The 144,179-nt window shown below is 41.4% G+C and overlaps 6 protein-coding genes, 1 long non-coding RNA gene and 1 pseudogene across 7 annotated transcripts; 6 read left to right on the forward strand and 2 right to left on the reverse strand.

The window, feature by feature from the left end:
* Window positions 1-4,476: 4,476 nt before the first annotated feature.
* On the reverse strand, window positions 4,477-7,986 carry LOC134637605 (GTPase IMAP family member 9-like). The gene is made up of 2 exons (XM_065471785.1): window positions 7,980-7,986; window positions 4,477-5,393 (listed from the first exon to the last, which is right to left on the reverse strand). Exons 1-2 carry the CDS (start codon window positions 7,984-7,986, stop codon window positions 4,477-4,479), a joined length of 924 nt encoding a protein of 307 aa, XP_065327857.1.
* Window positions 7,987-27,628: 19,642 nt separating this feature from the next.
* On the forward strand, window positions 27,629-40,042 carry serpinf2a (serpin peptidase inhibitor, clade F (alpha-2 antiplasmin, pigment epithelium derived factor), member 2a). Its single transcript, XM_063488063.1, has 8 exons — window positions 27,629-27,682; window positions 27,775-28,003; window positions 28,580-28,723; window positions 28,820-28,862; window positions 29,239-29,384; window positions 29,754-29,896; window positions 31,120-31,315; window positions 39,699-40,042. Exons 1-8 carry the CDS (start codon window positions 27,629-27,631, stop codon window positions 40,040-40,042), a joined length of 1,299 nt encoding a protein of 432 aa, XP_063344133.1.
* A 5,341-nt stretch (window positions 40,043-45,383) lies between these two features.
* LOC135933656 (uncharacterized) lies at window positions 45,384-46,719 on the forward strand. The gene is made up of 4 exons (XR_010573866.1): window positions 45,384-45,536; window positions 45,653-45,786; window positions 45,893-46,058; window positions 46,645-46,719. It is a non-coding gene; the product is annotated as an uncharacterized LOC135933656 (long non-coding RNA).
* A 1,256-nt stretch (window positions 46,720-47,975) lies between these two features.
* Window positions 47,976-55,174, forward strand: serpinf1 (serpin peptidase inhibitor, clade F (alpha-2 antiplasmin, pigment epithelium derived factor), member 1). Its single transcript, XM_063487684.1, has 8 exons — window positions 47,976-48,074; window positions 50,396-50,456; window positions 51,275-51,470; window positions 51,869-52,024; window positions 52,742-52,945; window positions 53,379-53,518; window positions 54,067-54,277; window positions 54,500-55,174. Exons 2-8 carry the CDS (start codon window positions 50,397-50,399, stop codon window positions 54,745-54,747), a joined length of 1,215 nt encoding a protein of 404 aa, XP_063343754.1. The 5' UTR covers window positions 47,976-48,074; window position 50,396; the 3' UTR covers window positions 54,748-55,174.
* Window positions 55,175-72,216: 17,042 nt separating this feature from the next.
* Window positions 72,217-96,732, reverse strand: slco2b1 (solute carrier organic anion transporter family, member 2B1). The gene is made up of 15 exons (XM_063487700.1): window positions 96,651-96,732; window positions 94,512-94,616; window positions 93,385-93,522; window positions 92,956-93,118; window positions 92,353-92,577; window positions 89,655-89,753; window positions 84,533-84,663; window positions 80,094-80,190; window positions 79,695-79,859; window positions 79,405-79,594; window positions 78,591-78,735; window positions 77,388-77,548; window positions 76,973-77,037; window positions 76,268-76,388; window positions 72,217-75,860 (listed from the first exon to the last, which is right to left on the reverse strand). The coding sequence occupies exons 2-15, from the start codon at window positions 94,575-94,577 to the stop codon at window positions 75,701-75,703; spliced, it is 1,926 nt and encodes a 641-aa protein (XP_063343770.1). The 5' UTR covers window positions 94,578-94,616; window positions 96,651-96,732; the 3' UTR covers window positions 72,217-75,700.
* Window positions 96,733-111,330: 14,598 nt separating this feature from the next.
* LOC134636726 (olfactory receptor 52N2-like) lies at window positions 111,331-112,301 on the forward strand (annotated as a pseudogene).
* A 3,015-nt stretch (window positions 112,302-115,316) lies between these two features.
* On the forward strand, window positions 115,317-116,255 carry LOC134636747 (olfactory receptor 4E1-like). Its single transcript, XM_063486874.1, has one exon. The coding sequence runs from the start codon at window positions 115,317-115,319 to the stop codon at window positions 116,253-116,255; it is 939 nt and encodes a 312-aa protein (XP_063342944.1).
* Window positions 116,256-138,483: 22,228 nt separating this feature from the next.
* Window positions 138,484-139,428, forward strand: LOC134637630 (olfactory receptor 52J3-like). The gene has a single exon (XM_063488099.1). It carries the CDS (start codon window positions 138,484-138,486, stop codon window positions 139,426-139,428), a length of 945 nt encoding a protein of 314 aa, XP_063344169.1.
* Window positions 139,429-144,179: the final 4,751 nt, after the last annotated feature.

Here is a 144,179-nt window from a genome sequence, read left to right on the forward strand (position 1 = left end):
ATTGTCTATGGTGTGAAGATACGAGATGTGCAGCACCTGAAACTACGGATACTGGATGCCTGTGCTGGCATTTCTCCTGCGGTGTTGCTATCAGTGTGTGAAGAGTGGGAGAAGAGGGTTGCATTGACAATCCAACACAATGGGCAGCACATTGAACACATTTTATAAGTGGTCAGAAACTTGTAAATAACTCATGAAAGAATAAAGTTACGTTGAAACCAAGTACACCATTGTTTTTCTTGTGACATTACCAATAAGTTTGATGTGTCACATGGCCCTCTTCCTATTGAAAAAACAAAAGTTGTATCCAAGATGGCCGACTTCTAAATGGCCACCATGGTCACCACACATCTTGAGGAGTTTGCCCCCTCACATATACTAATGTGCCACAAACAGGACTTTAATATCACCAACCATTCCCATTTTATTACGGTGCATCCATATAAATGGCCCACCCTGTACTATATTAAACTGTAACATGAAAGAAAATGGAAAAAATCAGAGGAAACCATGAAGCAAAGTACGATACAATGTATTTGAATCCAATTTCCTACATTTGATCAGTTTCTTTTGATTTTTTGTACATTTAAAGTTGTACGAGTTGTACATGGGAAAATGTGATTACATTATTAGTCCTTTATTTATCGAGGTAAAAAACAAATCTCATTGAGATTAAAAATCTCATTTCCAAGAGAGACCTGGCATCATGGCAACAAAAGTCAAAATACACATACCACATAAGTATATAACATTTAAAACAAATACAATATGCCATACCACCATGTGAAAAATATACAATAACAGATCAAATTAAGAGTACATCACACTGAGTAAAAGAGTTATTCTCTCGTTCCTTTAAGACAGACTTAAACTCTCCCAAGGTAACCAATTCTGATAATTTCAGTTCCTTCTGCAGATTATTTCAGGAAGCAGGGGCAGCGTATTTAAAAGCCTTTTTCCCCAATTCTGTTCTGATTTTTGGGACAATCAATTGTATGATATTGTAAGAATGAAGGCTGTATTGGTTGTGGTTGTTACACATATAAACACATAAATAGGATGGAGCCAGCCCAAGGAGAGATTTATAGATAAAGATCAACCAATGGGAGAGTCTGCAAATATGCAAAGATGGACATTTAGCAGCAGCATACAAAGAACAATGATGTACACGATTTCCATAGCCAGTAATAAAACGTAAAACACAATGGTACACAGTATCCAACCTCTTTAGGTAGCGGGCAGGTGCATTCATAAAAAGCAGGTCACCATAATCCAATAAAGGTAAAAAAGTTGCATGAATCAAGTTTTCTCACTTGGAGGGAGAAACAGGATTGATTTCTAAAAAAGTAACTTAGTTTTAGTTTTAACTTCGACACAAGCCTTTGAATGTGAGTTTTAAATGACAAATTCTGATCTATAATGATCCCTAGATACTTGTAAGATGTGACCATTTCAATTTCAGTTCCTGGAATTGTTTTAATCTTAGGAGACGTAGCTAACAACTCTTTGCCATTTGAGAATAACATGAACTTGGATTTCTCTGGGTTTAACACCAACTTAAGTTGAGTTAAATGGGACTGAGCGACATCAAAGGCAGACTGCAGAAACTGCAGGGTTTGTGATACTGAAGGAGATGAACAATAAATAATTGTATTATCTGCATAAAGCTGGAATGCTGCATTTGTCAAATTATCACAAAGGTTGTTTATGTAAAGAGAAAATAGCAATGGCCCTAATATGGAGCCCTGCGGATCTCCTTTGGATACTGGGAGAAAAGAGGAAAAAGACCCAGCAGCATGGACACATTGTTTTCTTGCTTACAAGTAATTTGAAAACCAACTTACAGCATTTACAGATAGACCAATATTGTTAAGTCTATTTAATAAAATAGCATGGTCAACTGTATCAAAAGCCTTTGACAAGCCAAGAAAAAGAGCAGCACAGTATTTTTTGCAGTCCATTAAATCAATGATGTCATTAACCACTTTAATAGCAGCAGTTATTGTGCTGTGTTGTTTTCTGAATCCTGACTGATGTTGGTAAAGAACTGAATTTTTGTCCAAAAAGTCTTTCAGTTGTTCACTAATGAACTTTTCTAGAACTTTTGCTAGAACACACAATTTAGATATGGGCCTGTAGTTATTAACATCTGAAGGATCACCTCCTTTCAGCAAAGGCAGAAAATAGGCAGATTTCCATATTACAGGGACCTCACTGTTCGAGAGGCTGAGATTAAAAATGTAAGTTATTGGTTCTGCTATAAAATCTGCAGCCAACTTAAGAAAATAGGGATCAAGTTGATCTGGTCCTGCAGATGTATTTAGATCCAACAGATTTAAAGCCCTGTGGACCTCAAAAACATTTAGCGGAGAAAAACTGAAGGGTTGGACCACAGATTCAGTTTGAGCGGTTGCAGAGAGAGCCTCTTGTTGATTAAGCTGTTTTAAATCTGGATATAAAGATTCAAATAGAGATCCTGAAGAAACAAAATGCTCATTAAAGCAGTTTAGAATGTCACATTTCTCTGTTAAAGTGCAGGAGTCTTTTACAACAAAGGCTGGCTTCTCATTTGTAGTTATGTCCCCATAAGAAGATTTTATTATTTTCCAGACTTTTTTTAGGATCGTTCAAATGTTTAGTAGTTTTTGAAAGATAGAATTCTGATTTGGCCTTTTTAATTACGGAAGTTGAACGGTTTCTGAGCTGTCTAAAAATCAGCCAATCCGCTTCAGATTTAGTTTTTCTGGCCTTAGTGCAGGCAGCATCCCTTTTTTTGAGTAGACTGGAGAGCTGAGGAGAAAACCAAGGGTTGTTTCTGCATTTTTTGCGCATAGGGGCATGTTTATTTATAATTTTGATAAAAGTGTCATAAAAATAATTCCATGCCAGCTCAAGATCAGTTATCAGGTAGATTCTATTCCAGTTATAGTCCCATAAATCATAAAAGAAAGCTTGCTCACAGAAATGCTTAAAATCTCGTTTAAAAACTATTTGTGACCTTGATTTTGGGAGCTTCGATTGTCTGACTACAGCTACCACACAGTGGTCACTGATATCATTTGCGAAAACCCCAGTGTGAGAATATTTAACGGCATGTTAGTTAAAAATAAATCAATAAGTGATGATTTTTCTGGGCATTTAAGATTTGAATGAGTTGTGCTGTAAATTAGTTGTGTGAGATTATATGAATCACACATGGATTTAAAACTGTCTGAGACAGAGGACAACCAGTCCCAGTTGAAATCTCCGGCCAGCACAATTTCATTAAAATATAAAATAGATAGTTTTTCACTAAGTGAAACTAAAGCCTCACTACTAGCTGAGGGGGGTCTATAAAAGCCCACAATGGTAATAAAATATCCCTTGAAAAGTTGGATCTTGAGGGCAAGAAGTTCAAACTGTTTACAAACAGATACCGATGAATGGACAGTAATATGGAATTTGCTTTTACATAAATTGCAACACCGCCACCCTTTCTGGGGCGATCGCAACGGAAAAAATTATAGCCCGTTATTGCAATGTCTTTGTCAGTAATTCATTTTGTAAGCCAGGTTTCTGATAATATAGGAATATTAGTATCTAACTCTTTCATCCAAATTTTCACAAAATCAAGTTTGGGAAGAAGACTTCTGACATTTAAATGCGTGATACCAAGACCTGTTCGAGTTTTAAAATCACAAGGAGTATTTAAACATTTGCAATCTGGACCGGGATTAGGTTGCACATTTCCAGATAAAAGAAGCAGAAGAACAATAAAACATTTTCTTTTCACAGATTTTTTTTGTAGGATTACAGACTGATTTCTCTTAGTACCCAATCTCTTTGGGGGGTGAGAGAATTGGGAAATAAACCAGTGATATGGAATAAATAAATCAATCAGTTAAATCAGTTGGAATGAGATCTCTGCTGATGATCACGTTTTGATTACAATTATTATTATGCATACAGTGTTGACTCATGAATAAATACAGTACATTTTCTAATAAGTGAAAAAATAAAAGGATATAACAGCATCAATACAAAGTGAAAATTACCAACAAAACAACAGTTAAACCAATTTTCTTTAGTCTTTTGAAACATTTATGGAGGCACAGTTTTTATTCTATCTGAAAAGAATAATTCGGTGCTCCTACTTCTGATTGAAAACAGACCTAAAACAGCGTTTTTAATAATCTGAAAGCTTAAACATTTACCCGTAGCGTTATTATTTGAATAGGGATACCACTCCTCCTTTGACAGCAAAGGAAAACAACTTTCATTATTAATGTGTTTGATTCATGCATATACAGTAATAATCTGACCTTTTGATTATTTTCGATTGAAGAGTTCAGGAACATCTCAATAATCACTTCATCAACATTCATGATAAACAAACATCTGAGTAAACGTGATTCAGTAAAAACACACGATGTGATAATAACCTCACTGTTGATCTTCATGTTAAGCTGACTTTAATGAGTCACAGCTAAATGAATTTCACTGTATAGGACATGCACCGCTTTTCACGGCCACAACTGTAGCTCCAGCTACAGCTCCCACTACAGCTCCCACTGCAGCTCCAACTGGGCCTCCTACAGCTCCAACACCTGCTCCAATAGCAACTTCAACAGCAAGTCCAACGCCAGCTCCCAGACCAATACCAGGAATTGCTCCAGCAGCAGCCACAACGGCCTGGATGAACCAGTTTTCTTTCTCTGCCAGTCTCCGTGCTTCCTGGGGTGTCATGCCTGGATTTTCGCTCAGAAGTCGGTCCATCTCCTCTTTTATGGCTTTCTCTGCCTCCAGGAATTTTTCATTGGTGTAGCAGCTTCCTCCGTTTCTCTGAACCATTGTGTTGATCTTCTCCAGCAGCTCTCTGACCTGAGCGGGATCTTTCTTTCTGTTGTTAAAAACATGATATCTTCTCTGACACTGATCGAGGAAGTCATTGAGAGCTTTACTTTTATGGATAAATGTTTCTATGTTCATGTCATCGGCCTCCAGATTGTCTCCATGTGTGAACAAGGCCATGGTGTATTGTGCTGCTGTTTCTCCAAACACCTTCTGAAGGATTTTCACTGTTTCTTGTTCTTCTTTTGTGAATCTGCCAGCCTGGAGCACAACCAGGAACACATGAGGACCAGGAGCAACAAAAGAGATTGATCTAGCGATCTCTCTTTTCACCTCCTTTTCAGTTTTGCTGGTGTCAAACAGACCCGGAGTATCAATGACAGCCAGCGCGTGACCACCAAATTCTCCCATTTCCTTTTGGCACTCTAACGTTACTGTGGAAGGAGATGTTGTGGATATAAAAGTTCTTGTTCCTAAGATGGTGTTTCCTGCTGCGCTCTTCCCAACTCCAGTTTTCCCAACAAGGACTATCCGGAACTCGGGTTCTTCCTCTTCTTCATCATCTGCCAGACAATATTAAAAACATGACGCTGATGTTAATGTTGATCAGACGTGTACATTTGACATTTTCGTTCCATTTTCCTTTGGAAGGAAATGTTTTTTTTAAACATCAAACTCTAAAAAGTATGCTTTAGTTATCTGGAGCCTAAACATTGAGCTGACAGTACCAGGCTGCTGAGATGGATGAAGGAGAAGCAAAACCTTGCAAGTGTGATGAATTTTGCAAGAAAGAACTGCAAGAAAATTGTATTAATAAGAACTTTTAAAACAGAAGTTACACAGATTTTACAGGAAGCAGAGGGTCTGTTTTACGTGTGGGCCAATCCATCTAAAATCAGCCTGTTTTTACAACATTAACATGTTAAAATGTTTAATAACTGGATATTTACAATATGAAAAAGTCCAGCAGTCCGATATTTCAGCACACACTAATTAAAAAAAACCCATCAAAAAAACAAAAACAATTAAAGCTGCAAGCAGCGATACGACGGCCCTCGCACCCCAGCACGTCAAGCCAAGCCAAACACCTAAAGCCAGTGCGTCCGATCTGATGTCACACTGATGGAATTCATGCATTTAACCACCAGTTAACATTTCATCTAATTCAACCATTATTATAGTCGTCCCACTAGGTGGCGCTCTAACCATTAATGACAAATGGCATAACAAACATTTCCGAGCTCGAGTCTCATCACGCCTGCGACCTTTGGGAGAGATTGGACATTGTGTTTTTGAGTGACAGCAGATTACTGCATTTCGGCGAGTGATTGAAACTCCACGTGCCGCCATGACCACCCCGTTTCCCTGAACGTAAAAAGCTTCACAATTTAACATCACAAAGGTCTTTAGATTCCACACACTGGAGATCGCGTAGATCTAATGAAATCCCTTGGAGGAGTTCGTCAAAGAACGGTGCCTGGAAAGAAGGGAAATTGTCGCCAAAATTACACATTCATTTCAAAATGGCTGACTTCCTGTTGGATTTGGGATTTTGCTCCAAGAGACTTTTTTGTACATCTTGATATCTCCAATAAGCTCACCAGGTTTCAGACTTATAGATAAAACACAGAGCAGGGGCTGTTGTTTTGAAAATTTGTAGGGGGCGCTGTGGAGCCAATTTGCGGTATTCAATGAAAATGGTAAAATAACAAGAAAGCGCTCATCACATTGGAGGTGTGCGCCAAATTTCAAGACATTTTAAACTTCCCAAGCCCCTCAATAGCCACTTCAATGGTCATGGTGAACTGCGTTGCCACCAGGGTGCGCCGTTCAGTTTAAAGTCACAATTATCTCACTGAAGCATCACGAGGGACTGATGGTGATATTCACCGCTTTGGAAGTGGCCACGATGAACCTGTGAAAATCAGTGCAACAAAATGAAAGACATGACATTTCCTGGTGCCACAAGGTGGCGCTCTACGTATTCTTGACAATGGGCACATCAATCTGTTCAGGGCGGGTCTGACATCATGCCTTTAAAGTCTGGTACTGATCAGACTGGATTTCATTGAGTTATACTAATTTGTTTCTTCATGGCGAGACATCAATGTTCGCCATGCTGCTGGGGTCACACCCTTTTGTGAAAAGTCACAGTTTTCACTGTAACCCAAGACCAACTGCTTAAGGCTTTCCTGGAGAAATTTGAGGCTGCAGATGTCAACCATCACTATACTGTACTCCAAAGTGTAAAACATGACATTTCCTGCTCCCACTAGGTGGCGCTGTCCCTGGTGTCAAATGTGGCAGTCGAAATCTGTTCAGGGGTGGAGCCTTATCATATGTGTGCTCTTTGGTCCACGTCGGACCATGTATGAGGGAATGAGAGACAATAAGATTTTCATGGCGAGTCATCGAAATTCGCCGTGGCGCCACGGCCTCACCGTATCGTGAAAACTCAAAAGCTCCGCAATTTAACATGGCCCAGGTGTGTAGTTCACACTGATCAAATATAAAGCTTATACGACCAAATCCCAAGGAGGAGTTCGAAAAAGTTCGAGGCATGGAAATGGCAAAATTAGAGCCAAAATGTCACTTTCACCTCTAAATTGCGGACTTCCTGTTGGGTTTGCGTCAATGGTCCCACAGACTTTTTTGTTCGTCTTGGCATGGTACACATGTGTGCCAGATTTCATACATGTAGCTCAAATGATGTGTTCGTAGGGCTGCATTTAAAAAGGCATAGGTGGCGCTACAGAGCCATTTCCTAATGCTCATATGTAAAACCTTTAAAATACAAAATTGTTCAGCAGACCTGGCATGTGTGCAAAATTTCATGAGTTTTTGAGCATGTTAAAGCCCTCAAAAAGGCAATTCATTTCAATGAAAAATAATAATAATAATAATAATAATAATAATTAATGCTGCAAGCAGCGATATGAGGGCCCTCGCACCCCAGCATGTCGAGCCAAGCCCAACATCTAAAAACCAGCGCTTCAGATCTGATGTCACATTGATGGAATTCATGCATTTATCCACCAGCTTAAATTTTATGTCATTCAACTATTATTATAGTCATCCCACTAGGTGGCGCTCTAACCATTACTGACAAATGGCATAATAAACATTTCCGAGCTCGAGTCTCATCACACCTGCCATCTTTGGGAGAGATTGGACATTTTGTTTTTGAGTGACAGCAGATTACTGCTTTTTGGCGAGGGATTGAAACTCCACGTGCCGCCATGACCACCCCGTTTCCCTGAACGTAAAAAGCTTCGCAATTTAACATCACAAAGGTCTTTAGATTCAACACACTGGAGATTGGGTCAATATGATGAAATCCCTTGGAGGAGTTCGTCAAAGAACGGTGCCTGAAAAGTAGCGAAATTGTCGCCAAAATTACACATTAATTTCAAAATGGCTGACTTCCTGTTGGATTTGGGATATTGCTCCAAGAGACTTTTTTGTACATCTTGATATCTTCCATAAGCCTACCAGGTTTCAGACTCATAGATAAAACACAGAGCAGGGGCTGTTGTTTTGAAATTTTGTAGGGGGCGCTGTGGAGCCATTTTGGGCTATTCAATGAAAATGGTAAAATAACAAGAAAGCCCTCATCACATTGGAGGTGTGCGCCAAATTTCAAGACATTTTAAACTTTCCAAGCCCCTCAATAGCCACTTCATTGTTCATGGTGAACTGCGTTGCCACCAGGGTGCGCCGTTCAGTTTAAAGTCACAATTTTCTCACTGAAGCATCATGAGGGGCTGCTGGTGATATTCACCGCTTTTGAAGTGGCCACGATGAACCTGTAAAAGTCAGTACAACAAAATGAAAGACATGACCTTTCCTGTTGCCACTAGGTGGCGCTCTTAGTATTCATGACAATGGGCACATCAATCTGTTCAGGGCGGGTCTGTTATCATGCCTATAAAGTCTGGTTCTGATCAGACTGGATTTGATTGAGTTATACTAATTTGTTTCTTCATGGCGAGACATCAATGTTCGCCATGCTGCTGGGGTCACACCCTCTGACGAAAAGTCACAGTTTTCACTGTAACCCAAGACCAACTCCTTAAGGCTTACCTGGAGAAATTTGAGGGTGCAAATGTCACCCATCACAATACTGTACCCCAAAGTGTAAAACATGACATTTCCTGTTCCCACTAGGTGGCGCTGTCCCTGGTGTCAAATATGGCAGTTGAAATATGTTCAGGGGTGGAGCCTTATCATATGTGTGCTCTTTGGTCCACGTCGGACCATGTATGACAGAATGAGTGACAATAAGATTTTCATGGCAAGTCATCGAAATTCGCCATGGCGCCACGGCCTCACGGTATTGTGAAAACTCAAAAGCTCCACAATTTAACATCGCCCAGGTGTGTAGTTGACACAGACCAAATATGAAGCTTATACATTCAAATCCCAAGGAGGAGTTCGAAAAAGTTCGAGGCATGGAAATGGCAAAATTAGAGCCAAAATGTCACCTTCAATCCAAAATGGGGGACTTCCTGTTGGGTTTGCGTCAATGGTCCCAATAACTTTCTTGTTTGTCTTGGCATGATACACATGTGTGCCAAATTTCATACATGTAGCTCAAAAGATGTGTTCGTAGGGCTGCATTTAACAACGCATAGGTGGCGCTACAGAGCCATTTCCCACTGCTCATATGTGTAACCATTAAAATACAAAATTTTTCAGCAGACCTGACATGTGTGCAAAATTTCATGAGTTTTTGAGCATGTTAAAGCCCTCAAAAAGGCAATTCATTTCAATGAAAAATAATAATAATAATAATAATAACAATAATAATAATAATAATAATAATAATAATGAACAGAGCAGATACAATAGGGCCTTCGCACTTTTGTGCTCGGGCCCTAATAATAATAATAATAATTAAAGCTGCAAGCAGCGTCATGAGGGCCCTCGCACCCCCCGCGCATCGAGACACGCTCAACACCTAAAACCAGCACGTCCGATATGGTGTCACATTGATAGAATTCACGCATTTAACCACGAGCTAAAATTTCATCTCATTCAATCATGATTATAGTCCTCCCACTAGGTGGCGCTCTAACCATTACTGACAAATGGCATAACAATCATTTCCGAGGTCGAGTCTCATCACGCCTGCGACATTTGGGAGAGATTGGACATTGTGTTTTTGAGTGACAGCAGATTACTGCTTTTTGGCGAGTGATTGAAACTCCACGTGCCGCCATGACCACACCGTTTCCCTGAACGTAAAAAGCTTCGCAATTTAACATCACAAAGGTCTTTAGATTACACGCACTTGAGATTGCGGCAATATGATGAAATCCCTTGGAGGAGTTCGTCAAAGAACGGTGCCTTAAAAGAGGTGAAAATGTCGCCAAAATTACACATTCATTTTAAAATGGCTGACTTCCTGTTGGATTTGGGATATTGCTCCAAGAGACTTTTTTGTACATCTTGATATCTTCCATAAGCTTACCAGGTTTCAGACTCATAGATGAAACACAGAGCGAGGGCTGATGTTTTGAAATATTGTAGGGGGCGCTGTGGAGCCATTTTGCGCTATTCAATGAACGTGATGAGAGAACCTGAAAGCCCTCATCACATTGGAGGTGTGCGCCAAATTTCAGGACTTTTTAAACTTTCCAAGCCCCTCAAGAGCCACTTCATTGTTCATGGTGAACTGCGTTGCCACCAGGGTGCGCCGTTCAGTTTAAAGTCACAATTTTCTCACTGAAGCATCAAGAGGGGCTGCTGGTGATATTCACCGCTTTTGAGGTAGCCACGATGAACCTGTGAAAATCAGTACAACAAAATGAAAGACATGACATTTCCTGTTCCCACTAGGTGGCGCTCTACGTATTCTTGACAATGGGCACATCAATCTGTTCAGGGCGGGTCTGACATCATGCCTTTAAAGTCTGGTTCTGATCAGACTGGATTTCATTGAGTTACACTAATTTGTTTCTTCATGGCGAGACATCAATGTTCGCCATGCTGCTGGGGTCACACCCTTTCGCGAAAAGTCACAGTTTTCACTGTAACCCAAGACCAACTCCTTAAGGCTTTCCTGGAGAAATTTGAGGCTGCAGATGTCACCGATCACAATACTGTACCCCAAAGTGTAAAACATGACATTTCCTCTTCCCACTAGGTGGCGCTGTCCCTGAGGTCAAATGTGGCAGTTGAAATATGTTCAGGGGTGGAGCCTTATCATATGTGTGCTCTTTGGTCCACGTCGGCCCATGTATGACAGAATGAGAGGCATTAAGATTTTCATGGCGAGTCATCGAAATTCGCCGTGGCGCCACGGCCACACCGTATCGCGAAAACTCAAAAGCTCCGCAATTTAACATCGCCCAGGTGTGTAGCTGAAACTGACCAAAGATGAAGCTTATACGACCAAATCCCAAGGAGGAGTTCGAAAAAGTTCGAGGCATGGAAATGGCAAAATTAGAGCCAAAATGTCACCTTCAATCCAAAATAGCGGACTTCCTGTTGGGTTTGCGTCAATGGGCCTACAGGCTTTTTTGTTCATCTTGGCATGATACACATGTGTGCCAAATTTCATATATGTAGCTCCAACGATGTGTTTGTAGGGCTGCATTTAACAACACATAGGTGGCGCTACAGAGCCAATTCCCAGTGCTCATGTGTAAAACCATTAAAATACAAAATTTTTCACCAGACCTGGCATGTGTGCAAAATTTCATGAGTTTTTGAGCATGTTTAGGCCCTCAAAAAGGCCCTTGTTTTGCCTGAATAATAATAATAATAATTAAAGCTGCAAGCAGCGTTATGAGGGCCCTCGCACCCCATCACGTCGAGCCACGCCAAACACTTAGATCCAACACGTCCGATCTGATGTCACATTGATGGAATTCATGCATTTAACCACCAGCAAATATTTCATCTCATTCAGTCATGATTATAGTCCTCCCACTAGGTGGCGCTCTAACCATTACTGACAAATGGCATGACAAACATTTCCGAGCTCAAGTCTCATCATAACTGCGACCTTTGGGAGAGATTGGACATTGTATTTTTGAGTGACAGCAGATTACTGCTTTTTGGCGAGTGATTGAAACTCCACGTGCCGCCATGACCACCCCGTTTCCCTGAACGTAAAAAGCTTCACAATTTAACATCACAAAGGTCTTTAGATTACACGCACTTGAGATTGCGGCAATATGATGAAATCCCTTGGAGGAGTTCGTCAAAGAACGGTACCTTAAAAGAGGTGAAAATGTCGCCAAAATTACACATTAATTTCAAAATGGCTGACTTCCTGTTGGATTTGGAATATTGCTCCAAGAGACTTTTTTGTACATCATGATATCTTCCATAAGCTTACCAAGTTTCAGACTCATACATAAAACACAGAGCAGGGGCTGTTGTTTTGAAATTTTGTAGGGGGCGCTATGGAGCCATTTTGCGCTATTCACGGAAAGTAATCACATAACCAGAAAGCCCTCATCACATTGGAGGGGTACACCAAATTTCAAGACTTCTTAAACTTTCCAAGCCCCTCAAAATCCGTTTCATCTTTCATGGTGAACTGCGTTGCCACCAGGGTGCGCCGTTCAGTTTAAAGTCACAATTTTCTCACTGAAGCATCACGAGGGACTGATCGTGATATTCACCGCTTTTGAGGTGGCTACGATGTACCTGTGAAAATCAGTACAACAAAATGTAAGACATGACGTTTCCTCTTCCCACTAGGTGGCGCTCTACGTATTCCTGTCAATGGGCACATCAATCTGTTCAGGGCGGGTCTGACATCATCCCTGTAAAGTCTGGTACTGATCAGACTGGATTTCATTGAGTTATACTAATTTGTTTCTTCATGGCGAGACATCAATGTTCGCCATTCTGCAGGGGTCACACCCTTTCGCGAAAAGTCACAGTTTTCACGGTAACCCAAGACCAACTCCTTAAGGCTTTCCTGAAGAAATTTGAGGCCGCAGATGTCATCGATCACAATACTGTACCCCGAAGTGTAAAACATGACATTTCCTCTTCCCACTAGGTGGCGCAGTCCTTATTTTCACATATGGCAGTTGAAATATGTTCAGGGGTGGAGCCTTATCATATGTGTGCTCTTTGGTCCAGGTCGGCCCATGTATGACAGAATGAGAGGCAATAAGATTTTCATGGCGAGTCATTGAAATTCGCCGTGGCGCCACCGCTACACCGTGTCGCGAAAACTCAAAAGCTCCACAATTTAACATGGCCCAGCTGTGTAGTTGACACTGACCAAATATGAAGCTTATACGACCAAATCCCAAGGAGGAGTTCGAAAAAGTTCGAGGCATGGAAATGGCAAAATTAGAGCCAAAATGTCACCTTCAATCCAAAATGGCGGACTTCCTGTTGGGTTTGCGTCAATGGGCCTACAGGCTTTTTTGTTCGTCTTCGCATGATACACATGTGTGCCAAATTTCATACATGCAGCTACAACGATGTGTTCGTGGGGCTGCATTTAACAACACCTAGGTGGCGCTACAGAGCCATTTCCAAGTGCTCATGTGTAAAACCATTAAAATACAAAATTTTTCACCAGACCTGGCATATGTGCAAAATTTCATGAGTTTTTGAGCATGTTTAGGTCCTCAAAAAGGCCCTTGTTTTGCCTGAATAATAATAATAATAATAATAATTAAAGCTGCAAGCAGCGTTATGAGGGCCCTCGCACCACAGCGCGGCGAGCCACGCCCATCACCTAAAACCAGCACTTCTGATCTGATGTCACATTGAAGGAATTCATGCATTTAACCACAAGCTAACATTTCATCTCATTCAATCATGATTATAGTCGTCCCACTAGGTGGCGCTCTAAACATTACTGACAAATGGCATAACAACCATTTCCGAGCTCAAGTCTCATCATAACTGTGACTTTTGGAAGAAATTGGACATTGTGTTTTTGAGTGACAGCAGATTACTGCTTTTTGGCGAGTGATTCAAACTCCACTTGTCGCCATGACCACCCCGTTTCCCTGAACGTAAAAAGCTTCGCAATTTAACATCACAAAGGTCTTTAGATTCCACACACTGGAGATTGCGTCAAGATGACCAAATCCCTTGGAGGAGTTCGTCAAAGTACGGTGCCTGAAAAGAGGGGAAAATGTCGCCAAAATTACACATTAATTTCAAAATGGCTGACTTCCTGTTGGATTTGGGATATTGCTCCAAGAGACTTTTTTGTACATCTTGATATCACCTATAAGCTTACCAGGTTTCACACTCATACATAAATTACAGAGCAGGGGCTGTTGTTTCGAAAATTTGTAGGGGGCGCTGTGGAGCCATTTTGCGCTATTCAATGAAAATGATCACATAACCAGAAAGCCCTCATCATATTGGAGGTGTGCGCCAAATTTCAAGACTTCTTAAACTTTTCAAGCCCCTCAATAGCCACTTCATTGTTCATGGTGAACCGCGTTGCCACCAGGGTGCGCCGTTCAGTTTAAAGTCACAATTTTCTCACTGAAGCATCATGAGGGACTGATGTTAATATTCACCGCTTTTGAGGATGCCACGATGGACCCGTGAAAATCAGTACAACAAAGTGAAAGACATGACATTTCCTGGTGCCACTAGGTGGCGATCTTCGTATTCTTGACAATGGGCACATCAATCTGTTCAGGGCGGGTCTGACATCATGCCTGTAAAGTCTGGTTCTGATCAGACTGAATTTCATTGAGTTATACTCATTTGTTTCTTCATGGCGAGACATCAATGTTCGCCATGCTGCTGGGGTCACACCCTTTCGCGAAAAGTCACAGTTTTCACTGTAACCCAAGACCAACTCCTTAAGGCTTTCCTGGAGAAATTTGAGGCTGCAGATGTCACCCATCACAATACTGTACCCCAAAGTGTAAAACATGACATTTCCTGTTCCCACTAGGTGGCGCTGTCCCTGATTTCAAATATGGCAGTTGAAATATGTTCAGGGGTGGAGCCTTATCGTATGTGTGCTCTTTGGTCCAGGTCGGACCATGTATGACAGAATGAGAGGCAATAATATTTTTATGGCGAGTCATCCAAATTCGCCGTGGCGCCACGGCCTCACAGTATCGCGAAAACTCAAAAGCTCCGCAATTTAACATGGCCCAGGTGTGTAGTGTACACTGACCAAAGATGAAGCTTATACGACCAAATCCCAAGGAGGAGTTCGAAAAAGTTCGAGGCATGGAAATGGCAAAATTAGAGCCAACATGTCATATTCACGTCCAAATAGCGGACTTCCTGTTGGGTTTAGGACATGGCCATAATAGACTTTTTTGTGCGTCTCCTAACGTTAGATAAGTGTTCCGAGTTTCATGCATGTAGGTCATTCCCACACCGGGGGCTCGCGTTTTTCATTTTTCTAGGTGGCGCTCCTGAGCCAATTTTCCCTTGACATTTCTGAGGACATTAAAATACGTAAATTTTCACCAGACCGGACGCGTGTGCAAAACTTTTGAGCATGTTTAGGCCCTCAAAAGGCCGATTCATTTGCCGTAATAATAATAATAATAATAATAATAAGAAACGGAGCAGATACAATAGGGCCTTCGCACTCTCAGTGCTCGGGCCCTAATTACTGACTGAATATGTTAGATCAGATTCTACAAATAATAGTAAAAAAAACATAAAAACAACAAAAACAAAAAAAAACAAAGAAATAGAGAAGAGAACATAAATGTTAAAACCAGATGTGCAGTGAGCTCTATTAGTTTCCATGTACTTACCTAGCAGAGCATATGTGCTGTCCATGTTTGTCCCTCTGTGAGCGGCTGGTGTGTAATTGTGCTGCGTGTCTGACTGCTTTCTTTTTATATTATCTCAGTATGAGAGTCTGCTTCTAGTCCTGCCCTCAAACATGTGACAGATAGAAGAGACGAGGAAAAATGGGTAACCCAGGTTACAAATGTTACCACGATGCAGCTATAACAAATGAAAAATCTGAACATGACATCAAATACAACGTTTGATTACAACAGCTGATTGAGCTTAAAATTAATTGCAATTTTCCTCTGTAAGTCTCTGTGGACCTTGCTTACATCCACGACACTAATGGTTGCATTTAACACGTCATAATCTGCGCTCATATGCTCATAAAGCAAAAAAATCGTTTGTGGCAATGGTCCTAACATGATGTGGTGGTGTGACCATGAGTTTGGGAACTGTGGGGGAGACCCAAGCCAAACCCATGTGCTGTTACTGTGGCCAAGAGTGAAAGAGGAAGTTTCATATGCCCCGATGACTGGACAAAACACCGCTGCGAGTGTTATGCAAGAAAAGAAGGAGAGTATTCATAGTAGGAATTATGAATATGACCGCTGAGGTCAAATCTGAAACAGAAACAATACTGATCATAATGAAACCAGCTGTCCATCATCTGCTTTGAGAAGGAAGTCAGAGAGCAGCTAAATGTCCACATTCACAAAGCGCTGCTCATCAGTATTTTGAATGTCTAGTAGCATTTCATTTATAGTCAGAAGGACAGACTTGTTCTGTGTCCAGGAGACAGGGCTCAAACCCTCCTTAAATGTTATTCTAAATGGGCATGGACCTATAGATAGGACAGGGAGGAGGAGGCTGTTACCTTTGTTAAAGAGGACATCCCCTGTAGGGTAACAGACGCTGGGTCAGAAGTGGAGAGTGTGGTTGCTGAAGTCTGGGCAGAAGGGAAAAGACTGTGATAGTAAATTTATAAATTCCATGCAAAAAATTAGAACAAGGGAAAAGGGAAGATATAAAGTGAGCAAATTACAGATATAAGTAGGAGCACCGTGTAGCTGACAGGAGTGATCATAAAGGCAGGGAGTGTATTAATGACGGTGGGAACGCAGGATAAATGAAACACCAGGAAATAATCATGGATTAATAATGGATTATCTAAGTGGGAGATCGACTCAAGTTCCAACAGACTTCTCCCAAAAGCACATGATAGGAAAACGTTTACCTTGGCAGTGGGATCAGGCCAACGTTAATTTCATAATAATAATAAATGATGTATTTCACATGAGTCAGTCAGAAATGGGGGAATCACTGTTTGCAGATGATGGGACTCTGTGAGGGAAGGAAGGCATGCTGAGTGTGTAATTACTGCATATATAATGAATCTGTGGCTGGCCCCAGTCTTCTCTAACATTTGGAATAAAAATGGCTGCGTGGAAATGAACCCTCCAGAGAGGGCTTCTTTAACTTTAGACTGTTAGACTGTGTTTTAGTGTTTCCACTGAGATCTCAGTGAAGTGGTTTAGAGGATGTGGGGGTAGGGAGGGGGGATCTGGGTTTAGCTCTACGAAGATCATTTTATTGGTAATATATTCAAAACATTGTTCATTCTTTTCCAATGAAGATGATGAAGATTCAGTATGATAAGACAAGATAACCTTTATTAGTCCCACGCGTGGGAAATTTGTTTTGTTACAGCAGTGGACAGTGCAAAAGTTACATAGAAAAATTAGAAGAAAAAAAACACTGGAATAATATATCCATAAGATACTGTACACAATAGAATAGAATAAAATAAAATACTATATACAATCGAATAAAATAGAATACAAATGCTATATACAATATGAGTATAATACAACGATGCCAGAAAGAGTATTGCAATAGATGGGTAGACCGAGAATCAATCACAGTTAGTTTTAAAAGGATTCTGGACTCGTGACCATGGTTAGTGATGGATTGTGAAAGACAGTAGTTCCCTGAATTTCATCTGGTTGTCACAATCAGCGGAAGCAGGACCCAAATACAGACGCGTGAAAACAAAACTTGGTTCTAACGAGTTGTTTATTGTGGCTGATTAAGCACTACAAAAAGAAAAAGGCCAAGTCAAAAGAAAGTAGACAAAACCTAAACTGGGGAAACTAGAAACATGAAAAATCCCTAAACATGGAAACCTGACAAAAAAATATCTGAACGTGTGAAATCCTGGAAACATGGCAGGAACATAACAGACGACCTGACAGCAGAACATAAATACACCCGAGGGTGACGAGGGAAGTGGAAGCACACGGGGAACACCGCTGATACACATGAACATGACGCCTCATAGCAAAACTCAACTCAATGACCACGAAACACGAGGCTGTCAAAATAAAACAGGAAACAGAGACACAAACCTAAGTGGGATAGTTAAGGAGACGATGGGAGACAAAGACATCACCGAAACACACAAAGGGCGAGGGGGACTTGACAGACTCACACACTGAAGATGCGACACTATAACCAACATAGTGGGAAAACAGAGACGTGGGAAGAACTTAGACAAGAACCAAACAGGGAAACAGAACTCAGTGTCAACAGAACGAACTGAAGCCTAAACTCTACAAATAAGAACATAACACGACACTGTTAGTCGAACAATCCTGCAAGCAGGTTCTTCAGAGCAACGAGAGAAGCATTTTGTATCTTTTTTCCACTTCCTCGAGGTCATGTGTGTGCCCGTTAACACGTGTGGGGTGCTTCACACACTGAGTCAGACTGAAAGACTCAAGTCACACACAGAGGATGGGCACAATAGATATGAATAGAATCATCTTTATTCTCAAGTACAATAAAATTTAGACCAGCACCTGTCCTATGCCCACCAGAGAGGAACAAATAGTAAAACCAAACAATAAACAGACAATAATAAGAATAAATACATGGATAAGAAATAGATTTTTAAGTTATGTATAAACAGTTGTGTTGGACATGATGTAGGCCACTGTAGGCCAAGTCAGTCAGTTTGTGTGGGATTATAATAGTCTTATCTTTTGTCTGATGACAAAAGTTCAAATACAAGGTGACCAAGGTGTAAAGTTTCTGAAATTTCACCTGAGGATGGAAAAAGTATCTAATCTAATCTAATCTAATCTAATCTGCCTTCCTCCTCAGTGGACACAGACCTGTGAGAATTCTCCTTCAGCTTTTATGTGGAGGGAAAAGCATCTTTTAAATAAAACTTATTTTAAAGTTTCAAGCAGATATCTGATGTCATGAACAATGTTGGTCAAGTTACTTGAAAAAAGTAATCAGTAACTAATTACTAATTACTTCCCCCCAAAAGTAATCCCGTTACTTTACTGATTGCTTACTTTCAAAAGTAATTAGTTACTTAGTTACTTTAAAAAAACATAATTTACAACCTGAATAGGTAATAAAGTGATAGATCTTTCAGCCCAATTCTATTTTTTTCTGCATAATCCATCATATAAAATGTAATCAAATGAAAAAGTCTCTTTTTAAAACTTGTTTTATTAGTTTTAATCTTTTAACTTTATGCATCCAGCAAACATTAAATTATATGCAACATTCTCTGACTGGAAGAAATGTGTTTAACATTTAAACCTATTTTCTGCACATTCCAGCACATAAAATAGTTTTATGTGTTTACACTCACTCTTTCAAATAGATGCAAGTAAAACACAGCAGAAAATAAATAAAATCAAAGACTCAGCGGTCCTGTTGCTCTATTTTCACCTGTTTAGCAGGAGTGGGGCAGGCGGAGGTTTGCCCTGGTGCAGGTGTGTTGCAGCCGTCAGTGGAAGGTTCCGGCAGTTTCTCTGTGAATATCACATTCCCATGGCGGCGTATTTGGTGCTTGCTCTGAAGTTTTGGTTTTTTTTTCGCTGTAAAAAGAAGTTTTCCTCCCACGCAGTGAACAGCGGACGCTGATGTTTTTGTCACTTTTTACGGAATCAAACTCAAAGTAAGGTCAGTGTAATGTTTGCATACCTCAAACATTAGTGATGACACCTTCAGTGTTTCTCAGTTCCATTCTTTAATTCTCAGGCTTGCAGTGGCAATACAGTCTGCAGCGCTAACTTGTTTCTCTAACGGTTTTTTCCGTTCCTTTTTAGTACCTTCCTTCCGCTTTACATTCGACCTTTCAAAATAAAATATCTGTAAACATCACAGTCAGTACTTCCACGCTTTACACGCTGCACGCTCATACTCTCTCCTGCACTCGTTATATTATCCATTGTTGATCTGCACACAGCTGTTGCCACGAACGTCGCACTCGCTTACGTCATTGTCATGAGACACTCTCGCAAAAAAATCACAGTTTTAGTAACGCAGTAACGCAGCGTGCTTACGGGAAAGTAACAGTAATTTAATTACCTTTTTTGCAATAGTAATCCCTTACTTTACTCGTTACTTGAAAAAAGTAATCGGATTACAGTAACATGTTACTTGTAACATGTTTCTGCCTATCTCTGGTCATGAAGCCCAAAATCACTGAAGTAATTCTGTTTGGCTGTATTTAGGGATGGGTATTGATAAGATTTTCACGATTCCGATACCATTTTCGATTCTGTTTAACGATTCGATTCTTTATCGATTCTCTTATCGATTCTTTTAAAAAAGGAGAACACTAAGGTCGATTAGCCAGACTCTGTCTGTCTCATCATGGTCACCTAAATGCACAGTAATGGCAGGTTTTGTAATAAGGCAGATCGCGCTAACATAATATGCACTGTTAGTTGATTATTTACCTGCCGCATTAACGGGAGAGGACGTGCAAATGTTACCGCTGCTGCTGGGTTGAGATTCACGAGTCCGGAGCGGAATTAAAAACACGACATTCATTTAAGGTCATCGCGTGTTTTGTGAGCAAATGCTTTTGCATATTCGTAGTGTTTCCTCCCTTAAATTAAATATCTACTTTGCAAGTATTGCAAGTTGCCCTGTTGTCATCCGTTCTCGTAAAGTATAACCAAACTTTTGAGCGTTTGAGCCGCCATGTTTCCTGCCAGGTAAATGACGCTCCACAACGTGGTGACGTCATTCGGGGCGACTGGAATCGATAAGGGAATCGTTTGCAAAAATGGCAAACAATTCCAAGGAATTGAAACAGTGGGAACCGGTTCTCAACAAGAACCGGGTTTCGATACCCATCCCTAGCTGTATTAGGATTATCATCTAAAAACAGATCATGCAGTATAAACTCTGATTGTTTATTTTAATTTGGTTTTCAGAGTCTGATGAGTGAGGTGGTTCATAGTTCCAGATATTAAAAACCAGTCTCAGTCTCTAACCCGCTGGTTCATGCTCCTGAACATGAAATTCACCCATTCATCATAGTTCATGTGAACAACCTGAACGTTGTCTGGGTCTAAAGAGCGAAGAAATGAAAAACAACAACAGCAACAACAAAAAAACGCAGACCAAATCTGAATGTGGAAATAAATACCTATTTTTAGGAAAAATAGGTATTTAAAAATGATGGCACGTTAAATTATATTAACTTTACACAAGGCAGCATTATGAAGTTTTACTGAAAACAAAGACTCGTTAAAAGAAAATAATTACAACGGCTAACATCAGCTAGCACCCTTTGAAATGCATCTTAACATTGCCTAATAGATATGTTGATTATTAACATTACACACATGCTAAATTATTCACGATGCTTTTCCAAAGCATTGTGAATAATTTTTTTTCATTTTAAATTCTCTTGTAAGAAAAAGAAATCAAATTAATGGAAACAACAAGAGTAATATTTTAATACATTATCTGAATTTATTATTTTTTATAGCTTAAAGAAGAGGAAATAGCAAGCTATATTCCACACATTTACAAACAGCACGTGTCCCAAACTGATCGGACATTCTGACTTTGGTCCAGTGTAAAAGTTCTGCTTCAAAAACTATTAACAGAAAACACGTTAAGAGTTTTTACAGTCAGTATAGTTCAGTTGGACATCAGATGTTTTTTTTTGGTAATGTTGGCATCTGGCAGCTGTGCATGCTTTGTTGCAGTTTATGTATGAATGCATGTGAACTCACATTTATGATATACAACAGTAGGTTGTAACTGTTTTATATGTTTAGTTTTATTCAAACAGTGATAGCCAAAATGATGAGACTACTCCGACCTGCAACCACGATTCAGGATCTGCAGTATCTGCAACGTGCTGACCCACAGAGAACGGTGTCAAACTGGTCACATGATTGTCACGTCTGCCTCTGTGGATGGGTACTGGATGGGACGGTCTCATCGCTGCGTTCTCCATATGATGGCACTGTGGTGAATTGTTACCACATCTGCTGTGACACAACTCAGAGGTTCAAACAAACAGGACTGTGAAACAGAAATCCAGAAAGCCTGAAACTGTGTCAGTAACTGAAACAAGATGAATTAGAAAGTCAAATGAACTCTGGGTAGCAAACCACATTTATGATCTAAAGGAGTTCCTCGTTTACTTCAAAACCCTAAAAGTCATGAAATCAAAAGCAATCTGATAATAATTTCCTAAATATGATCATTTTTTCATTCTGGGGAACTTCTTTGCTTTTTGCCCTGATATAAGACTCAATGCAAAGTTTGCATTACCCACAGATCCACAATAAGGAGATCATAGGAGAATATAACAGGGTAAAATAAACCTGAATTAATCTTTAACAAGACACTAAATCTACATAACTCTAAATCTCTAGCTTTACTGAATCACTTTAAACCAATAATATAATAATTCTCAGGTCTTGTCCACACATATGTGGGTATTTTGTAAAATGCTAAATATACTTTTTAGATGCACAAGGAGAATGCAGATCACTTGACCCTCTCTCCGGCCAGCGATCTCAGTAGACCAAGTACAGAAAATCCTGAGGAAGATCAACCCCCGCAAGGCAGCAGGACCAGACAACATCCCTGGACAGGCCCTTAAAGCATGTGCTAACGAGCTGGCTGATGTTCTCACCTCCATCTTCAACCTTTCCTTCAGCCAGAGCATCGTTCCCACATGCTTCAAAACCCCAACTATGATCCCTCACCCCAAGAAAAGCCCAGTCACCTGCCTAAACGACTACAGACCAGTTGCACTCACTCCAATTATTGCAAAGTGCTTTGAGAGAGAGGTGCTGGCCTACATCCAGAGCAACATCCCAGACACTCTGGATCCCCTGCAGTATGACTACCGGCCCAACAGGTCCACGTCAGACGCCATCGCTGCTGCCCTTCACTACTCACTCTCCAACCTGGAAACAATGACTCCTACATCAGGGTGCTATTGGTTGATTAGAGCTCTGCCTTCAATACTCTCATCCCACACAAACTCATTCACAAGCTGGCAAAACTCGGCCTGCACCCCACCCTATGTGACTGGCTACAGGACTTTTTGACTGGCAGGCCGCCGTCCATCAGGATCGGCAACAGGACTTCAGTCAGCATTATTACAAACACTGGCGTTCCACAGGGTTACGTCCTCAGCCCCATCCTCTACACCCTGTACACCCACGACTGTGTCGCCTCTAACAAAGAGAACATCATACGAGGCGGCTTATAGAGGTGGCCGGTCTGGTGTCATGGTGTGAGGACAACAACCTCACCCTCAACACTGATAAAACAAAGGAGATGATAGTGGACATGAGGAAGAAGAGGAGGCCTCACCAGCCGCTGTTTATCCGGGAGCGTGAAGTGGAGAGAGTGAGCAGCTTTAGGTACCTGGGCGTCTACATCTCTGAGGACTTCACGTGGACACTGAACACCACACAGCTGGTCAAGAAGGTCAGCAGCGGCTGTATTTCCTGAGGAGGCTGAGGAAATTTGGTTTGTCTCCCAAGATCCTCAGCAGCTTCTAGCAGAGCAGCACTACTGCTATGGACCGCAAACGCCTGCAGAGAGTGATAACAACTGCAGAGAAGATCACCAGGATGGTGCTGCCCTCTCTGCAGATCATCTACCATCGCAGAGAGCTGCCTCCATCCTCAAAGACCCCGCACACCCCCAACACGGACTGTTCACACTTCTGCCCTCGGGGTGAAGGTGAAAGTGATGAAGTGTGAAATCTAGAACATCTTGACTCAACAACTCCTTCTTCCCCACTGCCATCAGACTCTTGAACAGCTAAACTACCTCAAATGCAATTTTGCACATCAGGACACTTTGCACATGTTTTTTTGCACATTAAGCTCCTTTGTACGTACATCTACATTGACATCTGCATACCACACTTGTCTTCACTTACTTATATTTTGTACTTATTTATTTATCTTCCATTATTTTTTTATCCTTATTTTTATCTTATTTATCGCGCTCTTTTTAAACTTTACCTAACTAGACATTTGTGTATGGACAGCAAAGGAAGAATTTCATTGCACAGAGAAGTGCTATTTCTTCTGTACATATGACAATAAACACTTTGAATCTTGAATCTTGAAGGTGAGTCCTTCGTCTGTGTGGTTAGGGTCACATCTCCACCAATTGCACCGACATTCTCTTCACAGCACTTGGGTTTGGCTTTTGCATCGTCATGTGGAGATAATTCCCCAAACTAAAGCTGAAATCTTCATTTAAACACACGCTTGTATGTTTGATCGTAGCCTCAGTGAACCGCTCTATCTACTCCAACAGACGGGGTCGAGAGGGCACGTGCAGGTTTGTCTGTATGCACAGTCAGCAAAAACCAAAAAGAAAAGCCACGCAGCTAAACGTGCACTAAACTGCTAAAATCTCAAATGTTGCTGTCTTCATTTGAACAGTAACAGGAGCGGCTCTTGAATTAGGCTGTGTATTTATTTATAATGGAAGCTGTGTTGAAACTCGAGGGTCAAAGTGGTTGTAGGCGGAGGGAGGACGGTGTTTGTTTCTGAGCTGCTCTGTGGGGGCGTCAGGCTGGAACCCGGCGGTCAGAACAAGACAAACACTCGCCCACTCTCTGCTGAATGTATGTGCACGGCAACACGAAGGCTCCAAAGTGGAGGATCATTGCACAAGAAACTGTGTTTCAGTCCAGGGAAACGTGGTGCTGCTCCAGCTTTGATTACCAGCTGTGCCGAGCTATGTTTAACTTAGCTTTCATTGTGAAGTTTAATTGAGGTTTATTTGCTTTGCTGCAGCTTTGTTGTTTACTGCGGCCCAACGTTGGTATTAAATTAATTAAGCTTTTATTATTTTACCTTGAAGTCTAACTGGGCACAGCTTGGTTACACTTATTTGAGTTTAGCTGTTTTAGTAAACTAACTTGTGCTGACTTGTGCAGAAAGAGGTTTCATTGTTTATGGTTCTACAGTTTCTCAGCACACAGTCATTTTCAAACTGCACTTAATGATTATAAAATACCAGCCTGCACCTACAAGTTATAATCGTTTTCTTGGCTCTGAAATCAAACAGCAGTATGCTGCTGTTCCAGGTCTTTATGACGCGTTTTCCCAGCTCTTTGGTGTTTTTGTGCCAGACAGCGTGATTATTTAATTTTCCAGAAGATGTTTCCAGGGGGCCAAATGATTGGTGGAGTTTGAAACCCTTTTAGCTTCGCTGTCAGGTTTAACCTGTTATTGAAAGAAAGTTTTATTATTTTTAATGTGCTCTGTAGATTCAGAGTTACTTTATTTGTCATTTTTGAATATATAACAAAGTTTCTTGCACTGCTGCTAAAAAAGTCTCTCCTTGTAAAGTAAAAAAGAGTAAATGTAATAATAAATATGACTGTAAGTAAAATTTATAGTTAATTTTAGATTCACTAAAGTAAACATTTACTCAGAGGCTTCATGACTTATTTACATCATGTGTACGCTGTCAGGATTAAATGATATCATGTTTTTTATAATGACAGTCAGTGTTTTTCACCATAACTGTTGTTCTGTGTGAGCTGTAACTTTCAAAGTAAAACCCGTGTTGGTGAAGGGGACTCACTTTATGCAGAAAGTATTTTGGACTATAAAGTTAACATTAAGACAAAGTACTGCATCGTAGGATTACTTTGAGGGGAACTTTGGTTCCTTCCTGTTCACTGAAGCTAAATAACTTCACAGCAGTGTTTTCAGTCTGGCAGCTTGTGCAGGGAAACATCCTACAGTTTGAAAAGCAGCTTGTCTGTCAGACTGTATAATGTTTTTTACATTGCGTGGTGGCAGCAGGCACCGAGTTGATCATTAACTAGCCAGCAGAGGGGTGGTAGTAGTCGGGTCCAGGCGCTACGCTGTCCAGCCTGGAGAAGGTTGGTTTGTCTTTCTTTACTTTTATTTTATCTCACCTTTTAAACCCTTTTGATCCCCATCATCTGTCTCCACATCGGACAAAAACCAGGTGAGTTCAAGGATGTCTTCATCTACTGAAACCTTCGTGCATTTGATCCCTAGAGAAAAATTTGCAGTCAGCGACTTTTAACTACAATATCTGTACGTAAGTTCTTGAATTTTGAAGTGCACTCTGCAGAGGAGTATGTATATAACGGTGAGCCTGGTCCTTTTATGTAGTGATGGTGTATTTATGCAGTTCTGTTCATTCTCTGTTCTGTGTATGCTGCGTACTGCAGCCAAAAGAGGTTCTGAAACAGTAACCTTTAGTCTCCTGGTAAACACAGCAGCCATATCTGAAACGTCAACTGAGTCTGAACCTAGTGAGGGAATATTTACATATCAATAACCCTGAAAGCTTTCATACTGAGGAGCATAAGTGTGCAAATGTTGGGCTTATGTTCCATCTCAAGCTGGTTCAGGCTAAAATACCGTGAGTAATACTGGATGTACCACATGTAGATATACTGTTATCTTTGGTTCCTAGAGGATGAGACCCAACTGTCACCGCAGGGATGTTCTGGGTTTCCTTTAGCATTCAGAACTCTACTTGTTCAGCGTTTAGGTCCAGTACAGAATATTTCTGAACCAGTTTCCCTGAGCCTCAGGTGTACTCGGAGGTGATACTCATATACTGTGTTAACATGGTAACATGGCTTTTATTCCTAAAACTCTCCAGCTGGGGAATGTTATGCTTACATTGTTGTTGTTGTTGTCACGGGTTGCCGGGGCAAGCCGTGTGTGAATATAAACGGACCCAAGATGCAGACTGCTTAAGTTGTGAGCGAGCTTTATTAACAAAAGGTGAAACAAACAGGGACGAAGTGGATGAAAACCAAAACCTAAGAGTAACCTAAACTGGGAAAAACTAAGCAAAACAAACCTGAAACCTTGAGACGTGAAACAGAGCTGCGGGGAGGATGCACAGGAAAATGGAGGGGAACAACACAGACGAACCAGCAACTACTATGACAGAAGACACGACTTAAATACACTCAGAGAACACAGGGAGATTGCACACAGGTGGGGGACACAGCTGGGAGTGATTAACGTGACGAGACAAGGGAGGCAAACTGAAAACACTCACATAAGACGCAGACCTTCACAATAAAACAGGAAGCACATACACGCAATGACACAACACACAAACTTAACACAGACTGGGGAACACAGAACATGAAACATGAAACAGAAGAATCCAAAAACCCCAAGATAACCAAAACCACAGAATAATAATAATAATAAACTAAAACATAAACACGGAGTCACAGACTCCGGACCATGACAGTTGTTGTCTTATACTACATTTTGCATGATGTTATCAGTCTGATCCGCCCGTCGCTCATCACATCAAAACACAAAACAAGATTGGGATGGCAAAACCAGCGAGTGACATCACTGTAGCTACGTTCTTATTGGTGCAAATGGAAAAAACTACTGCTGGATAATATTTTTTCAGCATTTCTGTAGCTGTGTTCTTTCTGGTTAAAATACTTGAATTAGTAATAATGAAAACAACATTTTTAAAATAAGAAATTAACATTTTATAAAATAAATAAATAAAAATCAATGAATTGCACCCAGTGGGACTTTCTCTCAGGGAAACTGGGTGCCCAAATTCTTTTAATCAGTTCAAAAGTCAATCAAAAGTGGTCTTAAAAAAGAGTAACTCTGTACACGTATCTGAGATGTCTCCAGTGTCGGACTTTGATGGCTCTTTCCATTTCCATTTTGCTGTTGATGACTAATAATCCTCATTAAAATGAAATATGTTCTATTTTCAGGTTGACTGTTCGAAGATGAAGCTATATCCTCTTCTTCTCTTGCTTTGTCTCTGCCATCTGGGACTCACTGTAAGAAGAACCTCGGTCTAAATAACTAAGGGGAAATACTTTCTGTGTAACTGTACACTAGAAAATAACCCAGTCTATCCTCATGTCTTCAGGAGGAGCCCAGTCCAGCACCTACAAGTGTCAGTATAACAGAAGAAGACGAGGCATCAGAGGGTGACAGCTGTGGAGGAGCGTTCAGCCCTGAGGCACACAGGGCAATAGGAAAGGCCACCGAGCAACTGGGTTTGCAGCTCCTGGAAAATCTTCCTGTTAGTCCACAGCAGCCCAATGTCATCCTCTCACCGCTCAGCCTTGCTTTTGCCCTCGGTCAACTCACCTTAGGTCAGTTGTGGGTTAGAGGTTCATCTCTTTATCTGACAAATGTTGTGAAATATGATTTGCGAGCACCGTCACAAGACGAAACCTGTTAAATTCTTGATCACTTCCTGAAAATACGAAGATGAGGCACTGAATTTGATGGGGGGTCTGGGCTTTACTGTCAACAATGTTAAAAATGGTCATTTCCACCTTCTAATGAAGTTTGACATTTGACTTCGTTGTATCCAGTGCCAGCTGGCTGAAAGTTTGGTTTGAACTTAAAGTAAACAAGAGAGAAAGAATTAATATCAAAATAGAAGAAGCACAACTCCTGAACCCAAAACAACAGAAAGTCTGCCAGTAATTCTGATCTGGTTTTAAATATGGTTTCATTCAACTACAAAGAAGCTGTCTGCCTAATGTGAGTTTTCTTTTTTCTGTGGCAGTCCACATGCAAAAGGAACAAACATCATAAACACCAACAGCCTGCATTTAGTACTTTTCTACACAAGACAGAAGCAGACATGTTGCGATGAAGTTCAGGAGCTGGTATGAAATGTGTTTCTTTGATTTTATTATGTGATCTGATTTTTCTCGAAGGTGCTCGCACTGAGACAGAGAAGCTGCTACTAAAGACCCTTCATGCCCACGGTCTGGCATGCTACCATCATGCACTGGGAAGCCTTGTACCTCATTTTAGCCACACATCATTGGAGGTAGCGGCACGCATGTACCTGAAGCCAGGTATGAGATGATGAATATTGTACTTGTGGTGTTTTATCGTAAGATTGGTATAAATCTGGACTTCTATTTGTATTTTTCCTGTCCTTTCTCTCTCAGGATTTAAAGTGAAGGCGTCCTTTGTTGAAGAGTCTCTGCGCAGGTATAATTTACATTTGGGAAAGTGTTGCACAAAGTTCCAGAGAAGCAGCCAAGTTTAATTTTGAGACAAAAGACACTTTTTTGGTGGAATAAACGGATAAATCTAATTTGTTTCATATGTTCTTGTTTGTTTACGGTTTTACAGTCTTCCAGTTTGCTAGGTGGTGCAACATTGCTCAAAATCAATTAAGATGTTAAGAAGAAAGCTAAAGAGGGCCTGAGAGCATGACCAGAAATGTTCACTGCATAATACAAAACGTCATGTTAAAATATATAATTTTATATTTGATACAGGTAAAAATGAGAATAGATACCTCTCTTAATTGTCTGTTCATTACTTTTGTCTTGTATGTGCCATGTTGATATGAATTTTCCAGGTACAAATCACAGCCTGTTCCTTTAGTCTCTATGGACGAGGTCAACCAATGGGTTGAGAATGTTACCAATGGACACATCTCCAACTTCCTAGAAAGTATTCCACACGATGTGGTGCTTATGCTCATGAATGCTGTATACTTCAAAGGTGACCCACTCCACAAAACAAAATTCTTCATTATTGTGTTTTACAGTCAGAGAAAAGATGGAAAAAAGCTAAATCCTTGCTCATTAACAGGACAAATAAATCAAAGTTTTCTAAAGGGAGAAAAAAGCTCTCAGAATTGTGAAAATTGCAAAAAAAATCTGTCCTGGCCAGAGAGGTCATCATTATCAAGAAACAGTACCACTGTCATATATCCAGACAGCACATTGTGCAAACCAGGGAAGCATCTTATGCTATTAATGAGCACTGTAAAGAAAAGCCGTGATACAGTGTGATTATCTACAGCCGCTTTAACAACTGAGAACTGAATTTAAGTTGCTAATGATTCTGACTTTTTCCACTTTTCATCAGGTCAGTGGCAAACACAGTTTGACCCACAAGCAACATCAAAGGGAGAGTTTTACTTGGACAGCCAGAACTCTGTGTCAGTGGACATGATGAAATCTGTCCAGTACCCTTTACGCCTGATGTATGATTCCAAACTGGAAGCACAGGTAACACCAACGTCTGGGGTAGCATCAGTGATAGCACAACATTGAACATAGACAGAAACCATGTGACCTGAAAAGCATATTTGTTGTTTGTGATAAGATCTCAAGATTCATTTTTTTTTTATTCTATAAAAATCTTAAATTTGTTTGTCTTATAGCAGCTGTGGAAGCTCACCTATGCCATGCCTTAATCCTGAGAACCAAAGAAAAATGAATCTTCCTATTAAACTTTTTTTGTGATTTCCTTCCTCTTTGGAGTTAAACACATGAGATATCAATGTAAAGCCCAGGATGTCATCTATTTAATACACCGGGAATTATTAGTCCCAAAAGTTGATTCTGTTCATCTGGACGTAGCGTTTTGTGGGAGAAATGTTTCGTCACTCATCCAAGTGACTTATTCAGTCTCAGCTGACTGCAGCTTTACCCAACCTTATAAACAGTGCATTTGCATAATGAGGTCAGTTCCTTGATCATTAATATACAACTTGTCATGCTCACTGATCAATGGCCATGAGTCCCATTCACAGAGAGTTGGGGAATGGCTGCGATCACAGCATTGTAAGATGGTGACAGATGTACCCTTAGGCCCCCTCCTCGATTCAGAGATGGTCTTTCCCTTTTCACGTAAATGGCCTCCTTGACTCCGCCCTCAAACCAGCGTTCCTCCCTGTCCAGGATGTGTACATCCTCATCATTGAAAGAGTGTCCACTGGCCTGTAGGTGTAAATAGACTGCAGAGTCCTGGCCTGACGAGGTAGCTCTTCTGTGTTGTGCCATCCTCTCAGCCAGAGGTTGTTTGGTTTCCCCGATGTATAAATCCTGGCAATCCTCCTGGCACTTAACAGCGTACACTATGTTACTCTGTTTGTGTCGGGGGACCCGATCCTTGGGGTGGACCAGTTTTTGGCGCAGCGTGTCTTGCGGTTTAAAAGCCACAGAGACTCTTTGTTTAAAAAGGACGTATTAGGATAGCTCAAAGAAATCAAAAGATATAGACCAAAAACGAAGTACATTACAGAGGACATAAATGAATAGGCTGGTTCTCAGGAGGTTAATCCATGGTCTCATACCAAAGGCAACAGCAAAAGTTACAAATGATTTCTCAGTTTCCCATCAAAAGTTGCAAGGCTCATCTTCCAGCCTGTTCCCTTCAACTTTTAGTTTATATGTTGAGATGAAGTTGGGGAAAAGACACAGACAAAATATCATTTTCTCTTGTCCAGGTTGCCAGTTTTCCCTTCAAGGGAAACACCAGCTTCTTAATCATCCTTCCCAGAGGAAACCTGTTGTCAGTGCTTTCCAAACTAAACATCTCCGACCTCTACAGATCTCTACCTCAGGAGAAACTGATGCAGGTGAACTTGCCTAAATTGAAGCTGGAGTACCAAAAGGAGCTCCAGGGGGCTCTGACCAACATGGGTAAGAAACTGAGTCACTGAAGACATCTTGACTTTCGAGGATTTCCTTGGTCTTTGGACTTACAGTTGAGGACAAAATTGTTAGTCCTGCTATGAATATTTTATTTATAGCCATGAACTGTTAAACAGAGCATGTAATTTCTACCAGTTTTTCAAAACATCACAGTTTTATTTTGGATGCACACCAAAACAAAATTATTAAACAAACAAACAAACAAAAAACGTAGTAGGGTTAAAGTTTTTAGATCTCTTGATACTGACAGCCCGCAGTGACTTGTTGTAGTTTTCAACAAGTCTCATATGCTTCTCCTGAGCAATCCCAGCCCATTCTTCTATGGCAAATCTCTCAAGCTCCTCCAGATTTCACGGTCTTCTGACATTTACCTTCAGTTCATCACACACACTGGAAGATTTTATATTTCAAATTAAGTTTTTCTGTCAAAAGTGTTTCCATATGGGTGTTAAAGGGGGTGGATGTAACCTATTCAACCCCAGATGGCTCCCTACAATCGTACTGTGGGTGCTCTACAGAGAAACGTTTAGGTGACCTTTGACTAATCAGACAGTTGAAATTCAGTATTTGCAACCACAATAAATGTTGGTTGAGTGCCACTTAAAGTTGTATTTAAACAAAATGGAACAACAGATAGCAGTTGTCCAACAGTAAAGTTCAGAATTTATTGACTCTTTATGAAACCGTGTAGCTTTGAGGTCAATGTTATGGAAGTTGAGATAACCACAGATTGTACTGGCACCCTAGCATAAACTAGTTTGTCAGCACCACTCAGAGTCAGGATGGGTTTTATTTTAAAGATAATGCACAAACTTCAGAATGCTGATATGCTCACTTCTCTTCATTGCATCCACCACATTGTCTTTTAAAGGCTTACATGAACTCACTTATTCACTTTCACACTTTAACACACAGAAACACGTGTACAAAAACTTAAAAGCCTTCGAGCAAGACAGGGTAGAGGTACATTTTTTATGCCTTAGTTTTGCGTAACTATTTTTAAATCCCGGTAGAACTGCAACCACGTAAGCTAGTGCAATAATTTTTTTTTGCAAATGAAACCGGAGGAGTTGTATTTACATGTTATGCCATCAGCTTGCCCTAGGTCACGGTTTCCTTCCACATGTAGCTTTGCAAAAATTGCATAAAAAGCACTTGCAGCAACAAAAACATAATATTCCAAAAACACGCTTTGCCGATCCGATCAGCTGTTCATAACACTTCCTACGTTGGAATAGACGTCAGCGCGAACTATCGCATGTCCGCCATTGCCTGTTCGAAGTGACGTCATTTTCGCGGAAATGTAGTTTTTTACCTTCAGGGCTTTATAAGCCTATACTGGTGTTTTTAAAAGTCATGTTTGACTTTGTGACTTTCTGTATCATTTCTGGGATGCTTAGAACACAAATTGCACTGCTGGAAATAGTTTATTTTGATGCATGTGTTGTTTTTTTGCAAATTTGCATTATAATATTTATTTTAGTTTATCCTGTAGTATATAAAAATTGGTGTATTTCAAAAATAAAACTATGAAGACACTCAAAATAAATTTCCTGTGGTGGGAAACTATTTTGTGCAACTTTTTTGTATTTACAGTTTTGAGGGATAAGCCTCTTAAATTTCTCTAACTAGAAATATATGTTAAAAAAACAAAAACGATTTTCAATTTTTTTGTAGTGTATTGCAGTTTTTTGCAATTTATGTAGTTACTATGCACTTAATGCATACATATTATTAAAATTTGGGTTATAATGGTTGTATTAATGTATAGCAACTTGAAATGCTCCCAAAATGGCACTACAGCATGTAAAAATATAATATAAGCTCTGGTGGACTTGGTTCTATGGTAGGTCTTAAAGGGTTAAGGCCACCAACAGTGACCGAACCCAGGCCTAAAGGTTAAAGTGAATACCATAACAATAAAGGGTGCACAAAACTCAGTATTTAAAACACAAAAACCAGAATGTTGAATATTTTTCACTTCAAAGGAGCAATCTGGCTTCGTCCTTCTTTGCACTCAGCCAGTTACTGAGGCAGACTATTCTGTTTACATTGTCTGATGACAAAGAAGCACACTTCTTCTGAATGATGTGACCCGAGAGTGAGAATAATCTCTCACAAGGCACTGTGGTAGCAGGGGTTGACAGGTAATTGCGTGCAATAGGTGCCAGCCTGGCATGTTCTCCTTCTCTCTTTAACCACCACTGTAGTGGACACTCTCCTATGTCAATTTTGGGCTCTGCTTTGTACTGATTCAGACAGCGGTCTATAGCATCTTCCTCTTCCTCTGTATCTGAATCAGAAGAACCCAGCAAACAGATGGACATCTTGCTCTTCTTTGTTGATGGTTCCTCTGTTGTCTGAGCAGATGGTTGGTGTGCATGCGTCTCTGCCATCAGAAGGTCATGTACTGAAGCCCACACCCTCTCTTCTTTCATCTTTGGAAAGGCACGATCTTCAGCCATGTGAGATTGCTGCTGTCCCTCTGCTGAGCTAGGTCTGTGGTAAAAACCTTCTTAAACCTCAAAACATAGACTGGGTCATCATCTGAGGGCTCCATAATCCTGGACAAATGGCACAAGGCTGGCAGAACCATGGAACAGGAGACATACCGCTCTCCCCCCCAGCAGTTCACATATCTGCAATAGAACGATCAAGTCTGTATTTTTCTATTAACCACACAGAGACAAACATAAATACCACATATGAAAATACACAGAGAGGTGGAGGTGGGGAACATACTTGAAGACAAAGCTAGAAGACACAAAGATAGACACACAATCATGAGAAACAAAATGATTTACCTGCAAGGTTCAAGTAGGTCCTCCAGCTTTTGCAGTCTGTCAATCTCCTGGTCAGTCAACATGGTCACCTTGCTGTTTTGTTGAGTCAGGATGGTGGTCAGCCCAGATTTGTTTCTCTGGATCCGCTTGATCATCTCTAGGGTGGAGTTCCATCTTGTTGGAACATCCTGAACAAGCGGTTCTGTTTGATGTCCATGTGCAGCTTGCTGTGCCGTTAATTCCTGAGCGTTTGCTGGACTATGCTTAAAATGTCCAACAATCTTGCGACATTTGGGCAGAGCCCTTTCAAATGCGCTGTCATTAAGAGAAACTGTGACCGTTCTTTGCAGAATGTGGGCCATGCAGGGCATGTGTTCAAATGGAAGTAGTCTGGCAGCTGCAACCATGTTACGAGCACTGTCGGTGCCAAGCGTGGTTAGCTTGTCCTTGATTTTCCATTCGTTTGCAACATTCAGAAAATGGTCAGCACACGCCTCAGCATAGTGTCTCTCTTCAGTTTTACTCACTGTTAGTGCAAACGATTGCACAGTCCAGTCGTTATCAATAAAATGCGTCGTGACCCCCAAGTAATTATCATTGTTCACCGAAGTCCAGTGGTCTCCGGTGAGAGTGACGTTCCTTACTTGCACAAGCTTGCTGGACTGCTGAGCCCTCTGGTCCTCATACAAAGTGTGCAGTCTCGATGCAATGGTTCCTCTCGAGGGCAGATTGTAACACACATCTCCTGATGCGGCGCGAATGACTTCTCTCAGTCCATCATCTTCTACTATGCTAACTGGTCGGCAGTTTTAGCTATCCAAACAACCAAGGAATTGGTTAATTTTTCTCTCACATTTTTTGTTATTCGTCCACGAGCACCATACTCCTGAAGCATTGACTGGCAAGGTCCCATAGAGGCGGATTCAGTCGGGTGTTTTGCTCTCAGGTGATACGCCAGTGATGAACTGCTTCTGTGGTGCCTGAATTCAGCTTTGCAAATTGTGCACCTTACTCTTGTTTTGTCCAACAAGCCATCAGGCAACTTCTTAACCTCCTAGGACCTGGCGTCCACATATGTGGACATCACATTTTGGGTTATTTAGACTAAAATACTCAATTTTGCTCTACATGGGCCTGATATCCACTTACGAGGACATTATACTGCTACTGTTCTATCAAAATTTTAAACGAATATCCTCATATGTGGCTCTTATTTTTCTTAAAAACAAAAATAAGGTTAAAAAAAAAATCTGTTAATCCTTTGTTTTTACATTCATCGGGCCCCAATATGCCCAAATATCAAAGAGAAATTAAAAATGCATGTCGTGGAAGAGTTCGGGTCTTAGGAGGTTAAAGAGAAACGTTCCACCCAAAAGTCCGCCCTCGTCCATGCTTGCGTGTGTTTGCTAGTGTTAGCTAGATAGTAGCATGGTGTCACTTCTTCTTCTAATCATTTCTGTCAGGCCAAACGCCAGCATAGCACACTGTTGCCCCCTCCTCCAGAGGTGCTCATGATTTTTTTTTAACGCGTTAAACATTTCGCATTGATCTCAACAAATAACGCGTTAATTTTGACAGCACTAATACACACACACACACACACACACACACACACACATATACATATATATATATATATATATATATATATATATATATATATATATATATATAGTGCTGGGCGATATGGAAAAAATATTTATCACGATATGAATTATTTTATATCATGATAATGATATATATCACGATATACCACCTGACCTGTGGTCATCTAGAAAGTACGCAGTCTGTAAACAGCGAGTGCCGAGGGTGCAGTGTTTGTTTTGAGTTACCGTAAAGTATGTCGCAAATCCGGGTGCACGTACAGCAGCACCAGGTCGCAAACCACAAGATGGAGTTTCTTTGCAAAAATATCATTTTTTTTATAATTTATTTTCTCTTGCATAAAGTTAAGAACATGTATAGTGAGAAGACAACACTAATATATTTGCCACAGGCTATTTAACCTTTTAAGACCTACCATAGAACCAAGTCCGCCAGAGCTTATCTTTACATTTTACATGCTATAGTGCCATTTGTGGGAGCATTTCAAGTTTCCATACATCAATACAACCGTTATAGCCCAAATTTTAATAATATGTATGCATTAAGTGCATAGTAACTACATAAATTGCAAAAAATTGTAGTGCAATAAACTACAAAAAAATTGAAAATCTTTTTTGTTTTTTTACATATATTTCTAGTTAGAAAAATTTAAGAGGTGTATCCCTCAAAACTGTAAATACAAAAAAGTTGCACAAAATAGTTTCCAACCACCAGAAATTTATTTTGAGTGTCTTCATAGTTTTATTTTTGAGATACACTAATTTTTATATACTACAGGAAAAATTAAAATAAATATTATAATGCATCAAAATAAACCATTTCCAACAGTGTAATTTGAGTTCTAAGCATCCCAGAAACGATACAGAAAAGCATAAAGTCAAACACGACTTTTAAAAACACCAACATAGGCTTATAAGGCCGTTTCGCGAAAATGACGTCACTTCCGGTTTCGGGCAGGTAATGGTGGACATGCGATAGTTCGCGCTGACGTATATGCCAACGTAGGAAGTGTTATGAACATCGGCAAAGCGTGTTTCTGGAATATTATGTTTTTGTTGCTGCAAGTCTGAAATATTATGTTTTGTTGCTGCAAGTGCTTCTTATGCAATTTTTGCAAAGCTATATGTGGAAGGAAACTGTGACCTTGGACAAGCTAATGGCATTAGATGTAAGTACAACTCCTCCGGTTTCACATGCAAAAAAAAATTATTGCGCTACCTTACGTGGTTCCAGTTCTACAGGGATTTAAAAATAGTTAGGTAAAACGGAGTGTACCTGCTCCGACCGGTTGTAAAGGGTTAATTATATATTTTATGTAATAATTTATAAAATTTGGGTTAGAAACGATAGAAACGATAGAAGACAAATGGCACGATAGACACTTTTCTATCGTCCACACGATATATATCGTCATATCGCCCAGCACTATATATATATGTGTGTATATATATATATATATATATATATATATATATACATATATATATAAAAATGGTGGTGGCTAACCAACCGGACATAGTGGTGGTAGAGAGACAGAAGAAGATGGCCGTAGTGATAGATGTAGCGGTTCCCAATGACAGCGACATCAGAAAGAAGGAACACGAGAAGCTCAAGAAATACCAAGGGCTCAGAGAAGAGCTCGAGAGGATGTGGAGGGTGAAGGTAACGGTGGTCCCCGTGGAAATCGGAGCACTAGGTGCGGTGACTCCCAAACTAGGCGAGTGGCTCCAGCAGATCCCGGGAACAACATCAGAGATCTCTGTCCAGAAGAGCGCAGTCCTAGGAACAGCTAAGATACTGCAGGACCCTCAAGCTCCCAGGCCTCTGGTAGAGGACCCGAGCTTGAGGGATTGACTGCTTGCAGGGATCTCATAATTAATTATAATTATGAGAAATTATTGTCCTTAAAAATGTAAAAGGTTGTAATTTTTTTGTGCAGATAAACAAAAAACTAGTGCTGTCAGCAATAATCTCGTTAAAATGACCTTAACGGCATAACTGCATTAACGCGGCAAATCTCCGTTAACGAGTTACCGTGGATCACCCCGTGCATGGGGCTGGACAGCGTCAACGCGTTAGCGTGGTAAGCTCGTTAACGCGTTGATGCCGTGCAGCCCCACACACGGGATGATCATTTTAATGAGATTAACAGTGACAGCACTACAAAAACATATCAATTTCTAAAATGGAAACCAATAAGGAGTGCATTCTGAAAAACCTTTTAGTTTTTCTCTTTTTAATATTTACTATTGCTCATTTACAAGTATAAAGTATTTCTTCTCTGATTATGGTTGTTATAATCTATATAGCTGACTTAAAATTATTGGTTGGTCTTTTACCTTTTCCATTCTTGCTTTTCTTTACACTTGCAGTCACTGCTGGATGGCTGAGAAAATAAGCTGGCCACAGCAAAGTTTTATAGGAAATTGGGGGTGTTCCATTTTGGGATGTGAAATGTTTCATTCTTTGCTTGTCAATTACACTGAATAGACAAAGCTAACCACTTTTTCAAATGTTATAACCAGTCAATAGTTTTCATTTATCATTATGTTAGAGGGAGTTGTTGTGCTGTCCAAGGTTTACTAGTGGCAAGGTTATTACCTCTGTCTCTCCCTCCTCCCAGTAAATCATAATCTGGTCTTTAAGTGATGACGTGATGAACCCTGCTTCCGGGCCCAAACTACCCTGCATTTAATAAGGCTGTTGTGTTTTTAACATGTTTTAATGCTTTATATCTTGTTCTGTTTAATCTCAAAAAGCCCCTAAAAACAGTCAGTAATCACAGTCGGCTTCTCTCGGTTTTTATTGCTGCTAATCATTTTAAAGCTCAGTTTTTAAAACCTTATGATGTAACTACAGCCCAGCCCATGCAGCAGTATATTAATGACTAACCTCGTATTGTGGATGGATTATCTCAGTTGTTCTCCTGACTGAAGTTTGGTCCGTTTACAGCATCCTGCCATGCGATTGCATTTGTCTCTAACCATCAGGAACCCTCACGTGAACTTTTATCGAGTGGAAAAAAGTTAGCGTTCATCCTCCAGCTTCACTGTTTATGTTATGCTAACATAGCTGTGTCGCTAGCGATCACGTAGCGATCATTATATACCAGCTAGCCCAACTTCAGTAACCCTACAAACGTCACTGCTGTTTAGTTTTCTGTCTTCATTTATGTTGGAAGTGATAGCAGAGCTGTACATTTGAATTTTTTCAGAAATCTCTCAGTCAGAACATGCTATATTATATTTAGATGGGAGCTAGCAAGCTAACTTCCTGCTAACTTCTAACTTTGTTAAATTTAATAAATTCTGTTCTCATGGATGCCTGGATTCCCCATCCCATCCCATCCCTCATCCTTTTCAGGGTTGCGGGGCGAGAGGCGGGGGTACACCCAGGACAGGTCGCCAGTCTGTCGCAGGGCTAACACACAGGGACGCACTCACATTCACAACTATGGGTAATTTAGATATTTCAATTAACCTATCCCCACAAAGTGCATGTCTTTGGACTGTGGGAAGAACCCACGCAAACACAGGGAAAACATGCAAACTCCACCCCAGCCTGATGGTGGAATTGAACTCAGGCCCTTCTTGCTGAGAGGCAACAGTGCTAACCACCATGTTAAACTTAATTTTTACACCTGGTAGAGCAGCCACAGTGATCGTTTTATTACAGATGAAAGAATTTAGACAGTTTTTCAACTCTCAGTGATCCAGCAGTGATCGTTTGATTTTGGGAGCTGCAGCGGAGTTTGGGCCCAGACATGGCTAATAACGTCAGACTTAAAGACCTTGATTTTACCGACAACTGCCAACTGACTATTACTCCAGTTCAGCGTTCATGTTGGTCCTGAGAATGAAAAAAAGAGCCAAACTTATGAAATTGTGTGGTTCCACAAGTTGTTGTTACCTGCAGGGACTGACCAAAACTTGTTAGTCTGCAAGCGTTTGACATTTTTCTCTCTCTCTCATTGTATCTATCAGGCCTTGGCTCTCTGTTCTCTGGTCCTGACCTCTCGGGGATATCGGACCAGCCCCTCACGGTGACCGGCATCCGGCACGCCAGCACAATAGAACTCAGTGAAGAAGGTGTCGAGGCCTCGGCCACCACCGCTGTAACCTCCATGCGCTCAGTCTCCATGTTCTCTGTAAACTCCCCTTTTCTTTTTGCTCTCGTCGATGACGCCTCCCTGACCCCCCTCTTCATGGGCATCGTCACAAACCCTGCCCCCGACAACCCCATGCTGAATGATGAGTCCCACAACAAGCAGTCATACAAACCCATCTCTGGTAATGGGAATGGTACTATAGACTTCCCTGAGTTTTGAACTGTGTAAAGTTAAAGAAAAGATTTTATTTTGGGAAAACAAACAATTTAGATTTGCTTACAGTAAGGGACTGGAAATCAATATACGTGTAAAAGCACTTCTAAAGTTCATTAATTATACTTGATGTCTTATTTGTTTTATCCTAACTCCTTCTCTGTAAAGCAAAATTAGCTTATTTTCAAAAGTGTCAGTCATTTTCCCTTTAAAGCAGATTTAAGGCCCTTTCACACTGGAAGCAGCACCTGCAGCGCTGTGCTCTGAAACACATTCAGTTCTATTGTTTGCACTACACAATAACGGTTTCCTGCTGTGCCAAGGAAAGCGCCAGCGCGGCAGTGTGGAGTACACGTGCATGCCGCGGTCAAAGTTCAAAGTTGAACTTTTCTAGCTAGCGGTGAGTGCAGTGCATGCCGCATCTGATATGAAAGTGCATTTAGAATTACAGCAGAGGAAGCGCCTGGTGTTCACAAGTTATTGTAGATTAAGAAAAAATACAGATGCAGGAATCGGTTGTTCCAAAAAGTTCATGCAAAAACTTTTACCAATGACATTTTAAAACATTTTAGGTTTCTGATGAAGTGTTCAGTGACTGCTGGTGCATTTCAGAGCTTTACACACAAATTCATAAAAGTTGTTTGATACAAAAAAAATGTTTTCCACAAAATTGTGGATCATGAATGTTGTTTTGTTACAGAAGTTTCATTTTTAGTGTGTTGATTTTATTTTAAGAGATGAAGTGGAATAAACAAAACAGCTAACACACCTGTTACACAGTAAAAATTACCCACACACACCCAGAATGTATAATTCACATTTTATCATGAAATAACCTACAGATGATTTTTTGGTACAATGCCTGTATGCTGCAGGTTTCAAAGGTTTAATGTACTTCGTACTTTAACAGCCACTTTCTGTGTATGCAGCTTTGAACTGACCTGAAAGAATGAATGTTGGCATAGTTTCAAAATCTGGCTTACGTCTCTTGTGCATCTTAATGGTTTTTCCTGTAGTTTATGGGTTACTTTAAAGTAATCCGTCAGTCGTTCTGTTATCTCAAAACACAGAAACAGATTTTTTCAGAAATTTAACTTTATCAAAATCCAGTGTGAGTGACAGAACAAAAGAGAAGGAATGTAGCAGGCTCACAGTTTAGCGGAGGCAGTTAGTCACACATGGTACAGTTTTTATAGATCATTAGTTTCCCTATCAATGCTAGCGAGAGCATTCTCATTCTCAATGCGTAACATACCGATGATTTGTCACAGCCTGAGGCGTCTCACACAAGAGGTACCCTTCTGCATCCTTATGAGATGCTCCGGATTCTCTTTTGAATCCAACAGAATGCCGCTCACGGCTGTAACACGCGCTTGAGCAGAGTTTCCAGTCCTCCAATCCAGCCCTAACCATAACCATAACTTTAACTGTATCAGATAGTGTTTTCCAAAGGGATTCGGGATCAGAATGTAAAACACTTTTACAGTATGGATTCATTGGCTCTCATGCCTTTGAACATGTAACATACTGACGATTTGTCACATAGCATCAGTATGTTATATGTTGTGGTGCTAGCAGCCACATTAGCCACACTAACAGGGTTTTCTTATTGCTGTCATTGACTCGCTGCATTGTCAGGTCACAGAAGTGCAAACACAATTCAGAAAAAGTCGAGACTGTATTAAAAACAGGCTGCAATGATTTGATATCAGATGTTGAAAGAGAGACATTGCATGAAAAATATTATCGACACTAAAAGTTGGGATAGTGTCAAAAAATAAATAAATAAATGAAATATGCTGGAAAAGAAACAAAAGTAACAAGTAAAGAAATGGATGGATGGGCAGCCAATCAGGTTCATTTTCAGTAGGTCAGTAGACGGTTCATTAATCTACAAAAAACTGCATCTAAACATCTACAAATACAGCTACAGAGTAGTGCTCATCAACGTTAGCAGTGAAAACTGAATATCTGATCAGAGTATATTATACCATCAAAAGATTTGAACAATCTGGAGAAATCTCTTTACGCACAGGATGAGGCTGAAAATCATTGGCTGCCCATGACCTTCAGGCGCTCAGCAGCACTGTGCAGAAACAATGAATTTAATAAACCAAAATAAAACAACAGTGGGACATGAGGTAGAGAATAAAGACAGCCAGATCAGTCACAGGTGAAGAAGGTGCTTTAACCAAAGTTTTAAGGTTTGATCAGGAAAGGATGGCAGATTTTTATCTGCTAGCAGGACCTCACATCTCCAAACAAACAAATTTCCCACGTGTGGGATTAATAAAGGTTATCTTATCTTATCTTAAAAACAGTGGAGGAGATATGTCACATCCTGGATGACAGCAGTGTTCTGATAATATAACTGACAGTTTTCATTCTTTTGATTCAAATGCACTCTGGGTAAAAGGGGCGGAGCATGAACACCTCCAGGTTTTTTTTTATGTAGATGCAAACTTTGTGTTTGAACAGCACTTGGACCACAAACAGGCACAAGAACGTGCACAGGGACATGTGTGGAGGCCAGAAACCATTGGGTGGTGTCACATGATCACATCCATCTTTCATCTATAGTCTTTGCTTCGTGTCAGCTGATTTCTCTGAAACACTCCTGAGCTATTGTTTCTTTGTGTTCTCTCAAAACTTCAGTTATTTTTTAAGGTGCTTACACTTTTTATTAAATACCAGAATTTTTTTAAGCTTCGTTTTTTCTGGATCTATGCGCGCTCCCGCTGCCTCTGCTGGCATCTATGGCAAGCCATTAGTGCCATAAATCGCCACTTTTCTAACGCGTTTGGTTAAGAAATGGCGTAAAAAACGCCGTTTAATTTTTCAAAACGCCGAAAACAACGGCGTTCTGTTTCGACAAACGCCGTTTTTTCCGACTCTCACATGGCGCCCTGAACGCACCATCGGAGTGACGTAAAAAGCGGCGTTCAAAGACAGACGGAAACGCCGTTTTTTACGCCACTCGGCAGAAAACGCCGTTCAAAGGTGCATAAAAACGGCGTTTTTTACGGCGTTCTGTGCCAGCTGTAACGGCGTTTAAAACGGCGTTTTATTGAAATTATGCAGGGCACTCCCCATGGTTCCCTCTTCCAATTACTTTCAACTCACTTCACCCAATCAAAGAAGAGGAACTGCAGACCACACTAATGCATCACCGATTCACCTTGCTGCTAAGTGATTGCCTATTCAGTACCAGTGCTTGTTACCCACTATGCATTTTGATTTGTTTAAAGCATGATCAAACAAGCAAACGACGGAATGCTTTTTCTGAAACAAGACCTTAAATTTGTGGCGCATGGGTCGCTTTGTTTACTTGAGGGATCAGCTACCGCAGTGTAGCATTATGATGCTAACGGAGTCCTGGCTAACACCGCAAACTCCGGACATGAGTGTGGAGCTGCCCGGTTTCCAGATGCTGCGGGCGGACAGGACGAGAGACAGCGGTGAGAGGAAAGGAGAGGGACTGGGCAGTGTTTGTTAAAGACAGTTGTGGGACCCCTGGGCACATTGCTGTGAAAGAACAACTCTGCAACAGAGACATTGAGCTATTAGCCGTTAGCATCCGTGGAGGCAGCCTGTGACTCTCTGTGGTCCGCAGACTGCAAACGCAATCTCCGAGAGCTCTTCTTCTAATATCAGGGGACTTTAATCATGTCTCGCTGGACTCCACACTGCCCACCTTCACCCAGTATGTGACCTGCCCCACCGTAGGCAATAAAACATTGTACTTAATGTATGCCAATGAAAAAGTTGGCATACAGTTCATCACCTCCCTCTGCCCAGGGAAGATCTGATCGTAACCTAGTGTGCCTTGTCCCTGTGTGCAGCACTTAGTGTGCATGGAGCCACTAATCACCCACGCAGTGCAGAGATGCATAATCAAGCAAATAAATGACAGAATGCTTTTTATTTCATGTCGACGTGCAATTTATGTATAGTTGACCGGGAAATTAAAGCAGCGATCACTTGGACTATTCCGTGGCACCCCTCTCACAGTGGTACATCCCTCCAGGTAACCATTCACAAGTCTTGTACAGTAGAGCGGGACATTACGTTTACTCTCAGCGGAATTCACCCGAGAAGGCATATAAGTTCCTGCACTGCACTGGCCTTCACCATGATTAGTATAAGGTAAGAATGAATAAATTTTCTTCTATTCTTATTTCCAGTAGAGTAAAAAACTCATTAATTTACAGTTTCTGACAAAATGTAGGAGCCCGAAATTGTGTCTACTTTCATCTTACAGTCCAGCAACAAAGAACACATTTTCGTTTCATACTTTTTTTATATTCCGTTACAAAGCTAGCCTTAGCCTTGCCGTCGCCTCGGCCACCATTGATGCGTAATTGCGCATTGATTTTGCGGTATGGTTGTGCGTAAGTGCTGCATATAATACAATATGTTCAATGGGAGAAACTTAGTTATTTAACTCTACAGCCGAGTAATTATCCCAATAGCCTTTTTCCAGTAAGCAGGATTAACAGACTGCCATGAAGTCATAGTGCAACACCAACTTGCAATTTCAGTAAACTCATCTGAATTAGATCGTGACAGATGTTCCGAATTTTCAGCTTTTAATGTTCATCCTTATAAGCACGCATGTGCCTTTTTAAACGCATGTATAGTTGTATCTACAATACCAGGAATTATTAATACAGTGGGGTATACAAAGAGCCACATGAGACTGTTAAGCAGTCAGTAAACCCGACACTGCAGACTGAAAGACAAAATCCATGAACTGAAAACTGACCATAAATATGAGTGCGGGAAATCCGCAGTGAAGAGAGATAATAATATTGATTAGGGAGAGAGGACGCAGCTGGGAGAAACAAGACACAGGTGAATTGAATCAAACAAGTATGACCAGTGGGAGCAAAAGCAAGTGCACAAGACTAGAGGTCAACAATATAAAGCAGTAACCAACTAAAGATAGGACACAGAAATGCAGACTTTGCACTAGGAACACCGAATGGCAGGAGAACAGCCTCAAAGAGTAAAGAAATAATAAACAATAATAAGTACTAAACTTACTCTTTAAGTGTGTGTGTGTGTGTGTGTGTGTGTGTGTGTGTGTGTGTGGGGTGGGCTGCTTTTAACCATGTAAAGCACTTTGTGCTACATTTTTTGTATGAAAAGTGCTTTATAAATAAAGATTGATTGATTGATAGAACTTTGAGCAACGTGAGGCCAATAACTAACATAGGTTAACAGATAAAATGGCAAAGACTGGTTGTGAACGGTGGTCTTAAATACAGCTGGCTTAATTTGTCTTAGGTGGTGATCCTCAGAGGATCGATGAAGTAGAGCAGCCAGCACCCCAAGTAGAGCAGGCACTGTGGAAAAATAGTTGTGACTCAACCAGACCATTACAAAGTATGGCCTGGAGGATTTTCATCTCAAGGTGCAAGAACATTCTTAATGACTGTACACGGCAGCTGCTGATGGACGATGTTGGGCCAGATGTGCTACAGTTAGCGTTAAGGAGGTATGATCAAAGCAAGATCGAAAACATTTAACATTTAAACTTGCATAAAATGTTTAAGGGGAATATGGCCTGAGAATATAACATGAATTAAGAAGTAATTTTTTGATATCTTTGAGGTTGGAGACAATGCAGAGAAGCCTTCGGTGGGCAAGAGGAAGACTGATCAATGTAACTGCGGCAGATCAACTTCTGCGTGACTTGGCTGAATTGATTCAGGAGGTCGAACTGTCTACTCAGCATGGCCAACAAGGTAAGCACATATTGTGTCGATTCCTTGACTCATCAAAAGTGTGAAATAAATTATGACTCTGTCTTAACCTATTTTCCAAATACACCAAACGCTTATATATTTTCAGGCTGTTTTGGATACCAGGCACCAGTGGTTTTCAACAGAGGTAGAGGAAGATCCCTTTACCGTATCACTCGGGAACAGCTTTCATTCCTGAAGTCATGTGGATTCACTGCACCTCAGATGGCTGATATTTTGAATGTTTCACTTCGTACAATTCGAAGACGTCTGCGGTCAGTGACTTTTGAAACCAGTGTGACTTTCAGTTCTTTGTGACACACACTCACTGTAGCGACTTCCACAGTCGCTAGAGGCCGGGGATAGAGCTTGCCTCTTTGCCTGACGCGCTGTCAACTTATGCAATAATGCGAAAGGTGGAATTGTTTGCTTATTTATTAAAGTGCTTTGAGAGTTTACAGAGTAATGTGATCATCTCACGATTTGTACTCTTACAACGTCACAGGCTCTAATGTAACAAAGCAAAACATGTTGTGCAGCGGTCAACAAAAACTACGGCTAACCAGGCCTCCTCTCTGTCAAAATCAAACCCAGTGAATGACAGACTGACAACGCCCATTTATGTCACCGCTAGCACCCACGTGACTCCCATAAGAACCAAACAAATGACAACCCAGTGATCATCAAAATTCTATATATTTAGTTATGGCTCCTACACTCACTGTTTATTCAAATTAAATGGTATTGTGAATTTGTAAAAATAAGTTTATTTGAATGTGCACCACTACTCAAGTAATGAAGTGTGTTGTTATGGTAGTGATTAAAATAATCATGTTTTGTTTTTTTTTTGTCTGATTTCAGACAGTATCATTTCACCCGTGCATCAATGTATGCGGAACTGACTGACAGTGCCTTGGATGAACATGTGCAGGACATTATTGCTGGCAATGAACAAATTGGTCCTGAGGCTGTCAGAGCCTCCCTGCGAGTACGTGGACTACGTGTACAGCGAAGGAGGGTTCGAGCAAGCATGTTACAGATGAATCCTGGAGCAGCTGCCCTTATAGCAGTTTTGCACACTAAGTGCTGCACACAGGGACAAGGCACACTAGGTTACGATCAGATCTTCCCTGGGCAGAGGGAGGTGATGAACTGTATGCCAACTTTTTCATTGGCATACATTAAGTACAATGTTTTATTGCCTACGGTGGGGCAGGTCACATACTGGGTGAAGGTGGGCAGTGTGGAGTCCAGCGAGACATGATTAAAGTCCCCTGATATTAGAAGAAGAGCTCTCGGAGATTGCGTTTGCAGTCTGCGGACCACAGAGAGTCACAGGCTGCCTCCACGGATGCTAACGGCTAATAGCTCAATGTCTCTGTTGCAGAGTTGTTCTTTCACAGCAATGTGCCCAGGGGTCCCACAACTGTCTTTAACAAACACTGCCCAGTCCCTCTCCTTTCCTCTCACCGCTGTCTCTCGTCCTGTCCGCCCGCAGCATCTGGAAACCGGGCAGCTCTACACTCATGTCCGGAGTTTGCGGTGTTAGCCAGGACTCCGTTAGCATCATAATGCTACACTGCGGTAGCTGATCCCTCAAGTAAACAAAGCGACCCATGCGCCACAAATTTAAGGTCTTGTTTCAGAAAAAGCATTCCGTCGTTTGCTTGTTTGATCATGCTTTAAACAAATCAAAATGCATAGTGGGTAACAAGCACTGGTACTGAATAGGCAATCACTTAGCAGCAAGGTGAATCGGTGATGCATTAGTGTGGTCTGCAGTTCCTCTTCTTTGATTGGGTGAAGTGAGTTGAAAGTAATTGGAAGAGGGAACCATGGGGAGTGCCCTGCATAATTTCAATAAAACGCCGTTTTAAACGCCGTTACAGCTGGCACAGAACGCCGTAAAAAACGCCGTTTTTATGCACCTTTGAACGGCGTTTTCTGCCGAGTGGCGTAAAAAACGGCGTTTCCGTCTGTCTTTGAACGCCGCTTTTTACGTCACTCCGATGGTGCGTTCAGGGCGCCATGTGAGAGTCGGAAAAAACGGCGTTTGTCGAAACAGAACGCCGTTTTTTTCGGCGTTTTGAAAAATTAAACGGCGTTTTTTACACCATTTCTTAACCAAACGCATTAGAAAAGTGGCGATTTATGGCACTAATGGCTTGCCATAGACAGCAGCTGGATGCGCGCCGCTGAGGGTGCCGAGACAAGAGGCGTCAGCGGGTTGGAAGACTCACTTTCTGAGCAGGCAGAGAGACGCTGATCGACGTGGAGCAGAGAGCAGAGAGGTGAGTGACTCTCACTGCACTAGATACATTTCTGCGCTTTTTACGCACAAATCTGAACTTTTTTTGCATCGTTTTATTTGCGCCAGCTGGAATAAAAAGTGTAAAACTTGGACGTATTCGTAGCAGCGCAGCTCAGCTCAGATCAGACATGAAGCACAGGAAGGTTTTCTGCAGAATTCAAAGTGCTTTGATTCAGACTTTGTGAAAAACTTGCTGTTTCTCAGACACGCTGCGTTTTTCCTCCTGTTCAGCAGCCAATCTGGGCTTTTCCACTCAGCAGGTTATATAAGAGCAGCAGGTCAGAGTCACTAAAACCAGGCAGACGATCATCAGCTTCGGTCTGTAAGGACATTTTGAATTTTTCTAAATTCTCATTGTTCGGATAAAACGGATGATTTTTAATAAGTTTGCAGGTTTGAGGTTATTTGGGGTTGTAAAGAATTCCATGCCAAGAAAAACATTTCACTGTGGAATATGTTCAGGTTAGTGACCTGGACTTTAAAAATCCCTGATGTGATATCAGAGAGTTCACAAACAGCCAATGAAAAAAACGTTCTAGTGAGGACCGGAGACAAGTCAGTGCAGGAACAGGAGCGTGCTGAGTCAGCTGGTCTGCAGGGGCGGGGGGAATAGCGCGCGAGCACACACACACACACACACACACACACACACACACACACACACACACACACACACACAGAGTAGTCCAGGATGAGACGTCACCTACGTCACCTCTCTGCACTCGTTTACACTGACGCGTGTCATTAACTCACTCGCAGTTCAGCAGAAACACTGTTGTGTATCTCGGGGCGCGTGCGCAGGTATTCTTATCCACGCACTAAAGGGACAAATCATTAGGTACAGCTCACCCAGCCCTCAGTTTGATGTCAGTGTGATCTCTGCTGCATCTTGATGCATTCTCAATCATCCAGGAAAGTAAATCTCCAAAAGTTGATTCTGTTCATCTGGACGTAGCGTTTTGTGGGAGAAACGTTTCGTCACTCATCCAGGTGACTTCTTCAGTCTCAGCTGACTGCAGGTTTCAATCTTATAAACAGTACATTTGCATAATGACTGAAACCAGCCCTGACCTCCCAGCCCATTGTTCCTTCAGTGGGCTGGTTTCAGTCATTATGCAAATGTACTGTTTATAAGATTTGGGGAAACCTGCAGTCAGCTGAGACTGAAGAAGTCACCTGGATGAGTGACGAAACGTTTCTCCCACAAAACGCTACGTCCAGATGAACAGAATCAACTTTTGGAGATCTCTGCTGCAGTTTTCATTAACCCTGACCTCGGACTCACGGGCTCGCGCTTCCTGTCACTTCCTGTCACTTCCTGTCTCACATCTCCAAGAAACCAGTTTGAGATTATCTGAAAGCACAGATTCTTTTATTTCTCTCATAAACATTTAAAAGATCTAACTGATGACATGTTATCTCTGAGTTTATGAAGCTGTAGGAAAGAAAAGATGAGACACACTGCGACCATCAAGAGGTTAAAGAAGAAGAAAGCGTCTGGGTTTTCCATCAGGCCTGTGGTTTGTGGTGTGTGTGTGTGTGTGTGTGTGTGTGTGTGTGTGTGTGTGTGGTTTTAGGTTCAAATGACAGACCTCTGTTTATGTAAAAGCACGAGCAGCAGGTCCAGATGTGTGTGGAACAAAGCAGGCCGTGTGTGTGTCTGTGTGTGTGTGTGTTCCTGTCTAGCTATCTATTTGAGGACCAAAATCTGCATTCTACTATACTTGTGAGAACCAACAGTCAATTGTGAGGACACACACACCGGTCCTCACAAGTTTGAAGCCTTTGTGAGGCTCAAAATGTGGTTTTAGTGTCAGGGTTACAATTAGGTAATGGTTAGGTTTAGGGTAAGGGGCTAGGGAAAGCATTATGTCAATGAAGGTCCTCACTAGGATAGCTGACTTACTCTTTCATGAACACTGAGCTCAGACCTGAGATCATGATTTGTGTCCCGATGAGCAGCTCAGAGTTTGTTACATAACCTGATATAAACTGCACAGAGTTTCCACAGCTCGGAGGTTTTCTGGCTCTGACTCTAATCTTTGTCTTTGAATTGTGTCTTTGTTTTGGATAATTTGGGCTCTGTAGCCTCTGTGGCGGCTGAACTTGTTTTCTGTACTCGTCCTCTGGACTTGGTTTGGCTCAGCCTTTCTTTGCACTCATGGAGAAATTAGGGGCGTTTGGTTTGACGCAGAGGGTATCCCTGCCTGAGGAACAGCAGCTCTGTGATGAAATATGGTTCATTTCCTTCTCTGTTTGAGGAAATGTGTGAAAACTTGTTTCCTTTTGTTTGGATTTCAGGATGAAGGGAACAACTTTCCTGCTGCTTTTTGGAGTCGTGCTGAGCTTCTGTGACGCTCAGGTATCAACATCTGCCATCTGCACATATTTTCTAGGCTTCTGTTTCCTCAGTTATGTAATTTACATCCCCAGAGCCAAAACGCTGGAGCCACACACAGTAAAAAAGATGGATGTATCCAACGTCACCCCACCCACTGGTTTGATTTATGAAGCCTCGAGGTGAGCGTCTTCGCTCTCTCCTATTCTCACTGTAAAGCCGCACACTGATTGGCTAACTAATCTAAACCACGAGACAGACTTGAAATGAGCGAACGCGCCCACAACGTGTCAGACATCTCTGCAGCGCAAAGTCCCTCTGCAGACAGTCGCCCCCTGGTGGCCTTTAGAAAGAGCGCAGGTTTCAGGTGCCTTCACTGGAAGCTACATCCATCTTTAATCAGTCTGTGGCTCGGACATTGAATTTTAAAACATGTTTGAATTTGATGGCAGCAACATGCCTTAAAAAGCTGCGACATCAACAACACGAAGATGAAACATTGGTGGAAAATCTCAGAGCTGATGAGATAATTTAGTGATGTGACTGTGTGTAAAAATACGACCTCACCATGCCCTCAAGGACGAGCTTTGACACTTCAGGGTAGATCAATGAAGACATGGTTTGACAAACATTAGAATGGTTTCTGGGTTTTTCCAAAGGTGGGGGCACAGGCTGAGACCACCCTCAGTTTAAAAAGAGCTTCACGGGTTTATGAGCAACATTTGCTGCCATCCACATGATGTTTGCTTCAGAGTAGCCCTGTCTGTCTGAGAGTTATCAGTGGCACGAAGTTTTAAAAGTTCAGTTAATCATGAAATCTTTCCCTCATTGGTCCGTTGCAGTCTGAGACCGGCGGCGAGGAGGCAGCCGGAGAGGAGGAACACGTGGAGCTCTTCACGAATCCAACTACAAAGATGGGTGCTGCCACCTCCGACTTCGGTTACAACCTTTTCCGCGTCCTGGCGAGCCGCGACGCTTCTACCAACGTCTTCCTGTCCCCGCTCAGCGTGTCCGAGGCGCTGACTCAGCTGTCCATGGGTGAAGACACAAACACACAAACTCAGTCCAAACCCGAGCTTTGGCTTTAGTGTTGGTACGAGCTCAGAGGCCAGACTGGCTCAAGGTCATTCTATTTGCTGCTCCCAAAAACACCGTCAGTGTCACGGGACCAGTTTTGTTTTTTCTCCATTGTGAATTATTCAGTCTGTTTTTGTACTTCCACGATTAGTTTTCCTCTGTTCACTTTCAACTAAGCTAAAATTGTATAACAGCGCCACCGTGTGGAGGAGGTGGACACAAGGGCCTTAGTGGAGAATATTAATTTAAAAACAGAGACATTCTTACAGTAAAAGTGATGCCGACGTCTGTTTCTCTAATGAATAAAACAGTTGTGTCAGAGGTTTGTGACCTTAACACAAGCCCTCCTGTCCCTCTAGGAGGATCTGAGCATGCTCAGAGGCAGCTGTACAGGGCCCTGAGGTACCACACCCTGCAGGACCCTCAGCTCCACAACACCCTGAAGGACATGCTGGCCTCAGTCAGGACGGCGGGGAAAGGCCTGAGTACCGCTGCACGCCTGTACCTGGCGAGACGTGAGTTCACGTTGGGGTTGAGATGGAGTCTAGACATCAGGCTGTGACTTTGCAGCTAAACCAAAACAACAGAACACAAATTCAGCTCATTTCTTTTCTATGTCCTGCTTCAAGTTTTCATTCCTACTCCTCCGAAGGAGCTTAGCATGATTTATAAAAACAAAAGGTCTTATTTATTTGATGTGTTACACAGAAACTTCAAAAAGGCCAATAAAAGGTGCAGTTGTAGTCCTGTACTGCCTCTTTAGGGACCTTATCCATTAAACCCAATATTTCTGGTTGGCTTTCTTCTGGAAGCCTGCTGAGGGGCAGCGTCTGGTGCGTGAGCTGGACCCGATGACCTTAGAAAAAAAAATGTGTTTGGCTCAGTTGTGTTTCAACCTTCTGGGAAGATTCTGGTAGAAATGTGAGGAGAAAAAGTCAATGTGAGCAATAAAACCATCAGAAGCCTAAAAAGGATTTTGGTGTTTAGTTGTTAAGAAAATGTTGCAGTTTCATCAGATGCAGCTAAGTGAGCTAAGCACCTTCACCTTATCTTAAACCGTAATTTAATGTTTGAAATGTTTGGACTGAAATTTGTGACTGAGACAATAAACTCTTCATGAACTTGTTTACAGAGGTGAGCGGGAGAAAGGAGCCAAGTGGAACTGGTGGTTGCTCGCTGTCACGGTGTTTGAGTCTTTACTTTGAGATCGTAATGTTCTCTCATGTTGTCAGGACTTCGTTTGAAGCAGGAGTTCTTTGGTCTTGTGGAGCAGCAGTATGGAGTTCGCCCCAAGGCGCTGCTGGGAGGATCCAAAGATGTGAAAGAAATCAACGATTGGGTGTCTCAGCAGACGGGTGGGAAGGTGCAGCGCTTTCTGACCAAGCCCCTCCCTCGTGCCGCCGGCATAAGCAGTGTGAGTGCCGCCTACTTTAAAGGTACGTCTTCAGCTCTGCAGACACAGATATCTACAAATTAGTTAGAATTATCATATAAATAAAATCCATTCGGTGAGTCAGTGATCAATATTACTTATCAGATAACTGTAATAGTAAGAGTTTTTTCCAAAATGCTCGTGTATGGGTTTATGTGTAGGTGAAGTGATCGGCTCACATGTTAAACGCACCTGAACTTTGGGGCAACTGACTAAAGTTTTTAGGAATGGGACTAACTCAGAGAGTTGACTATAGACCGATCGCTGCTACAAAGTGACCTTTATCTGTTTAGCAAATCTTGGAAGCAAATTCAAAGTGTATGGTTGTGTATCCATGTCCTCTGCCATTGAAACAATGAACAGGTTCTGACAGGTGACTGATCCTGAAAGTGAGTTTCAGCCATAATGAATAATGGGTTAGTTTCCTGTCCTAACAGGGAAGTGGACGACTCGGTTCGCTCAGAGTGGAGGGCTGGAAAACTTCCAGGTGGATGGCGCAGCACCTGTGCGCGTTCCCATGATGCAACAGGATAACTACCCAGTGAAGATGGGGGTTGACTCGGACTTAGGCTGCACGGTGAGCGTGATGAATAGCTTTAAACAGAAGCCAGTATAAAATCTATGTATGTTAGACCGTAGTGCATATCATTATGTGCTGGGAGTAAACTTTAGAGTCCCTGCATGCAGTTATTATCCAGTTTCATTTATACAAATTTAAATGGACTTTACTGATAATGCAAAAGAATCGCATTTTTTATGAAGGAAAAAAATAATACAGGGATGATATTTATTAATAAAAACAAAGGCAGAGAGGAAAAACGCTGCTGAGCTCCTGATGATGGCAGAGCATATCTAACAGAGCCATTCTACTTCCTTTCATTCATCCCATTGTACAAAAATAGGCTGCAGTTCAGCTGTAGATGCAGTAGGGGGCACTAATGAGCTTATACTTAATGAATAGAAGTGGATAGAGCTAAATGACTAAAATAGTTTTATCAGGTCTTTGACACACATTTCTTATTAAGTTTAAAAACAATCAAACAAGAATTCACGGCAGCCGTCTCTGAACGATGGCTACAGTAGCGTAACTGCAGCACATTTCTTTATGTTTTTCTCCTCGTTCAGATCGCTCAGATCCAGATGCAGGATGATGTCAGCATGTTCATCTTCTTGCCCGAGGATGTGACCTCCAACATGACCCTTGTGGAGGAGAGTCTGACCTCTGAGTTTGTCCAGGACCTCTCCATGACGCTACTTCCTGCCAAAGTGTCCATTACTCTGCCCGTCCTGAAGCTCAGCTACTCCACAGACCTGCTGCCGCTGCTCGGCGACCTTGGTCAGTTTGATCCACCACGTTTTTTACTCGAGGGTTCTAATATAGGAGTCTACTAGTATTTATATATCAATGCTGAACTGTGTCTGTGAAGGTTCTCAGTCATCCAGGTCATCGTAGTGCTGAACTGTCCATTCAGAAAAAAACACTCATGAAGCCGTAGTAGTGTAGGCTTTTACTGCTGATTGATTAACATGGTCGTCCTCCTCCTCTCCCTCTCGGCAGGTCTCTCTGAATGGCTAGACAACCCGGAGCTGGAGAAAATCTCCACTCAGGCTGCCAAACTTATTTCTGTCAATCACAAGGTCACGATGGAGACTGCGCCAGAGGGGAATCAGTACCCGAGCGACACAACGCCAAGCCACCTGACATACCGAGTGGACCGCCCCTTCCTCTACCTGATCCGGGATGAAACATCAGGGGCGCTGCTCTTCATCGGCCGGGTGGTCAACCCCAAAAGCCTGTCGATATAAAGCGCACACACACTTTTGCACACCTGTCTTCCCGGGGACCGCCATTGGCAGACTGTTTCAGAACTTATGTCTAAAACCTAGACTTAACTCTGAAACAGCCCTTTAAAAGTCTGAAAACGTCCTCACTCTAAAGACCTAAAACTCACATTGGTCCCCACAGAGGCAGCTGTGCACGCGCGCACACGCGCACACACACACACACACACACACACACACACACACACACACACACACACTCTTAGCAGGTCCTAGGAGGGATTTCAGGTGTTTGGCAGATGTCTGATTCTGATTATTTTTCATGTTGAAACGTGATCACGTTGATCTCGGCGGATACACAAACACACCCAAGATACTCAAAGGATTCTTTTTTATAAAATCAAATATTGTCATTTCTGTTAAAAAGAAGTAAACACGACAATGAACCTGAGCACGAGTGTTTTGTTTCAGTTTCTCATTTACAACATCTCATTTTGGCTCCAAATGAGATCACGATTCACTAAATAAACTGACCTGAGAGCATGTTTCAGTTTCTGTAGCATGGCTTTTTTTTTCAAAAGGTGGGGTTGCTAGCCCCACGCACAACCCTCCTCCTTTCTCATCCTGGACTTGGGACCAGGCAATGGCGGAGTGGGGAGACCCAAACAGACGTGGAGAAGATCTGTCGAGAGCGAAGTGAAGGCCGCCGGAATGACGTGGACCCAGCTGAAGAGAGCAGCCCAGAACAGAGTCTGTTGGCGTGGTGTTGTTGCGGACCTATGCTCCCCCAGGAGTCAACAGGAAGAATGATGATGATGAATGATGAGAGCATGTTTACTGCTATACTAATAAAAGTCTCAGAGGTCGAGCAAGAAGCAGGCTCATTTACTCGCAGACTGTTAAACACCAGGACAACAAGAGGAGACGCCCTCTACTGGCCACATTCTTCAGCACCGACCTCACTTTGCAGACCATGAAGCTCTGGCCTGGTGTTCACAGCACAAGAAAAGTGCTGTAAATAGACAAGACTTTGTTTTGTTTTGTGTCTGTCACCATTCAATATTAGTTTGCTGGTTTTTGCACTTTTGCATTCAGTCATCAATATAAAGACAGAGACGATGATTTTATCACAGATTTATCATCAGAATCAAAGCTGTAGTCTTTAAAGAGTGTGTGGGCAGTGATGATGTCAGACTGTTGGTCAGTCTATGAACATTCGCTGCACGTTCCTGCACAATCAGTTTAAATCAGCCTGATCAGTGTAAAGCTTTAAGCAGAGCATGCCGATCAATGATCATTCATCAGTCACAGTAATGAAAATTGTGTTTCACAGTTGGATCTTGGAGATGATGTAAATATCTGAGTGAAGATGAGGCTGAAATCACTCGTAAACTGAACAAAATAAATACACGTCTAAGCAGACACAAGCTGCTCCTGATTGGTGGATTCAAATTCAGCACATTCAGATTAATGACTGCCAGACGTGGGTTCACACTGCGTGATTGGAATAGAAAGCCAGACACACACACACTCACTCCATGTTGTGTGTGTGTACATGTTTAGACATCTTTGTGAGGACAGAAACTTGACATGTTACTGTACTTGTGGGGACCAACAGTCACTTATGGGGACAAAATGCCGTCCCCTCGAGTTTGAAGACATTTTTGAGGTTCGAAATGGGGTTTTAGTGTCATGGTTAAAGTTAGGCTCACGGTTAGGCAGCAGCTAGGGAAAGCACTATGTCAATGAGATGTCCTCACTGAAATATGAAAACGAGTATGTGTGTGTCAGAGGGGTGTTTACAAACCGCCACCAATCAGAAACTGCGTCCTTAGACTTTATGGACTGACACTGAGTTTAGTTCAGGTCTTTCTCTCTCGATCAGCATTTATTTGAGCACTTCTTCATTTTGATGATCTTCAGCTCCAAGTTTTGCCTTTTTTTGTTTTGAAAAAACAAAAACACATATGTGCATTTTTTTTTTTTTAAATTTGTTCATTTCAGGCACAACAAATACATATATTGAACATAAAGTGCACAAAAATAAAAAAACAAACAAACAAAATGTACCTGAAAAGGAGTGGGATGAAGAAAACTTATTAAATCCCACCCCTATGTTCATTCATCAACAAAAAACAATAAGCTTCCCGCAGCTACGCCCATCGTTGCAAACCAAACAAACAAAACCAAGCAAAACAAATAGAACCTTCATAACTGAATACAGAATATATTAATTATAAATTGCGTTACCACAGGTAACAGGCAATAATAATTACAAGTAACAAACACACATACATATACATACATACATATGTATCTACACACACATGTACATATATATACATACATACACACACTTTTTTTTTTCTTTCTTTTTTTTTTTTTTTCCCTTGGAATCCATACCAACAATGGTAAGAGAACAGACATTTCAAAGTGCACTAAAACCATCATTGATTATACTGTGACCAGACCAACTGTTTGTAGAGGAATTTAAATCTATGAATATTTTTACATTGTTTCAGTTGTAAACTCAGACTGTTCCAGATTTTCACACCACATACAGACACACAAAAACCTTTACGGGTTGTTCGAGTTCTGGGTAATTTGAATTCTCCAAAGCCTCTCACATTATAAGCCCTTTCTCGAATTTCAAATATAGATTGTAAATTTGCAGGTAGAAGTTTATTAAAGGCTTTGTATAAGATTATGGATGTATTGTAATTAACCAGATCCTGGAATTTAAGTAACTTTGCCTGAAGAAAGAGTTTGTGAGTATGATCTAGATAACCAGCCTTGTGAATAATACGCAGTGCTCGTTTCTGTACTGTGACTAATGGATTAGTTGTATTTTTCTATGTGTTTCCCCACACTTCCACACAATATGTAAAATATGGAAGAACCAGGGTACAGTACAGAGTACGAAGTGCATCTTTATCAAGGTATGGTTTCACTTTGTTCAAAACTGCGAGGCTTCTGGAAATTTTGGTTTTTATGTGTCTGACGTGGGGTTTCCATGAAATTTTGTTATCAATTACGACTCCCAAAAATTTGTTTTCACTCACATTATCAATGGGTACACCTTCTATAATAATTGGTAATTCTATATTATATTTTAAATTACCAAAAAACATTGCTTTAGTTTTATTTATATTTAATGATAATTTATTTATATCCATCCATTTTTTTTAATTAATTTTAGCTCCCTGTTTACGGTCATTACAAGATCAGTATAATCATCGCTACTGAAAAATATGTTGGTATCATCTGCGAACAGTATGAGTTTAAGTACTTGAGAAACATCAAAAATATCATTTATGTAAACATTGAAAAGTTTTGGTCCCAACACTGACCCTTGGGGAACACCACATGTAATACCAAGTTTCTCTGAATGATAATGCCCTATGCTAACATATTGTTCCCGACCCGTTAGGTAACTTTTTAACCAGTTACCAGCTTTCCCTCGAACACCATATCTTTCCAATTTATCCAATAAAATTGAGTGATTGATTGTGTCGAAGGCCTTTTTGAGATCAACAAAAATACCAACTGCATATTTATTTTTATCCAGTGCATTAGTAATTTCTTCTACTGCCTCAATTATCGCCATTGAAGTGGTTCTTTGCGTTCTGAAACCATACTGACCAACATTTATTATTTGATGTTTTTCAAGGAATTTTTCTAATCTTGAATTAAAAAGTTTTTCTAAAATTTTTGAGAATTGAGGCAGTAGAGAAATAGGCCTATAATTGGTAAAACTGTGTTTGTCATTACTTTTGTATAGTGGTATTACTTTTGCAATTTTCATTTTTTTTGGAAAACAACCGGACTGAAATGATAAATTACAGACATATGTTAAGGGATTACTCTCAGTAGCACCCATCACACTCTATAGAGCTCTGTTTAACCATGGAACCACTTTCATTGTAAAAGTCATTCACATGAGAGAATTGTGCTAAAGGGAGTTACTTCTGTTAAACACTGTAAAATAATATAATATGTGAAGAAGGCTCCATCATTTCAACATTTAATATTTTAAGGGTTGAAACCTGCGTTCTTACACAGGGACAGGATTAGGATGCAGCAGTGTTGTCTGAAAATCAAAGTTTACTTAAAGCAGCTGTAAAGTTGTGAACATGAACATCAATACACCAACAACATCTCGTCATAGCCCATCATTTTGTCTCTGTCGGTTTGAAGTAGAAACCTTCCCTGTCATAAACAATAAAAGTCACCATTGTTTGGTTTTTGCTTTCTTAACTTAGTCATGACATTTTTTTTAAATGTTCAAACGGTCAGTCAGAGATGATAAAGGTTAAAGTCATCCATCCATTCATTATCTAACACCTGCTGAGCAGGTATTCCAAACTTTCTTCTCCTCGGCAAAACTTCCCAATGCATTTCCAGACAAGATCGTATTCTCCACAGTGTCATGTTACACTCTGTCTACCCCAGGGTCTCCTACCAACAACAGATTGGGAGTTACCCAGCTGGTGTGGATTGGGCTCAGTTTTCTTGTCACTCTCAAATGGATCCAGATGTCTGAACTCAGCTCAGCCACCCTACGGCGGAAACTCATTTCAGGGTCTTGTATTCACAGTATTCTTATCCTAAGACTCTTAAAGGGCTCGTGAGATTATGTTTTCTTTTTGCCATACGGTTCAAATTGTATACTTGCAAAGATAATAAAGCATTCTGATTCTCTTTCATCATTTACAGGCTGCAGTCTGTATGCCAAGCAGCTGGGTGAGAAGGTGACAACAGCTGGTGTGATTATTTGCAAACAGAAGAACCATAAAATAACTGCAATCTCTCTCAGGCTGGAGCTCCACTCAAGATCTCACCCATGGAGTTTCAATGATAATGAGAACGGTGAGGAACCAGCCCAGAACTACTTGGGAGGAACTTGTCAATGAACTCAAGGCAGCTGGGACCAGAGTCACCAAGAAAACAATTGGTAACACGCTACGCCGTGAAGGACTGAAGTCCTGCAGTGCCTGCAAGGTTCATCTGCACATGTACAGGCCTGTCTGAAGTTTGTCCCTGAACATCTGTCTTAACTCAACTCGCCATGTTTGGAGGAGGAATGCTGCCTATGACTCCAAGAACACCATCCCCACTGTCAACATGCACATGGAAACATTATGCATTGGGGGTGTTTTTCTGCCAAGGGGACAGGACAGCTGCACTGCATCAAAGAGGGATTGATGGGGGCCATGTATCGTCAAATCTTGGGTGAGAACCTCCTTCCCTCAGTCAGAGCATTGAAAATGGGTCATGTGTATTCAAGCACAAAAATCATCCAAAACACACGGCCAAGACAAAAAAGTATTGGCTGAAGAAGAAGCATGTTCACATATTTATTTCTCTGGATTTTTTGGTTATTGTTCTTTCACTGTTCGAATAAACCTACCATTGAAATTATAGACTGATCATTTCTTTGTTAGTGGGCAAACTTACAAACTCAGCAGGGGTTCAAATCATTTTTCCCTTACTGCAGCGGTCCCCAACCTTTTTTGCGCCACGGACCGGTTTATGCCCGACAATATTTTCACGGACCGGCCTTTAAGGTGTCGCGGATAAATACAACAAAATAAAACTAGTACCGGTACCGAAAAAAAGATTTATTCATAACACACGTGAAAAGACCCAGGAAAACCGAGTTAACGAAAAAAACGATAACAAAATAACGCTGAAAACTGCTAAAAACCCTGAAAACCATACATTTCACACCTGAGTCTCAACTCTCGCGGCCCGGTACCAAATGATCGGTATCGGTCCGTGGCCCGGGGGTTGGGGACCACTGCCTTACTGTATATTTACTGAAAGACATAACACCCTGAAAATGTTCGGGGACCAAGTGGGAAATGTTATATATTTGGATCAGTCAGTGTCTGTTATGAAACGGCTGTGTGCAGGCAGGAAAAGGACCCAAAGTGTAGACTCCGGAGACAAACGTGAACTTAAACAGCTTTAATGCTGAACTCAAAGTAACAAATTTCCAAATGAACCTACACTGGCTGGCAGACAGAATACACAGCAAGATGAGGATAGATAAAGGAGATCGAAACACAGGGCTTAAATACACAGAGGGAGCAATCAGGGAATGCGAGACAGGAGGGAAACACAGCTGGGACAAATCAGGGCTGACGAGACAAAGGAAGCAAAACCAGACGCATTAACATGAGACACGGACTTTCAAAGTAAAACAGGAAACATAACACAGAGACGCAGACTTGACACAGGGATACAGCAACTATGGAACAGAACAGAAACCAGAAGGCACAACTCTGACAAAGAAACCAAAAGACTAGAAATGATAAATAAAGGCAAAAACCAAAGTACAATAATAATGAAAACTCTAAACTGGGTCAACGACCCAGGCACCCTAACAGTGTCAGTCTGAAGAGATTTGTACTTTATTCAACAACCAGTTTTTCACACGCTCATATTCAGTTTTTCAGTTTGTTCAGTAATGCAGTCAAACAAGTCTGCTTCTTCAATCATTCACCACCCAGCACCTGTAGGTGTGGTCCTGTGGCTCTGCACTGTGTGAGGTGGATGATGAGGATCCCAACGCTCATGGTAGCTTTAGCAGAATGGGAGTTTATTCATTTAAATTTTTACAATTACAGAAGCATATTTATGGTTCATTGTATCCCTTTGTTGTTGGACGTAGGGTTTTGCGTTTTGGGATGGTTAGGAGTTTCTTGTTTGCATTTTTGATAATCTTGTATTTTGGTCATGTATTCTGCATAGTTATTTCACCTTCTCGTTATGGTGTTATGCTTGCTTTCCTGGTGCTTATTATTCAATGTCTTTACTTCCCTGACTGCTTTTGTTAACAGATGGATTAATCCTGTTGTATTTCCATTCTTTTGCTCTGTCTTGTTTACCTTTTTGTCTTCTGTGGCTTGTGTGTCCTGAGCCCAAATCTGCACTGTCCACACTGCCATCACATTTCACATGACCAGCAGATTCCACGCAGCCCGTGCCATGTTATAAAAAGCTTGAGTTAGGAGATGACGCTTATACAGCAGATGTCTGGTGACAGTATGGAGAAAGTGACAGAGCAGATCAAAGACCTACAGAAGGCCAATGAAGGTAGAGTATGATGCCAGGTAGTGAGGGAGGTACCAGCAACAGGAAGCCTTATGATCCACTGCTGTGTTAGAGATTTATCAGGTTAAATCATTTCCAGAACAGAAATGAGAAACGAACACTATTCATGGTGATGTTTTTGTTTGTTTATTTATTTATTGACAAACATTTTTAATATTACTTCTTCTCTATTTAATGTCACTTCTCAGCTATGTTGATGTCAGGCTGATGTTCCAGATGTTCTAACAGCTGATTTTCCATTTAACAAAAACAAATGTCCCACAGGTATTTTCACTGCACCAGTGAGAGGAGCCTACCACTTTGAGTGGAACATATACGGAGATGGAGACGTTGCTTCAGGTGCTGTGTTGTACAGGAGTGGAAAGAAGATTTTCATTGCATATGAACACCTGCGATCTGGGGCTGGAAGTTCCTCTAATTTTGCCTCACTACTTCTGGAGGTTGGAGATCAGGTGTTTTTGCGTCTCATTGCTGACACAAGAGTGTTTGAAAATGAAAACCATCATACTACCTTCAGTGGTCATCTGCTTTTCACCATGTGAGAGGTGTGACAGCTCCAACACTTCCTGTTTGGGTTGTTTGGAGCTTTGCCTTTTCTATAAATAAAACAGGAAGTAAATCAGTCTCTTGCACTTTCTGGGATGTTGGAATGACTTGTTTTATTTGGTCATTTTAATTTTCCACTTCTCCTCTGATAGCACTCAATCAGAGCATAATACCCACACAGGTAATGATCTTTTTATGGATGCTGCACAAACATACGTTTCATTATGTGTAGATTTGTTTTACAAAGTTGAACTGTGGACAGATGCTATCAAGGAAAGTTTGATGAATATAAAGTGGAATTGGTCAGTTTATATTTGTTGTTTAATAAAGCTTTATGAAGCTGAAGTGGCTCACATGAGAATGAGAATTAAAAAGTATTATTTCTGTAAAATTGCAGTAGCTGACTGACATACCAAGACCTGTGTGATCAAGACCTGTGGCAGGATATCACTGCGCTAAGGTGAATTTCAGGTTCCAACAAAACGAGCTAGAGCATCATCAAAATCCACATACAGTAAATATAGTGATAACAGAAGCCCCTATGGTGCCAGCAAGAGAGCATCGAGGTCATATTCATCAAACTAACAGTTGGTTTTAAACTGCACAATAAAATTTCATTGTGAATCTGGAGCCTGAGAACAGTTAAAGGTAAGATCAGAAAATCTCTTAGCTGCTGATATTAGTATTTAGATCAAAGTCCAGCCTCACACAGCTGCTAGCACACCAGCTGTGCAGGCTTTCATCTCTGTACTGTAACTGTGACCTGACGGTGATGTTTAAGGTGATTTGAGCTGATTGTTGGAATTTGGTGTTATGTAAATAAAACTGAATTGAATTGCATTCATGTTCTGCTGTCAATATGTTGATATTTCTTTTGAATTATGAACTTTTCATTGGTGCCTGGCTTCATTTGCATCTGTTCCAGGTTTTCCAGATGACAAACGTTCGGCTTCTTCCAGCTCTCAGACCTCTCTCCAGTTCTTTAGTCTACATTTCATTGCAACTTCAGTAGCGTGAGAAGAGGGAACCATGAGACAGAGTGCTCAGTTTGTATTCGCAATGTGTGTGTTATGAACACCACTGAACTATAACTGTTGCTGACGCAGCCTCAGACGGGCGTCAGCAACAGGACCGAGCAGAGGTGATTATAATGTTCACAGGGAGGTGTGGGTCACACCTCAGTGTTTTGCACACATGTGGTCTCGATTTCACAGTCTGAGATTCCTGAAACACTTCCCAGATGGAGGAAGATGACAGAAAGTTTGTGAGCAAAGCTTGAATCAGAATTCCTCGTTGTGTGATGTCCTTGTTGTTCTGGACTGAAGTTTCTTAGGCTACGTCCACACTAAGACGTTTTCATTTGAAAACGCATCGTTTTCTCTGCGTTTTGGCCTCCTGTCCACACCGAGCGTTTTGAAAACGCTTTTCCTGCTTTTCCTCAACAGTTTGCCGCGACGTCTCAAAGAGCGGGAAAGTAAATAAACAGCAGACAGAAATGAGGCAGGTCGAATCGTCTTGTGTTTCACGCATGTGCAGGACTGGAACGTAAGCGTTTTCGGCTGTTTCAATGTGGACGCACAACTCTGTGAAAACGACTGAAAATGCTAGTGTGGAAGTGGAGCGTTTTCAGACGAAAACGCCATTTTCAAATCTATCCGAGCTAGTGTGGACGTAGCCTTAAAGCTGCAGGATGCTGAGGAGAAACACTGACATGACTCCATCAGCTCAGTTCACAACATTTTAAATGCAGTAACGTAAATGAGTACATCTGTAACAGTATACATTTGTACTTTAATGAAATGCTGATTAATACTCTGCATGCAGTCCAGACTCACCATCCAACACCTCCGAGTCTCCATCAGAGGGCGACAAACACTCAGCGATATCCGCCAGAGGCAGCAGAGAAACCTCGGTCCAGCTCACATGTGATATAACAGCAAAGCGCACACGATCACTTTAAATGCAGCTGCAGATGGTCTAATTGTAATCTGATTACATATGTAACCCAGAATAAAATCTGTTTTACTAGATTTCAGTAATTTCCTGCACTTATGTGCAGGAAATTACAGCATGTTGAAATTCAGATTGAGTCATTAGATGATGTCAAACAACATTTTAAACGTTTACATTCTGAGCCTCAATATTTGTTCTACTGAAAATCAGCTAAATCAATCTCAGTGGGTCAACCCAGAACCAGATTCCCCTGAAGGAATCCGAGGCTCTGTAACAGCGACAGGGCAGTTCCCAGATGGATCACGGAGTCACATTGGATCCGATTTAGTGTGAGTCATTTTCCAGACTACCCCGGATGAACCCCTGTGTCATTGCGGCTGATTTTATCTAAAAGTCTAAAATTAAATTGAAATATATCAAATCTATCTGTCCAACATACAGACAGCTCTATAGTTCAATGTTTATTTTAACATGTTTGCTTTTACTTAAGTCATGAAAAGAATTCTGCTTCTTTCTTCCATCAGTGTGAAACTTTCACTATCATTGACCTGGTGTGTCCGTATCAGTCAAGACTGAGATTAGATTAAAGATGAAATCAGAGTTATCTTCTAAATCTTACTAATGATTTTGTTTCCATAATGGCAGAAATAACAGAGTGCGACAAAAAAAAGACCTTTTTGCAGTTCATCATTTCTCCCCTCCTAGTATCACGAGCATATTCATATTCCTCAATCCAGTGGATTAAAATAGACGTTCTGGCCTTTACTTATCTGTTGCCATGGTGAGTCATGCTCTTCTGATGATGGTTAATTGACAAACTAACTCTGACCCGCCTTTCTGGAACTAAAAACACTGACATGGCGATCTCAGATATAATAAACTTGAATCATTTTAAATTCAGTTTGTGAACCTGCTTCCTGGAACAGAGCCCTGATTATTCTGTCAGTTTGCTTCATTTTGAAACGATTTTCTGTCCTTTTGTGTGTATTTAACTCTTAATTGTCATTTTTACCAAATGTGAAATTAAAAGAATTGAATGTTTTTCCATGATATTTTCTGTAAATTGAAAGTAAAAATTCAGCACAAGACAGAAGTAACCAGAGTCCTTGATGAGACTGATTAATGAAGCGATTGCATAAACGATCGCTGTGACCGAGAACGACGTCGGATTAATGTTACAGACTGTTTACTCTGTGTTTGAGGATGGGCAGGAAGTCAAAGGGAGTCAACACATTACAACATCAGCGTGAGAACAGAACAGGCGCTTTGGCAAAGCACACGGCAGGTGGATGTACCCACAAGCTGATTGCAGGCGAGGGTTCAGGTCTGCTGACACCTGGGATCTAGATAGATATCAGATAATGTGGGAAAAGACGTGGCAGTGAAATTAATTTGTGTTGTTAAAACATGTTGGACACAAAGATCCAACATGGTTTTTTTTTTTTTTGGTAAATCCTGATACTTTAGAGGATATTTGGATTAAACTTTGAAAAGTTTTTTTATGATAGAAAGCTTGAATTTTGTAGTCCTTCTCCATCTGACAAACAGTCTTTGGGAGTCTTTGCAGCGTTTGAACCCATCTGTCACTGTTCAAAGACCTCGAGGAAGAATTCGGGAGGAAACGACGCCTGACAGGAAATCTGCTGAAGTCAGCAGTAAGAAGGAGGTTGGAGGTCATGTTTATACTCGAGTGAAAGCTGCCACATTTCTTTATTGCTAAGGGACAAAAGTTCGGATGGAGGGGGTAGATTGTCTTTTCTACAATCAGGAAGCTGCGGCTGTGACATTCCCGATACTGGCATAAAACTATAATAAGCAGCTGTGCCTCCTGTCTCGACCCTTCTAGCTTTAAAAGGCTCAGTTTATTCCAAAGAGTGGGAATGCTCAACTATGAGTTAAGTATATAAATAAATAATCAGAAAAAAGTCAGAACAACTGGAGAAAAGCAAAAGTACTCATGGTGAAGGTAGCAGATCATCCCAGTATTAGAAGAACCCAATGATCCGCCAGAGACAACGAGAAATACTGAATCCAAAAATAAAACAAACAGTATTAAAACACTACAAAGTCCCCGATCAGTGAAAATGAAAATAAAAGCCTTTAAAATAGTTTCATTTAAAAATAAAAAAGTTAGATCTCACATGAACAAACTGAAAATTAAAAAGGTATTAAGATATTAAATTCAAATTTAATTTAAAATTTGACCCTGAAACAAAAGAAAAATATCAACTGCCTAGATAAAGTTGATTTAATAATACATGTATAATTTTTACATAACAGCCTGTTGTGTAAAGAATATCAGGAGGTTCACATAACACAAATCAAAAATGCTGATCCAGCAGTTTGAAATCGTCACTGTTCAAAAAGTTTGTATTTCTTTTTTTAGCTTGTGGTGAGCACGTTCTGCTGAGCCTTCATGAACGCCTACGACATGAGCCGTGGTTCAAATTACAATTTGCTTTGTCAAAATCTACAAAACCAGATGAAGATGGGGTTTTTTTGGAGCTGTCGGTGCAGTTTTGTGGTGGTGCTTTAGCTCTGACAGCACAATGTCTGCAGGAGAAAGCTCACTTCCTCCTCTGTGTCACAACATCATGATGAAACAGACCTTTAGCCTGAAAAACTGCTTCCTTTTTGTGCAGCACTACAATGTAAGAGGATGAAAGCATGCTGCATCAGTTTAAAAGAAAAAAGACTCTGATCCTCTTTAGGTTTGGCATCGTGGCTCTGTTCTGGGACCGGTCTGTGCAACACTCTCACTCCTAACTCGTCATTAGGAGTGAGAACGTGTTGGTCTGTGCTTCACGTCTAAGCCTAGAGCAATAAGACGAGCAGCGAGACCCCCCACAGGCCAGGCCCACCATATTTCTACTTTACTGATGATATTCATGGAGATCAAGCAGGAGAGATGTTCTCCTCTTGTTTTTCATACTTCCCACACAGAACTGAGGCTCACAGACCGACTTTAAGTTTTTACATTTGAAAGAGTTGAGATGTTACCAGTTAGTCGGCGGTATAAAAATACATATATCTTGCTATTGATGTAAAAGATGACTCATCATATCTGTCATGGCTCTGCAACTTCATTAGCATTAGGAAAAATACTACCTACTAACAAAACTAGCTAATAATGATGATGTTTGTTTAGTTCAGTGACAGCATGAAAGGAGGAGCTAGGGTAGAGGGGGGTTGCAAAGGGGCTTGCAGATGTAAAAAAGCTGAAGAAGTTTAAATATGGAGGAGATTTTATACTGCTGCTGAGGTCTATCAGCTGATCTACTGGCATTTATTTAGCTTGACTTCCTTACTTCAACAAACATGTAGGTGGCTTTAATGTAAAATATAAAATACTGACTCATTTAAGATAAAAATATTAATACCTAAGAGAAGATGGATGGGGACGTGTTTTCAGGATGTTTCTCCTCCCTCTCCCTTCCAGTCAATGTAGTAAGGTTCAGGTTCAACTTAAAGGTTTCACAGGTCAGAGAAGAAGAAGCAGTTTAAAGTGGAGCTGTGGGGTGCAGCCTTCACACACTCGCTCTGACCTCTTCATTTAAGCCTGTTTGATTTCTGGAGAGGAAACACTACAGAAGACTGTTAACACATGAATACAGCCCGGACTTCACCGTTGGGCTTTTTCTCCTTCTTTGGTTTCTTTTCTTGAGCTCACTGTTGGTCACACAGATGAAACTTGGATGCATTTTTTTCAACATGCTTTTTTCTGGTGCTGAACCAAGTTTGCCTTTGAATGTATGAATCACATTGCACTTCCTGGAGAGCCCTACATTGAAATGGGAGCTATCACAGAGTGTTGATTGTTCCTGTTTCCAGGAGTATGTCTGTGTAGGTTCTCAGGCATCCAGGTCATAGTAATATAAGGAGCTTGGAAAGAAAAGCGACTGAAACTTAATTTTCTTGAAGACGTTTCATCTGAGAGGCGTCTTCAGTTCTAAGATGACATGGTGGAGAGTCCCAGATATTAAAGCCTAGTGGGAGTTGCCACTTAAAATGGTTGTTGATCCACCATTGATCATAGAATAGAATAGGATAGAATAGCCCTTTATTGTTATTGTACATGTACAACGCAATTATGAGTGCCCCAGACAAACTCTGCAGGAGTAAAAAACAGAATATAAATTATAAAGACATCAGGAATAAATTGCAAAAAGAAGAGAGATGTACAGTCAAGACGAATACATACAAAACAAGAGAAAGGCACACAATGGAGAACAAAGTGTTTGGAAGCAGTGCAAAAAGACTTGGCCTGAGTATAGAGTCAGTGTGTGAGTGGCCTGAGTGATGAGGGTTACTCACACCATGGCTCAGATAGTGTGGGACCTGATTGATCTGAGGTGCTGTCCAGAGGGCAGCAGGTCAAACGAGTGGTGGCCGGGGTGCGAGGGGTCACCTGTGATGGCCCTGGTTTACCTGAGACAGGAGGATCTGGTGATGGCCTTCAGGGGTGGCAGAGGGCAGCCAATGAGTTTTTAGGTGGTGTTAATGACCCTCTGCCCGGCCTTACTGTTCTCAGTCATGGCCCCTGAGTACCAAAACCCATGCAGGAGGAGCACGCTCTCCACTGAGGAGCCGTAGAAGGCCAGCAGCAGTTCCTGGTCCAGGTTCTTCTTCCTCAGAGGTCTGGGCATTCCTCACTGCACTGTACAGCATACACTACATTGTTAAGTTTATCTTTAGGAGTTTTGTCTTTGGCATGAACCAGTTTTTGTCTGAGTGTGTTGCTGGATCTGAAGTACACTGTGATGTCGTGCTTGGAGAAGACTCTCCTGAGTTTGTCTGACAAACTTGCTGCATAAGGGATGACAGTGTTGTTCACTTTGCCCTTCTGATTTTTTTGCTGCTCTTTATCTCGTTGTGTTTTTGTGGTTTTCTTGCTTATTCATGTTTCTTTTCTTATTTTTTTCTTATTGGATTTTTTTCGTCGGTTGAGCCATTTTCGATCTCCTTTTGTTGACTTTGTATCACGTTGTTCTGGCTTTGCATCTTTTTTAATGTTTTTTTTCAGGTTTATATGTTTTTTTGTGGTCGGGTGACTGACCAGCTGTGTTCAGGCCAAACTGTTGCAGGCATTTTAGATAAACTTTTAAAAACATGCTGCAGAGTCTGCATTTCTTCTTTGTTATTTTTGGACTTTTTGTAGATTTTTGTTCATTTTGAGTTTCTTTTCTTGGTTTTCTTCCTGAATTTCTTCACAGCTGTTTTTAGTCATTTCTCAGTTAGAGTTCATGTTTCTTTGAGTTTATTGACATTGCGATGTGAAATATTTACCCTGTATTGTGAATTGCTGCACAGAAGTGTGACGCCGTATGCTACGCCTTTGCACATACCTGTTGCGTGTTGAAGTTGGAGCAGCACACATGTTTGAGCCTGCAGCAGATACACCATCAGTGCTCCAACTGTCACAGACTTTCAGCCAATGACATCTTAAAGCTTCTGTCTGAACTTGCCTGTTTGTGCAGGTGGTCCGACCTCAAAGCTGGAATGTTTCATGAAAACTTGATGAGGAGCTCGATAAATCTGTCAGTTGGAAAGAATGCCTGTTTAGGCTTCAGGAAATTCGATCGCAGTTTGACAGATCTGCTAGTGTGTGTGTGCGCATGAGCGACATTTTTGTTTTAATCTGAATTTAAGATCACCTCCTGTGTTTAATGGTGGCATCTGTGGTGCAGTGATCTGGATCCAAACACTGAAAATGCTGAAAGGCCCGGTATTTGGGCCCGGTGGCGCCAGTGTCCGGCAGCCTCGCCTCTGTCAGTGCGCCCCAGGGCAGCTGTGGCTACAATGTAGCTTGCCATCACCAGTGTGTGAATGTGTGTGTGAATGGGTGGATGACTGGATGTAGTGTAAAGCGCTTTGGGGTCCTTAGGGACTAGTAAAGCACTATACAAATACAGGCCATTTACCATTTATTTAAATGCACCTTAGAACACACATACATCAACACTACATATGAGCGGGCGGAGGGAGGTTTGGAGTCTTCACACACCCCCGTTCTCTGTTGCCTGTTGGAGCGGGGGGGCTGGGAGGAGGAGTTGGCCGTCTGATTGGGGTCTGGAATGTGGGGCCTCCCTGCTGCTGCGGAGTCGGGGCGGTCTGCTTCTCTCCACCCCAGGGAAGAGGGTAACACTACCTGGGTCTGGCTGCAGTTTCCCCCTCCAGGGGCAAGGGTACCTAGACCCGGTTCTTAGAGTACGCTTGGGGAGTGTGATTGTGTGTACAGCGTCTCTTTATGTCTGTCTCCACGTTGGGTGAGTGTTGAGTAATTGCCTATGAGAGCATGAGGGTGGGAATGGATGTTTGTATCTGTGTGTGCCTGTATGTCTGTGTCTATATGTCAGGTTGGGTATCAGACGCCACCTCTCTGGGGACATCTCAGGCCCTCCAAGGTTTGGAGGCCTATCTCCCCCCACCACTTCCCCTGCCGGTGGCGGACGCCCTCAGACATCGGTGCGTTGGTGGTTCTTTGTGTCCGGGGATGGGCGTCCAGGTACACACCGGCTCACTCCTGGTGGCTGCTTGTCGGGGCCTGGAGCCTGGGGCTCGCTCGGGCCACTTCGGGGGTGGGGTACCCTCGGCCTCTCGGCCTGGGGCTCGGTCACTCTGGCACAGCTGGCTGCCGGCGGAGCTCATGGGCACGTCACTGCAACCCCCCCTGGCTTCTGCTCCGCGGCTGCTGAGTGACCCCTCATCTGGGACTCTCCTCAGCTCTTTCTGGGACAGTGGCGCGGCTGCCCCTCTGTTGGTCTTCCTTGGTCTCTTGTGTTCTGGGGGCCTCTGGATGTCTGGAGTTTTGATCTCCTCCATACCTGCTTCATGCCCTGGAGGATGGGACTGTGGCCCCCCACACCCTCTAGCAGATCATTACATGAAGGAACCTTTTAAATACAAGCTCGCTCATGCTCACAGGTGTGCACACAGGTGATCACACACACAAACTACACCCTTTTTGGCTCTTACCTCAAAGCACACTGTGCGCTGTCAATCTTACGTGCTGCACAATAATGTTTAATATTTAGTATTTACTGTTATATTCACATATATCATTGTGATGTTGTTTATTATATTGCTCTTTTTTTTGCTTGTTTTCTCTTTTTTCTTTCTCAACAGGTGATCCAGGTGATTGATATATGTATTTTTTGTCTGCTTATTTTGTTGGTTTTTGTTTTTTGCCCTTTATCCCCGTCCCTCTTCCCCGCTGTTTTTCTTTCTCCCTTTTCTTTTCCCCAGTCGAGTCTGTCCCGTGTGTAGCAAGTGAAAATAAAATAAAATAAAATAAACAATAAAAGGTGAATCAAATAGACCATTACGGCAAGGCTGGGATGGTCCATTTGGTAAAGTAAATCTGTTGGGCATCTTTCTTCGCCTTTAGACAATAATTCTGATGCAAAAGAGCCAAACGGGACAGGCAAAAAAAAAAATGCTGAAAGCATTAATGTGAAATGTTTAAACCGTGTTTTCATATATACATTACATATAGATACCACGTTTAGTTTGATTTTCTTTTTTTTATAACACTGTCTTCATGTCTTCAACTTATTTTTTTTAATATGGAAAAAGCTGTGTGCGGGTAGTTTACTTCTTTTCTATGAATCTAAAAAATAAAAGGTGGCACTAATATTAAGGTCTTCTGTTTAATTTACTGAAATTATGCTGTTACTCCCAATGCTGTCACATATAAAATACAATGAAAACTACAATTATTCAAAAATATTTCTAACAAACGCGCTACATAAAAAAAATCCCCAAGGTATTAGGACGTTAAAAACAAAAAATCAATAAAAATTTGACAATTTAAAGTGGATCTAAAAATGGAAGAAATAAAAACAAATCAAAAGTAAATGCTCAGAAAAACCGAGTTGCTTTTTATTTGCCAATTTATCTTTTTAACAAAAAGCAGTAAACAATGTAGACATGTGCACAAATCATGTGGAAAAATAAACACTTTATAAGCTGAGCAAGCAAGAAATTATTCAACATTAAATGTGTCAATTAGTTTTATTGAAAAACATACAAAAGAAAATTATGAATTTTGATTATATTTTATGATATGATATTTTGTCCATCACATTTCGATTAGTGCTTTAGTTATACTGCTCCACTTTATTCTAAAATGTTATATATTTCATATATTTTTTATAATAAAGTGTCCTTTATTCACTGTTCAATTGGATATAAATATTTACAGAACAACGTTTCGAGCATGAAAGGTTATCATACAAACACTTAAACATTCAGCACAATATCATTTTATCAAACTTGTAGAAAACAGTTTATAAAAAAGTGACAAAACACTGAAGACATCTCACGGGATTAAATTCATCAAAACTGGGAAAATGTCCACGGGATCCGTTTGTGCCGGAAGAATTAAGCTCATGAATTCACATGTTAAAAACACTCTCACAAACATTTTCATATAAAAATAGTGGTGTGGCGCCTTTTTGTACTTTCTGTTTGTTTGCCATCCCTCCGTCATTTTTAGTTTCCCTTCTTTGATCTCTTTGAAGTCTTTTCGTGACTCCAGAATCCTGTCACAGTGTTCTGGTAAAGTTGTAGTTCCCCCATATAGAAAACCTTTTCTGCTCAATATGGCTCCATATCTTTTTTCTTGAGCTCCACTAGAGTAGCATTGCATGGTTCACAGTTGACAATAACTGTTATTCGCCTCATCCTGGGCTCTGGTTCAGCCCTCAGTCCACCCTCTGTCAGAAATAAGCTGGCCTAGCTGCTTTCTCTCTTCAAGATCACAGCATAAATACATTCACTTTACAGAGGGATGTTTCTCTTTCATTTCCAGTAAAAATGATGGCACACTAAAAATATTCAGCAGGAGGTCAGTGATGAAAGCTGATGGCTTCCTCGTTAGTGTGATGTTGAAATAAGAATTCTTTCGACATATTTAAATGTGAAAGTAAAAGTGAACATGAGATTCAAAGGAATCTGTGCTGGAAGTCATTTAACTGACGTGCAGGAAATGATATAATGACCACATTTTTCACACCTGAAACTTCTTCCTATAGCGATGCTTTTGCAGATGTATTATCTTTAAGACCACAATCACATTGATCTGTCAGAGGTAACAACTGTATTCCAATTGTGTGCATGATTCACAGTTCAAAATAAACTTTAGTTGTCTCATACTAGGTTGTCGTGCAGCCACCTTACTGAGCTGTTTTAGCTCCTCCCCCTTTAAGACACCTTCAACTGCTCCTTGTAAACAGAAAGTTTGACTAGCAGGTAGGCGGAGCTTAAGTGCCTGAGATGACCATGTTAGGGATATCGCCTAATGGCGATGTCACACAGATCCAAGAGTAGAAAAAACTGTGATAAAGTGAGTATTTAGAGCAGTGTACAGCCGGAGTGTTAGGGTCACAGGGATCACTGTGAGTACACTGAGCTCATTATTAGAGAGTTTACAGGTACAGGTACTTTTGATAATTACATTTAAAAAATGTAACTAAGCCTTCCACCACCAGAGGCACCATTTTACCAATGGGTCTATTGACACGTTTTTGGAAGTTTGCTGTTCTTTTAATGTTTAATTTTCCTTTTTATGCCTTTGCTTTTTGTAAGCCACTATTTTAACCAAGGCTGTGTTCTTAATGGTTAAGTAAAGCATGTTTAGCGAGACAATTTTTTGTATATCAGGCTGGTGCACATATACTGCAAAGGTCCACTTTTACAATGTGAGTATTTTTAAGCAGCACCTGAAGGTGTCAGTAACTTACTTCACCCCAGTCCCACAGGCCTAAAGACTGCTTGGCAACTGCCTGGCAACCACCGGTTGGCTGTGATTCATTGCTGGAGTTTGCTAGCAATCAGTGAAATTTTTCACAAACAGGTGTAGTGTGCTGTAGTAAAAAGTTCCTTGCAGTAGCAAGGGTTGTATGAAATTTCTATGAAAGGTGCCGACTTGTTTGCAAACACTCTGCAGCTACTCGCTAAGTGTTTGTTAAGCAGTGATATGTGTGAAGAAACTGGAAACTGATGTTCACAATAATGTGAACATTAACGCGAACATTCTCTTTCTCTTAGTGAAAGGACGCTGACTAAATCCAGATGATCTTCATTCCACACTGCAGTCTTGCTATAACTAAAACTACAGATTATGAGCTTCCCGTCTGACCTTATGCTAACATGGAAAATTTCTGCTTGGACTAAAAGTTCTTTGACATATTGGTAAACATTTATGGATTTGATTAAATAAGTCATCTTACTGATTATTCAATAAAGAAGATAAACCTTTTTTTCACAGAGCTTGTTGGTTGTGAAATGTGCATTTAGATGTCTGTTTGCATTTACAGGACATGAGCTCATCTCAAATTGTTAGCTCAATGTTATTATGCTGAGAAGTGTTTGTTCCTTTGTTTCTGTGTTTAAACCAAGGTCCATTCTCAGATGCTGGAAAATAAGGCCACTGTCCAAGTACTCAGTTTTTTTGCACTTCATTGCTGGCTTCATTTCATTTTCTCTAATGGCCACTTGAGTCTGGCTGACTCTGTAATTACAGAAGCAGCTGGAAAGAGACTGATTTGTAATTCTGCAGCACAATCTTCCACCTAATTTATATATAGTCATCAAAACAGGAAATATTATACATGCAGAAGAAGTGGAATTTGGTACAGTGGCGTCCCACAGTGTAGTGCTAAACATATCATTACATGTTGCCAATGGCAACTCATGTGTCTGCCAGTAACATGATATTTTTTCATTATTTCCATGTCAGGCAAGTGTTACTTTAACTAAATTTCTATAGCAAGACAACATCATATTTTGATCATTTACTGTATGCTATATATATATAGATGTGCTTAAGTATATGATTGCATATATTATGTGTATCCTCACTTCTGGCTACAAAAACCCAACATGGGGGAAGCCAAAACACTAAAGTTGGATAGTCAAAATGTGAGGGGTGACGTCACAGTAGTTAGGGCGATCTTTTTATGCAGTTTATGACTTCATCAAAGACAAATACAAAAAATCTTGAAAAACAGAGTTCCGTGTTACTCAGGTTATTCGTTTTGGCAGTTTGGGACTGATATACTGCTCGATGGCCAAAAACTAAACATCATAAGTGAAACTTTACACAAGTATATACTGTCAGTCACATTAAGAAGTTCAATCTAAAAACAAGAAAACCACTCTGAAATGTTAGCCATGATGTATAAACAAAACAGTGATAAAAGATATTTTTGCCTTATAATGCAGGCACATTGCTCCGTTATAAGTGAAGCATCCACCACACTGAGTAATTCACTGCTTAGTGGCAGCGTCCTTTCAGCCAGCATAGAAAAAAGCTACCTATGCAGTCTCAATGAAAAGTGTTTTCTCAGAATCCTCTTCATGTCATCAGTTCTTTTTCTTTGGCATTCTCTGATATTTTCTGGTTCACCATCTGGTAATCACTTTCCTGATACCTGTCTCTTTTCCGCAGGACAACGATTGTCAGCAGGTAGCAGAGCAACCCCCCACACACAAAGACCACCTGCAGTCCCAGAAACCTGAATACACAAACAGGTGGTTATGGTTTTTTTTATGGTTGTTTTTATGGTTGGGGGCTAGTCCAGGATGCAATCAGATGACAGAATGCTTTATAAAGCCAGAAATCTCTACTGAGAATGAGAAAAGTGTGATTCTGTGCTGGCAGTGAAATTTTAAGTCTTTATAGCTGCAGAAAATGTGTTCATTTCAGTTGTTGTTTTTTTTTTATAAGGATTATGACATTTTTTAAAACTTTTTTAAAAAGAATTTACAGCCTGTCTCACAAAATGCATCACAATATTTATATAAATGACAATTTAATCTTTCCTACTATGAGAAGGAATGATTGCTGCATTCATTTCAATAGTCAAATAAACTTAATGACCACTTTTTGTATTTTTTTAGTATCTTTAAATGTTCCTTTTACCTGCTTCTGAAGCGCTCTAGGTCGTAGTATTGACAGGAGGTCTGCTTGCCACATTTCTTGCCCCATAAGATGCAGGTGGTGTCGATGACACTACCGTACAACACTGGACCGGGCATGAATGCTGTAAACAGACCAAGATGAATACTCAGTTAAAATCATAATTTTGGCCCCAAATTATTATTATTTTTAAATAATTCATTCATTTGGATTTATTCATGTCAAAAAGTAAACAGTGCAGCCTCTATGACAGGTGGATGGTGACACAGGTGGCTGTAGCTGTTAGCTGTCTGCTTGGCTTCACTTTGGCTAACTGGAGTCCCTGACCATGTTTGTGCTGTTGGAGCCGTTTCGAGCATTTTAATTTCTTATCTGACCAGTAAAATGGCCACTGTGGTAATTGTACGAAGAGCTTGTCCAGTAGGTCTCAGCACTGGTTTTGGTGGCTGAAGTTTGAGGATTTTTATCTGAATGTTTCTTAGCACTATACTGTCTTGTCCAAATATAATCACATCTGGCTCCAAAAAATAAAAAATAAAAAATAAATAACTGACAGCAACTAAGATGGTAAAACTGATTCTTAACATTGCCAGAAACCAGTGTATGAAACTGCATCTAAGCATATAAGCATCAAAGAAAATGCCTTCAGCAGGTCTTTGAGTTTAAACACAGACCTCGTATCACTGGAGAACGTATGTGATGACTTACCGAGGACTCTGAACAGCATGTACTGAACTCCCACCGCAAAAGACTTATCTTCTGGAGGTACCTCCCTGCAGCAGAGACATCACATTCATGATAACGAAAAACAGGCTGCCAGTAGCTGTTATTTAATGGAGTATTCAATCTGCAGAGAAATCTCAAGATTCTTCACGTTTAGAAAAGAAAGTAGTACCTGAGTGGAATGTGAAAATATTTGGCTAAAGGCTAAAGACTGTGTTAAAACAACAACAATTTGTCATGTGACTCTGTAGGGAATGAAAGGCAGCTTTAAGTTTTTCTGTTTTTTTCATAAAACTTTTGTTTTGGTGTCCTTCCTTTAAATTACTTTAAATTGTTACTAATGAAAACACTCTGATTTGAGCATTCCCCATTATTTGACATTATATTATCTTTTCCATACCTGAGTATCATCATGCATGATGGTGTCTGGGAAAAGGCGGCGATGAAGGCAGTGAGACCCAACAGGACCACGAAGGGTAGGAGGAGATGCTCACACCCACTGCCACAGCTCCGAGGTAGGGCGAAGCCGAGACCACTGACACACCGGCACTCAGTGTAGTTCTACAGAAACGCACGTGCAAATAGATCTGTTATTTGTACAGCTTTTTTATTTTAAGTAAACCTGTTTGGATTTTATTTCCTCTCTTGTACAAAGTAATTTTTAAATAATGAAGTCAATGTATATATAAGTATTGCCGGTGCCAGTTTCATCATAAAGTCAGAAATGGTGCTTGGATTATAAATTGATTCATTCTGTCAGTGAATAACTGAGTTCATGGGAGGTCAAAGGTCATGAGACCATTAGGGTCTGTCAAACCTACAAAAAAATGTTCCTACAGTGGGAGAGGTTTGGGAGAGTTCTGCAACATCTGGATGTAGAATTTCTTGCACATCTGGCCAATTACTCAAGGTCCCAGTTTAGATTCTTTAAAACCAGTATTTTTACTTTCACTTTCATAGTGAAATCCACAGAGAGACTGGTAAAATGAAGTGGGACACTCATACCATCGCAGTGACACTAACACACGACACTCCTAAAGATACCAGCCCCCCCCCCCGAGTGGGCCCCTAATCCTTTCTGGCAGCACACACTGAATTTAAGCTTAACATCTGTAATAGTGAGACCACCTTGGAACAGCTGTAAGCTATGAAAACTCAAGGATACAAATGAAATAATAATAATGAAAAGCTGGCAACTACATTTGCTTCTCAGTGCAGTTTATTGTGGTCTGTTTTCTTTCAGGGCCTCTTCCACAGAATGTTCAGGCTACACAAATATCAACAAGATGCTGGTGTGCGTGTAAGTCTGAAATAAAGCCAGCGTATATCTAAGACTGATAGAGAAAACGAAACGTTTCTGCTGCCTCCACGTCTGAATGGCTCATATTCTCAAGGAATGTGATGTCACTGATTTCCTAAGAGCACAAACAAATGAAATGGGAACTGGCAGCAAACCACCACAGAAAGCAAGCCAGTTCCTTGTGACTACACACCACTTGAATTTAAATTTGAATAGCAAACGGAGCTGAGGCTTAGTCACAATGTGAGATAACAGATCGGTTCACAGGAAAAATTTCTGGAAAGAGGATTAACTGAGTCTTACCACGACTTTGCTGAAGTTGTCTGTTTCTACAGACTGACAGCCAGCATGGCAAGGAGACCTGAACTCCATGCCGTCTGAACCACAGACCGGGTTAAACGCCTCCTCAGAACAGTGACAGCTAGAACTGCACTGCAACAAATCATAGCTGAAAATACAAACACACATTTTTATTAACATTTTAAAGGTGAATAAAGAAGCTGTAGATGCCTACAATAAGCATTATTAACATATATTCTGAATCATTTTATCAAGTTCATCTGGATTTTTATCAAAATGAGGTGTCAAAGGCTTTACTAAGTATCAGTTACACAAAGGTCTCATCACCAACAAAAGAAAGGAGCCTGTAAATCACGCCTTTTGCACTGTAGCAGTTACAGCAGTGAAGTAAACTGGTGCCAAAGGTAAAACTGGTTGCCAGCAGTGGTCAAATGAACCATTTAACTGATGGTTGATTGAAACTAGTTTCATTACTATCAGTGGTATCCTTTCCCTGAAACTATATAAATAAGCATATGGGGAAATTAGTTGCTGCCATTGCTGGTAAAACAAGTTCACAGTCAGGAGTGAAATAAATTTTCCACCATAGTACATTTCCCTGACACTAGTTTCCTAACAGTGGGCAACTTAGTTGTTTTTTTAATCAGTAATTTACTTTTATTAGTTCTAGTTTTAATGAGTTTGTGGTATTATAATAAACAAGTGAGAACATTTGTTTGCCATCTATGGTACACTTAACTCCCTGTTAAGGTGAATTTGTTCTGAATATACAATAACAAATATAAATCATGGATTTACATGGTAAAGGGACAAGTACCTGTTGTTAGAGACCCCAGCAATGTTCTGTGTGGGACAGCCGAGGAACAGCATTGGTAGGGCTGTCAGCATGCAGAGAAGGATGGCTATTGTGCACAATTTGCTGGCGCCATTGACTGAAAGACTGAACCGTCGCATCAGAGCTCCACCCAGGACGGTCCCCAGTACCGCCATTGGGATCCCGACTCCTCCTGCGAGAAATCAATAATTCAGAAAACAGAAGCTTCATTTTTATGTCCACAGCTTGATTCCGCTGTAACGACTTTCATGGCACTATTCGGGTCCTCTCACCTATCATCATGGTGGAGAAAGAGGCACTCTGGCTGAACTGTTTCTCAATGAACTTGGCCATAAAGGTGGCGAGGCCGGACAGCAGAGCTGACAAGTTCACCAGAGCCAGAACCACCAGCAGGTAGATGGGATTTCGCAGCGTTCGCAGAGCGATTTTAGGAAAACCTGAGGGAGGTGTACAGTATGACTGAGGATTAATATACATTACTAAGTTTCTAATGGACAAAAAATAGCATTTAGACTAATAGGTACATAGACTAAAGAGCATAAAATGCTGGATGAAGTATGAAGATGTGATGCTTGGCTTAGCCCTTGTTGCTGTTGACCTCTTTTAAATTGGTTGACACCCTTCAGTCACCTCAGCTGGACAGGAAACAGAAGTGGAAAAAGGACTCTTACTTTTGAGGAACTGAATGAGGGTAGGTTCCTGTCGTGTGTCTGTCTGCTGCTGCTGCTCCTTAGTGTCTGGTTGGGGGTCAATGTCTTCTGGATCTTCCTGCACAAATATGGAAAGAATATCACATGGCAGCCTTGTTTTTCCACTGTGAGATTTGAAACCAGTAAATGGAAGTTTACATTCATGAATCTGTCTGAGTCTTTAGATAAATGTGTCCTGACTGGTTCCTGGGAAATGCGAGTTACTCACAGGCATGAATTATTTAACCTAAAATCTTGACAAATGCCAAGATTATTTAAAGAATGGTTTTTGGAATGGAGACTATTTTATCCTGTGGCAGATAAAGAAGGCCTTTGAACCTTGAGATAAATCTCCTGATTTATCAGACAATCTACATTCCCATTGTAACCACAGGCCAGGACTGGATAGTGGAGCAACAGTAGGGTGATGTGTACTTTGAAAATATACCATTACTGCCTAAGCAGCTGTGACTGATACTATTTATTGACCCTGTGGTGGTCATTTTACAATGTGACGGACCCTAAATCTGGACCAGTGTGATTTAGTAGTTAGTTGTTCCCCTCCAGTCTGTTGGACTGCAGACGGTTTTGTGTCAGAGAGCATAAAGACTCATGGGTATGTTAATGTTCAAGTTGTAAGACTAGCAGCAGTATCATTATCATTGCATGTGTTTATTCCTGCACAGTGCTGAGCACAGCACACTGTTCAAAAACAAGAAGTGAAAGTACAGCTGTGCAGTCTGTGAAGCACATGGTGCACAGGTAAGAAAGAAAAACTGTCGCGAGTCTTTTTGCCACACAAATTTGCTACAAAATGTTTTATTCACCAAGAACCTTGTTTGGATAAAATCGCAAAGCTTAAATACTCTTCTCAACTTCACAAATGTCTTTGTGTGGGCGGGAAGGATTGAAACTGGATACTGTCCAAAATATCTGGGTCAGGGCTGAGCTTCCAGCTCCCTCCAGCTAAGTAATGAGGTGAAGATAGTTGGCCACAACACACACACACACACACACACACACACACACACACACACACACACACACACACACACACACACACACACACACACACACTATATATATATATATATATATATATATATATATATATATATATATTTACATGTGAGTAATTATTAGCCAGTTTAGTCAGTAATTCTTCACCAAACTCAGCAGAGAAACCTGGTTCAGTTCATGGAGTCGTCACAAAAGCCTTTCACTGCTGCAGCTTTTCAAACAAACGATCGAGTCTGTTCCAGATTGTTGCTCAACAGTTATTTATCTCACAGAGCTCACGGATATCCACTAAGTCCAAAGGTTTTATTTAAGCACGGAAATACTTTCAGTTTACAATCTTGTCAGAGTTGTGCTACAGAGAGTTACATTTCATTAACAATAACATAATTAAACAATGAAATATGTGAGAAAGACTCCATCACAAAACTGAAATAAGTTTCATCATTTAACCCTTTAAAGGTTAAAAAATGCTTTCTTATGTGGGGACAAGATTAGGATGCAGCAGTGTGCAGTGTGACGTCTAAAAATGAAAATTTACTTAAAGCAGCTGTGAAGATGGAAGAGTTTCCTGCTGTATAGTCAAAACCATTCTGATTGGTCTGTTCTGGCTGGTTTATGGTCCTTTCCTTAGATCTGATGGACAGATCCCTGCTTTAATCTATAGACAGTAATCTGTATCTTAGGCTTGACAGATTGGTTCATGCACCAGCTGTTAGTTGGTGGATTTTACCCTCATTCCTGCAGCATGTGGACTTTGTTAGTTCGTCTTTAGTGGATACTTATGCAACTGTTCTGAGGAAGGTCCAGGAGGTCTTTTTAAATATTATGTGATGCAAGTCTAACAGTGGAAAACTTCCAAGACATCAATTTAAAGTTTTCATAAAACACTCTACTGACATTAACACAATTATTACATCTTCATTTTTAGGTAGCATGAGCAGCAGAAAATGGACGGTACTGTTGGGTGTATTTTTCTAATGGACTGAAATTTAATGTCTCTAAATATAAATCATACAGATTTTGTTTCATTTTGTTAGATTTTTGCTTTGTTCTGCATTCTTGGACAGTCCAGGTCATCTCGAACCAGCTTGATGGGATTCATCATTTGTGGTCTGTTTGATTTTCCTGCAGCTGGATGAACTCCTGACCTATCAGTCCGACTCCCTTTGCCTTTCTACAGACAGGCAGTCTGTCAGTAGATCAACTTTCAACAGCTAAGAAAAGATTTTTAATTCAATAATTGAAATAATTAGAATCTCAAAATTGAGCCCAAATAGTTATTTTTAATTCATCATTTATCTTTCTACCAAAACATCCTGGACTGGAACTGTTCAAATCCCTTCTTTTCCCTGACTGACTAGTCTGCTTTCCTTTGTTCATTTTTTCTCACAGCTCTGAGAGTACAGCATTAGTACTGTGTGCAGTACTGCAATAACAATGAATCAGAGAGTGAAGAAACAAATTTTCTTTTCACCAGCTTCGTACAGACAGAGAGTTTGTCAGTCATCAGCAACCAGCAACCAGCAACCCTGGACTGGTTGGAACAATCTTCAAGGCTTGATTTTGTTTCTGTTTCTTATGAAATTCACATGATTTCTTGTTGACTGCATTTCCCCCTCTTTACCTTATTTGTGAAATGACTTCACTTGAACTAAATTGCTCAAATTTCAAAAGCCCCGTTTTTTAGCTTCAGACTAAACCACAGATCCCCTCTGAGTCTAAACTGCCAAATGGAAAAAAGTCCTTTTCCCCATCAACAAAAACAAAGCAAAACAAAAGAAACCATCCAACATTAGATAACTTACGGTTTGAAATCCATTCACATCAACGTAGCCAGATTTCAAATGACATGGCTCTATTTTTGTCCACCCAGAAACTCACTTTTAATGAGTCCAGCCCTGAACGGTTAGTTCTAACATTTCAGATGGTATATCTCTGCAAATACCTCTGACCTGATGGAATGAAAACAGGCTAAAATGGGACTGGAAGGCTTTCAGGCAAACATTTGGTCGAGCACTGATGTTTGGCAGCATGCTCAGGGAGTCTTATTCCAAGAAACTCTGTTGGGCAATTGGATAGTTTGTCTCATTTAATTGATAAAACATGTGCAGAAGCTGAACTTTCTCTTTTGTGTTGGGACTGAGCCAAAACACACAAAAGCAGTTTCACGTTTGCACTGGTTGAAGTGAAATAAGTTCAGCTTCACCAACAAAGCCTCATCTTATCCTGTCATTTTGTGTTTCTGTGGTTTTGAAGCAGAAACTTTCTCTATCATAAAACATAATAACAGCATTGTGAGCTATTTGCTTTCTTTAGTTTGTGACAGCTGTATTTTGCTGCATTGTAATTACAGATATTTTTAAATCGATTTAACTAAACGACTCATTTACCTCATGCAGTTTCTGACAACTTTTCCAGTGGAAAATAAGCAATTATAAAAGGTCTTTAAAGATCCATTCATTGTCTTCTTGTTAAAAGTCCGTCACAGCTAAGCAGCGATTCCAGATGTTCGAACTCCTCACCAGCTTTGAAGCTAAGCCCAGCCCACCTGAGAAAGAAACCTATTTTGGTTGCTTTTATTCACTACATTGGTCTTTCAGTCATGACTCAAGGTGATGGCCGGAAGCCAGTCTGGCCTTTTAAAACTGTGACCTGGTACCACATATCAGGCTGCCAAACATAGCTTTGCCACACCTAGAACCTGAATACCACTTATCATGAAACATAATTCAAAAAAATTCAAGTATATAGAGAGGAGCTGGCAAAATCACCAAAGTAGAAGAAGAAGAAGAATGCATTTAAGTACCAATAGTAAGTGTGCAAGATTAGCTACTGCTGTAAAGCTGGCGAAAGATGGAAAGCCAGAGACAACCACAGACATTAAAACATTATCAAATATTTAATATAATGTTTACTTGAAATGCCAATCTCCAGCAGAAAGGTTCTATGAAAGACCTGTCAGGTTATTAATGATTAATCAGAATGATATCTATTTTGTTGGTGGAACAAATGTACAAGTTTTACAGTCTTGCTATTTACACTCCACTCAACTGTTTTTCTTCCCTAGAGTTCATCAACCTGTCAGAGAACATGAGTCACTGTGAGCCACCTGTAATTATCTTCAGTTACACCTGCTACACATGCGCATATCTTGGATCTTTCTGGATTAATCACTAAGCTAGGGCGAGGCGAGTAAAGGTGTGTAAAGAAAAACAAAGTCAATGCATCTGATGTGTTTCAAACATTAGCCCTTGAGTGGTGCTGGATTAAATGTTACAAATAACGTGATCTGGGATATTAAGGCCCATAACGGATGCTGACTATGCCCATGAACATTTTCTGGACATGTAACTTCAATTACACTGACAACAACTCTTCTGTATTAGATAGGACTGACTCACCTCTTTGGGCATGTTTCTGGGGAAGAAGAGGTAAGGCAGCGCAGTGAGAAAGAGGATGCATGAGGCTACCAGGAAACCAAGCCACCATGCTCCCACCCAGCGCAGGTCTTTAGTGTCAAACTCGATCTCCTCTGGAAACAGAAGAGAACACAAATCATGAAATCCATGCAAAGAATCCATCCATCCATTGTCTTCCACTTATCAGCGTCAGAGGGGCCAAGAGGCGAGGTACACCCCGGACAGGTCGCCAGTCTATCGCAGGGCTAACACAGAGAGACAGACAACCATTCGCACTAACATTCATGCCTATGGGCAAGTTAGAATCATCAATTAACCTAACCCCACTACATGCATGTCTTTGGACTGTGGGAGGAAGCGGGAGTACCCGGAGAGAACCCACGCAGACTTAACACAGAGAGGCCAGATGTTGAGTCAAACTTGCTGTTAGGCAACAGAGCTAACCACTGCACCACCGTGTTGCCACATGCAAAGAATACAACTCATAATTTCATTTTATTTGTAGCTGTTTATTGCCTTATATCAGCCAATAAAGTATCAATACATGTAATCCAACATAGGGTTAATTCACTGCCAGCCCAGAAGCCTATCATTCATCCAAGTACATATCCAAAAATTCTTCTATAGGGTGCAATATTTACGCTGCTTTAACCTGTCTACAGTTGAAACTCCAAACCAATTTGCAACCCACCTCCACTGCAGCTCCCCTTGCCATTATACCTCCAAAGTAATCATGTGATATTAGTTCTCAGTGATGCCTGCTCTGCTGTGAAATACAACCAGGTGGAAGTAATCTTTTGACTCTAGTAGTTCTGCCTAAAGTAATAATAAAACATGTATACAAAGACTGAATTTGCTTAAATTCATGAATCTTCTGATCGAAATACGTCTGCAGGATTGACTTATAACTTGTTCTTCACATTTGTAATATAGAGTCGATAATTTAAATGCATACTTGGACCTAAATGGCAAAAAAATAACTTACTGAAACAGTTAAGGGAAAAACCTCCTGTACACATACTGTACACTTTATGGTATAACAACAAGTCATCATTCCTCCTTTGTTTGAAAGATGTGTCATTTACACAAAAAACAGAAGTCAGATGAAGCCTGCGCTGGTGGAGTTCCATGTTTGGACAACCGTTGCTGTTATTTATAGTTAGGGTTGGTCATGGTGTCATTCCTAACTAAGAAGTAAAACTGAATGCTTTTACAGGACAAGCTGAAATCTTATTCCCTGTCAGAGGTTGTTCTGGATAAAACACAAACTACTTTCTTTTGCTTGGTAACAGTGAGTTTCCCATAACTCGATCTTGCAAGAACCTACAGATCCCTGGTTCTAGTGTTTTCACTGTGTGTGATTAGACATTCAGTACTGTGTGAACATTCTAAGCAAAATCTGATGAAAATTTAGATGCTAGCTGCCTGCTCAGCTTCACCTCAGCTAATCGGATTCCTTTAACTCAACCTCTGGCTCATGTTTGTGCTTTTTGACCCTTTAGGGGCATTTTTAATTATCTGAGCTATAATATGGCTGCTCTGCATTTAATTGTACTAACAGACCATCCAAGAAGTCTCAGCACCAGTTTTAGAACTTAGTATTTTTTTTCTTTGTTACTAGAGGGGATCTGTGCATTTGTGTAGTCTGCAGGTGCAAGAAGAACTTAGCAGTCCTAGAAATAAACTTTTTATCCAAATATAAACTAACAGCCAATATAACATCAGCCCAAATGTCTAATTGGAGGTTTCAAAATGCACACTAAAGAAAAAAAATGGACGCTGTAATTGTGTCTACATCCTAAAATTTATAGATATCAAGACACAAACTGTAGTCTGTAAACACAACTTTCCACTAATTTAACAGTGGACCAATGATATGCTGCCAATCTGAAACAAACATCACTGCCCATCTAAAAATGTTCACTTGTTTTCCTTGATTTATTAAACCAGTTACGGCTTTGCTTATCGAGGGACACCAATGAAAATGGTACTACCTCAAGTTCCTGTTCATCATCAGAAAGCAAAACCATCTGTTTGCGGCTGCACCCATGACGATGAAGAACCTCTGTAGGTTTTAGTGACATTCATGTTTGAATCGCCAAACAATGAAGGCTAATCCCAGTGGAACCTGATCATTGAAAAACCCTGTGGGAACTTTGCAAGGCTGTAATTACTGAAAATCAGGAATGAGTAACTCTCTTGGTCCTGCTCTGACAACAACATTCCAAAAATCTTGCAATGGACACCTTAACCCGCTTTACCTGTTTACTATATTGTTTTCTATATTAACCTTATTACACTGCTCAGTGTGCAGTTACTGCCATGTTAAGACTGCTCTGCTTTATCTATTCTCTGACATTAGCACTGGTTCCACTGGTGAAGGTTTCAAATAAGGTGAGTGTGGCAGCTCTTATGCAACAGCAACCAAGAGAAGAATTCCAAAATAAAATCCATTTATTGTAGAAAAACAAAGAAAAATGTTTTTGTTTCCAAAACAAAACTTTATAGAAAAACAGGGACAATTTGTAGTGTGTGCAGAAAATGTTTTTTTATACTGTTTCATTGAACATATTTGTGCTTAAACTCTCCTCTGAACATATTTAGTTCTTACTCAGCGCTAAGTTGCCTGAAGGCTCAGTGTAAGCCAACAAACCTACATGCCAACTGTGTTACAAATCAAACCACATCTGTGGCTTTTAATTTACTAGCCCACCAACCACCACCAAAGTCTAACTCAGTGACATTTAAGTGTGTCAATCCCTAATACACAAAGCTCCTCATACAAACGTGTTTGTACATAGATGTGGGGACCAGGCTGGTGTACAGATTATGAGGACCTCAGTGACAGCTTCAACTTTCGTGTGTGCTGTTTTTTTTTTGTTTTTTGTTAAGGAAATTAAACTTAAACATAACTCTCCATCCTTAGCACCACAAAATAAACCTCAAACATACATTTCATGAAGCAAAAGAAAAGCGTCCTCAATATTCCACATGTCCCATCCTGCTCAGAGTCGCTGGTCCCCACAAAATAAGATATACACACTCGCACACATTCTCCTTGGTCAGTTCTGTGTTTTACTTACAAACACAGAACTGATGCAATATTTTACATTTTTTCTAAACATGCAAATTGTTAAACATGTTATGTGACGGCACATTCACTTTCACAATCTGTTGGCCCATGTACACACTCCACTGGGAATGTTGAAACAAGCCAGTTCCTTGTTTCAACAAGTCTGTAAAGAAACTGTAACATCATTAATCATGCCGACGTCAAACGGCTGCAATGCCTGACTGAATGTCACGAAACTCTCACTCAACTTAGATCCGAAATGAAACCTGAAATATGAGCAGATGTAGCAGAACTATTGATCCCAGAAATGGTGGGAGTTAGCCTCTTAGCATCCAGCACATTACCAGTTAGCCACTTAAGGTTAGGGTCACATGTTAAAGAAAGAATCTTGGAAATGCAACGTCACAAAGATAAATTAATCCCGTTTCTTTTCTCATTACTTGTTTTCAAAAGTAATTAGTTGCTTTGTTACTTTTTAAAAACATGATACGCAACCTGAATATGTAATAAAGCAATAGACCTTTCAGCCCAATTAGATTGTTTCTGCATAATCCATCATATAAAATTGAATCAAATGAAAATGTCTGTTTTTAAAACTTGTTTTATGAGTTTTAATCTTTTAACTTTATGCACATCAAACAAAAATTTAATTATATATAACAGTCTTTGACTTGAAGAAATGTGTTTAACATTTAAACCTATTTTCTGCATATTCCAGCATATAAAACAAAATAAGGTTTTGTGTTTACACTCACTCTTTCAAACAGATGCAAGTAAAACACAGCGAAAAATAAATCAAATCAAAGATTCAGCAGCACTGAGTCCTGTTGCTCTTCAATCTATTTTCACCTGGTTAGCAGGAGTGGGGCCGGTGACTGATAATTAGTTTCTCATCAGTGAACTGTATGACTAATTCAAAGTATTTCATGTGGAGTATTTCATGAAATAAATATAATAGTTTCACTAAAAAAACACTCCCCTCAGATTCTTGTCTGAACATATTTCTTATCTGGATGTCTGCCCTAAGGCTGAAACTTTCAATATAACATCAACAGCAAATAATCTACTACTTCAGCTACAAAATACCAGCTTACACCTCAAATTAAGTCTGGCTGAGTGAGAAGAAAATCTGTTAGTCTCAAAAAGAAAAACAGGTTCATACACGTGCCTTCATATGTCCGTGTTGAAGAGGCAGCAGGCGCTGTGAGGGAAATCACTACGAACAGCCAAAACATGAGAAATGCTCATTCACGAAAGGCTTCACAGCTTGATCATTTGTTGGATGTCAGAGTTTTGAGTTCAGTTCATTTCTATTATTTACACCAAAGATTGACAGTAATGATGATGCTTCTTTATAGAAGTTAAAAACATAACAATGTATTGATCCAAGAGACCAATGCCTCCAGCAGAGTCTGGTTCAGTATCTCCACAGCAGTAACTGTGCAAACATTAGCTAACAGTAGCCACCATAAGCCATTTCTCACAGTAGATTTGTTGTTGACAATCTCCCGGGAGTGTTGAACCCGAATATTAATCTTTAAATATCATTCTTTGTTTCAGCATTGTTTTCTCATGAGTAAAACAGGATAAACTAGAACACTTGTTTTTAAACTGCTACCCTTTTGTAGAAATGTTGGCACAGCACAAACAGCCCGAGGACTGAGCGCTGCTGCAGCATTTCCAGTTAGCACATACACAAAAAGAGGTCATTAGGGTGCGTATCTGTTACAAAACCTGTCTGCAGCTTGATGGTCACGAGAACATGGCTGTCTGAAAGAACTTCACACCACCAGTGAAGACCTCAGTCACTGTTTGCCAAACTGCATCATTTAAATATGATTTATTTTATGGGTTTTTATCTTTTATAGAAGATTTTAGAGGAAATGACCCACATTGGTCAGCTTTACACTGTTTTTATTAACACCATGTTAAGTGCTCACATGCAGGAAGTCCTCCTTTCTTTTTGAAATGAGTAAGATAAACTTTCTTTAAACAGCTCAGCTGTAGCATTAGGACAGTGTGTCTCCTCACCTTTGGGTACCTTGTCAAAGTCAACATAGACGCGCAGCATGAGGGCCCCAGTGATGAATCCGAAGGCTGGGCCAATCGAGGTCATAGCAAGGAGGATGCCTGGAAGACACGATAAAAAAAACCCCTGAGAAGATGAAAGAGACGCCTGCTGGCCAACGGGTTGACCCTGACCTTTCACCTCAAACATCACTTTGGAATACTTTATCTGCTTTTTCCAGGCGCTCCCGTCGAACACAAAAAAGATTCTGCTAACCAAATATTTCCTACCTCCTCACCATCACATAGACAGATTCATTATGAGGTTACAACAGAAAACATTATACATATGGAACAAGAAGCAGCGGCGAGGTCTGTGAGGTGTTACAAAGAGCTGCATGTGACTGCTTTGTCGCTGTCCTGCAGTTCTTCTTACGCTCAGAGGCCTCGACAAACTTGAAAATGAGATAAACAGGATAAAACAGCAAATTTGTTGTATGAAGCTTTCATCTTGTTCTGCTATAAATGAACTTCAACCTTCGAGTTTTGGATTCAAGCTGTGATCGAATTATTATCATATAATGTTAAGTTTGACTTCTTGTGGAATTACTGAGGTCTGGTTACTGTTTTTATTTCTCTAGTCTGGAAACTGAGACAATATATACACAGAAGGGTGATTAGGGAAGTGGGGACACAGGGGAACAGCTGAACTGAATAACAACCAACGAAACAAAGAAAGCAACCTTAAGACAACACACAATTGACATGAGCCCACCAAAAAAGGACCGGAAACAGCAGGAGAGAAAGACTAGGACAAACACACTAACTTGACACAGATGACAGAGAGGGAAAGAAACACGGACACAAACCGGACTCTATACAGGGGATGATAGAGAGGACACACAGAGACAAGAAAAAGACAGCCTGGGCCCAAAATAAAAAATAATATGGAAACTAAGAACTAAGAAGAGAGACATGACCAACTGTAGTCATGGCTCCCTCCCCCCATAATCACACAGTTCTGGTAACAGAATTTGCTGACAGACTTTGGATGTCCTGCCTCACATAATCACAATTTTTCTAATGATCTCTGTCAGCTGAACATCTGCATCTCATTTCAGGCCACAGGCACCTCAGAGTTTATCTCTCTCTAACATTTAAAGAAAAGGTTTTAACATCTGAGCATGCACAGCTTTACTTACACCAGCGTGACAGAAAACAAAAGCAAAAGGAGAAGAAATCACACCGTGTCTACAAAATATGCAGTGAGTGCAGCATTTGTGCTGAATTTAGGACAACAATAGAGCTATAGTGAAGAAATTTCACATCATTATTAAAGACTTCCTGCCTGCGGGTCCCAGGATCCTAATTAAAACAGGTTTGTTGTATAAGCAGAGACGCCGCAGGCTAATGTTACTACAATGCAGCACTACAATCACGTCTCACAGTGAGTGGGTTCTGTAACAAGTCAGGTGAGCTTCTTGGACTTTGATGACCTCGGTCTCTGCTGTTATGGCATTCTCACATTTTTATAACACCCAGTTAAAGTTCTGTAACGTGAGTTGACCTGAGCAGAAAATCTTTCATGGCCTCAAGTGATCTGCCTTCAGTCTGTTAAATACAACTCTTGCCAATGTTTGCCTGATAGTTATGAGGAACAAAGGTATTTGTTACACAGCTATGATGTAACAGTGGGTGGTAAAAGAAATGCAGTCATGCTGAAGAGCAATAACTGTTGTGTCTCTATGGGTCATTCTGGCTTTGTCTTTGAATTAGAGGAAACTTCCCTATTGTTCATTTTCTTTCTTCAAAAAAAAAAAAAGTCCACCACAGAGACCAGAAATCTGTTTCAGCGATTGGGGAAAGTCTTCTGATTCTTTTCGTGTCCTGTCTCCGCCTCAAACATTCAACCCAACAATGCTTTGAAGCTGGAAGTGCGTTTGGACTCTTGTTCCTCGGATCAAAGACTCAACACTCCAGCCTATCAGAGAGTTTAAATGTTTTCCTCCTGATCCGCATCACAGTTGGCAGTTCAGCGGGAATTACGTTTATCAGAGTGTTCATCCAGACCAGCCAATCAAAATCTTCTCTGAGATCAAATTTCAGCAATCAGTTATGACCAGTGTTGGTATATGAGCTTTGTCTTAGATTGCAGTCATCCGTACTTCAACAACAGTTTCAAGTTTATCAGCTATGAATTCTTTGAAAGTTTATTTATAACAAGTAAAAAGTTTTTGAACACTTCAGAAAGTGTAAGCTCATAGATGGAGGATACTCCTTAGTGGAAAATACCTGGTACAGATGTTAAGTCATAGAAAATGTTATTTTGTGTGCTCAGAGGCTCAAAAAGTGAGAAACATTCACAAAATGCAGTATCCACTTAATGTGTATAATGTTCTTCTCTCCCCTTTTGCACAGTCGAGGAGCGTGTCAGGATACATTTCACTGCAAGTTGTACTTGTATAACTATGCATGTGACAAATAAAGACTATTCAGTCTTCAATCTAATCAGCGACAGTTGGTTAAATGCAGTGTACTAACACTGATGAGACACTGAGACACTGATGGACTTGGGACTTCACTTTGAGGAAGCCCCCTCAAAAGACTTCTTGACTTCTTGGCGTCTTCATATCAGGTGTTTTGAACCTCTAAACTACTTAATCTCCCAGAACGTGACATCGGGACCAAATTGCGAGTTAAAATATCATTCTCTGCTTCCTACCAAGGTAGAGCGGGGAATTCTTTTTGCTGGCGTAGTCGTCGATGTAGGAGATGCCAAAGGGTTGGATGGGGACAGCTCCGACGCCCAACAGCAGCTGACCCAGGAGCAGCATGGGGTAGATCCCCTGCTGGGCAGGGGTCTCCTGTTTCAGGCAGGTCTGATTGTAGGATGAGGTGGTTACTGAGCTTTCTGATTGGCAGAGGTTGGCACTTTTTTCATTGGAGGCTGTTTGGAAAACAGAGGGAGACTTTTAGGATTGTCTGAATTCAACACACAGATTTCGTTCTGTGCAAATAAAACTGAAAGGGAGAAGATTCAGTCTGAACTCATTCTGTTTCTAATATACTGGCACATCAGCTAATTAGCGTCCCTTAACTGGATCTGTGAACTGTGTTTGTGCTGTTGGAGCATTAATAATCTGACCAACAATATAACTGCTGTAAGGTTACTGTGCTAGCAGAGCGTCAGAAAAGGCTGAGCTCCAGTTAACCAGGAAGTATGTAAACCAGGGACAGTTAGTAACTTACTCCACAAAATAAAGAACATTCAAAAAAGTCAGGAGGTTTGATGTGTGCGTGTGTTTGTGAGTGTGTGTGTTCTCACCAATGATGCTCTTTGTGTAGTGGTACGGTTCACTCATAAAGTGCGTTACCCCCATCAGCAGAGAGGCCAGGCAAGCGAGCAGAGCTCCAGCTCCGATGTACCGTGGCCGATGGACTCGACTCCCAAAGAAGCTCACAAAGATGATGAGGATGGTGTTTCCCACCTGTACTCAGACACACAACATCCGTAATGTAAGACTAACATCAAAGATTTCCAGTCCTCGCACCTTCAGGTTCATATTGAGGTTTTTGTTTGTTTCTATCAAAAGGAGAACTAAAACATCTCAAACATAAAGGTTCTGATTATCATTCATTTACTGCCATCTTGTATCGTATACTGGACTGTATTCTCAAACCAAAAACAAACTTGTGACTTTCTGAAGAGCCATGAATTAATTAAGCAGGACTTCAGAGTCCTAGCTGAACTGACCTCGTTGAAGGAGGCCAGGAGCCCAGACTTCTGGCTGGATAGGCCATAGCGCCTCTCGATGGTGGAGATGGAGCTCTTCATGTAGCCTGACACCAAAAGCTGGGCCAGCTGCAGCAAACTGTGGCAAAACACAAAGAACTGCAAACAGAAGAAGAAGAAGACAGAAAGTCAGAAAACACATTTTAACACAAGCTGCAGTTCCCCTTACATCCACACGAGGCAACAAACTGACAAACAGACTGACAGACTGTACTAAAACCTCCAAAGTCCAGCTTTGCTGACTTAAATTCTGACATTTTATTTGGCTTTACTTCACACTAATTACCAAACCTGCTAGCATGAGCATTTGAGCATCTATAGGTGGTAACTTGTAGCTCCACCCACAGTGCAGAAGTAACCTGATGGTGGTTACATCCATCTTGCATACTGTGAGAGAACAGAGTCTGTTTCTGGCTCAATTTCAGCACAACGTGAAAGGTACAGACAAGAAACGGTATTTTTCTTTGCCCTGAGCTCGTCCTGAGATCATGTGACTGGAGAACAATTCCAGGATGAAGCTCAGGATGTGAAACTTCTGTGAGAGCTGTGTGTCAGCGAGTCCCACATGTTCCAGTGTTTAGACAGGCGAGTGTCTGAGGCCAGCTTTTAAATCTCTCCGCTGCCTGAAGGGATCTGACCTCTGAGCTTGCCCACTTCTGATTTTACTGTCACAGGCATTGCTACAGCACAATGTGATCATGTGATCAAGTCATTGTGTTTCACTTGTTTTTCATGACACTCTCAGAGAGCAGACTAATGAACCCAGCTGAGCGTTCTTCTTCATCACGTTAAACACTGAAATCAGATCTTTGTGGGACTATCGAGCTGTTAGAGACAAGACTTAACCACTGGAACATCTGTCTGACACAACATCGGCCTGTAACCGTTTACTGTCCACCGTTTTTACCCAGCAGGCCTCAGACACCACTCCCACTTTTTCAGCTCTAAGTTTGAAATAAACAATAAATGTTACAAATTTCCTTCAACTCATCTTTTCTTTCTTTCCTTTGTTGTATTCTTTTCCTTTCTCCCTCAGTCCCTTCCTTCTTTCCTTCCATCCTATCTTTGCTGTGGCGCTGCAGACAAACCTTGATGCTGTTGAAGAGACTCCTGGATTGAGCAGGAGCTCGTAGGCTTCTGGGGTCAGAGGTCATGTTGAGGCTGTTGACTCACACGGAGACTGAAGAGTGACCCTGTGAACCACAAACGTGGGTGAACCTGCCAGTCATCTCTTTTATTCAGCAGAAAGTCCAGCACAAACAGCCCGACACACTCATGCTGAGCAAACACCAGCTTCTAGAAGTACTGAGTGCACACACACACACACACACACACACACACACACACACACACACACACACACACACACACACACACACACACACACACACACACACAGGGCGTGTGAGTGTTTGGATATAGAGCTCTTCAAAAAGCTGCTGAGAAAAACGCTGATCGTTCTGAGGGCGATTGGACACGGCGTCACAGAGCAGCCAGGTCAGCACCTCTGCGACGGACAGGTGGATGGTGACACAGGTGGCTGTAGCTGCTAGCTTCACCTGCAGTGGACCTCTGGATGTGTTTGTGCTGTTCGAGCCTTCTGCAGCATTTTTAAAGAAGAATGATGAAAGCTTTGGTTGGAGTGTTTTCACTATCATCAGCACTGAATGCTCATTGGCTCAGTTAGTAGCCAGAGCGCATACTTTGGATATTTCTTCATGTTGACTCTAATAACAAATATGAATTCGCGAAATTAACTTCAGTTTTGTTAAAAATGACCTGAAAAGGCTGTTTGCCCATGTAGGACGCTTCAAGCAGAGAAACTGCATTCATCAGCTGATGGCACATTAGCATTCACCCTCTGGGCACCATGAATGTCATCACTTCATCCTGGACCAGTACGGTGGACTGACTGATGTTGGCACAGCCATCATGGCGAAGAGCATCAGGAGTCTGGTTGGAGGCTTTTATTGTGAAGGGCAAAGGACCAGAAGACAAATGATGTTTACCAAGAAGGTCAAAGCTTTTTTTTTTCTTTGAAAGAGTTTTTCTCCCTAAAACAGAACTGAATGTGAACAAAATTCACAAGAATGTGTTTGATTTGATTTGTGCTGTGTGACGTATTTCCATAATCAGGCTAAAATACAAAGACAACAACAAATGTTAGAAAACAACAGGAAACAGAGAAAGTGTGGTAGAAGCAGGTGGAGATGACAGGAAGTAGCTTCTTATCTTAGACTTCAACCGATTCTGTGACCCGGTTTTATCTGTCAGAGCCACAAACAGACGAGCTTCATGTGTGAAGATAAAACCGATGACCACCACCTCCACCCTCTGCCTCCACACAGACTTCACGGAGTGAGGTGAGCAATCATCACCATAGGCAGCATTTCCTGATGGTTGGAATAATCTGAATGTTTGTAATGAAGGAAACTCATTTTTTTCCTTTGGCCAGTTTTTCAGGTCTTCCGTGTTGCCAGTTTTCCTGTTCGTGAACATGCTCGATCTGAAGATTGCTGATGGTTTCCCCGGTGCCTGTCCAACCAAAGCCGGCTAAAATGGGATTGGTTGGTTTTTGTTGGACTACTGAAAGCAGAAAAATCCTTGAAGGTGTCAGGAAACGATTTCCAGCAGATGTCCTACACGTCGGGTCAAAGACAATTTCTTTTTTTCAGTAGATTAAATGTTTGACAGCCAGCACAGTGTTTGAAAACAAGCAGCATGGGATAATGAGTAACCAGGATACTGATAGCTTATCACACAATCAGGCCCACTCATGGCTCTGTGTATCGTTACCACGTCCCTGAAGAACGAGCAAACTAAACCTGGGAATCCAACTAACAGCACAAACAGTCTGCAGCCAGATTTTCTCTGTCTGAAGCAACGTCAAGTTACACGATGGCTGAGCTGTCACACACACACACACACACACACACACACACACGGTCACTCACACACACACACACACACGCACACACACACACACACACACACACACACATGGTCACACACACACACACACACACACACACACACACACACACACATGGTCACTCACACACACACACACACACACACACACACACACACACACACATGGTCTCACACACACACACACACACACACACACACACACACACACACACACACACACACACACACACTTTTAGTGGTCACACACACTAAAAGCCTGAAACCTCCCACAGAGAAAAAACACTCAGACTCACTGTGTAGCTCGTCTGTCTGCTGCTCTCACTTTGCTGCAGCTCCCACTTTCTGTTCCACTCAAGCTGCCAACACACCTCCAACTCACTGAAGGAATAGGAGGAGACAACAGGAGCAAGGAGAGTGGTGGAGTTTGAACCCTCCTCCTGTGTTAAGACAGTCTGTGAAAAAAGGAAAAAATGCCGTGTGTGTGTGTCTGTGTCTGTGTGTGTCTGGGGGGGGGGGGGGGGGGGGGGGGGATTTCTTCTCTTCGGGACTAAAAAAACTAAATAAAAAAATAACACAAAAGTTGCAGTTCCTCTAACGTCCCGCAGAGGCAGCAGTGACTCCCACAAATGTTTACATTGCTCTAAAACTTAAAGTCTGCATTATTAGGGGCGTGGCCTCTGGGACTGACAGGTAGGTGGCGACACAGGCGGCTGTAGCTGTTAGCTGTCTGCTAGCTTCACCTCAGCTAACTGGAGTCCCTGGACTGGACTTCTGGACCGCGTTTGTGCTGTTGGAATTGGAGCATTTTGATGACATCTTCTGACCAATCACATGGCAAAGGGTGGGTGTGACAGAGGAGGATGCTGGGAGAGGGTGATGGGGGCAGGTGACTTTAAAGAAGCAGCTGAATGAAGAAGAAGAAGGAGACTTATCAGTAATTAGCAGGTATCTGTGTGATGCTCCAATGCAGTGCATGAATGCAGCTGGAATCAGCTGATAACTCTGCCCTCCACCCTCTCCGCCCATTAATCCCACTTCTGGTTCCAAACAGATCAAGACAAAAGGACCATAAAATGTCCCACATTACCCTAAAAGCACTCTTAGAGAGTAAGGACAGGATACGCGGACGTTTACTTAAAGTCTGAAGGTATGAAGCATGAAATCTCAGTAAGACCTTTAAATTTCCACCCTCAGATCTGCTGTCCAGCAGTCACATGACTGATTAAAATTAAGGAAATTGAACACAAATAGAAAGTTTAACTTAAATATATTTCAGCAGTTTCACTGAAAGTCCACACGGACGGCACAAAAGTCAGAAATAACATGTATGTTGAATGAAGAACACTTACGTCTTCGTGTTCCCCGCAGAGAGCAGATGGAATAATTAAAAAATGAAAAGTACGAGGGGAAACACTGACAGGAAGTCTCTGGATTAACTCAGAAAGTCGCCAGATTAAAAAAAAGAGTTTTTCCTCAAACAACATGTGACTTTCTCAGATATGCCATTTCAAATGTTCTATTTAGTTTGGTATCAGCAGTGCTTTGAAGTCAATGAATCTAATTTCTTTCTTTCTTTGCTTCATTTCTAGAGCACATGTGAGTAAAGCTGTTGGATTTGCTGCTGTATGTGGTTTTCTTCTGGTTGTGTTTGGCAGGTTGGACGATTTAAAGTCTTGATCTGTCTGTTTCCTGTTATTAATAACCTCTGACTGTACGCTGTTAAGCTATAATTTTAGGTTTCTGGTTCTTGCTAACATCTGTATCCTCAGACTGACAGGAGCCGGGACTCCTCCACTTATCTGTCGTCATCTGTCACGCTCCAACCTTAACTGCTGGAGACGTCTGAACCTGCAGACTCTTTATCTAAAATATTTAAGAAGGGATTTATAAACAGTGATAAAACGTCATGCAGGAATATTTATTACTGATTGAACCAAAAAATTGAAGTTTTATGAACATAAATGGAGCCTAGGGCATCCTGAGAGGATGTTTGGACCTGATATGATCTCATACATGCTGCTTTCACCAGCACACTGACTGTATACAAAGATGGACATACCCACTGTAACATCACTGATTGGTTTGTGGAGTCCTATTTATGAGACCTCAAAATGTCTTCATCACCGCCATATTAACTTTTCCCATAACAACTTTTCATTGACAGCTCATGGCCCACTGAGCGTGCTCTGATTGCCCCATTAGAGTCAATAAGAGCCATAAACAAGTCACTGAACCGTAAACTCCTCAGGAAAGTCTTTACTAGGTCCTTTTCTCAAAGGCTTCTATACAATTTAACTTCTTTCCTGAAAACATTAACAAAACATTTATATAGTAACACCCGTGGACGGACCTGTCTCACATAGCAACACTGAAAATATGCCAGTGAGAGGTTTCTGCTCACAGATTAAACCCAGTGACTAGTTTTACAAATGAATTTTGCTCTAATGAGCTAAATTCGTGAGTTGTAGTTTTAGAGTAGTTGCTTGTTTTCATCTAAAGCTGTTAAGTATTTGGAGGTCTAAATGCTCCTTCAGTTACTGAAAGCAAATAAACACTGAGGCACTGCTGAGAGTTAAAAATGGTCCAGATAGGATCTTCACATCAGCAAGGAAAGAATGTTGAGGGTCCCCAGTGGGAAGAGACGAATTCCTTTGGTTCATTTCCAGCTTCTTCTTCCTGCAATTCAAACTTTAGCTGAGATAACTGTAATGATCAGAAGCTGTTGCTGTGCTGTAAAGTTAATACAGTTCCATGCCAGACCACAAGGTGGCACTATCTGTGTGGACACTAAGATATGAGCTGCAGGGTAGAAGAAGAAAACGTACATGGGTACAGGGCTTTGGAGTTGACGTAACGCCACAATGCATTGTGGGAGCATTTTAGCAGGCCACGAATCAAGACAAACACAGATTTCAGCACAAGACCCCTGCTTGGTTTCGCTGGAGTGCAAGGAGTCACATCTTTGGTGATGCATGCTGTATGTCGACACACCGGCCCAAAGTGTTGTGAATCGTGTGTGTAGTCTGTGTCTACTGTGCAAACAAGATGGGGCGTTACACATGAAGAGGATGCACGAAAGGCCTACACCGAGACAATGGCAGCAAATCACCACAAACTGCAGGTTTGTTTATGCAGTTTTTTAATGAACACAAATTTTCCTGAACTCTCTCCAGACCGACTCACAATATGTGACTGTTGTGGGAAGGGGTGTCTGGAGATTAAGTGTCCTTTTAAACACCGAACGGACAGCATAAAGCAGGCACTGGCGTAGCCATGTTAATAGTTTGCATTTCATGTGTATGTACTTACTAAGTACATCTGAACAAGTCTTGAATAAAAAACAAAAAATATATCTTTTCTGTTTTATTGAAAACACTTCATAGAAAGTTACATTGGTTATACTGAACTGTACACACAACACAGCATTTTTAAGAATATTTAACAAGAGCAAATTTCATTTCTCCCTGGTTTGACAACCACACTTGGGCACATATTTACCAAAACGCTGCGTTACTGTGTTACTAAAACCGTGATTTTTTTGCGAGAGTGTCTCATGACAATGACGTAAGCGAGTGGCGACGTTCATGGCAACACCTGTGTGCAGATCAACAATGGATAATATATCGAGTGCAGGAGAGAGTATGAGCGTGCAGCGTTTAAAGCGTGGAAGTACTGACCTTACTTTGAGTTTGATTCCGTAAAAAGTGACAAAAACATTAGTGTCCGCTGCTCACTGTGTGGGAAGAAAACTTCTTTTTACAGTGAAAAAACCTCTAAACTTCAGAGAAAGCACCAAATACGCTGGAATGTTAAATTCAGAGAGAAACTGCCGTATCCATCCACTGACCGCTGCGGCACACCTGCACCAGGTCAAACCTCCGCCTGCTCCACTCCTGCTATACAGGTGAAAATAGAGCAACAGGACCGCTGAGTCTTTGACTTTATTTATTTTCTGAAACCAGCACTCATGTCCATGAGTTCAAGACTTCAGGCTGTCATTGCCAGCAAAGGGTTTTCAACCAAGTATCAGAAATGTACATTTTATTTTCAGTTATTTCATTTGTCCATTTACTTCATGGACCTAACTGTATGTATCTGTTCTGATGTAGTGCTGGCATTGCAGAGACTGTCTCAGCACAGCCCGTGTATTCACTGCTTCTCTGCATTTCTTTACACTTCAGCTGATTTAAATGAAAGAAACTGAACAAGCTGGACGCATCACAAAGCCGCCTCTGATCTCCACTGAGCGCCAGTGATTTCACAACCCTGCTAAATGTGCCTGATCAGACAGAGAACTGCTGACGTCAATAAATAAATTACTTGGAATATAACTAAGATCAGAAATAATAAATATCTATCATAAGATTTTTAAATGCTGCCTGTAAATGTGATGGGAAAGCTCTTCTTCTTTTCTGTGGAAGGCACTCTGCTGTCAGACTTCCTCAAAATACACCCCCCAAAATAAAAAGAGCTTCAATGAGTACTTTGTTTTTTGCTGCAATCGTTTCTTGAGAGTTTCCCAACAACAAGAGAAAACTTTCACAATCAATTCAGCCTCCAAAACAAACGGAAAACACCCCAAAAGCAGGAATTAGAGAATTAATGTCATTGTGCAATAAGTACATAAATCCATAGCAGCACTGCACAAAGCAGAAAACACTGTACATGGGATTATAAGTCTTGGGTATGCAAACACAAGGTGACCAAAACATTGCATCTACTATCTTCAAAACACCAACATAACCTGGATTTTAAGCCAACAAAAGCAGAAGGTCTCACAAACGCTCACAAAGCTGAATAATGTTTGTTTGAACCAATTAAATATTAAAAAAGCTAAAATAGGTGTGGTGGTAATTGTCATTAGTCACAGCATTCAAACAAACAGTTCATTAATATTCAGTAATGTTTTTTTTATGATGAAGCAATGATCTGACCAGCAGCATGAGATAAAGTCCAGTCAAATGTTCTTTGACCTGATGGACTTTTTATCATTCAAAAAATCATATGGCTCCAACTGAGTCCAAGGACCAGTGAAAAATTACATGATCACTTGGCTATGTGATTATGCATTGATCGAGCTCATTCTTGCACAGGCCTCCAGAAAGAGTCAGAGCACAATAATATTGTTGTGTTTCTAAAAGAAATGACTTTATAAGTGAAAAATGTTAAATGTGACACCAGTGATCCTTAAGCTTTTTGTCTTGTGACCTTTGGTCTTAAATTTCGAATGTCACATATATGAAAAGGCAAATATGACTGTAGAGAGCCTCCCTTTTTATTTAGAACGACAAGAACTGACGTCAGGCTGTAAGCAGAAAAATGCTCAGCAGAGCAGAAATAAAACCAAACAGGAGCTTGAAGCAGAGCACTTCCACATGGCCATATGTGTCCAGCTGGGTACAAAACATTTTTGATTTAAAGCCAAATATCTATCATATATATATATATATATATATATATATATATATATGATAGATATATCAGCACATGAAGAATCTGTTTCAGTTTAAGTCTGAAAGAGTGGAACATCTTTCTGGAGGAGTCATCGCTAGGTTTGTGTGTTAGTGTGTCACTCTATTTGCTTCTAGCCAAACACCAACAATTTTCAACATTAAGCCCTCAAAGACACCAGGCAGTTTTGTGGGAGTTCAGTTGTAACAAAATCCCTCTAGTTGTGGTTCTTCCGTTTGGAACATCATCCAAAACCTCCAAGACTTCCCCGGCAGGAAGCTTAAACTGGAGGTTTTTACTGCTGAGCATGTGGTGCCACATCTGCTGAGTAACTACCAAAAGTCCCACAAATGTTGTGCTGTCATTGGGTGACTCCACCTGGTTGTTTAACCATTTACAGTGTTGAAGATGAGTAGCTTGCGTGGTTTTTCCTTCTGGCTTTTTGTACATGTGCGCTGGAATATCAGTTTATGGTGTAGTTTCTCCTCGTATTGTCCGATTGGTGCTGGTACATTTTGAATCTGGTCAGTTTTTAACATTTACCTGTGTTTTTCTCACTGTGGATGAAGCCTCAGCTTGTTCAGTAAAAGTTGTTGTGAACCAGAAACAGAGACTGTTGCCTTCAAACTTCTGAAATGTGTTGGCTGAGGCACAAACATTTAAGCAGAGCTATAACAATCGAATAATAAAATGGGATAATGGAAGAAGATGATTCTTCGTGCACTGAATTGTGTTGCAAGAGCTGCAGTGAAAACCCAACAGAAGCTTCCATGGTTGTGTGTAGAAACACACATGGACCACATTTCAAAATTCATTAACCGCACAGAGAAGGCATCGTTTAAATATGTTAAAATTTTCTTTGAACAAATAGTTTAAAGAAAATTCATTCAGTCATTAAAGTTCTTCATGACTGGGCCAAGTGTCCTCTTTTTTGGAATCCAAAATATGGTCACCCTATCTCACAGAAAGGTGTTTTATGATTGGATTGGAACATGATTGGAACACACAATTATTCATTTAAAACTTTGCAGCCGGTCTGCCCGACGTCAGGTTTGTTTCCTCTGTGAGACTGTAGACCAGGGGTGTCGAACTCCAGGCCTTGAGGGCCAATGTCCTGCAGGTTTTAGATGTGTCCTTGATCCAACACAGCTGATTAAAATGGCTAAATTAGCTCCTCAACATGTCTTGATGTTCTCCAGAGGCCTGTCAATGAACTAATCATGTGATTCAGGTGTGGTGGCCCAGGGTGAGATCTAAAACCTGCAGGACACCGGCCCTCGAGGCCTGGAGTTTGACGCCCCTGCTATAGACTGTTACTGTAGCTATTTTAAGTGGGTACTTCCAAAAGTACTTTACTTTTCCACAGTACTTACTAGTACTTACTTTCGACACTTTCTATCAAAAACATGATGAGAGCATTCAGAAGAAAAATGTTTATCACATGAAATTTATATTTCTAAAGCTTCATAAAGTCACAGTTATTCATTTTCCTAAAGGGCCACATGAGAAACTTGGATAATAACCTGAACTAAGTTGTACTCAATATTAATTTGGACTCTTTGTAACCTTATTTCTTGCACCCCTGCTCTAGCCAGTTTCCCCTGTGGAAATGTAAGTTGTTAGGTTAGAAATGATCTGATTCTAAACAGAAACCAAGAATGACAGAAACTGAAAAGGGCAGCTAGACTCCAGCAGAATTTTTGTTTTTCATATTTTAAAAATAAAGAATTAAGACTTCTTCTCTAAGACTGGATGTGGATTTAAATGAAGTTTTCCAAACAGAGGAAAAGATTAACTGTACCAATAAACTGATATTTCTCTTTTTATGAGAAAAGGCCATTACATATGTTACTTAATAATTGATTTTAGTGCACTTATGTTCTTATTGTTCTCAAATCTCAAAGATTGCATTTGTCATTGTTTTTCATGCACTTAACTTATTCATGTCTGAACACACAGTAAAATAAAAGTAGATATAGTTCCTCCCACATGTGGAAACTGTGTGACTTCTTTGTGCATTAGAAAGGACAGATCTGTAGGGAGGTCCACTCAAAGTCAAACATTTTCCTTCTTTGTATTTTTTAGGACCACTGGGAGCCTATGCTGCCCCCTGGTGGTTCCCGTGTTTCATCATAGTATTTGCTGCTAAGATAATGAGCATCAGTGTCTTTGAGAGAAAGGTGGTCATTAATGAGCTCCTCTGTGAGCTGGATCTTAACAAAACACTTATTAACAGTTTCTGATTGTAATTAGTCCTCTGAGAGACAGACAGGCTAATGGGGCTCAGAGGACAACACTGATTATAACAGGTGGTAATGAAAGCTCTACAGGGGCTAATAATCACCTTCTGCCTGCTGAGTTTTAAGTGTACTCTGGGAAACTGACATTTAAAAAAAGAAATACCAAAAAAGCAGTGAAACACACTAAAATGTGCAAATGAATGTAAACATATGAGAAGTTTGAGAGAACTCACTTCAGTTTCAGTTTGATCACAATCAGAAATAAGTTTTGTCATTCAGTGTAATCTCATTTACAGAAATTTAATAATGGCGTGCTTATATAAGAACTGTTTAACTGGAGCATTTATTAATCTTGAAGTAAAAAACAAAAAAGAACCGGTGGAGCCGTGGGTGGTAAAGACTCAGAGAATATCTGTACTGTAATGTGTGAGATATATTTGACCATAACCTTTATCGCAAGATATCTATAGGTTCTGTTGATCTACTGGGTCTACTAACACCTCATTCACATGGCACTGAAAGCAGGCCAGGTGAGACACTAACAGACAAAGGCAGCTGCAACTGTAAATGACCCAGGTCAACCCAGGTTTACCTGCAAAAAGACTTCTCACATTTCTTTTGTTTGCATATAGTAATTTGACAAATAAGGTTTTCTTAGTCCACACAACTAGAGCTTTCTTAAGCAGTAATAGCTGGAAATTTTGGTTTTCTTCATCAGTCTCTCATATTGCTGTGGAAGAGTTATGCTCCACTCTTCATTTCAGTGAGGTTTGCAGCATTGATTCATGCACAGCTCACTGAGCTCTGGACTCTGATTGGACAGATGGGCTCACAGAGGAGTCCACGTCCACTCAGATCGTCACCCCTTCACCACAGCTGAGGTGTTTGTGCTGATGTGCACAAGTGAATTTTAAAGAAGTGAAACTTGGAGCCATTATCATTAAAAAGATAAGATGTGTATCTGAAGTAATCAGTAATGCACAGATGCACATGATCAGATCCCAAGAAAGTGAATATGAAAGCAAAAGGCCAGTCTGCCAGTTCCCCAGATTTCTCAAGAGAGAAACTGTTACTGCAACCTTTAATTCAATTAACCTGCTGGTCACTGAGACTCCTGGGAACTCTGAGGCCTCCAGAACACTCATTATAGCCGGAAGATGGGACGAAGATGAGAGCACACACTCAGGCTGACTGCAGGAACAAGCCAGATTAAAGTTCAAATACTAAGATTACTAAGATTACAAAGGTCAAACTCCTATTGTGTGACCACTATTTTTTATTTTTCTGTACCACAGTTTGTTGCAAGTTTTCAACCTTAAAAACCAGATTTTTACAGACACTTCTTGTCCTTTATTCTGAAAAACCCTCATTCTGATGGGGCAGTTAACAAGAAGGATTAGAAGCTTGTTTTTTATGATTGAGTAAAAGACTTCTTACCTATTTATATCTGCTGGTTTTGCCCTTGAACTACAAACTGCAACTATGCTTCATTTTTAAACTGCTGTTTTTCTTTCACGTTATCCCAGGTGTAACTTTAAGTGAAAGCTAATGTATGGTTGGTCACTATGGCTCAATGCACCAGATGTGATCAAATTCACATTTTAGTGACCTACAATTTCCATGTTAAGAGGCTGGAGAGGTAGGAGAAGTCTGCAGTCTATATTTCATTTGGACTTTTCTATTATGCACTTTGCATCCCGATCAGGATGCATAGCAGAAACTGAGATTATGTGGCAACATATGGAAGGACAAGACAACTAAATTTGTGATAAAGCAAACTATCCTTGCAGATTTGTTCGTTAAACTATTTGGGTTTAATTCTGACTTACTGAATTTGGACTAAAGTGGAGAGAAAAAAACCCCCCACACATACAAAAAACAAGAAATACAGTAATATACTGTTTCAACAAGTTTTATGCCATTTTCACTCATGGCCACAATGAAGTCCAAAAATAAACATCTGGAGATGTTAATTTTTGGGTTTGAGATCAGGGTGGGGTGGGGCAGGGTTGCACGGCAACACAGTTTTTGGTCTTAAAATGTCTTTTAATTTCGACTCATGACATCTTATTCCTGAACAATTCATCTGATTGTTTCAGCTGAACATCCAGCACTACAGGCAGGAAAAGTCCAAATTAAAACTCATGTCAAACTTACTTTTAGAAATGAAAGGACCAGTTGACTGAAGTAAGATAAGATAAGATAAGATAAGATAAGATAAGATAAGATAACCTTTATTAGTCCCACACGTGGGAAATTTGTTTTGTCACAGCAGGAAGTGGACAGTGCAAAAGTTATGAAGGACAATTAGAATAAAATAAAATAAGAATAAATACAGTACACAACTGTACAGAATAGAATAAAAATAGAATACTATATACAGTAGAATAAAATAGAATAAAATATACAATAGGATAAAAATAGAATACAAATGCTATATACAACTGAGTGAAAAATACAACGGCGCCAGAAAGATATAATATAAGAAAAATGGGTTTTTAGATTTGTTTATTTGTCTAAAAGTATCAAGTGTGAGCAAATCTCTGGGAGCCAACTAGTGACTTTGTTTACATCAGAAGTTTAATGGAAACTTTCTGCAACAAACAAGCAGGACCTTGATGATTCAGTTCAGCTGGTGCTGGTGTGGGAGGTTGGGGTTAGCTGAATCCTCCTTGGAGAGTTTTCTGTCTCGTGGTACTAATTAACAAATTGTTGCTGTAACAATAGCAACAAAACATGAGGCACTGAGCTACATTAAATTACTCAGCAGGGGATACCTCATGGGACTAATGCAAATGTGGAAAGTCTTTGGCTGTTTATGATCTTTAACTATCCTCAAGTCCATTAGTTTGTTTTCATTTTCGTACATGAGCATCTAATGAGGAAAATCTGTATCACCTGCTGTTAAAAAGTTTATAATCTTTAATCTTTTTCCTTTCTTTTTCTTCTTGTCAAAACAGAAATAAGTCTTGACTTGTTTTGTTTTCTGCTGGATAATTTTGTCATAGCTCTATATTTACCGCATAAGACATAAACAGAACCACCTGCTGACCATTTAAATTTAAATGATGTGTGACAACATATGAGCACTGATCAGTGTCATGGCCCCAGAAAGAACTGATCACCATTGTAATGATGTTCTTGCCTAAAAAACAATAACAGCCAAATTAACAGGATTAACAGGATGCCACCACAGAGTCATAGAAGGTCTTTAAAAGTGCTCCCTGGACTCCAAATGACCTCAGCCGCCTCAGCAGGTAGAGTCTGCTCTGACCCTTCCTGTAAAGAGCATCAGTGTTGTGGCTCCAGTCCAGTTTATTATTCAGGTGAACACCCAGGTACCTATACGAGTCCACTATCTCAATGTCCACTCCCTGGATGTTCACCAGTGTCAGTGTGGTGGGTCTGCGTCTCCACCACCAACTCCTTGGTTTTCCTGGCATTGATCAACAGGTGGTTCTGCTGACACCAGTCCACAAAGTCCAGAGTCCACTGTCTGTACTCTGAGTCGTCCTCACCTGTGATGAGGTCGACTATGGCAGAGTCGTCAGAGAACTTCTGTAACAACAACAAATCAGTATAATCAACAAGAGCAATTGTTCCTTCCACATTTAGCCCAAATTACTTTCATGTTCTTCATGTTGATTTATCGTTTCAAGCATGTAACACATTTTAAAATGGTGCATATTTGTACAACTCCTGAGATTGTCTTGAAGAGAATTCCATATTGTTATACCTCTAACTGTCAGACACATTTGCCTCTGTGTGGTCTTAGCAAACTGATGCTTAAAATAGAACGTCCTTCTACTGTCCCCACTTCCTGAACTCAATACAAACAAACTTTGTAACTTAAGAGGTAATGTATTATTTTTTGCCTTGAACATGCATTTCACTAAATCTTCTCATTTCAACAATTTCGATTTTATAAACAGATTATTTGTATGTTCTCTATATTTTACATTATGAACCATTCGTACCACTTTCTTCTGTAACAAGTATAAAGGTTTTATATTAGTCGCATATGTATCCCCCCACTCTTCAGCAGAATAACTGAGATAGGGAAAAATTAGTGAGAAATATAAACTTTTCATTGTCTTATAATCAAGCATATCTCTGACATTACCCCAAATAAATATTAATAAATATTTTTAACCATCTTTTTTCTAACATGAGATTTCCATGTTAATTTATCAACCAATATCACCCCCCCCCCCCCAAAAAAAAACAAAAACAAAAAAACAAAACAAAAAACAAACAAACAAACAAACAAACAAACAAACAAAAAAAACGACTTCAGTAACTCTCTCAATCAGAACTCCATCAATGGACAGAGTTACTTCATCCTCTTTTACAAGATTTCTAAAAATCATAAATTTTGTTTTTGTCAAGTTCAAAGATAATTTGTTTACATCAAACCATTTTTTTAGTTTTTCCATTTCAGAAATCAGTTCAGTGCAATTCCTCTCACCCCATAAATATTCAGCTTAGAAATCAAAATTGAATGTTACCCCTATTGTATATTTATTATTGTGTGTTGCAAATGAAATGTCATCAATAGTAGTCATCAATGCTAATGCCGTTAATCTGTTTTTCTGAAATCCATATTGATTTTCACTTAGTAATTGCACTGTAAAAAAAAAATCCTAAAAAAACAGTAATATTCCGGCAGCTGGGGCACCAAAATAATACCAGAAAATAACTTTCTCATAAAAATACGGTTATTTTCAGTAATGACAGTACAGTTTGTTGTCCTAATTTTACATGGGACTTTACCTTTTTCAAGTGCTTTTAAACATTAAATTAGGAACATTTTAACGTGATTAAACAATGAAATTACCTATAAACAAGGTCAATGAATGCAGCAATATGAATAATAATACTTAAATGTACAGAAATATATAGTTAACAGTTGGTTTAAATAATAATAATAATAATGGATTGCATTTATATAGCGCTTTTCGAGACCCTCAAAGCGCTTTACAATTCCACTATTCATTCACTCTCACATTGGTGGAGGCAAGCTACAGTTGTAGCCACAGCTGCCCTCGGACAGACTGACAGAAGTGAGGCTGCCATATTGCACCATCGGCCCCTCTGGCCATCACCAGTAGGCGGTAGGTGAAGTGTCTTGCCCAAGGACACAACGACCGAGACTGTCCGAGCTGGGGCTTGAACCGGCAACCTTCTGATTAAAAGGCGAACCTAAATACCACCTATAAACCCTCAAAAACATTATTTGATGTAAAAAAAAGTTCATAAGAATCATTTTATATATTTTTCCATCGCATTACATTTGAATTTAACAGTTCAATCTTTCAAATAACGGACAATAACGGATATTTGTGAAATTATGATACATTTGTGAATGTATTTTAACAATCAAAATATGCATATGTACAGACAAATATATTTAAAAAAACAAGAAAATTATGTTTTATTACATTCACAGTGATTTTACGTTATTTTACATTTGAAATGTAAAATCACAGTCTATTTCTGTAAATTTAATGATATTCTAGAAAAACAGTACAAAACTGTAAAATACACAGTAAAATACTTTTATATTACATTTTTTTTTTATAGTGTGGTATCAAGTCTTTGCACAAAAAGATTTTCAAGCAATTTAGAGACCTGTGACAAAAGTGGCACTGGCCTATAGTTATTAAAACTATGTTTTTCTCCACTATGTCCGGTTGGTTAGCCACCACCATTTTGTCCGTCTGTATCTTAAAGTCCCACAGGATCTTAACTCGGTCATTCTCCATCACCCTTGGGGGCATCTCCCATTTTGACCTCGGGACTTCCAGGCCACACTCGGCACAGATGTTCCCTTACACTATGCCGGCCACTTGGTTATGGCGTTCCATGTATGCCCTACCTGCTAGCATCTTGCACCCTGCTGTTATGTGCTGGATTGTCTCAGAGGCATCTTTACACAGCCTGCACCTGGGGTCTTGCCTGGTGTGATAGACCCCAGCCTCTATGGATCTTGTACTCAGAGCTTGTTCCTGTGCTGCCATGATTAGTGCCTCTGTGCTGTCTTTCAGTCCAGCTTTGTCCAGCCACTGGTAGGATTTCTGGATATCAGCCACCTCCTCTATCTGCCGGTGGTACATACCGTGCAGGGCCCTGTCCTTCCATGATGGTTCCTCGCCTTCTTCCTCTTTCTTGGGTTTCTGCTGCCTGAGGTATTCACTGAGCATGCTGTCAGTTGGGGCCATCTTCGTGATGTATTCGTGGATGTTTCTTGTCTCATCCTGGACTGTGGTGCTGACACTCACCAGTCCCCGGCCCCCTTCCTTCCGCTTAGCGTACAGCCTCAGGATGCTGGACTTGGGGTGAAACCCTCCATGCATGGTAAGGAGCTTTCTTGTCTTGATGTCAGTGGCTTCTATCTCCTCCTTTGGCCAGCCTATTACCCCAGCAGGGTACCTGATCACAGGTAGGGCGTAGGTGTTGATAGCCCGGATCTTGTTCTTACCTTTCAGCTGACTCCTCAGGACTTGCCTGACCTTCTGCAGGTACTTGTGGTTGCAGCTTTCCTAGCGGCCTCTTCATGGTTCCCATTCACCTGTGGGATCCCCAGGTACTTGTAACTGTCCTCTATGTCTGCAATATTGCCTTCTGGTAGTTCAATCCCCTCAGTTCTGACTACCTTCCCTCTCTTTGTTATCATCCGACTACACTTCTTCAGTCTGAATGACATCCTGATGTCATTGCTGTCCTCCCAGCCCTGTCAGGGCTGACCTCCCTCCGTGCTACCTTGATCTTAGCCTCTAGCCTCCTTCTCCATGGAGGGTACTGCCCCTTTTGGCTGTTCAACTTGTAGCCAAGCATCTCATTGATCACTTCTGCCGTATTGTAGATCAGCTTTTTGGTCTCCCAGGCGGGAATCAAACTTGCGATCCTCTGCTCCAAAGGCGTGTAGTCTAACCACTACACTGTCCAGCTGCAATGCCCTATTTTGCAGCCCTATTTTCGTCTCTTGGCCACCGATGCCTTTTGTTCCAGTAGCCCACTTCTTCAACACCTATATATATATATATAGAGAGGTAAAGAGAGCTTCCGTACTTATCCAGATCAGGGTTGTGGGAGGGCTGGAAAGTATCTCAGTTTAGGTAAAAAGGCAATGTATAGTCCAACGACTACCAAGTGTCTGAACTAAAAATAAACCTTGGTTCAAATTATTTCCTTTAGTTCTTAAAAGCTGCCACTCTTACCTGAATTTTTGTTTCCAAACGTGTCTCATTTATTCTGGAAAAAAGTCATAAATGTGACAAATATGCCATTTTTATTTGGATTCTTTCTGATGGAAAACTACACATTCAACAGCTTTACTCTGCAGCTGGAGGGATTAAAGTTCTCAGAGGTTTCCAAATATCCAATCTTTTTCTTTTTCCTTTTCTCCTACATACTTATTATGACATCCAATATCGGAATCGTAGTCCTGGTTTTCATCAACAAAAATCTTCATCACCCATGTATCTTCTGTTTTGCAACCTGCCCTTTAATGACATTGTTGGAAACTCTACCATGATGCCCCGTTTGCTTTCAGATATTCTGCTGCCTCCATCTGAGCGCCTCATCAGTTATCATGAGTGTCTTATTCAGGCTTTTACCACACATATGTATGGCACCACTTCCCACACTGTGCTTATGATTATGGCTTTTGACAGATATGTGGCCATCTGTAATCCTCTGCGATATGCTTCCATAATGACCAACAACATGGTGATCAAGCTGACGGTTCTGGCCTGGGGAGTGGCCTTCGTTTTGGTCGGGGTTCTGCTCCGACTGACCATACGGCTAAGTCAATGCAGGACTTTGATCACAAACCCTTTTTGTGACAACCCCTCATTGTTTAAGCTGTCCTGTGACAGTGTGGTCATTAACAATGTCTATGGGCTCACCTTCACTGTGGTCCTGTTCACAGGTTCTATAGGTACAATAGTGCTGACCTATACTCAGATTACGGTGGTCTGTGTGACCAGTAAGAATAAGTCTTTGAACAGTAAAGCCTTAAAGACCTGCAGCACCCACCTCTTTGTCTACATGATTATGTTATTTACTGGGATTCTTGTTATTACTCTGCATCGCTTTCCTCAGTACTCAGATTACAGGAAACTGTGCACCATTTTGTTTCATATTATTCCAGGAAGTATGAACCTCATTATTTATGGTGTGCAGTCAAAAGAGATACAACAATTCCTGTCAAAGCTGTTGCACTTTAGAAAGATTTTGCCATCTAAATAAATATTTAAGTAAGAAGAAATATGCTTATTTAAATATAATTATAGTTCACATCCACCAGGTAACCATCCCTCGAGGTTAGGATTAGGTTGTACAGGTCCTTCTCAAAAAATTAGCATATTGTGATAAAGTTCATTATTTCCTGTAATGTACTGATAAACATTAGACTTTCATATATTTTAGATTCATTACACACAACTGAAGTAGTTCAAGCCTTTCATTGTTTTAATATTGATGATTTTGGCATACATAACTCATGAAAACCCAAAATTCCTGTCTCAAAAAATTAGCATATTTCATCCGACCAATAAAAGAAAAGTGTTTTTAATACAAAAAAACTCAACCTTCAAATAATTATGTTCAGTTATGCACTCAATACTTGGTCGGGAATCCTTTTGCAGAAATAACTGCTTCAATGCGGCGTGGCATGGAGGCAATCAGCCTGTGGCACTGCTGAGGTGTTATGGAGGCCCAGGATGCTTCGATAGCGGCCTTAAGCTCATCCAGAGTGTTGGGTCTTGCGTCTCTCAACTTTCTCTTCACAATATCCCACAGATTCTCTATGGGGTTCAGGTCAGGAGAGTTGGCAGGCCAATTGAGCACAGTAATACCATGGTCAGTAAACCATTTACAGTGGTTTTGGCACTGTGAGCAGGTGCCAGGTCGTGCTGTAAAATGAAATCTTCATCTCCATAAAGCTTTTCAGCAGATGGAAGCATGAAGTGCTCCAAAATCTCCTGATAGCTAGCTGCATTGACCCTGCCCTTGATAAAACACAGTGGAAAAACACCGGCAGCTGACATGACACCCCAGACCATCACTGACTGTGGGTACTTGACACTGGACTTCAGGCATTTTGGCATTTCCCTCTCCCCAGTCTTCCTCCAGACTCTGGCACCTTGATTTCCGAATGACATGCAAAAGTTGCTTTCATCCGAAAAAAGTACTTTGGACCACTGAGCAACAGTCCAGTGCTGCTTCTCTGTAGCCCAGGTCAGGCGCTTCTGCCACTGTTTCTGGTTCAAAAGTGGCTTGACCTGGGGAATGCGGCACCTGTGGCCCATTTCCTGCGCACGCCTGTACACGGTGGCTTTGGATGTTTCTACTCCAGACTCAGTCCACTTCTTCCGCAGGTCCCCCAAGGTCTGGAATCGGTCCTTCTCCACAATCTTCCTCAGGGTCCGGTCACCTCTTCTCGTTGTGCAGCGTTTTCTGCCACACTTTTTCCTTCCCACAGACTTCCCACTGAGGTGCCTTGATACAGCACTCTGGGAACAGCCTATTCATTCAGAAATTTCTTTCTGTGTCTTACCCTCTTGCTTGAGGGTGTCAATGATGGCCTTCTGGACAGCAGTCAGGTCGGCAGTCTTACCCATGATTGCGGTTTTGAGTAATGAACCAGGCTGGGAGTTTTTAAAAGCCTCAGGAATCTTTTGCAGGTGTTTAGAGTTAATTCGTTGATTCAGATGGTTAGGTTAATAGCTCGTTTAGAGAACCTTTTCATGATATGCTAATTTTTTGAGACAGGAATTTTGGGTTTTCATGAGTTATGTATGCCAAAATCATCAATATTAAAACAATGAAAGGCTTGAACTACTTCAGTTGTGTGTAATGAATCTGAAATATATGAAAGTCTAATGTTTATCAGTACATTAGAGGAAATAATGAACTTTATCACAATATGCTAATTTTTTGAGAAGTACCTGTATGTCAGTCACATGCATACATCAGTTGTCATGGAGCCTTGTGGATATTAAAAGATGTAAAGGTGCCTAATGTAAGAACACCTGAAAACTGTTTCACTGATAAAGAAGTGAGTGTGATAAAATTGCGAAAGATACACACAAACGTAGCATCCATCTGAGATTAACTGCAGGATTTTTGTTTAGGGTTATCCCTTGCAGTACAATGCCAAATAACCAAAAATTGTGCACTGATGGTTACTAGTCACTCCACAGAGCACACTAATGTATGTACATCACAGAGAAATAAGAGAGGGCTCTCTAGTATAAGAGCCAGAATGTGCCAGCTTTTAAAAGGAGTGTTATATCAATTTGTCTAAAAGCTTTTTCAATGATAACTTTTAGAAAATAATTTTAGTCACAAAAGATCCTAGAAAGATTCTACAAAACAGGTTTATGTAATCAGAATAAAAATAACAGTTGTACTATCATGGTTAACAGTCCCAATAACATTCATTAGGGAAACCAAACTACCCGTAAACGCATGAATGATGGTTCCTAATTTTTTTTTATTTACAATAATACATGAAAAAAATCATTCACATTAAACATCTGAAACTCATATGGAAACATACATTTTAAAGGCGACCCACCCGAACCCACTGGGAAGATTTCCCTCCAATTGTGAATCTACATTGATCTTCACTAAAATACTAAAAAACTAAAATACCAAAATGAGTATAGAAATGGCTGTACTTTCTAATGCAATACTTTTGGTGAACCCTTTTAATTAAGGCTGAACACCTGAGCTTTCAGAGTCAAAAACCATATATCAATAAGGATATGTGTGTCATATATAAAACACATCGTCAGTGCATCATTGTCTTAACAGATCTGTCTTGGGAGCAGGTTGCTTAGTAACAGTTGACCTGCCAACATGTGAAGCTGCAGCTGATGACCACTGATGAAACACATAAAAGCGTCTGGGACTTTCTTCATGTTTGGGCATGGAGGGTGGTTTATGGGAGGGTGGGAGAAATATGGATGTCTGCTGTCTCCTGCTTTTGTTCCAGTAGCTCTGAACTTTAGAAACTAAACTATCAGAGCGACGCTTTCAAAATGTCTTTCTTAATAATGCAGATGTGGAAAGAGACCAGTTTAAGAGTCTGGTAATCTTTATACAACTTTTAAATGTGACAAATATGATCGCCTCTGTTGTCTGATGCTGGATAAATTACTATTGACTGTCTGTGCATTGCTGCTGTCGTGTTTGTTGTTAATATTACATGATTTACAGGATAAACTAGGACTTACTACCGGATATTCACAGTAAAATATGGACAACCAGAGCTTAAATGCAAATATCCTGATCCTGGAGGGCTTAAAGGTCGCCCCGAAGTCCTCTATTGCTGCCTTTATCTTCCTCCTCCTCGTGTACATTTTCATCATGGTGGCTAACATTGGCTTGGTGGTGTTGATCTTTATGGAAAGGAGCCTGCACCAGCCAATGTACTTGCTGTTCTGCAACATGAGTGTAAATGAAGTGTTTGGGGCCACCATAGTGGTTCCTCATATACTCAGAGATCTTTTTGTGTCTGACTCGGAGCGATACATTCATTACATCGTCTGTGTCGTTCAGGCCTTCTGTGTTAATCTCTATGGAGGCGTGTGTCACACTATACTCATGACCATGACCTTCGATCGATACATGGCCATCTGCAACCCGCTGCGCTACACCATCATAATGACCAACTGGATGGTGGTAAAGCTGTCGGTGGCAGCGTGGGCGGTGGTGTTTGTCATGGTGTCGATCCTCCTCAGTCTCACGATCCGCCTGTCACGCTGCAGGAGATTCATAGACAACGCGCACTGCGACAACGCCTCCCTGTTCAAACTCTCCTGTGAGGATGTCGTCATCAACCAAGTGTTTGGCCTGAGCTACAGCGTGCTCCTGCTGGGCTCCTCCATTGGCAGCGTGACTCTCACCTACATTAAAATTGCCACTGTGTGTTTGCGGAGCAAAAACAAGACAATAAATAGCAAGGCTCTGCAGACCTGTGCCACCCACCTCACTCTGTACATCATCTTAATGTTCTCAGCCTTCATCATCATCATCCTGCACCGTTTCCCTCATCTTTCTGACCACAGGAAGATGGTGAGCACTGTGGGTGAAGTAGCCCTGCCGGCGCTCAATGCTGTCATCTATGGGCTGCAGATTAAAGAGATTAGACAGAAGATTGTGGCCTTGTTCCAGAGGAAAGGGCATTTACAATGATAAGGGAGCAAAACATGTACATAATGTATCTTCAGTGATGTGTACATAGTTTTTAATTACATCAGTGAAATTATGGACATATAGCTGAACTCACAGCAGTGAACACCAGTTAAAACACTTTGAGGTCTAAATCATCAACAACAGCTTAATATTAATGTGTGATTGTGAGAATCGTTTACAAAAGCCAGATATTTCATATTTTCATATTAAAGAATGATTAGTGTAATCAGAGGATGCCGTAACCACCTACATTACCTAATATCGACCTGTGTTGTGAATAAAAATGAACTACTGTGCTTCTTTTCCCTTCCTTCTTTTTAACCAAAAATTCCCATGAAGTTTTTTGAGCATAGGGTTCACATCCACACCACTGTAACATGTTCAAATTCAAATTCAAATTTTATTTGTCACATACACAGTCATACACAGTACGATATGCAGTGAAATGCTCGTAACCTAAAGAAAAAAAAAAGAAAAACTATGAATAGGATAGGAAATAAATATGAAAATTAAAAGGATAAATTTAACTAGAAAGGAATAAAATATAAAAATTAAGTTAAAAAAATAACTGTACAACAACAAATTAGAATGAAGTCTAAATTTAACTGGGAAAGAATAAGATAAAATATATAAATTAAAGTCGAAAATAAAATAACTGTACAACAAAATACACAATACACAAATACACAATATAGAAATATATAAGAATGTATGAAGAAGAAGAATATAGAATAATAACAGCAGCTGTACAAGTATTAAATGGAAATGAAGAAATATAATGTCCAGGGTTGTGCAATCCACATTTGTAAGTGTCTTGTGCAGTGCAAATATGCTTAGAGTGATTTAAGTGATTCGATTAGATGACCACGCATCTAATGGAATTAGTGTAAACAATGACCAGAATGTCCAGTGTGTGTAAAAACCATATGTGTGGGTCAGTACTATGTGGTGGTGTGATTGAGAGACCGTATCGCCTGCGGGAAGAAGCTCCTCCTCAGTCTCTCTGTGTTGGTCTTCAGGGAGCGGAATTGCTTTCCTGACCTCAACAGAGAGAACAGTCCGTTGTTGGGATGGCTGAGGTCTTTCACGATCTTCCTGGCCTTGGTCCAGCACCGCCTGCTGTAGATTGAGTGCAAGTCAGGGAGCTCGGAGCGGATGGTGCGCTCAGCTGATCGCACAACCCTCTGTAGAGCTCGTCTGTCCTGCATGGTGCTGTTCACGAACCAGGTTGAGATGTTTCCCGTCAGGATGCTCTCTATGGTGCACGAGTAAAAGTTCCTGAGCACGTTGGAGGGCAGTCGGAAGTCTCTCAAGCGTCTCTGGTGGTAGAGACGCTGTCGGGCCTTTTTCACCACGGTGTTGATGTGACAGGACCATGACAGGTCCTGCGTGATGTGAACTCTGAGGTATTTGAAGCTGTCCACTCTCTCCACTGGGCACTCGTTGATGACAGGGGTCCGGTAGTTCCTCTCCTGCTTAGTGCTGAAGTCCACTATCAACTCCTTTGTCTTACTGACGTTTAGAAGGAGGTTGTTCCTCTGGCACCAGTTCTCCAGATTCCTAATCTCCTTCAGGTAGGCCGTCTCGTTGTTGTCAGAGATCAGGCCCACCACAATGGTGTCGTCAGCAAACTTAATGATGGTGGTGGAGCTGGTAGTGGCCACACAGTCATATGTGTACAAAGAGTACAGCAGGGGGCTCAGAACACACCCCTGGGGGGCTCCAGTGCTGAGAGTGATGGAGGCTGAGACATGTCCGCCCATCCTTACTGCCTGTGGTCTGCCAGTTAGGAAGTTGGAGATCCACTGACAGATAGATGAGCTGAGTCCCAGGTGCTCCAGTTTGGTGGTGAGTGTGGAGGGAATTATGGTATTAAATGCAGAGCTGTAGTCGATGAAGAGCATTTTAACATAATTCCCCCTTCTAGTGTCCAAGTGAGTAAGTGATGTGTGGAGGAGATGAGAGATGGCATCGTCTGTGGAACGATTTGGACAGTAAGTGAACTGTAGTGGGTCCAGTGTGTCTGGTAGTGAAGAAATGATGAAGTCTCTGACCAGGCGTTCAAAGCACTTCATCACTACTGAGGTGAGGGCTACAGAGCGATAGTCATTGAGAGAAGCAGGGTGGGGTTTCTTCGGGGCAGGAACAATGATGGACTCCTTGAAGGATGTGGGGATCACCAACTGAGATAAAGAGATGTTGAATATCTCAGTGAACACAGGTGCTAGCTGGTGTGTGCAGTCTCTGAGGATACGACCTGAGATGCCGTCTGGTCCTGCTGCTTTCCTGGTGTTCACTCTCTTGAAGGCTCCCCTCACGTCATACTCGGAGATGATGAGCACGTTTCCGGTATTGGCAGTATCTTCCTGTCTGCAGCCGTTAGCGCCGCTAGCACTAGCATCGTTAGCGTCCTTAGCTGCAACCTCGAAGCGAACATAGAAAGTGTTCAGCTCGTCTGCCAGAGTCACGTCCTTGTTCGTCATACCGGTTGTTGGTGCTTTATAATCCGTTATTGTCCTTAATCCCCGCCACAGGCTCCTAGAGTCACTCTGTTGGAGTTGTGACTCTAGTTTCCTCCCGTAGAGCTGCTTCGCTTCTTTCACCGCCTTCCGCACGTTATATGACGCGGCTTTGTATGGGTCCATGTCCCCCGACGCGAGTCCCGTGTTGTAGGCAGCGGTGCGGGATCTCAGAGCATCGCGGATGGTTTTATCTGCCCACGGCTTCTGGTTGGGAAACATTGTGATAGTCTTTGTCTCCACGGTATCATCGGCTAGTTTCCCGATGAATCCCACAACCGCTTCCGTAAACACGTTGATGTCATCATCGGAGCTGTTTCTGAACATGTCCCAGTCTGCGTCGTTGAGTGCATCCTGTAACGCGGCCACCGATTGGTCCGTCCAGTGCGCGACCTTCCTCTGAACCGGAACTTCCTGTTTCAACCTTTGTTTGTATTTTGGCATGAGGAAGATGGCGGCGTGATCGGATTTGCCAAACGGAGGGCAAGATTGTGCCTTGTAGCCATCCTTGACCGTAGTGTAACAGTGGTCCAGTGTCCTTTCACCCCTGGTGGGGCAGGTGATATGTTGATGAAAGTTCGGCGCTGTGCGTTTGAGGTTGGCACTATTAAAGTCCCCCATCACAATAAGCGCGTCGTCCCGGTGTTGTGTCTGGTGCTGTGTGAGTGCCTCATGCAGCTCGCATAAGGCAGTGACCGTGTCCGGTTGTGGTGGAATATAAACGGCACTTATAATGACCGATGTAAACTCTTGAGGTAGATAAAAAGGACGACACATGATGGACAGTAGTTCCAGATTTGGTGTGCAGGAGCGTGTGAGAGGAACAACGTTCACGCTGTTGCACCAATTGTCGTTCACCATTAAACACACGCCCCCTCCCCTTGACCTCCCCGAGTCCCGTGTCCTGTCCATGCGGTGAACCGAGAAGAACTCGGCCGGCTGGCATGGTCCGGCACCGCTGGGTTCAGCCATGTCTCGGTGAAGCAGAGGAGATTGCAGTCCCGAATGTCTCTCTGGAACTTTATCCTGGCCCTGAGGTCATCAAGCTTGTTCTCCATGCTAGGCAGAGGTGTGCAGTGTGCACGAGCTCTCAGCCTGTTCCTGATGCCGGCTCGTTTCCCTCGAGGCCGCTGCTTCGCGTCGCGTCCTTTGTTCTCCCTCAAAATCTCAAACGGCCAGCTTGGATCCGAAGTTAAAAACTTCGAATTGTGAGTACATTGTATACCAATAGAAACAAGAGTGTCACTGTCATACCTCATGTACCCAATGGTGATGATTTTGCCGATTTAAAAACGCTGAAAACTAACTTAAAAAACAAAGAAAAGGTGGTCGGAGCAGTCGTGACGGCAGCCGACCTCACCGGCGCCATCTATATAGGCATTTATATTTATTTTCAACATAAATATAAATGCCTGTCAGTATAAACTGCACGTTTTTGTATTTTGTATTTTATATAACTGAAGAGTTAGCTTTTAATATGCACTGTTGTTGAAAACAGTTTGCTTTAAATTGTGTGGAAAAGTGTAAGTGATTATCAATAACATAGTGAACAGGAGAGTTTAGCCTAAGTCAAAATGAAAGGTGGACATCAACTAAACATGTAGATAATGTTATTTCAATGTATCACTGAAGCTATTTGTTCTCTGAAAAATAACAAAAGGTCTCTTATTGGAGTCATGGAATACTTCCCTGAATGTGTGTTTAGGTTCTCAGTCATCCAGGTCATGGTATTCTAAGGAGCTTGGAAATAAAGTGACTTGACTCCATTTAGGGAAAGAAAATGACTGGAGTTGCTTTAACTTAAGTTTTGAAATATCACTTATCGAGAAATGAGGAACAGGGAGAGACTGAATCCCCCCCCCCCAATCCAGCCTTTTATGTTAAATGTGATATGTAAACAGAGCATATCTATATGTGCTTTTGCTGATAGTAAATCATCTTCATCCTACCATACGATGTCAACTGTCAACTGGGGGATCTCAAATTATGTTTTATGGGGGCGGCACCACCCAGAAGAGGCCTGACCGAGCCACGGGCGCCATGCCCCGCCATGCAGCCACCGGGAGTGAGCCAGTACATACCTGAGCGCTCACCAAAAACCACCAACACCTGAGGGCATCAGCCACTGGCAGGGATTGTTGTGAGGAGCGATAGGCAGCCCAGAAACTTTACCAGCAGCACACATCACTGTGTGCCTCAACTTTCATTCTTTACAAAGTGGATCATCACAGCCAGTATTGGTCCACTCGGTCAACCCTTCTTGTTATTATTTATTTTATTTTATTTTCAGTTGATACAGACATGACTGGGGGATAGGAAAGGGAGAAAGAAAGATGAAGGAAAAGAGAAACAGAGGGGAAGCGGGACAGTGAGAAAAGGCAGTTAAAAAGAAAAAATCTTCCAGATCACCTGTTAAAAAAAAAAGGAAAAAATAGAAAATAAGCAAAAAAAGAGAGCAACACAATAGACACAACACCATTGCAGTAATCTATTATCAAATTCGGTTCTTTTAATAATAGAGGCCTTTATTATTAAAATACATAAAACAATATAATCAGAAAATAAGCACTAAGAATATATATTTATTCCGTAACATTCCCCCTTTTCATTTCTCTCCTGAGAAATGAACTAATTCCTGATTTATCCCATTAAGTTTACTTGCATGTGAAAGTAATAGCTAGAATATGACAAAAGAAATTATGCTAAACAAAATGAAACCTTTCAATTGCCCAACCATATATGTCATCCGTCCCCTCAACGGGTTGTATATTATTGTGGCATGATTACTTCTATCCACAACAAATAAATCAAACAAATAAATGAAGCTCTAAGACAGCACCTAGCGTTTACGCCGGGCTGTGAGCTGTCCTACCTTCAGTGCTGGGAAGGTTACTTTTAAAATGTATTCCACTACAGATTACAGAATACATGCCCCAAAATGTATTTTGTAACGTATTCCGTTACGTTACTCAATGAGAGTAACGTATTCTGAATACTTTGGATTACTTAATATATTATCATGCTGTTTACAACTACATGAATGTGATTTATTACTATTACTGAAGGTCTGCGGCTCCAAACCGTAGTAAAGGGACCTCTGGCTAATACATCGGGTTCGTGTCGGGCTCGTAGCTGAAAAATAGCTTTACTTTGTTGTCTGGGTCAAGTTTGCTAGCGAGAGACAGAGAGAGGCGTTGAAAGGCTGCTCCGCTGGTTCAATTTCTTACTCTTAAAACCCCCAAATTACTTTCCAAAATATACAGAATGGTTTCTAAAACAGATGAATCAATATCACTTCCTATTGCAAAATGGGAAGCGGATTTATCAGTTAACTTAGACCAAAACTTCTGGTCTCAGATTTGCCTAAAAACCTTCCATCTAATTAGAAATCCCAGTCTTCAATTAATTCAATACAAAATATTACATAGAGTGCGCTATACAGGCCATCGGATGTTCAAGATAGGCTTTACGTCTACCAACAACTGCTCACACTGCCAAACCAATTCACCGGACAATTATATCCACGCTCTTTGGTTCTGTCCACCAGTTCAGAAGTTTTGGCGCGAGATGTGTGAAGACTTATCAAAGTGTCTGAAATGTAAGGGACAGGCTTAGGGCGTCGGGGGGTTCCCCAGGAGCATCTTCCTTGGGGGGCTCAACCCGGGGTAGCGGTCATGGCCAATTAGGGGCTCTGTTGGCTCTTAGGTGACGGTTTCCTCGTGGCTGCTTGCAGCGGGGCTAGGGGAGGGTCTGTGCTGACGGACGTGGGTTACTAACCTGGTAGCCTGGCTGCCCCTGGGTGGGTCCGGGACGGGCGTGAAGTTCTGGGGGCGCTCCGTCTCTGGGCTGGGGCCCTGGCTGGGCCTCGGGGCTTGGGTCCTGGTTGGTGAGTTGCCGGGGTTGTGGGCGGGAGGGTGTATGGGGGCCCAGCCCTGGCGCAGGGTGCCGCCAGTGCATCGAGCCACCTGGGGGGCTCTTCAACTGGTGGGGGAGGTTTTTACATCTTGCAGGAGCTCTCCTCTCTTCAGGAACTCACTCTGCAGGAGGGGGAGATACAGGAGAGGTGGAGGAAGATCTCAGCCTGGGCGTCTATTGTCTTGTGTAGTCTGGAAGATGAGTGGATGACGGGGTGGGTGCAGTTTTCTCTGTGGTGGGGTCGGGTGGGCTGTCCCGGGCTCTGTGGGGCCAGGCGGCGCTGCTGTACTGGGCTCCGGTCCGGATGGGCCTGGGCCCCCTTTCCTTGGTGGGTTACAGAGTATGGGGGTGCCTACTGGGGTCAGATGGCCCCAGGGAGGGGTCACTTGCCCCTCCCTTCCTTCCCTCCCCATCTCCAGCTGCCTCCCTCTTCCCGCTCCACCACAATCACCCACACATGCAGGGCCTTGGGGTAAAGGTGTGTCAGCAGGGTGCAGGGGAGGCATCCCCCCCCCCCCTGTCCCCTTCTGGCTGCCTGTGCCTCAGTTTTATCTCACAACTTAGACATTCACATTACTCACACTCTCATAACACATACATATAGGATCTTGGGGGTGGGCACGCTACACGGAATCCAAAAGACCATCAGGGTGTACACCTCACCCCTGACGTCGTTGCCCACCTCTCAATTTTAAATACACGTAGACATTGAGGGGCTATGCGCTTACCTGCTGCTCTCTGGCAGGTAGCTCCATGCCCTCCTGGGTTTTAAATGCACCTTAGAACACACATACATCAACACTACATATGAGCGGGTGGAGGGAGGTTTGGAGTCTTCACACACCCCCGTTCTCTGTTGCCTGTTGGCGGTCTGCTTCTCTCCACCCCAGGGAAGAGGGTAACACTACCTGGGTCTGGGTGCAGTTTCCCCCTCCAGGGGCAAGGGTACCTAGACCTGGGGCTTAGAGTACACTTGGGGAGTGTGATTGTGTGTACAGTGTCTCTTTATGTCTGTCTCCACGTTGGGTGAGTGCTGAGTAATTGCATATGAGAGCATGAGGGTGGGAATGGATGTTTGTATCTGTGTGTGCCTGTTTGTTTGTGTCTATATGTCAGGTCGGGTATCAGACTCTCTGGGGACATCTCAGGCCCTCCAAGGTATGGAGGCCTATCTCCCCCCACCACTCCCCCTGCCAGTGGCAGACACCCTCAGACATCGGTGCATTGGTGGTTCTTGGTGTCTGGGGATGGGCGTCCAGGTACGCACCGCTCACTCGTGGTGGCTGCTTGTCGGGGCCTGGAGCCTGGGGCTCACTCGGGCCCCTTCGCGGGGTGGGGTGCCCTCGGCCTCTCGGCCTGGGGCTCGGTCACTCTGGCACAGCTGGCTGCCAGCGGAGTTCACGGGCACTGCAACCCCCCCTGGCTTCTGCTCCACGGCTGCTGAGTGACCCCTCATCTGGGGCTCTCCACAGCTCTTTCTGGGATAGTGGCGCGGCTGCCCCTCTGTTGGTCTTCCTTGGTCTATTGTGTTCTGAGGGCCTCTGGATGTCTGGAGTCTTGATGTCCTCCATACCTGCTTCATGCCCTGGTGGACGGGGCTGTGACTCCCCACACCCTCTAGCAGATCATTACATCAAGGAACCTTTTAAAAACAAGCGCGTTCATGCTCACAGGTGTGCACACGTGTGCTAACACACACAAACTACACCCTTTTTGGCTCCTACCTCAAAGCACACTGTAAGTAAGCTATTAAGACTCGACTGTACACCGTGTTCGTGTTTTCCTCCGAAACAATAAGCTCCTTTGGAGCAGCCTTTCAATGCCTCTCTCTGTCTCAAACTTGACCCAGACAACAAAGTAAAGCTATTTTTACCGCTACGAGCCCGACATGAACCCGACGTATTAGCCAGAGGTCCCTTTACTACGGTTCGGAGCCGCGGACCTTCAGTAATAGTAATAAATCACACAGCAATAGTACATTCATGTAGTTGTAAAAAGCATGATAATATATTAAGTAATCCAAAGTATTCAGAATACGTTACTCTCATTGAGTAACGTACCGGAATACGTTACAAAATACATTTTGGGGCATGTATTCTGTAATCTGTAGTGGAATACATTTTAAAAGTAACCTTCCCAGCACTGGCCACAATGTAAAGAGCACATACAGGCTAGAATTGTCAAAGAAGCATCAAATGCTTTTTTGAAACATGATCTTGATGTTGGGGGGGCTCACTTAGGTCAGTTAGAACCTCATGTCTCATTCAAAGAGCGGACAAGAAGTGTTTTGCCCACTGATTTCAATTACTTGAAAAGACATTTCCAAGACCTTTTGGCAGCAGGCATTATAGAGGAGTCACATATTCCCTATGCCTCTCCAGTAGTGCTTGTTAGGAAAAAGAATGGGGAGTTGCGAATGGTTGTAGATAATCAGAGACTAAACAACCTCACCAAAAATGACACTTACCCATTGCCTCGTATAGAGGAGACGTTCACTCTGCTGTCTGGTTCAAAATGGTTCACTGTTTTAGATCTCAAGAGCGGGTACTATCAGCTTGAAGTCGAGCCATGCAATCGACCCAAGACAGCATTTACAATGCCATTTGGAACATGGCAATTTCGGAGGATGCCTCAAGGCTTGACTAACTCCCCTGCCACGTTTCAATGGACCATGGAGAAAGTGATGGAGGGAATTAACCTCCAGGAGGTTGTGGCATCATCTTCTCCAACTCACTCACTGGAAGAGCATGAAGAGCGGGTGATGAAGGTACTTAAGTGCTTTGCTGATTTTGGGCTGAAGTTATTCCCTTTTAAATGCAAGTTCTTCCAAACCTCCGTGAAATATCTGGGGCATGTAATATCTGACCAGGGAATCCAGCCTGACCCAGACAAAATTGCTGCTGTGAAAGGATGGCCATGCCCGCAAACTGCCAAAGAGCCGTCATTTCTAGGTTTCACAGGGTATTACAGGCGGGGTCAGGCCTGGGGGCAGCGTTGTATCAGGTTCAGATACAATGAAGGCCAGACTCGAGTAGTAGCTTATGCTAGTCGTGGACTATCCAAACGTGAGAAGAATTACCCTGTGCATAAATTAGAATTTCTCGCCCTCAAGTGGGCAATAAGTGAGAAATTCCATGCTTATTTGTATGGGGCTAATTTCAAGGTGCTGACTGATAGCAACCCTTTGAGTTTTGCACTGGTCAACACATATGTCAAAGCTACAAGTCACAGATGGCTTGCTGCTCTGTCACTTTACAACTTTGACTTACATTACAAATCAGGCCAACATAACACTGATGCTGACGGGCTCTCTAGGAGGCCTCATGGGCCCTCAGAGGAGGACGAGGAGTCCCTGGAGACGGACAGAAAAATCTCCAGCATGCTGGGATGTGCTAGCTTGTCCCCTTAGAAGTTTAAAGTTCTTGGTGGGGAGGCAATGAGTACTGTGTGCAAGCGTCATAGTGTCAACATGATCTCAAGTGGAGGCACACAGACAGTCGACACTGTAATCCCTGCAGTGGAAACACTCTTGTGCAATGACAGTGCGGTTCCTGATGACCTTGAGGATCCAGTCCCCATACCTGGCCAGTCAGCTCTACCAGGAATGTCTATGTTGGCCTGGCATGAGTTACAGAGAAATGATAGCTCTTTAGCCCGCGTCATAGGTATCCTAGAGACTGGGGATGAGACTTTTGACAGAAGGTCTGAAGAACCCGAGTTAATTCTGTTTTTATGGTAGAAATCCAATTTTTAGTTGAAGGACTGCTATACCGTAAAGTCTTCGATCAAAAAGGGGAGGCTTTCCATCAACTTGTCATTCCTAATAGCCACCGAGAGAGAGCCTTCCAAGGTGTTCATGACGAGACAGGTAACATGGGTATTGAGAGAACCTTAGAACTGGCTAAAGCAAGGTTCTCCTGGCCAAAAATGGCTAGCTACATTGAGAACAAATGTAAAACATGCGAGAGGTGTGTAAAACGAAAGGCACGAGTGCAGAAAGCTTTCAAACTTGTCAATATCAAAGTCAGTGGTCCCCTTGAATTAGTTTGCATAGACTTTCTGACAATGTCTGTGAGGGTTCTCAGTCATCCAGGTCATCGTAGTCTAAGGAGCTTGGAATGAAAAAAGTGTCTGGACTTCTTTAGGTTGCTTGAAGACGTTTCACCTCTTATCCGAGAAGCTTCTTCAATTCTAGGGTCAAATGGTGGACAGTCCCACAGGCATACCCCACGAGAGATCAGACAGCAAAAATGATGTCCACAGTGTTGTGGGTGAACTCCATCAGTCACTACGAGTTTCCTTGCAGAATCCATAGTGATCAAGGTCCTTGTTTTGAATTGGAAATAGTGGCAGAGCTTGTAAACTAGCAGGGATTGCAAAGTCCCGTAGGAAACCCTACCATCCACGTGGCATTCCAGTGGAAAGATTTAACAGGACTCTGTTATACTTCTGAGAACGCTGGAGGATAAGAAAAAGTGGGAGTGGAGAAAGTATGTTCGCCCCCTTGTACATGAAACCCAAACTGGAAGCTGGTTCCACAGAAGTGGTGGCTGTAGCTCAGGTGGGGGAGCAGGTCACCTACTCCCCATCTGCATGCCAGTGGAGGTGTCACTTCCTTTTTGCCATTTGTTTGAAAGTTGTGTTTTGATCGTGTCCTGTGGATTTTTGAAATTTGGCCATCAATTTCTGGAGCAAAGACTCAAATTGTTGGAACTTTGGTAAAACCCTGTTTGGATTAAGACTTTGATACAGGATATTGGACTGGACTAACGGAGTTAACGAGGTAAATCCAGGCTAGCCAACACGTTACCAGGCTAACAGCTGACTGAGGAATCAGCTGACTGAACCTGCTACCAGGGTAACCAGGGAAAATGGGGCCGAAGAGGACACCGACAGCTGAGGAAGTCGAGGACATTAAAAAGTCTCTTGACTTCATAATGGAGGAAATTTCCACTATCAGGTTGCAGCAGAAAAATATCATTGAAATTGTGGAAGAGGTAAAGCTCCTTCGCATCCAAAACGCCGAAAAAGATAAAAAGATTGCATACCTGGAAAGTAAGGTCGCTGACCTGGAACAATACTGCAGGATAAACGACGTCATCATCACTGGGCTCCATATTAAACCCCGGTCATACGCTCAGGCGGTGACTGCTGACAGCAATGAGGAACCTGGAGAGCTTGAAATTAGCTACATGGAACACCAGGTGGCTGCTTTCCTGCGGTCCAAAGGGATTGACCTGGACTGTGACTCTGTTGAAGCATGCCACCCTCTTCCCAGGAGGAACGGCAACATACCGGCTATTATATTAAGGTTTGTAAATCGGAAGCACAAGATTACGCTGCTGAAACAAGGAAGAAAATTAAAAGGATCTAATGTCTTTATCAATGAACATCTAACCAAACACAATGCTGAAATAGCCAAAAAAGCGCGATACCTTAAGAAGCTGGGAAAAATCCAAAGCACTTGGACGACAAACTGTAAAATATTCATTAAACTAAACGGATCACCAGAGGAAGCCAAAGTTCTGACCATTAAAAACATGGTGGATCTCGAAAAACATCAGTGAGCAACACGATCTGGACGGCAAACAAGGTAACAGACAAACACACACTCACTTATGACACACACTGGAAGGAAGAACTCAGATACATCTGGAAGAAACAGCTGCATCATCCAGACAGTTGCAGAATATGATCAATTGGAACTGAAAACATTTAACTATATGGATCACAATACACAGGACTTGGAATATGAAATAGATCCAGACAACAACTTCTTCTCATCTAACAATAACAATTGCTGCTACTATACAAATAAAGACTACAATCAGAGGATTAAAACTGAGAATAAATTATCAGTTATCCACTTTAACTGTAGAAGTCTATATGCTAATTTTAATCATATCAAAGAATATCTTAACCAGTTTTCACATCCATTTAGTGTCATTGCCTTATCAGAAACTTGGATCAATATGGAAAAAGGAACAGACTTTGAACTGGAGGGTTATGAATTCACATTTATAACCAGGCGAAACAAAGGAGGAGGAGGAGTGGCCTTGTATGTGGACAAAGCCTTGAAATTTAATGTGGTGAAAAAGATGACGATGGTGATCAATAATGTACTAGAATGTATTACAGTTGAAATTTGTAAAGAAAAAAGTAAAAATGTAATCATTAGCTGTATATACAGAGCTCCAGGTAGTAGTATTGAGACATTTAAAGACTGGATAGAAGAAACATTTACTGAAATAGCTCACAAAAATGTTTTCATTTGTGGAGACTTCAATATAGATTTGCTGAACCCAAATAAACATATAACCACTGAGGAATTTATAAACACAATGTACTGTATGAACCTATTCCCTAAAATTACTAGACCTACCAGGATCACATCACATTGTGCAACTCTCATAGACAACATTTTTACAAATGACATTGAAAATAAGACCATAAGTGGACTCCTGATTAACGACATAAGTGACCATCTTCCAATTTTTACAATCTATGATAGGAATTACAAGATCAATAAAATGGACAGTAAAAAAGAGTACAGACGAGTAAGAACAGAAGAAAGAATGAATGCATTTAAAAAAGATTTATTGAAAGAGAACTGGGATGAAGTATATCAGGAACAGGACGTTAATAGTGCGTATAATGAATTCCTTAGAATATTTACATTACTGTACAATACCAACTGTCCAATAAAGCAATATAGTAGGAAATATAAATATATGGGCTGTCCATGGATAACAAAAGGTCTGCAAAATGCATGTATAAAGAAAATGCTCTATACAGAGAGTTCTTAAGAACGAGAACTAAAGATGCTGAAACCAGATACAAAAGATATAAAAATAGGTTAACTAATATACTTAGATTTAGTAAAAAGGAATACTATATGAAGCAATTAGATATAAATAGAAATAATAATAAGAGATAATGGGAAATACTGAACAGTGTTATAAAGCGTGGGACTGGACAAAAGAACTACAAGTATTTCATTTGTAATGACCATGAAGAATACAACATGGATGTTGTGGCAAATAGTCTCAATGAATTCTTTGTAACTGCTGGACCAAATTTAGCAAGAACAATCACTGATCCTGGGAATGCACAGGAAAAACCGGATACACTGATAGACAGAAATCCATATTCTATGTTTCTCACAGCCGTTGATGTAAATGAAGTTTTTGAAATTGTCAAAAAATGTAAAAATCAGAAATCTTTGGATTGTAATGATATTGATATGATAGTGGTTAAAAGAGTCATTGAGGCTATTATAAAACCGTTTACATACATCTGTAATTTATCACTTCAAACTGGCCGATTTCCAGACAGAATGAAAATAGCAAAGGTTATACCTCTATACAAATCTGGCAACAAACACCATTTCACAAACTACAGGCCTGTCTCTTTACTACCTCAATTCTCAAAAATTCTTGAAAAACTGTTTAAAAACCGACTGGAAAAATTTATAGATAAACATAAACTACTCACCGAGAGTCAGTACGGATTCAGATCAAGCAGATCAACATCATTGGCACTATTAGATTCAATAGAATACATCACAAATTCCATAGACAAAAAGCAATATGTGGCTGGGTTATTCATAGACTTGACAAAGGCATTGACACTATAGATCATGATATATTAATAAGAAAACTGGAAGGTTATGGTGTCAGAGGGGTAGCTTTAGATTGGGTCCGGAGTTATTTAGGTGACAGGAAGCAGTTTGTGAAATTAAATGGTGGTTGCTCCTTATGTATGGACATTGCTTGTGGTGTACCCCAAGGGTCAGTTTTGGGTCCAAAATTCTTCAACTTGTACATTAACGACATCTGTAAAGTGTCCAAAGTATTAAAAATGGTTCTCTTTGCTGACGATACAAACATTTTTTGCTCTGGTGATGATCTGCAGAATTTATTGGAGGATATGACTAATGAAATAAGTAAAGTGAAGTTCTGGCTTGATTAAAAGAAATTATCATTAAATTTGAATAAATCTAAACTTATGTTATTTGGAAATAGTAGTTTAAATACAAATGCAAAGATTCAAATAAATGGTGTTGATATTGAAAGAGTCAGTGAAAATAAATTTCTGGGGGTAATAATAGATGAAAAACTTAACTGAGAGCTCATGTAAGATATATTCATTCCAAAGTATCACGAAGCATTGCAATACTAAACAAGGCAAAACAGGTATTAGACAGAACATCACTTCATATTCTCTACTGTTCACTGGTTTCACCATACTTAAGCTATTGTGCAGAGGTCTGGGGCAACAACTATAAAACCACATTACATTCACTTTTTACTCTTCAAAAAAAAGCAATTCGAATCATCCACAATGCAGGTTATAGGGAACATACAAACTCACTATTTTTGCAGTCTGAAATATTGAAAATGGATGATCTAGTGAAATTCCAAACAGCACAAATTCTATTCAAAGCAAAAAATAAAGAACTGCCAGGTAATATTCAGAGTATGTTTTTTTTGAAAGAAGGAAGTTATAATTTAAGGGGTTTTTGTAACTTCAAAACAGGGAAGGTACGAACTACAAGAAAAAGCTTTTGTGTTTCTGTTCATGGGGTGAAACTGTGGAACAGTTTGAATATGGAATTAAAGCAACGTCCAAACATAAAACTGTTCAAAAAGAGTTATAAAAATATGATCTTCTCGAACTATAAAGAAAAGGAAAATATTGAAATTAAGTGAATGTCTCTATTTAAAAAAAATAAATAAATAAAAAATTCATGATGTGATATTATAGTATAAAGTATATCAGAAATCTATTCACTATTTCTATTACAAATTATATCAGTAAGGAAGCTGACTAAATATTAACTGATAATTTATGGCAACGGGGTGGGATTAAATAAGTGTTTACTTCTTCCCACTCCCTTTCAACATGTAAACTAATCAGAATGTTGGGTTTTTTTGTATGTATTTTGTATAGTATTTTTTTTCTCTCTCTTATTTTCTTTTCTAAATGTACCCGTATATTGTTCACATGTTGAAATAAATTACTAATCAATCAATCAATCAATCAATCAATCAATCAATCAATCAGTGCTTACAATTCTACAAAACATGATGCAAGTGGGGAAGCCCTGTTCCTTCTGATGTTTGGTAGAGAGCCACGCCTTCCGATTGACCTCTGTTTCAGACGTAGTCCACAGGGCCACAACACCAGAACACATATTCAGTATGTACGAGAACTAAAGAGTAGGCTGAAGTATCCATACAACCTAGCCTCAAGAAATGCTGAGAAGAGACAGCTGCTGAATGAAAGGCGCTGAGATGCTAAGGTTACTGCCTTGCCTTTGGAAGTGGGTGACAGAGTCCTTGTAAGCAACCTGAGTCTCGGAAAGAAACACACAATCTCTGATAAGTGGGAGCCTATCTGGCACATCGTTGTCAAGCAGCCAGATGAGTCCATCCCAGTTTATGTGATTAGGCCAGAGGATGCACAGGGCAGAAAGTAAGTTCTGCATCGTGACATGCTTCTTCCCTGTGGGTTCCTACCGGTAAACCTGCAAAGTGAAAGTCAGGATGTGCTAACCAGTCCAGTTCAATCTCTCATGAGACCAGATGCAGGGAGCAACACAGAGGAAACTCAGCTGGAGGAGGAGTTTGGGCAAGATGAGGAAATTAACTTAACATCCAATCAATTTCTTCAGAATTACTTGCAGACGGGTCAAAGAGATGTTTTGGGAGAACAGGAGGCATCTCAGCCACAGTATTCTTAGAATCCTGGAGCACTTAAATTTGCTCTAGATCTGACAGGATCGGAGCCAGGAAACACTGAGAATGTGCTCAGCCCAGCCCCGACATGTGGCAGGCCACAAGGGAGAAGAGTGCCACCGGATTAGCTCAGTGAGTATCCGGTCGGCTACAAAATTGATTGTAAGCATCACAGTTCCAATGCGTCGATGACGCTTGCATTGCTCAACTTTTTGACGTCATTGCAGCAACAGATTGCTGGGTTAGTGCAATCTCTGTCAGGTGGTAGTGACAGGGACGTCACACTTTAAGCAGGGGTGGATGTAACCCAGTGTTAGTTTAGTTATTTGATATTATGTGATATTCAGTATATATCTATATATCTATATTGGGTGTTCTGTTATAAAATGTTCTGCAATGATTTTGAGGTTTTTTTATTGCTATTGATTTGCGGCTGCTTTACGACGGTCAACTGGGGTAGTACACTCTAGCAGGAGGGGCTATGAACTCACATGGCTTGTAGCTGTGCCGGAGAGCAACTAAGAGAGCTAGTGGGGAATATTTACATCTGCAGTAGCCTTAAAAGACTATTGTTCATTCTCCTGCCAGTGGTGGAGGAGACTCTTGTTTTTTCACTTCCGGTTGCAGAAGAGGCCTCACTGTCAAGCTGTTTTGCTGGTGCCATTGAGGGATCGACAGCTGCCATCTTTTTCTTTGGACCTCAAGTATTTGGACTGAAGTACTTACACCCATGTCCACATTCAGTGCCATACATTTTCTTCATTTTACTGGCCAGCTATCACAATTGTTTTCTCATTCACAAAGACTATACAAAGACATTTTGGTTATTGCCAAATAGACACTCTCTGAATACGGACTGAGGGAGGTTGCAGTTTACAAGGCCAGGATTGAGAAAAGACTCTCTAAATAATATATTCACATATCTCCAGGCTCAGAGAAGTGGGTAATTGATGGAAATATTTTTTTTTTCTTTCTCTCTTTTCTTCTTCTCTTTGTTTCCATTACATTCCAGGGGAACTGTAAGTTGTTCAGGTTGTAAACATTTTGGTTAAGTTTCTTTTGATGTACCAGTGTCAAGCTGATGTATAAGAGGGTATGTTAGGAGGTGTTAAGGACATATGTGCTCCAGTCCTGCAATTCTTTAAGGTATTGGACACCAATGGTAAACTGCCATCAGACCCTAAATAAATTGTCCTCTGTTGTTATCAATATTGTTTTGATCATTCTTTGGTGAGTGGACATATAGATTACATTTACACAGAGTTTGTAATTGTAAATATCATTGTAATTAAAATCCATTCATTTGGGGCATGTAATTTTCAAGCAGGAAGCTAAGAAAGCCCTTTGGGGCAAAACTGGTTAATATTTCCAACAGAATTACAGCTGGTCTTGGATCTGAAAATCCCAATACCTGTAATAATCAAGCTTTGCTTTTGGTTCAAGTTAATTTCTTCTGTGATTTCTAAATTTAAAAATATAAATGTACAAACCTGGAGAAAAATGTTTGCAGAACTTAAAGATATTTTCAGAAATGTTTTTACGATCTGAGTTTACTGACGCAACAAACCCAGGCACGTTGGGTGCATGTTCACATTATAAAAAACATGTCAGCCAAGCCTCAAGTGTGATTTGAGCAGGTTCACGTCAACTGAGGTGCGTATGAGACACAAACACACGCACAACCTGATCTTACTACAGACTAAAATATATGTATCCTTTGTTTTATTTGTGTTGCATTTAGTGATGTCTTAACTCCACTACCACTGATTCATTATTGGATGGCTTTCATTTGCTCTTTTGATCCAACTCCTATTTCTGGTGATTTATTTAGTAAAAGGTGGTTTTAGGAGTAAACAACAAGCAAACCCAAAGATTAGAATGTTGGGCTGATTAAATGTTGACAGTAATTTTAGGTGGTTGACCTACCCAGAGTTATTAGTTAGGAGTGGATTTTGTTTAAACACCAAAATTTGTAATCTACTGATAGAAACTTCTGCTATTACTATTAACTACTGCAATGACAAAATGTTTTCAAAGTTTGAAAATATTTAGTCGATTAGTAACCGACTAAAAATAAAAATCACCCTGACTCTTGAAGGGTTAATGGGGATCTGATGGATGTAAAGAGGATTAATTTGGCCATTCAAGCACTTTATCATGTGCACAGCAAAAAGCAAATTAGATTGAATCTTTATACTGCTGAAAATAAATACTTGGACTAAAATTTCAATGAACAAACAAATGCTCAACATGAGGAAACTTCAATTAAAACTCCAAGTAATTGCTTTGGAAATAGTGCCTATTTATTAAAAAAAAAAAAAACCCAAAAAACAAAAAAAAACAAAACAAAAGAAGCTGACAATCATCATGTGTCCAGACGTTTTCGTTTGACTTTCCATTTGTTTGTGATTGTTCATAAACAAGGGTAATAGTTTCTATTACCTAATGTGAGAAGAGTTTTCAAAATCAAGTCTGTGACTGATGGTGACTCACCGGAGGAACATCAGGTCACAATTTTTGGAAAATCTCTTTGATCCTATTTCTATCACCAAAATATATATTTAACATTTAAATAACTTTTTAAAATATTATTATTTTGAACTATTTCTTTTTGGCTGGAGCTCCAGTTTTCTGTGTTCCATCTTCATTTTTGTTTGGGGTTGTTTTGGGGTTACAAATTGCAAAAGCTCAGTTTTCAATTTTTTTCTGGACTGCGTCATTTAAAAAGATTTGCTCATGTTTGTGGAGAATATTTACTTCAGTTTTGCACTGTGACCAGTTGGGAGTGAGAAGAGGGAGATAAGAAAAATGACACACTGTTGGAGAAATCCGGAGATTCATAAGTAGAGATGGGCATTTAATCTCAAGTAGAGATTAAATGCCAACACATGGAACGTGGAAAGAAAAAAGGGGGTGCTTTAGCAAAAAGGAAAGTTTAAAGCCTCATCTTAAAAGTAGAGATAGTGTCTGTCTCCTGAATCCAAACTGGAAGCTGGTTCCACAGAAGAGGGGCCTGAAAACTGAAGGCTCTGCCTCCCATTCTACTTTTAAATACTCTAGGAACAACAAGTAAGCCTGCAGTGTGAGAGCGAAGTGCTCTAATAGGGTGATATGGTACTACAAGGTCATTAAGATAAGATGGGGCCTGATAATTTAAGATCTTGTATGTGAGGAGCAGGATTTTGAATTCTGGATTTAACAGGAAGCCAATGAAGGGAAGCCAATACTGGAGAAATCTGCTCTCTCTTTCTAGTCCCTGTCAGGACTCTTGCTGCAGCATTTTGGATTAACTGAAGGCTTTTCAGGGAGTTTTTAGGACTTCCTGATAATAATGAATTACAGTAGTCCAGCCTGGAAGTAATAAATGCATGAACTAGTTTTTCAGCATCACTCTGAGACAGGATATTTCTAACTTTAGAGATGTTGCACAAATGGAAGAAAGCAGTCTTACATATTTGTTTAATATGTGCGTTGAAGGACATGTCCTGGTCAAAAATGACTCCAAGGTTCCTCACAGTGTTACTGGAGGCCAAGGTAATGCCATCCAGAGTAAGAATCTGGTTAGATACCATATTTCTAAGATTTTCAGGGCCGAGTACAATAACCTCAGTTTGATCTGAATTAAGAAGCAGAAAGTTAGCAGCCATCCAGGTCTTTATGTCTTTAAGACATTCCTGCAGTTTAACTAATTGGTGTGTGGTCAAAGGAGTTTGCAAAGAAAAGCGTCTGGACTTCTTTAAGTTGCTTGAAGACGTTTCACCTCTCATCCGAGAAGCTTCTTCAGTTCTAAGGTCAAATGGCCGAGAGTCCCAGATTTAAACCCAGTGGGAGTATCCCCCCAAAGAGGGACAAAGGACCCCCTGGTGATCCTCTAATCACATGAGCCAAGGTGTGAAAGCGGGTGTGGGACCTAATCAGCCAGGGTTTCGGGTGAGCTCATTGTGAAACCTGGCCCCACCTTGTCATGTGAATTCCTGAGGTCAGATGGCCCAGGATGTGAGTGGGCATTAAGGCATCTGGGGAGGGAACTCAAAACTGGATTATAGATGGCAGACAGTTGGTGTCGTAAACCACCGCTCTTCTATGTTGTGCCATGCGCTTGTGAAGTGGCTGTTTGGTCTCTCCAATGTAGAGGTCTGGGAATTCCTCGCTGCACTGTACAGCATAAACTGTACAGCCACTTCACAAGCGCATGGCACAACATAGAAGAGCCACCTCCACAGGACAAGACTCAGCAGTCCATCTGCATCTTAAGGATAAAGATCACTCTTTCGAGGATGCCAATGTTCACATTTTGGACAGAGAGTACAGATGGTTTGAAAGAGGAGTGAAAGAGGCCATCTATGTCTACTGTGAGCGACCATCTTTGAACAGAGGCGGTGGTTTATGACACCAACTGTCTGCCATCTATAATCCAGTTTTGAGTTCCCTCCCCAGACGCCTTAATTCCCACTCACATCCTGGGCCATCTGACCTCAGGAATTCACATGACAAGGTGGGGCCAGGTTTCACAATGAGCTCACCCGAAACCCTGGCTGATTAGGTCCCACACCCGCTTTCACACCTTGGCTCATGTGATTAGAGGATCATCAGGGGGTCCTTTGTCCCTCTTTGGGGGGACACTCCCACTGGGTTTAAATCTGGGACTCTCGGCCATTTGACCTTAGAACTGAAGAAGCTTCTCGGATGAGAGGTGAAACGTCTTCAAGCAACTTAAAGAAGTCCAGACGCTTTTCTTTGCAAACTCCTTTGACTACGATGACCTGGATGACTGAGAACCTTCACAGACTAATTGGTGGTTGTTATCCGGGTTCATGGACAGATAGAATTGCGTGTCATCTCCATAGCAGTGAAAATGTATGCTATGTCTTCTGATGCTTCTGCCTAAGGGAAGCATGTATAATGTAAACAGAAGTATCCTCACACAGAACCCTGTGGAACTCTATAATTAATCTTAGTCAGTGAAGAAGACTTCCCATTTACGCAAGTAAATCAAAGTTTACAAGATAGATATGATTTAAACCACTGCACCAGTATTGAAAGCTGTAACGAGATCCAGCAGGACTAGCACAGAGGTGAGTCAACTGTTAGAGGCCATAAGAAGATCCTTCATAACTTTCCCTAGTGCCATTTTCTCTACAGTCATGAATTCTGCTTGTTGGTTACTCTGATTGAATTTGAATTGCTCAACTTGAATAAAAGCTTCTAAAACTGAATTTGAATTAGCCTAATTTGAAATCCAGTGTACTGGATTGAGAATGAACATCACTAAATTGAAACTGAATTTTTGTATTCCATCCTTCTTTAAAAGACATGCTATAAGACTATCACTGAAATGGCAAACTTTGAAAAAAAAAACCCAACACTTCTCATCCTCTAAACGTTTGGCCACAGCTGTAGATTACGCCATCTGTGCTTGTTTACTGTTATCAATAATTACATTTCTAAATTCTCTTTTTTCATACGATCAGTCATTTGACATGATGAATGACTTCTCAATACTTAATCTGTGCCCCGCTCAAGCTCAAGATGCTGCAGGTTCCTTTTGTAACACTGGGTCCACAGGTACAACATAGCTCTACTAACTGGCACTCAATTACTCTGTGGTTTTCATAAAGGACCTGGATGTTTGACAAAAACTGAATTTAAGAACTGAAATGGAATTCTAGAACTGAAATTGAATGGTGGAAAGTGAAACTGAAATCATTCACGAGCTAAATTTAAAGAAGGATGGAATACAAATTCAAATATAATTATTTAATTTTCAAAATACAAAATTCCATTTCAATTTAGTGATGATCATTTTCAAACAAGTACATGGGATTTCAAATTAAGCTAATTCAAATTCAGTTTTAGAAGCTTTTATTCAAGTTGAACAATTCAGATTCCATCTGAGAAATTCAAATACGAATTTAATTTATTCAAATTCAGTTTCTAATAGCACAAATTTCTGCCTGTAAGTGGCTTTCAAAAACACTTTACAATCACTTTTCAAATTTGAAAATAAACATGTTTTTTTGTCTTCTCTACAGGCTGAAATTAACCTTCTGCACAATGGAAAACCAGACTTTAGATATCCTGCTCTTAGAAGGTTTACAGGTCAGCCCAGATGCTTCCATTCCCACCTTTATCCTCCTCCTCCTCATCTATATCTTCACCATGTTTTCCAACATTGTCCTGGTGATCCTGATCACGCTGGATAGTAGCCTCCACCAGCCCATGTATCTGCTCTTCTGTAACATGAGCATTAATGATGTATTTGGAGCCACAACAATCTTTCCACGTATGCTGAGGGATATGTTTATTCCCAGCTCAGATCGGTACATCCACTATGTCGACTGTGTCATTCAGGCCTTTTGTGTTCACATTTATATAGGTGCCTCTCACACTATACTCATGATCATGGCTTTTGATCGCTATGTGGCAATCTGCAACCCATTGCAGTACGCCACCATCATGACCAACTGGATGGTGGTGAAGCTGTCGGTCTTGGCCTGGGCAGTAATCTTCATGATGGTGACAATCCTCGTGGGCCTCAGCGTTCGCCTGTCACGCTGCAGGTGGATCATATTTAACCCTTTCTGTGACAATGCCTCTTTGTTTAAGCTCTCCTGTGAAAGCATCCTCATCAATAACATTTATGGCCTCGGGTACACCGTTCTCCTATTTGGCTCCTCCCTCGGCAGTATCATTATCACCTATCTGAGGATCGCCATGGTGTGTCTGAGCAGCAAGAGCAAGACACTGAACACCCGGGCGCTCCAGACCTACACCACCCACCTAGCTATGTTCGTCATCATGTTTGTGTCATCCACCATCATGGTGCTCCTCCATCGCTTCCCACATTTGACAGACCAAAGGAAGTTAGCCTCCATGATGTTCCATGTGGTTCCTCCAGCACTGAATGCTGTTATCTATGGGATGCAGATCAAAGCAGTCAGACAAAAAATGTTCATCATGTTCACGAGGAATACAGTGACTGTGACTGAAGGGAAATGATTCATATTCTCAATAAATAAATAAATATATTTACAGTACATTTTTCTGCCTTTCATTTTTTTTATTTCTCAAATCCTGATTTCCTTCGTGTATTTTACTAAATACATACATCACAGCAGTTCACTTCAGACATCTGCATTCCCCTCAATATAATGTAGGTAAGGCCTCAGTCACACCAGACACTAGTTAGTGTCCGCCTGACAACCACCAGTCGCAAGTCGTAATGATTGTTTGTTTATTTTGGGGGAGGGGGGGTTACAATAAAAACAAAGGATCTTTAGTCCACTGACAGTCATCCATAGACACCAGTCTTCCCTCCCTGTTGTCGAAGAGCAAAACCCTTTTGCAGTACTTTCAGCAGTCACACATTGAAATTGAATGTTCACATTTATATATTTGTTCTGAGTCATCAGTGATGACCTCAAGTTTCTGAGCTGAGACCCCTAACAGTATTAGGACAAGTTTAATAAGTATTTGGTGTTTTGGACAAGTGACTGATTGTGACTTTTTCTTATGTTTCAGTGACAGTTGAGGAAGCGAATGGAGCGACTACTGAGCGGGAGTGTTTGTGTCCCGTGCGTTTAAGCCGAAACCACAGTTATAATAAAAGAATTGTTTGTCACCATAATCACGGTGTGTGTGTGCGTGTGTTGGGGTCCGACGTCACAGTGGTGCCAAAACCTGGGCTGAAATGTCGCATCCCCAGCCCGACCCGCCTGGTCCACCGGTGCCCTAGCCGCCTGCCCAGCCACTACAGATGCTGGGCCAGATGATGCAGGACATGGCTTCGATGGCGGCTCGGCAGGCTGCGACTCCCCCCGCTGGCGATAATGTTACACCGGATGGTGGAGGGGAAGGACCCGCTGGTCTTTATTGAAGCTTTCCAGGCCACAGCGTTGGGCTGCCACTGGCCGGAGGATGAGTGGGCCGCCCGCCTGCTGCCCCTTCTATCGGGCGAGGCTCAGACGGCGGCGCTGAGCTTGCCACCCGGGTCGCGGGGGGTGTTCGAGGACGTTTGTCGGGCGGTTCTGGACCGGTTGGGCCTCTCCCCTGAGGACTATCGGCGGCAGTTCCGCACCAGCAGGGTGATGGGAGGGGAGTGACCGTTTGCTTGGGCTCGCAAGCTGGAGGATGCAGTGGCAAGGTAGCTGCGGCCGGGGCCTTCACCGGAGGAGTCTCGGCTGCTCAATCTGGTTGTCCTCGAACGACACGCGCGGCGGGATGGAACCCCAGAAACCCGTTCCTGCCGCTGCTTTCAGCTGCTACTCCAGCAGCGGCTGGTGCTGCTCGGGAACCACGGGGAGCTCCGCAGACGCCGGGGCCGGAGTGCTGGAAGTGTGGGCGGCCGGGGTACCTGCACCGGGGGTGTACACTAATGAAGGTCGGGCAGGTCGCTGGGGCTCAAGCACCCGCCTCTGGTCCAGGAGGGACATACTGCATACCGGTAAGGTGTCAAGGGGGTATAAGCCATGCTTTGCACGGCTCTCAGCAGTGATGCGGGGTCGACCGACACTGACTCTGGGGGAGAGGAGGCGGCAGGAACCTCTACAGAGGCCCCACTGCCTTCCGTTATGCACCCCACCGAAGATTTTCCACTAGAGCAGTCTCGGGAGACACCCTACGCTCAGCCTATGACCAAGTGATAGATATTGATGGTCGCTTGGTGCGCCCTGAAGCCGCACGGACTTACCCCCATTTCCAGTTACGGAATGATCAGCTTTATCGAGTGAGTCGCGACACTCGCACGGATGAGATCCGCACCCAGTTGTTGGTGCTGCAAAGTCGCCGGGAAATGATTTTCCAGGCAGCTCATTCAAACCCTATGGCAGGACATTTAGGATGCGAGAAAACTCTGGAGCACATAATGGCCCGTTTCTATTGGCCGGGTCATTTGGGCCGATGTGCGCCGCTGGTGTGCGTTGTGACCAGAATGGCAGCTGGTTAACCAGCCAGCCATTCCAAAGGCGCCATTGCGCCTGTTACCACTGATGGAGATCCCGTTTGAGCGCATTGGCATGGATCTCATTGGGCCATTTCACCAGAGTGCATGCGGCTATCGCTTTGTGTTGGCCCTGGTGGATTACGCAATGCGATACCCGGAAGCAGTGCCGCTGCACACCACTTCAGCGAAGAGCGTAGCACAGGCACTGTTTCAGGTCATCTCCCGAGTCGGTATTCCAAAAGAAATACTGACTGACCAGGGCATGTCGTTCATGTCTCGTACACTAAGGAAGCTATACGAATTACTGGGCATTAAATCTATTTGGAACAGCGTCTACCATTCTCAGACTAATGGGCTGGTGGAGCGGCTGAATAAGACTTTAAAGTCCATGATTCGTAAGTTTATTCACGAGGATGAACGCAATTGGGATCGCTGGCTAGACCCTCTGTTGTTTGCAGTGTGGGAGGTGCCCCAGGCCTCCACGGGATTTTCTCCCTTTGAGTTACTGTACGGCAGGCAGCTGCGGGGGGTGCTTGACCTAATTAAAGAAAACTGGGAGGAAGGGTCGAGCCCTGCAAAGAATGAAATTCAATACTTGCTGGACCTGAGAGCAAAGTTGCACAGGGTGGGGCGGTTATCACGGGAGAATTTGCTCCAGGCCTAGCAATGTCAGCAAAGCCTGTACAACAGAGGGGCTAGGCTCAGGCAATTTTCACCGGGAGATAAAGTGCTTGTATTAATCCCCCAGCCACCCAGGCCGTACTTTTGAGACGCAGCCTGGCGTGACGGTGCATTCACAGCACTACAGGCTCCCTGAGCAGAAAAGGCAAATTGTTCAGAGGGAATTGAATGAAATGCTGAAGCTGGGAGTAATAGAAGAGTCCCACAGCGCGTGGTGTAGCCCCATAGTGCTTGTCGTGAAGAAGGATGGGTCTATACGGTTCTGTGTCGACTATGGCAGGGTGAGTGAGGTGTCACGTTTTGACGCTTATCCCATGCCCCGGGTCGATGAGCTCCAGGACCGGTTGGGCACTGGTCACTTTTTCACGACACTGGATTTGACCAAGGGCTACTAGCAGATTCCCTTATCTGCAGAGTCTAAGGAAAAAACGGCCTTCTCCAATCCGTACGGGTTGTACCAATTGGTCACGCTTCCATTCAGCTTGTTTGGAGCCCTAGCCACCTTCCGGCCGGGCGCAGGTGTGGTCTCTGGCCCACTGCAGAGGAGGGGTGGCATGGTGAGCTCCCGGGGCGGCGCGGAGGCGGGGCTGAACAGGTGTTTGGGACAAGTGACTGATTGTGACTTTTCTTATGTTTCAGTGACAGTCGAGGAAGCGAACAGAGCGACTACTGAGCGGGAGTGTCCGTGTCCCGTGCATTTAAGCTGAAACCACAGTTATAATAAAAGAAGCGTGTGTCACCATAATCACGGTGTGTGTGTGCGTGTGTTGGGGTCCGACGTCACAGTCTGACATCAGTTCTAATAAAGTCCTTCAGTGTTTTCTAATTCAGCTGACCTCATCTGAATTTGGAATTATGAAAACTACAAACTTTGAGAACAATATGATTAAACTTGATGATACTTTCAGTATTGTTGTGACAGTCTGAGTTCAATGACACAACAGGGCAGTAATAAATGAATAGATGATAATTAAATGTTAAAAACAGCTTTTGTTTACACTAGAGGTAGAGCTGGGCGATAGAACGATAACGATATGTATTGCGAAATAACTTTTTCTCGATAGAAAAATAAAACTTGCGATAGGCCTCATCTCTCTTGTCCTCTTAAAAAAAAAAAAAAAAAAAAAGAACAGCCAATCCAAATTAAGTAGCGCAGAGCCCAACCAATCACAGCCGCAGCATCACGTCACGTGACTTGTTACGCAAGTGCCAAGGCGCACATGTGTATTTGTTTTTGCAGCCGGGCTGCCCGGGTAATGAAGGAAATGAGTTTGCCGACTAGAGAAAAATCAACCGAGAGCGTGAGCGAAGGTTACCGAAGAAAAAACAGATGATGGTTCCAATTCCGGAGAGATTGTCGAACGGAAGGGCCATAGAAGTTCCGTAGTGTGAAGGTATTTTGGCTATTTCAAGTCTGACAAAAAACAGAGTAGCGCACTGTAAATTGTGCCGAAAGCAAGTCTGGAAATACAATAAACCGGTGCATGCTCAATCTCTGACTGAAAGCGCTAATTCGTCATTTGGCTTTTGTCAGACTAAAGTCACTGTTAAAACTGTTTGAAAAGCTAAGCTATACAACAAGGAGAGATTGAGAATTTCCTTTTAGTTCTCAGTTTATTTGATATTGACAAAAGTTAGTCAATTTTGTCTGTTCTTCTGTAAAACAAACTAAGATTTATTTTTAGAATTAAAATTTTGTTTCTAAGTGGAATTGACAATTTAGTAGTCTGTTTTGTTTGTTCTATTTTGAAACTTAAACGCTTTAGCGGCTGCCTTTTGTGTAGTTTGCAATATTTGCCTTTATTTATCTGAATAAGTCTCATGTTCCTTAAGTACATCTACCCTGTTAAACTTATTATGGGAAATAAATATTAAAATCAAAACAAGCTGCAGATTATTTTACATTTTACTTGTGAGCAACAGCACATTTAAATCTTACAGATATAGTTATTTGGCTTATATCGTGATATATATCGTTATCGCCTGAAATGAAAAAAACATATCGTGATATGAAAAAATCTTATATCGCCCAGCTCTAACTAGAGGTGAAGGGAGCCACCAAGCCGAATAAGGAGTCCTATTGGGCTTGGTTAGCCCGTGGGAGGCAGCTGATAGGTACCGACAGGCC

This window comes from Pelmatolapia mariae, linkage group LG10_11, assembly GCF_036321145.2.
Source record: "Pelmatolapia mariae isolate MD_Pm_ZW linkage group LG10_11, Pm_UMD_F_2, whole genome shotgun sequence".
Lineage (NCBI taxonomy): Eukaryota > Metazoa > Chordata > Actinopteri > Cichliformes > Cichlidae > Pelmatolapia > Pelmatolapia mariae.

Coding starts and splice junctions, on each gene's coding strand:
- serpinf2a (XM_063488063.1), top strand. CDS start 27,629: ATGAAGCTATATCCTCTTCTTCTCTTGCTTTGTCTCTGCCATCTGGGA. Junction 28,004..28,579: donor CCTCGGTCAACTCACCTTAG/GTCAGTTGTGGG, acceptor TTTTTCTCGAAG/GTGCTCGCACTGAGACAGAG. Junction 29,385..29,753: donor GAATGCTGTATACTTCAAAG/GTGACCCACTCC, acceptor ACTTTTCATCAG/GTCAGTGGCAAACACAGTTT.
- slco2b1 (XM_063487700.1), bottom strand. CDS start 94,577: ATGACCTCTGACCCCAGAAGCCTACGAGCTCCTGCTCAATCCAGGAGT. Junction 93,119..93,384: donor TCCTGGCCTCCTTCAACGAG/GTCAGTTCAGCT, acceptor GTCTGAGTACAG/GTGGGAAACACCATCCTCAT. Junction 77,549..78,590: donor ACAACTTCAGCAAAGTCGTG/GTAAGACTCAGT, acceptor GCGTTTCTGTAG/AACTACACTGAGTGCCGGTG.
- LOC134636747 (XM_063486874.1), top strand. CDS start 115,317: ATGGACAACCAGAGCTTAAATGCAAATATCCTGATCCTGGAGGGCTTA.
- serpinf1 (XM_063487684.1), top strand. CDS start 50,397: ATGAAGGGAACAACTTTCCTGCTGCTTTTTGGAGTCGTGCTGAGCTTC. Junction 52,946..53,378: donor GAGTGCCGCCTACTTTAAAG/GTACGTCTTCAG, acceptor CTGTCCTAACAG/GGAAGTGGACGACTCGGTTC. Junction 54,278..54,499: donor GCCGCTGCTCGGCGACCTTG/GTCAGTTTGATC, acceptor CCCTCTCGGCAG/GTCTCTCTGAATGGCTAGAC.
- LOC134637630 (XM_063488099.1), top strand. CDS start 138,484: ATGGAAAACCAGACTTTAGATATCCTGCTCTTAGAAGGTTTACAGGTC.